Consider the following 144,179-nt stretch of genomic DNA (forward strand, 5'->3'; position numbering starts at 1 on the left):
AACAAGATGTGTGGAGAGTAAGAAACCTAAGTCCTATATGATAAACTTATATTCCACAATATAGTAATAACATATTCTACAATATATTCTAACATATATATATATATATATAAACAATAACTCAGTATTCATCCAATTAATAAGAACATTGAACAGACCAAGTATAAAATAATATTTGCAATTTGTATACACTGACCCATTGAGTACTTGAACTCTCTCACGCTTGCATTTCATTTGAACCCTAATTTTGACATTTTCAATTATGCATTATGACTAATCTTGCTTCACTTTATAGCATTTCAATTATATTATAAGACTTATACTAGTAGAACAATAGTGTTATCCATCTTAAATTTTTACTTAGCTCATATGTATAACCTCTTATTAATTCAATGGCATTCCTCCATCTTTAGCGGAGATCTCTTCTTTTTAGAATTCTGAAAAGGGTAAGAGACATTCCGCTCTGAATCCATCCCTGACTCTAGGATAATTACGTAGAGTTGCAAACCAACCATAGAAGTAGAATTAACATTACGCTTTAGTTTGGTGTATATTCTCTATTTTTGTGAGAGTTTAAATTCTCATAAATTGTGTGAATTTATTCCTAACATTAAAAAATTAAAAAGAAGAAGAAGAAGAAGAAGAAGATAAGATCACAAGTGAAATCAAGTTAAAATTTTAAAAATACAATGGCTCTTTTTAAACTAAATACAAAAGGAGTTTGGTGTTGGTTTAATTTTCTAAAGTGGTCACTTCACTTGTGTTTATTATTATTCAAAAATTAACTAATTAATTACCCACCAAAACAAATCCAAAAAAGGAATACCTAGGAGTGGAAGTAGCAATTATAAATATGAAGCATATGTATATGCATATGTATATCTATCTATCTACCAGACAGACAACACAAATGAACCGACCTGATTTTCCTGTTGGAAAAATGGGTCCCACCACATGGACTGATACACAGACGTATACGGTGAATGTCTCCAAAAACGTAAATAGCCGTTTTCTTGTCTTTAACACCCCACGACCCCGTTGGGTCCCACTCTTGCAGATACACACTGATTCACTGCGACACATCACCTTCACATGCCATGGTCTCTGTACTCTGTACCTCTTCTGCTGTCCCCACTTACGTAATTATACGTATATAAACACATAAATTGCTAGGCATTCATCAACATGGGGTCCACCAATCTAACGGCAATGAAGTGCGTATTGGATAGGTAAAAAGTCAACTTTTTGGAGTGTTGATCCTCTGTGTAGGAATCAGAAGCTGTTGCGTTGATGATCATGAAGTTTGACTTTGGTTGACCTTTGAAGGACAGAGTGGGACAAATGGATGATGATGATGATAATCCCTAGGTTGCTGCTCGTGGAGGGACACACAGTAGAACATCTCTCTATGTGTACTGTGTACAATGAATTTAACCCAAAGCCATAAACAAGTCAAAATTAGTACCTTTTCAATAAAAAATAAAAATAAAAATAAAAATTAGTAATTAATAGATTGACCATACAATGGACCTTTTTTTTTAATTTATTATTATTATTATTTATTTTATGGCACAATGGGGTGAATGAGTAGGAAGGCTCGAAATCGAGTTCTCAAAAATAATGAAGAGTAGCCCACTCTTTGGGCTAAGAAGTACAATGAAATTTGAAATGACATATAAGTATTTTCACATCAATACAAATTAGTTTTCTTTCATTTGCATTATTAAGTTTGTTAATGTTTTGAATTTTATAAGTTTTTTTTTTTTTTTTTTAATTAGATCTTTTTGTTCGGTTCAATAAAAGAGAAGAAAATAAGTTAACAATTTACTATATTCGAGAGAAGAAAAAATATAATTTTAAATTATTTTTATTATTATGTTCAATAATATTTATAATATTTTAATTAATAGAGGATGGTACGGTAATTTAAAACTTGTATAATTTAAGATATTATTTAAATTTAAACTTCTATAATATTCTATTTTTCTTCCCCCTCTCTTCCGCTCATTTTTTGACGCATGAAAATTTGAAAAGAATGAAGGAAGACATATCCCTCCTATTATTATTTCTTTCCTTGTATCATTTATACCGAACAAAAACATTATGTGATTGGAACGAGGCTGTTATTTCAACTTAACCTCATGATACTTTGAATACTTAATAATACAAATTTGGAGGTTAAACAAGTTCCATGTCTCCATGTTATATAATCAAATTGCTACTAAGAAATGTATTTTCTAGAATGCCATGCTCAAAGGTGGCCAAAATTAATGACAGGATTGTGCAAATTTTCAAATAGCACTTACAAAATATTTCTTTCTGGTCACATGACAATATGACATCCTCTTGAATATATTCTGAACAGTGTCAGGATATACACACACACACACACACACATTCTACACAGTGCAGGGGTATAACTAGGAGCCAAGATCTCTCACCTACTGTGCAGATCTTTGTCTCTCTTTACTATCTGTTGTGATTTTGTAGTATTATCTCAGAACTAAACTGAGTTAGGAAAATAGTCCTTGCACACAAGATGTCTTTTAGTTCTGATGGATCTAGATGGCTTGGTTTTAGCATCTTTTGTCACTCTCCAGAGCCAGTGAGGAGTTGATTAATTCAAGTTGAAGTAATTGCAAGGACTAGAAGAAGACCATTAATAACTCCTAAAGAAACAACATACAATGTTCCAATAGTACAGGAATTTGTAATGTGACAGCTATGTTTATGTATACCACTAGTAGTTGATGTCATTTTAAACGTTACTTATGCTATATTTGGGAATACCTTCAAATCCGAAATTTCAATTCAGCTCTCAAACACAATATTAGTGGTGTGTATGTCCTATTTATGCATACAGGTGTAAAATTTAATATTATTTTGCACTAAGTGACTACTCTTAACATTTAAACCATGCATCCTCACACTTGTCAACCCGAACTTCAGCCATTGCTCAAAGACTTACTAGTTATAGTAAAATTTAATTTCATGTAGACCTTACTCTAATCATAAGAATATGTCTACATACATAATAGAATATGTAAATCAGATCTTCAAGTCCTTCGCCTTGGTGGGAGGAGGACTTTTACTTACTCTCTGCTCTCTACCTTACATTGCTAAGTGTAATGGGGAGACTTTATCTAATTAATTATGTGATATTGGGGACTAAATCCATATATATATATATGGGCTATATATTTTGAGCCCGAATTTAATTCGGGCTGGGCTTGGGTTGATATGGATTAAGGCCGAAGTCCAACTCGAACTCAAAAATATTATATATATTTATAATTATACTTAAGTCACAAAAGCGTGGTAGTTAAGTTGGTAGTGAGTTTGAAATTTATGTTTAAGCTTTAAAGTTCAAGTCATAGGTGCAACATTAATTGATTTACTTTTTACATACAAATTCTTCTGAGATGGGCTCGGGCTAGACAAATTATGTATGCACCTATGACTTGAACCTGAAACCTGTCACACTCTTATTTAAAGTAATAATTATAAATATATATAATATTTTCGGGCTTGGGTTGGGCTTCGAGCTTCATCCATATCAACCCAAACTTAGCCTGAATTGAATTTGAGCTCAAAATATATAGCCCAGACCTAAACCGAAATTAAAAAAACATTGCCCAAGCCCACAAAATTTTGGGCTGGGCTCAGGTTATTTCAGGTTGGGCCCGTCTGAGTTGTAGCCCTAGTGCCAAGCCTGCCCAACCCGCTCAATTTGCAACCCTAGTGGGTACTCTCATACATGCCTTTATGGAGGCTCGAATTCATGACTTCCCTTTAGAAAGTAAGAGCCTGGTACCGTTAGGCCGCCGTTAGGCCGTCCTAACCCATAAAGGATTGCTACAAAAATATCTAGGGCTGGGCCTATATAGAAAATTTTCAGCCCAAGCCCGATCCAAGCTGCCCATACATAATTTGTCCAGTCCGAGCCCGTACTAAGCCCACCTCAGAAGAATTTGTGTGTAAAAAATAAATCAATTAATGATTTTTGCACCCATGACTTGAACCTGAGACCTTAAACATAAATTTCAAGCATAATACCAACTTGGCTATCACACTCTTGTGACTTAAATATAATTATAAATATATATAATATTTTCGGGCTCGGGTTGGGCTTTGAACTTCTTCCATATCAACCCAACCTCAGCCCGAATTGAATTCGGGCTCAAAATATATTGCATAGGCTCAAACCGAAATTTGAAAAACACTCCCCAAACCCCAAAATTTTGGGCTGGGCTCGGGTTATTTCGGGCCAGACGGTTCGGACTCAAAATATATAGCCCAAGCCCAAATCGAAATTAGAAAAATATTGTTCAAGCCCACAAAATTTTGAGCTGAGCTCGGGTTATTTCGGATTGGGCCGCTTGAGTTGCAGCCCTAAATCCAACCTAGTAAGGTGTACCAAGCTCAATAGACTTTAGTGATCACAATCCTTAATAATGAGCTTATGCAGTCTACTATCTCTGACTTCACGTATACCAACCAATCCGTTTTTTAGCAAATCAAAATAAAATGACCGTGCAGCCCACATATTTTATTAAAATTCTTACAATATTTTCCCCAATAGATTGCCTTTTAGTCATTACATGGGATGTATGAATCAAGTATGATCAGTAAAGTCCATCACCTTCTTACATTGTGTCATTGCAAACTCAAATCCCCTGTTTAAGCTTGGTCAGCAGCGTAGCAATTAAGTTTATTCTTCAAAGTCCTTTGATGATGGTAGCAATGTATGAAGAATTAGTACAGATTCACAGGGGGCTGCAATCAAACAAATTTCAGAAATTAGAAGTGCATAAAAGTGCATTAAGGCTGCAAGTAGCAAGTGAAGTCAAACACAAGTTACACAAGTGTGTGTGTGTATATATATATATATATATCGAAGACTATGTTAAAACTTACCTCACACACAATTAAGGAGTTGCAGTAGTTGGAATTATTAGTCATTGTGCTGGTGGAATCACATTCACTGTCCTTTATAGACTTCGTTTGTCGATAGAGCTTCATTAACCAGGGGTACTGGTTCTTTTTGGCAGTCGTTTTTGAGTGTGACAATGAGCTATGCATCAATATTTCTTGTGTGACATCCATTTTTTCCGTTGATGCAGTTCTCGTGCTCTTCTGTTTCATCCTCCATTTTGGCCGTTGTTTAGGTTCACTCCGGGACCTTGCTTTCGCCTTTGAAGATTCTGTGTTGGCCATGAAATTTGGTGAGAACTGGTAGTCATGATCATCTGGCACCGGAGTACTAAAAGGAGCTCTTGTTTGGTTGGAGTCGAACATGGTAGAAAAGTATTGAGGACTTCTCTGTGATTTAGTGGAAGAATTATCCTGAAATTGCTTGTTGCAGATTCTTGAGCTCTTGTCTGCAAGTGTTGATGGATTCGGGCTTATCTGAAGTTGATGATCATGTTTTGAGATTGGAAGACGGGTCCTTTCAATTTTTGAGTAATTCATATGCTCACTTTTGCTCTTCAAACTTTGTCGTGTTTCATTGACTTTCGCATCCATTGTTTCCTACATAAACAATAACCAAATTGTTGGTCATTCACAATTCAACTCAAATTCTCATGCTTTCCTAAAACCATTTTTTGTGTTTGAATATATGAGAGAGAGAAAAAAATGCTGCATAGGGAAAAAAAAATGTGCCTTACACTATATGTCCTGCTGAGCTGACTGCCTTGAGCTAATTCTCTGTTAGTTGTTCGCGTTGTTCTCCTATTGCCTTGTGCTTCGTCAGCCATTTGGATCCTCTGAACACGAGCTCGGACTTGAATTGCCATTAATGAGTGCATACATCTCATCATAGCAGTAGTTTGTTTTCTCACCAGGTGACCCCTTGCCAATGCTTGTAGCTTCACCAGTCCTCTCAAGGCACACAACGCTTTCCTCGCCTGAAATGACATTAAACTCTTCTATGTATCATTCATCTTATATATGCTTAAATGATGAAAATATGGCTAACAAATTGCAATACTAAGACACGAATGCCTACCAAATAAGACCGGAACACGGCTTGTATTTTGGTGGCAGCTGCATCTTCAACTGGTCCTGGCTTTTCAGACACTGCGTGTTTTGCTCCCACACCTCTTTCAGTTGCTTCATTGGCTGCCACGGCTATGGCCGTGACACGATTCTGCGCGTTCTGTGTTACAAGCTGACAAGTGACAATTGAATCAAATGATCTAGTACTCTTATAAGGGTTGGTGTCTGTGCTTGAAGATCTTACAAAGCTCCACCTAGGCTTCTCTTTAGGAGTTGCAAAACTTTCTAATGAAAAGCAACTCTCTTTCTTCTTCTCTTTCTCATCTTTTTTTCCTATCAAGAAGTTCCTAATCCATTTGCTTGCTTTCCCCATCTGTGGCACACCATCTAATGCCACAGATGAAAGAAAAGCATATGTAGTTTCTATTATTTGACCTGTGTGTGTGTGTTAGTGTGTGTGTAAGACTTTGGCAATCTTCTTATTAATAGAAAATTTGTACTCTATTTGGCTATTTTATTCACTGAATATTTATATTAATTAGTCTTAGGATGACACTATCTTTCAAGTGGAATTTTGTGGTCTTGTGATATAGTTTATAGGCCAAGGCCTGCAATGACTCCCCCTAATTATGCCAATTGCCTCAACCTGAATATTGGAGGTTTCTCAATTACTTATACTTTGTTCCTTTTCAGTCTCTCACTCTCAGCTCGTCTTAGCCGGATTCTTCAGCCGTTTAGCCTTTGCAATCCCACCTCATCAACGAATAAGAAGCAGTTGCTACATTAAATTTGTACGAGTATTCTCGAGACGACATCTACGTGGAACTGATAATAATCGTGTTACGTTTTCAAACTCGAATCAATTTTTTTGTTTTATTGGAAAGACTAAAGTGTCACCTGGGAGCGGCTTGCATAAGATCAATTGCACAGGACAAACATCACCAAGAAATGTACCTATATAATACACAACAGGCTGTGAATTATCAAGATCACTTGGATATTAAAATTGCAACTAGGTGGTCTATGTCAATGTTTCTGAAACTGACTTTTAAACCCTTTTGGTGCTTATTCCAAAATGTAAAGACCTTCATTTTCTGAATTAGACCTATGAGCTTTGCAATCACTCGCTATAAAATTATTAAATAAAATAATGCTTATGGACTCGATCATATTCACTCAAAAATTATATAGGGACTGCTAATCAAACTATTGGAGTTTTGCCATCTGTCAACTGAATTGTCTGGTGCTTTATTTTGTAAAAATAGTTAAGTATACCCGGTACATTAATTTCAAACTTTATTATCTCAATTGATATTTGTTGATTTTAATATTGAGACAAATATTTCACCAAACTTTTTGAAATATGAGGATACAACGCAAGTAAGTATTTCAATTTTTATCCTATTGACATTCAACAATTATTTTGTAAATAAGAATCTTCCCCGTGAATATAATAAAAATAAAATAGGTAACACTGTATAGAAAATAATGGGCAATCTAGTAATTTGTAATTATGAATTAAAGGTAATATCCATTAGTGGCCATATCGAAAAGTAAAAGAGTTAGGTTGGTGAGTTCATGCCAAGTAAATAAGTTGTCTATCTCTGTTTATAAAGAGACTTGCAATAAACAAACATGTATCATTTATCCAAAATCATTACGAGAATTCTATAACCGGATTCTAAAATGATCTGAAATATTTATACAAGATTATAATTTTACACTATTTCAAACAATGTTTATAACAAACATGAATATCTATACAAAACATTAGTAGAATTCTAGAATTGGATTATAGAATGCTCAAATACCTAAGATTTTTACAAGTCCCTACATCTATAGAGTACTTCAAATCATGTTAACAAGAGAATGCTACAATTTTAGAATATTTCAAATATTTACAAGAGACTATCAACACAAAATAAACGATTGCCAATAATTTATTGGTGTTAATAAGAATAGTAAAATTCATAGCGGACTAGTGATATCAGGTCCTTATTCAAAGAGTTCAAGAGTTCAAACCTAAAGTAAATAGGAAAGAAAAATTAAAAATAAGATAATTAAAATAAATAGATTTTTTTTTGCACAAATATATATATATTAACAATAAGAGAAGATAAGTTGAGGTAACAGTGATTTCAAAAGCTAGCTTTGCTGTTGTTTGTTTATTATTATTATTATTATTATTTTATAATGTTCTATTATTATATATATATATATATATATATATATATATATATATATATATAAACAAAAGAATTAAATATGTGACTTTTGGAAACACTTAAAGTTTTGATGAGTCATGATATTAATCAACAAAAGAATAAAAATAATAAAAATATATATAAAAAAGGTTTTTTAAGTGTATATAAAAACTAAAAATTCTATACACTTTTAATAGTAGCTAGTGTGTGTGTGTATACATATAGGTAGGTAGATGGATTTGGTATAACATATTGATCCTTGTTGCTTGGGTCCCGGACATGTGCATTGAGCAGCGACGAAATTGAAGTATGGGATCCATGGAGTCATTGAGTGCTCATACAGTGTTGCTGCGAAGGGGACACTGGGTAGTACATTTTTAGGCAAAGCATAAGATAAGATGATGAAAGATGGTAATATTGCAGACAACCCAAACTGATGTCAATTATATTATATAATTTCAAACTAGTGTATAATTCTGATTCCTGTGTGGATGTCTTTGATATCATTGAAGATAGATTGTGGTGGCTTTTATTTTTGCCTACATCAACTTGGATTCTTTCGTTTTGTTGCCTAGCCTATTTGAAAATTTGAAACAATAGTAATTACAATATGATGACAAGATGGGAAAGAAAGAACATGCTATATATCATTTTGATTCTCTTCTTTCCTGGAATTTACATACATTTCTAATGTTTCGTTTGTTTCAGAATTTGGGGAAAGAGAAGACGAATCCGAGACTAGTTCAAGCTTTGATTCGAATTCAGCAAAACCACATACAAACAACCTTACCAAAATGACTGCAGCTAAAAATCATTTTCAACCTTAATTCTAAAGTCTAAACCCTGGCCTGTTCACATTGTTCCAAACATTTCCCAGAAACCAAAATGGGTGCACCTGTAAATTCCCCTCCACCCCCCCCCCCCCCCCCCCCCCCCCCCCCCCTTTTTTTTTTACCTGTAAATCACTTGATGATATGCAGTTTCACAAAAACTGAAGTTGGTGCCCAGAAAATATATATACACCAGTCTGTGTTTCTCTAGCAGATAAAAGACTCCCTACCGCTAGTGCATGGGAGGTTCAGCCAGAAAGACAACTATTTTGCTTAAGCCTTACAATGCCAACATAAAACATATGGTAGACAAGATGCATTGCACTTTGCATGACACTCCCAACTAGAAATGAACAACAGTTGCCTTTTCAAATGTGTATCTCCTTTGAGCCTCGTGCAATGGGTTTGTGCCGGAGGTCACAGGTTCAAAACGCGGAAACATCCTCTCTGCAAGAGGAGGTAAGGCTACCTCATAATGGCAAGAGCCTCGTATACTGGGTTTGCCCTTTTTTTCTCCTTTGAACCCTATGACACTAACTTTTTAGAACAAATATTCATTCATGTAACGAGCTGTAGCCCATGGATCCACGTGGTACACCTCCATGGTTCCCGACTTCCCGTCAAGCTCGAGCCCCTCAGCGATGCTCACAGTCCATCTTGACCCCAAGGTCCACATGGCATACCTCACACAGGTCAAGCTCGAGTGCTACCTAATGTCTCGACAACAACGCTCACACGAGGGTGCTCGAGTTTCCTACGAGCATCACAGATTGGCCAAAGGGGAATCACTGCATACGCTCACCTAGCATATAGGCCTAGTCAAAGAGATGATGAAACCACGTGCCTCGATTGAAACACTGATAATCACATTAATTGTTTTCAGCTACCGAAGCTTTCGAAAGGATGTGCATTTAATGCAACAGCGATCACCCTCGAGCTAAAGGACCAAAATGACCCATTTAGACCAAATAGGGTCATGATGGCTACCCTAGCAGTGTGGGCCCAAGCTTTGGGTCTGACCCTCGAGAGCCAAGCCAATGGCTGAGACTATAAATAAAGGCCTTCATGCAGGCGTGAAGAGGAGGAGAAAATAATGGATCAACAGGAGATGTAACCAAGGAAAAGAGAACTCTATTACTAGAACACACAGCTCATGGACTGATCTTCTTGTTCTTCTTTTGATAAGGCACTTGTTCATTTCCATCATATTGTGTATTTAGATATCACCTCCTGTTACTTGTAATACAGGTGCCATCTAACAAATGTCTAAATGCAGACATACTGAGACAAGCCCAAAGTTCTTGACCTTCCATCCCAAATAAGAAGAGTGCCCAGTATATCCTTTGCCTCTCCGGTATCTTATAAATCTGAGTGTTTTACCAAAAAACCATAGCAGAATATTTGTTCATACATGGATCATCAGCCCATCACTATCTCCACAGAATATCATCCACATAAAGTAGATAAACAACTTCATTTAAACTCATCTTAATGCACACTGTGCACACACTCCTTAAACCTAACATTCCCCCCAAAAGTGGGGGGTTGGGTGGGAAAAAAAAAAAAAAAAAAGGATTTTGCCATTGATGAAGTAAATCAGTACACCTCGATTGCATGGTTAATAGACATATGGAAACTGTGATACAATTAAGTCATTCAACTTTAACAAGCATTCCAAGTTAAAGGTGCAGATACATTAGATCCGTGAAAATTCTTTAATCAAAATTTATCAAGCTTATGCAAGTAGTAATATGCCTTGCCATTGAGTCTTCGACTCAAAGAAGTTCAAGGCTTCACTCACGACAGGCTTACATGGATAAAGTTGGGGATCTAATATAACATGTGAGATTTTCAATTTTCACCAGAAAATCAAATTTGAAACTATGGTAGCAGTATGAGCATTTGTTGGTTTCATAAAGATCAATAATTGAAGCAGAGCCATAACCCCACACAATTGGAAAGTTAAATATGTAATGCATGTAGTTGCATTCGGATCAAATGATGATTGACAGACAGAAACTACACTCCGTCAAGCTATTGGCGAATCGTAGGTTTGCAACACATGTTAGATTTAATAGCCAAGTTCAATGAGATTACCTTTCAAAAAAAAAAAAAGTTCAGTGAGATTAGAATAATTACAAATTTTGAGTGTCTAACCGAACAATTAAGCACCTAATATCTTGGTGTAATGGAGCACTGACTGCCCAAGAAAATCCGCCTCCCCTACCCACAAATATACACACCCACACGCACATAAGGAGCTAGGATTAAGAGACACATTCTCGATCATTGCGTGTTTTCTACGACTCACTACAGAGTACCAATAATCTTCCATCAAGTAAACCCTCCACAAAAACTAAATTGCACGCAACTGTTGCAGCATTTTATACCAACAGTTCAAGAAGTGTAATGGGGCACTGACTGCCCAAGAAAATCCCCCTCCCCTACCCACAACTATACAAACCCACACTCACATAAGGAGCTAGGATTAAGAGATGCATTCTCATTGCGTGTTTTCCACGACTCACTACAGAGTACCAACAATCTTCCATCAAGTAAACCGTCCACAAAAACTAAATTGCACGCAACTGTTGCAGCATTTTATACCAACAGTTCAAGCATAAAAAGAAATTTCAAAACTTCATCAATCCCAGTGTCTTCTCGTCTGAAGATTGCATAATCGGCTAGGCAATGATATGCGAGTTGCCTAGGTGATCACCCTATGCACATGTGACATATAGTACAATATAGGTAATACCATATGCATTTATGTGTTGCACTACTGCTGCTAAGTCTGTCAATAGACAAGGTAAATTAGCCATTTTAGCATTCACTTACAAACATTTCAAATCTCGGATCAATCCAATAAGTTGTGTCGATACCAACAATAAATACAAAGACAATTACACCAGAGAATTGAACAGAACTACATTTAGCACGCACACGCACACACACAGAAGAAGGGAAAGAAAAGGAGGGGGGAGAGAGTTGCTGGCTGTAGAAGGAAAACGAAGAAGATAGCAGAAAAGCTTTTGATAGTTCTGCCATATTGGAAAGCTTATCGTTTATATATATATTTTTTCTCATTCTCTGACAGATTTAGTACTCTACATCAAAAATGGAATATCACTTCATTTTTTATTTTTTATTTCTCCTATATTTTCTTCAGTTCATTTTAAGCTTTGAATGGTTACCATTTTTGTGCTGATGTCGAAAGAAATAAACACAGCAGGGAAAAAAGATAGAAGAAGTATAAGAGTTTGTGATGGAAATTGAATGATTTGAAAAGTATTAGAGTTCTCTTTAATTGAAAAGAATGATGGGAATTGAATGATTTGCTTTACCTGATGCAAAGGATGAATTAGTGAAATGTGAGCCTTAGGGGTTATTTAGTTTCACTGCCGTGGGTGTGCAAGGTGAATCCTTTGACTTCAGTTTGGAACTTTATGGTAAAATAGTACCTGAGGTGAGCTTTTCACTACTCTCTACTGGATTTTTTTTTCCCCAAATGTTTTACCCCCATTATCAATTTTTATGTTTATTTTGTTGTAAACTATGATAATTTTTACCTCCGCTTCTTATATTTTTAGACTATATGATTTGATCACTAATTTTTTAAATAACTCTTGTCTTCAGAGGAACCCCAAATCAGAATATCTATCACCTAGTGATTTACCAGAGATGCCTCAAAAATTAGTTTCAAGTTTATGTAGGAGAAAATTTCAAATTTGTTTGTTCCAACCCTCAACCCTTTTTATAGATTCATGAATAATGAATCAATCAAACGCACTTCTAACAATTGTTCCACTCTTGGAAGACCTGCGTTATATCACCGGATCTCAGTTTTTTGTGACTTATTTTTGTGGTATTTTTTATTCAAGTGAGAATCCATCAGTAATTTATCATACATTTTACAACTGGTTGTCTACCTGACACTCACCCAACTCCTTTTCACATCTGATTCAGATGCAACTAAAGTCATTTCAAAATCAGAATCAAATATTAAATATCTGTAACTAAACATTGGGGAAATTTTCAGGATTTTGCCGGAATCAATTTTGGTCTCATTTGGTAAATTATCATATCTCGTTCTCTTTTAAGTTACTTATAAAACAAAGTATTTAGTTCTTTGTTCTGAATGATTGACAACCTGGAGTAATCTAATCTACCTAGTCAGTATAATACTTGCATCACAAACAAGATGCAACAATATGATCAAAGTGAGCCTATCCATGGTCTTAGAACAATGAAAAGGTTCCAGTTATGAAACTATCTAAGAGGAAATTATCCTAGCATTGGCACTATCACAAGCTTAACAACATCAATGCTCCCTATTTCCTATGTACACCTTCAACTCGCAGTCTATCATTAGCAATTCGCATATTTTCAAAGCATATTATCAATCCCCTTGGGCAAAAAATTTGAACTTTCACAAAATTAAACCTTGTTCTACTAGTAATCAAATTCCAGAAGCCTAATAAAATAAAAAATAGTATAAAGCACATGTTTTAATAAATTCCAAAAAATTTCATAAAAAGGTGCTCAGAATAACCAAGTAAAATTAGAAATTATACATTAGAACCAGAAACTAGATAACAAGGGAAAGTATAAGTAGAAGAAATTCTCTACTTAAAAGACCATGTTAAAGGACACAATTAGAGCATAGAAATGTAAATTATTCCTCAATAATACCCATGATACAAAAATTCAGTAAATATCCACATGACCATCTAAGAGTTACAACAAGTGAGCCCAAAATTATCAAGAATAATGAACAACAAGTATACTGCATTTAAAAATTTAACAAGTAACAGAAGAACCATGAGACTCTCACCATCATCCCCACCACTCAGAACCATCATCACTTGGCTTTCACACTCACTCCACTCTTCCCGGCAATGATGACCGCGGTCGCCATATCGAGGAACAACCCATGTTCTACCACCCCTTCCAATGCCGAAATCTCCTTCCCTGCGGCGCCGGAGTCCTTGATCGGAGTCTTGAAATACAAGTCCACTATGTAATTCGAATTGTCAGTCACATAAGGCTTGTCACCATCCATTCTCAACTTGGCCTCACACCCTTCCTCTTTGAACAATTCAGCTAATCTTATCTGATTGTATTTCCAACAGAACTGAACCACTTCTACAGGCATAGCGAGCCCACTTCCACCAAGTCCGGTGACCAATTTCGAGTCATCCACCACCACGACGAACTTATCGGAGGCAGCTTCCACCATTTTCTCGCGGAGGAGAGCTCCGCCACGGCCCTTGACCAAATTGAGATCTGGGTCGACCTCGTCAGCGCCGTCAATGGCGAGATCGAGCTTTGGGTGGTCGTCGAGGACGGAGAGGGGGATACCCAGAGAGGCGGCCTGTTCTTGGGTGCGTTTTGAGGTGGGTACGCCAACAATGTCGGTCAATTGGCCGGAGCTGAGGAGTTGGCCGAGCTTGGCGACGACAAAGGCGGCGGTGGAGCCGGTACCGAGGCCGAGGACCATGCCGCTGCGGACGTACTCGACTGCCTTATCGGCGGCGAGCTTCTTGAGGTCATCTTGGGAGAGGACAGGGGAGGGGGATGGGGAAGAGAGGGATTTGATAGAGAGGGGTCTGCGGTAGGTGGTGGTGCGCAGGTTAAGGGAGGGGGTGCGGAGGATAAGGCGGGTGGCGGCGGCGGCGGCGGCGGTGGTGGTGGGGTGGTGGAGAGAAGGAGGAGAGAGGAGAGATAAGGTGGCCATTGGAGGAGGAGGAAGGAGGAGGGATTGATGATGGGTGGAGAGGGAAGAGAGGAAAATGGGAGGTGGGTTTTCCTTCTCTTTCTCTCCCTTTTTTTTTTTTTAATTTATTCCTTTCTATCTAATCCTCTATTTGGTTGGTTTTTATGGTGGTGGTTTTGGCTTTTTGTTGGTTGGTGTGTGGGTTGTTGGAGTGATGTGTGATGATGAAATTAAGGTTTTGATTTGGGGAAAATAATGGTGGGAAAGGTTCAGCTGTGATTCAAAGTTCTTCTCTCTTTTTGAGTCTTGTGATTGGCTGACTCATTAGGGTGGAATTTAATTTTTTTTAAGTTTTTGAGAAAAATTTATGAATGTTGTTTGAAATTTATAGTTAAAAGAAGAAAAAAATTAAACCTCTAATCGCTTAAATAGAAAAGAGTAAAATATGAATTGACTCGCTATAAAATGGGGAGAAGTTGATAATTACTAATTAGGAGCTCTCTTACCCTTTTTGTCCGAGTAATTCCACTCTCCTTCTTCCTCATTTTGATTTCCTTTCCCTTCTCATGTTTGAACCAAACAGAAGTTAAGTTATGAGTTATCCCTTTATTTTTCTTTCCAACTCCCTCAAATCAAAATGTGTTTGGAAAAATAAGAGAAAAAAAGAAGAAGAAAGGAAATTAAAAGATAGTATAATAATGAAAAAAAAAATAAAGAAAATGAGAGATAATGTAAAATAGAATGAAAATCACAATTCTACCTTCTCGTTCCAAGAGTGGTAACATATTTTCATTATTTTGTCAGCAACAAAAAATCAAAACTCATTACACCCACAATAACATTTTTTAAGCAGACAGAAATTGGTTCTCCATTCATCTCCTTTAGTTTTTATTCTTCCAACTCTTTCAATCTAAACACATCCGAGTAACACCATGCTACTATTAATCTAGTGCTAATGCAAACCACCCAAGGATATACTTTAAGTTCAAAAGCTGACTCTTAGGTAAAATTGAATTAATATATACATATATATTCCATCTAACAACCTGGAATTCGACCATCAACTACCCATGATAAGGTTGTTACTTCTCTGTGTCTCAACAACATTAACTATGAAAGGTCAGTAAAGATACAGAAGAGATCAGCAATATAATAAATAATATTTCAACTTTGATAAATCTACATTGTAATTTCCAATGTCAAAACTCCATTAGACCTGCACAGAAAATTTGAAGTTAAATTGATAGGGCTGTTAGAATATTCTTATTAATTTAGCCAGGTCTTCAAGCTTCCCAAAGAGCTTTCAGATTCAGTTTGCATTGGAGTCTAAGCGACTTCAATGGGCATTCTTTAACTTGGAGCACCTTTTGTGGTTAATTGAACTAAAATACATTTCTTCATGCGGTTTATTGAACTAAACCAGCCTCCTCTGACCATTAACAATCTTTAATCTTAGCTTGATTTTCTAAGAATCTTTCATAATCAACAAGTCACTGCCAAACATTTCATGCCAATACAGCTACAGTTCCATCATTTATACTAACCGGTCAGAAATTACACAATCTTCTTCTTTTTTTACACTAGACTAGATGGTATAAGCTCTCATGGCATAATATATATGTAGTGGATGTGTGTTTTCTTGAACTTCCGAGAAGTAAAAAATTCTTCTTCAAAAACTAAGACCATCATCATTCAAAACTATGATCATCTTCATTCGAAAACTATGATCTAGAGTAACATCAAAATAATATTGTCACTATGCATGACTAAGAAATATTCATCAATGGTGGCATCAGCACAGGCACCACTACCACAGGAACAGAGCTAAGTATTCTACGTTAACTCGAAGTCCAATCTTTTAGTACAGAGCATTGTTTATCACATTGCATAAAAAAAGAAAGTGAAAAGAGAGAAATAATACCGATTGCATAGAATGAGTTCATAGAAAGAACAGCAGCCAGGGCAGCCAAGAGAACCAAAGAAAAAGAGGGTCCTCTTGAGGGGTCCCTTGTGAGTCAATAAAATACTGTAATAGAACGTCTCAAAATCACCAGCGTTAATACATCTGTATAAACAATAACCCCATCCATAAGAACCAACATCCCCAATTCAAATCAAACAACATAGCAAATTATAGACATATGGGCGTTACAAGTGAAAATCAGCAAGAAAATAACATTTACCCAAATTCAAGCTTGAAGGGAAAAGTTCACCTTCAAATCCCGGTAAATACTTGATAATTTGTCCATTGAACACTGGTTGTACTGAAATTCTATGTAGATAGAATAAATGTCTAAAAAGCCATATAATACAACTGCATGACTTTCTTGGAGGCTGCTTCTAATGGCTGTAGCCTATGAGTTTACACTTGGTGTGCTTATGTGTATACATTATATGCATCTATGTATATAATGAACAGTGATGGGATCCTTGAAAAATGCGTGAGAATATAATGAAACCAATTCTTCTTAATTGGATATGCAGGTGCAACAAATTTCAATGTCACAACACCTTTGTTTTTTGAACTCCCAAGTGATTTATGTAAGAACTAAAGACTTTAAGCATACAATAGCTAGTTCTTGGATTGTTGATAATGCTCTATCCAAACAATTTGTTAGATGGAATTTAAACAAATCATCACATAACAACCAATCACCAACCAGAAAAGTTCTAATATTAACAGAATGTGCATATACAACTCTAAACTAGAAATTCAAACAAAACAAGCATGAAGTGCATACAAGTCCAGTTGATTATATCATGAAAGCTGCAATGACCATGCCAAAGTTTTCGCACTCTCCGTAGGTCCAGTAGGAGCTCGAGAGCTGCTTGGTGGCCTTCCATCCCGAGGAAGAGGAGGAGGAGGATGATGAGGAGAGTTGAGTACTGATTTCCAATACCACAATATTGGTCCAGAATTTAAGTGGCACTGGCATGATTTGACCCATAAAACCAGCCACATTCCCTGTCCTAACAACACAGAACTTCTTGTCCCCCATATTAACCAAATAATGCTGCTTGCTGTGACTGAACTCATTGGGGTCAACTACATTAAGCAGTCTTCGCCTCTGCGAAAACCGGAAGCAATCTGTAACCTTGAAACCACACACATCAGTGCTGCCACGAGTTCCACGAACTGTACCATTAAATAAATCAATCCATCCATCACTCGGATTGCGAGGTCCTCGAGTTCTACCAATACATAAACCAATCCATCCATCATTTTCTGCATACAGAGCAGGGCCATGAAATGGCAATTCAACAGATTCATCCACCACAATTTCCCAAACATCCTCATCAATGATATACATAACCACACCCCTGCTAGTCGTATCACTGTGTGAATAACACCGAAACACAGACAAAACAACTTTGTTGCCAACAACAGAATAAGCATCAATAGAAAAATCACACGGGTATTCTTGTAACAGTTCAGTTGAGAAAAAAGGACAAGGACTAAGACCAGACCATGATTCTGAATCAACATTGAAAGCCTCTATGGAAAGCCCAGTGAATTTTTCAAATCCAACAATATAATACTTACCAGCAACAGGTGGAGTTACAACAATTGTGTCGTCGCCCTTCCCGGTTGGCATCGGAGGTCCGATTCGGAGAGAACCGGTTAGGGTATCGTAGATGTGCATGTCTTTAGACCCGCCTTCGATTTGGGTTCTTCCATTGATCTTTTTCTTGTTGAGAAATGAGCCTCCGACCATGTAGATTTTGGGTCCGGAGGAGAAGAAGGCCATGCCATATGGGTATTCTAAAAAGTCCAGCTTGAGTACCGGCGCCGGAAGTTGTTGGTCGGGAGCTTGATTGCCGGTGAGTTCGAAGGCGTAGAGTTCGTAGAGATATGGGGGTTGTCTGTGTTGCAGAACCGTGTAGAGGAGCTTCTTCTCTCCCTCGATTGATGACGATGGGTGTGATTTCGTTGCAGGTTTGGCTGTCGACATTCTTACTCAGATGAGAGAGTAGAGATTTGGGTTTAGGGTTGGGGTCCTTCGACTGCGAGGCAGAGAGTGATGAGGGTTCTAGGGGACTGAGCGGGGAGAGAGAGAGAGGAGGGTTTTACGGGAGAGAGAGAGAGAGAGTACGGTTTTAGGGGACTGCCGCACCCACGAAGCATGGGACATGGGTGTTGTGCCTAGGGGACCAGTAGGGGTAAGTATTATTTAATTATTTTTTTGTAATAAATGTATACGTATATATAGAGTAATATTAAGAGAGATAGATGAGAAAATAAAGGAGCTTTTATTATTATAATTTGCGAACTATCTCTTACATAGCAATAGTTATACTAGTATTTATGGGCATAAATAGAGCTTTTAATGTAAGCTCAAAGTGCAGTCTTTCTTCTCACCCCAAGATATAAAGCTTACTTTGGAAGATCATTAGTGGATCTCACTTCTATAACACTCTTCCTTAGGGTCCATAATATTACACTAAGAATATGCCTCATTAAAACTTTACTAAGGAAAACTCAATATCAACACCCTAATGAAGGAAAAAGAGTACAGTATTTTTGTGTATGATATTACATAAATTAAAACTAACTCATTAAAACCTTGCCAGAAAAATCCAATGGGACAAAATCTGGATGAAAGAAAAAGAGTACAGTATGCCAATACATTTTCGATCACTTGCTCCCCCTCATTAGTTCAACCCTGAAGATCCTTTAGTTGACGCATTCCAATGTTGTCCACTAACTTCTTGAATGTTGTAATTAGAAGCGCTTTAATGAATAAATCTGCTAGATTATCACTCGAGCGTATCTGCTGAACATCAATATCACGGCTCTTCTGGAGCTCGTGTGCGGAAAAGAATTTTGGTGAAATGTGCTTGGTTCTGTCACTTTTTATGTATCCTCCTCTTACCTGTGCAATACATGTTGTATTATCTTCATATAATATTGTTGGACTATCTTTGGTTGAGGAAAGTCCATATGATTCTAGAATATGTTGTATAATAGATCTCAACCAAACACACTCTCTACCTGCTTCATGAATTGCGAGTATCTTAGAGTGATTTGAGGAAGTTGCAGTCATGGTCTGTTTTATAAATCGTCATGATATAGCAGTATCACCACAAGTAAACAAGTACCCTGTTTATGATCGGGTTGTATGTGGGTCAGAAAGATAATCTGCATCTGCATATCCGATCAACTGGAGTTTTGATTTTCTTGAATAAATCAACCTCATATCAGTCGTTCCCCAAAGGTAACGCATAATGTGTTTGACCCCATTCCAGTGTCTTCGAGTTGGTGCAGAACTATACTGTGCTAGTAAGTTGACTGCAAATGCTATATCAGGTCTGGTATAATTCGCAAGGAACATTAGAGTACCGATTGCACTAAGATATGGTATTTCAGAACCATAAACTTCTTCGCCTTCTTCCAGAGGACGAAAATGATCTTTTTGAACATCAAGTGATCAGACAATCATTGGAGAACTCAAGGGGTGAACATTATCTATATAAAAGCGCTTCAGGACTTTTTCAGTGTATGTTGACTGATAGATAAAAATTTCACTTGGTAAATGTTCGATCTGCAGGCCGAGACAAAATTTTGTTCTACCAAAATCTTTTATTTCAAATTCTTTCTTTAAATAATTAGCAGTCGTGGTGAGCTCTTCAGGAGTTCCCACAAAATTTAGATCGTCAACATATACAGCTATAATGGAAAATCCAAATTTTTATTTCTTGATAAAAATGCATGGACAAACTTGATTATTCACATATCCTTCTTTTAGTAAATACTCGCTGAGTCGATTGTACCACATGCGTCCAGATTGTTTCAATCCGTATAAGGATCGTTGTAGTTTGATTGAATACATGGTGCGTGGTTTTAAGCTATTTGCTTCAGGCATTTTAAATCCTTTAGGGATTTTCAAATATATTTCACTATCTAGTGATCCATATAAATACGCTGTAACCACGTCCATCAGACACATCTGAGACTGTCAAACTGATCAAGAAGCGAAATGTGATTGCATCCATCACAGGAAAGTATGTCTCCTCATAATCAATACCAGGTCTCTGCGAGAAACATTGGGCTACAAGTCGGGCTTTGTATCTTATAATTTCATTTTTCTCATTATATTTCCTTACAAATACCCATTTGTACCCTACAGACATGACATCTTCAGGTGTCTGGACTACAGGTCCAAATACTTCATGTTTTGCTAATGAGTTTAGCTCTGCCTGTACTACTTTTTTCCATTTTGGCCAATCATTTCTACATCGACACTCTTCGACGTTTTGAGGTTCAGGATCCTCATTATCACCTGCAATATCAAGAGCAACTGCAAAGGAGAATATATCGCTAATAATAACTGTATTTCTATCCCACAATTCTCTATAGTTTATCCAGATCTCATTATTTTCAGGTACCACTGCCTCTTCAGGGGCTTGTGCCACTTCCGGGGTATGTGCCACTTTTGGGGCATGCATATCTTCTAGGGCTACTTGCTTATAAAATTTAGATTGATCAATTATTTTCGTTGTTCCTTTTGCAAGTGTGACCTCTTCAGGAGCGCCAAGTTCTTTATTTGATTTCTTTTGTGCTTTCCTCTTCCTAAGAACAATGTCTTTTGCACTGACTGGTCTACCACGCTTCTGGCATGTCTTAGATGCATTTGCAATAACACTAACAGACTGTCCTACAGGGACATCAATTCTTGCTGGAATGTTTGCAGCTGGTATATCTGATTTCATCACTTTCTTTGTGTCTGTGAATGCATCGGGCAATTGATTTGCAATACTTTGTAAATAAATGATCCTTTGAACTTCTAATTTACGTTGATTTATGCGAGGATCGAAATGAGATAAAGTCGAGACATTCCAATTAATAATTCGTTGCTCTTTTGGCTTTTTCTTTCCCCCCCCCCCTAATAAAGGGAAAACAGCCTCATCGAACTGACAGTTAGCAAACCGCGCCTTAAAAACATCACTTATCATAGGTTAAATATATCTAATAACAGATGGAGAATCAAAACTTACATAAGCACCAAGTCGTCGTTGAGGACCTATTTTGGTGCGTTGTGGGGGTGTAATGAGAACATATACAGCGCAACTGAAAACTCGTAAGTGAAAGATACTTGGTTGTTGACCAATCACAAGTTGTAGTGGTGAAAAACTATGATATGCAGTTGGTCTAATGTGAACTAGTGATGCTGCATGTAATATCGCATGTCCCCAAGTAAAAATAGGTAGTTTAGTTCTCATGAGTAATGGTCTAGCAATTAACTAAAGACGTTTGATAAAAGATTCTGCAAGACCATTTTGGGTGTGAGTATGTGCAACATGATGTTTAATAAGAATGCCAATTGACATGCAATAGTCATCAAATGATTGAGATGTGAATTCCCCGGCATTATCAAGACGGATAGTCTAGATTGGATAATTCGGAAATTGTACTCGTAATTAGATTATTTGAGTAAGGAATCGAGCAAATGCAACATTACGAGTAGAAAGTAAACTTACGTGTGACCACCGTGTTGATGCATCAATTAAGACCATAAAATACCGAAATGGTCCACACGCTGGATGAATTGGTCCACATATATCCCCTTGAATTCGTTTTAAAAATGGTGGGCATTCAACAACGACCTTAACGGGTGATGGTCTGACTATTAATTTACCTTGTGAACAAGCGGTACATGGATAATCATTTGCTAAAAGAATCTTCTGGTTCTTTAGTGGATGCCCATGTGAATTTTCAATGATTCGGCGCATCATTGTTGACTCAGGATGACCAAGGCGATCATGCCAAAGTATAAAAATATTTGGGTCAGAGCACTTCTGGTGCGTCATTGCATGTGACTCAATTACTCTTATATTTGTATAATATAATCTAAAAGATAAAGTAGGGAGTTTTTCTAATACATGCTTCTGGCATGTAATACAGAGATATTCAACACCTCCGTCACTTATAGTCTCAATATGATAACCGTCGAGACATATATCTTTAAAAGTTAATAAATTTCTTTTGGATTTGGTAGAGTATAGAGCATCATCAATATTCAATTTTGTTCCACGTGGTAACACAATGGTAGCGCTTCCGGAGCCTTTAAGTAGTTCTGTTGAACCTGATATTGTATTGACACGAGCTTTAACTAATGTTATACGCACAAAATATTTTCTATCTCAGAGTATAATGTGCGTTGTTGCACTGTCTGCCAGACATATATCTTCACCATTTATCTTGGATACAGTCAATGCCTTAGTCAGATCCATGCTTCTTCATACACACAAAATATATATTTCATTACTTCAAATTTGAAATACAAACTAGATTTACATACAAGATAGCCAAAATAAAAACATACTGGTACAACCTAGATAGAAACATATTGATACAATGAAAATTTAAACATACTGATACAAATAAGATAAAACACACAAGGGATAACATGCTAGAGAATGACATATTAATTGGTATGGACATTTCCATCACTAATCAAATGATCAATACTACCATTAGGATCAGCAAAGAAGTCAGAAACATCAAGGTGAGTAATATCAACTGGCAAGTCGTCATCCACAAAATTCATTTCAATTTCCTTTCCTTTTTCCTTATCATTCATTGAGGCACGGTAAATATCAACTAGATGTTTGGGCGTACGACAGGTACGCAACCAATAACCTTTCATTCCGCATCTATAGCAAGGCTTGTCATCATATATCTCAGGAGCTTTGTTCTGCAAAGCTTTTCCTTTTGCCTGCTTGGTCACATTTGAATTCCACTTCTGGTGGGACGGGGTGGAGTTCTTTTGGGAACCAATGATGAATGATGACCACCACGATTATGATAATTAGTTCTATTGCGACCATATCCACGACCACCACAACGTCCACGTCCACGTCCACATCCATGGCCGTGAAATGATGACACATTTGCTTCTGGGAATGGTACAAATCCAGTTGGACGGGACTGGTGGTTTTTCATCAAAAGCTCATTATTCTGTTCAGCCACCAACAAACAAGAAATCAGCTCAGAATATTTGGTAAATCTGCGCTCTATATATTGCTGCTGCAGGAGCACATTTGAGGCATACAATGTGGAGTATGTTTTTTATAACATATCATCATCAGTAATTTTTTCTCCACATAATTTTAATTGTGAGCTAATTTTAAACAATGCTGAATTGTACTCACTTACACTTTTAAAATCCTGTAATCGCAGGTGGATCCAGTCATAGCGAGCTTTTGAAAGGATTACAGTTTTCTGATGCTCATATCGTGCTTTCAAATTTTTTTATAGTGTAAGTGGATTCTTAATCGTGAGGTACTCTGTTTTTAATTTCTCATGGAGGTGATGGCGAATAAAGATCATAGTTTTCGCGCGGTTCTGCAGGGACGCATTATTTTCTTTCTTAATTGTCTCTCTGAGATTCATGGCATCCAAGTGGATCTCGGCGTCAAGGATCCATGACAAGTAGTTTTTGCCCGAGATATCAAGTGCCACAAATTCAAGCTTGGTAAGATTTGACATTATGAAGGAACTATAAATGATAAAATAACATAGTTATAATTATTTCACAAAAAGAATAATCGATTATAAAAATACTGCAGTCACTATAATATGATTTGCATGGTGGTGATACCATATAATAGTCAATTTATAATCACAACAGAACAGTGGTTTAGTGGTTTGTTAACTTAACTTGCGCATTAAAGGGTTATGGTTCGAATCTTGTGGTAATTTTTTTTTCGTTTTCCTATTATGTACTCAAATCTGAGCCAAGTTCTATGTATAATAATGTATATGAAGTAACATGTAAAAGATTGTTACAAGATATTTAGCATATATAATACGAATTGTCAGTAAATATATTATACCAAATATTCGTGAAACTTCAGGCTCACAAAGAGTATATTAATATATGCAAAACTTCGAGTTTCCCAATTAAATATAAATAATGTAGTAGTTGCGAGACTTCGGGCTAAGCAATTTACTTTTCTATAAAGAATGGACAAAAATATTCTAATATAAATAAATAAATAAGTATTTGCGAGACTGCAGTCTCAACAATTTTATTTATATGTGAGACTGCAGGTTCAACAATTTTAATTATATGTAAAATTTGAACAATAACAGTTTAATATAAATAATTAATTTTCTTACCCTTTGAAGTGAGAAAGAAAAATAGAATTTTTTTTTCAGTTGACAGAGTCTCGTGCTGATAACGTGTAATAAATGTATATGTATATATAGAGTAATATTTAGAAAGAGATAGATGTGAGAACGAAGGAGCTTTTATTGATATAATTTGTGAAGTATCTCTTACAGAGCAATAGTTACACTAGTATTTATAGGCACAAACAAAAGCTTTCAATGGAAGCTCAAAGTGCAGCTTTTCTCCTCACGCCAAGATATCAAGCTTACTTTGGAAATCATCATTAGTGGATCCCACTTCTATAACATATTTAAATATATAAATTAATGTTTGATAAATTAAAATTTTATTTATTGGGACATGGTTAATTAAAAAGCAATAATATTGGATTATTTGAAAAATTCACAATCTATGAATTCCATCCAATCCCTTGTTTCATGAATCCAATCATATAGTACGTTATTCCGCGTATTGATGGTAGATTTAGATTTTCTCAATTCATTGGGATTGAATCGGATTGAAATTGATGCCTAAACCGATTCAATCCGATATGATCTATGGCCATCCCAGTTGTGGCGGCATGCATAGGAAAGGGCTCAGGGTATACAGTGGATGCCTTTGTAATTATATACTATATGTATTATAGTATAAGAAAATGAAATTTAATACAATTTAAGATATATTATGAAATAATTAAAAATAATATAAAATTTTATAAAATAAACACAATAAATATTGGGTTCTAAGTTACAAATTATATATTTTATTCAATACTATATATGCATAAAAAAATTTATGAGTAAAAATAATTTTATATATAATATATTATATTATTATATTTTAAAATATCTCTATTGTATTTGTGTTCAATTTCAAATTTTTTATCCTTTATAAAATGACACCATAATAGAATATTGATATTGGACTCCAAAGTTTAGTTCATATATCACATTATAATAAGAAGTAGAGAAGTACAGTGACCACCAAGAACTGTAACCTTTTAAAGAAAAAAAATTAAGAATCTAAGTTTTTTATCAATGCAAACTAGGTGTGTAAGTTAAAAAATAAAAAATACCACTTAGAGCAAGTCCGGTGCAGGTTTTAGAGATATTGGGCTCAGTTTAGCTATGAAAGAAGTCCAATGGAGTCTCCAATTGGTGGGCTTAAAAATTTGGGTAGGCCATCGCGGGCCTGCCGTAGTTTTTTATAATTGTTTTAAGCCAAAATCACTGTAGCCCTTAGCCCAGAATTGGGTTAAGGTCATGTTTGGTTGGAAAAATATTTCAGAAACCTGTTTTTTGGGTTTTTTTTGACTGTTTCTATTTTCTTCTTTTATTTATTTATTTTTTTTCCCCTCGACATAATTGAAAAAAAGAGCTGTTAAGACATTGTTTGACTGGCTTTTTTGGGCAAAAATATGTATAAAAAAAAAGTGTTTTTTTAAATAGAAAAAAATTATTGTATATGATTATGCCATGTGATTGTTCTTTAAAAAAAATGGAAAAAGTGTCACATGGTTGTTATTTTTTCCTAGTTGATTTTAATAATGATATTGTATTGTTTATTTATTATTATTTTAAAATTTATATAGTATTATAATGTTTTATTTATAGTCCATAATAAATATTGTATAGTTTAATAGTTTTTGTATGATATAACAGTAATAGCAGTAAAAAAAAAAAAAAATTATTAAAAATATTAAAATATTTCAATTTTTTGAGAGAGAAAACGTTTCATTGGAACACTTGCGATAGCTAAAATTTAGAGAGCACAAAACGCTAATATGACTCTTGAAAATGCTGACAGGACTCTTGAAAATGCTAACGTAACAAATTTGGAGATCCAAAATTTAGAGATGCCGTTAATGAAAACAAATTAAATAATTATTAGCCATTTTACCTATTAAATAATTATTAGCCAAAAGTGGTGAACTAATTTACATATTCACGTGTTTTAAATTTATTTATTTATTTATTTTTTTGCACTTTATTTATTCCCATACTAATCTAAATGTGCAACAAATAGTTGAGATGGTTTTTATTTTTAATTTTTTTTAAAGGAGTTTTCAATAATTAATCGAGGTTGTAAGGCTTTATTCCTTTCCTTATATGATTCGGTTCTAAACGTGCCTCTCTTCCAATTGCGTGTTCTTTCGCGTAATACTCTCTCTCTCTCACACGCACGCACACGAACACGAACACGAACACGAACACGCTTTGCTCATCAGCCATGTCTGCCGAATCAGCCTCGGGAATCCCAAGGAGCCAGGTACGAGTTTCCTGCATCCAATTCGCTCTTTCTGTGTATATATGCGCCTAAGTGTACTAATTGTTCTGTTATTAATGGTGGACTCTGACCAGGTGGATCTACTTAACTTCGTCGACTGGACTGGAGTTGAATGCCTCAATCAGAGCACGAGTCACACCCTTCCCAACGCTCTCAAACAGGTGCATCCTGTCACATAAGTAGGGTTTTTTTTATTGCTTCAATGCTATAACTATTTTAATTGTTCCTATTGAAACTAAAGTTTTTTGTTTGTAAAGCAATTAGGGTTTTACTTAATTATTGAATTAGGGTTTTCATATATAAGCTTGGTTTTGATTCATTTTTTCCCCCTTAAATAATCCACATGGTCATGTTTTCTTTGTAACAAAAGCTTCTCAGAGACCTAGAATGCTTTATTAATTAGTTTGAATGTTCTTATCAATACTTTGGCTGTTATGTATTAAATAATCCACATGATTCATACTTTTGTATAACAAAGCTTCTGAGAAACATATAATTTGACACTAATGGGTATTAATTTGAATGTTTTTATCAAATAAGCCACATATATATGTTTTTTGTGCAACAATAGTTACCTAGAAACAGTTAATTTGCGAATAATAGGGTTTTATTTTATTTTATTAGAATGCTGTAAATAATTTGAACTTTACTAGTGAAAAACCAACATTTTGTCATTGATTTAACCTTTGACTGGTATATTTATCAACCAATGGTTTATACGCGTACGCGTGTCCTCAAAGTAGTGATTGGTGCATTTTCTTTGAGAAAAATATTGCAAATCAATTTCTTTATTTATACTTAAATTGGGATTTGTTGAACCCTAGTTTTTTTAATTAGACAGGGTAGTGAACCTATAAAATACATTAAACTACTATTTTATCATTCGACCACCAAAGTTCACTTTGTAGATCATCAAGAATTGCTTCCGTTGCATAGGCCCTTTTTGACACCTCGTCATCTTTGCAAGCTAGCCCTTAAGAAGGCCTTGCCACAGTTGGGTGCTCCACTTTACTGTGATTGACGAAGGCTAGGCTAGGTTTGGTAGTAGTATCCATTACAAATGAAAGGAGATTGGGGTCAGTGGTTGGTAGTTGGCACCACCACTATGCTCAAGGAATGCAAAATACCACCTGCCATCACTGTGCTTCTAACTAATGCCATAGTACCGCAGAATGTACTCTACTTCTACTATGACTAAACACCATCCCCTCCACCAGCGCTGAACTTGATTCAATTCTCCCCTGGATCACTGCCACCGCCTTCTTTGCCCTTGCATTAGAAACTGAAAAGTACTATTGGAATGTAATTACACATGTTGATGGACGAAAGACAAATAGTTGTTGAGATGCAAAGCCGTTGTTGTTTGTATTATAAGCTCGTTATTTTTTGCCTCATTACTGGTGCCAATAATGGTAACCAAGTTCATTTGTTCAAGAATTTATCTTGTAGTAGTCACATATCCACATGTTTATTTATACATAATTTTAAAGGTACGTGAAATACTGGAGCTTGTAACAACTACCTGTTTTTCTTGAGTGTCTTTCCTAAGCAAGTGGATTCGTTACTCTTTTCTAAAACTTAAGTTCCAGGTGAGCAAAACGAAACAGTCTGGTCCCTGTGTAAGAACATCACATGAAGCAGAGGGAGGAAGGGAGGGGAATTAGAAAAAAAAAATATACCAGCACTCCCTGACTTCAATTATAATATATTTCATGTTTTTGGAATAGAAAAAAGATTTTATGCCATGAGATTGGTGAGAATTTACCCAATTTATTTCGACAGTAATCTTAATAGCAAAGCTTGTTCTACCAGCGTGCGTTACTGGTGTCAGATGCCAGCACTTCTCAGAAACATTTGGATATGTGGTTCAATGGGTCTTAGACACTTCTATTGTTTAAGAATTGATTATTTAATTATGGATTTTTGGTCAACACTTCTTGGACGATTTTGGATACATGTTAAACACACCTCATGCTAGGTTACAAGTTTTTTCAAGTTCTTGGAAGACGAAAGTCATTACCCTAACATTTTTTTGAGTTCTAAGTGAGGTGCAGCTGAGGTTTGGCTTCTCTGTCTGGATGTTTGCTTTGTCTTTGAGATCCATTATGTTTTCTATATCTAGGGTCTGCTTTCCCCTTTTTGTCGACGACTTTGTCTTTTGTATTGTCTTATGTTGTTGGATGGTTTGTAATCTTGGCCTAGTTGAGTCTTAGAAGGCACTTCCCCCCTCCCCCCCAACAGGAAAAAGGAAATAAAAAATCAAATTAAAATTAAGAAGCCTTAGAAAGCTTATGATCCTCCCTGTATTTTTTTCTGTTTATCCTGCGGGTAATGCGGCAGCTTATATTCCCTTGGTCTTTTAATTGTTCTCTTTTATATTCTTTATTTACCAAAAAAATGCCTTCAAGGAAAGGGGAACATCAAAATTTGTCTCTCTTTTATTCTATATCTTCTTTGAAGGTTCATTTACCTCCTTTTCATTTGTAATAGAATTTTATATTCTTCCATCTGAAAATAATAATTGTCCTTGTATAAGATTCACCCCCACGCTACCATTTTTCTTTGTTTCTCATTTTGGGGGTTGTTTTATAAGAGCTTATTTGATTTTTTTGCTATGAACCAGGGTTACAGAGAAGATGAGGGTTTGAATCTGGAGAGTGATGCGGATGAGCAGCTTTTGATTTATATTCCTTTTCAACAAGTTATTAAGCTGCATTCTATTATTATCAAAGGACCTGAAGAGGAAGGTAACTATTGGACCTCTGAAATCTGAATATCTTCTGTGCGAAGCTTGTCAATGTATTGCCGTTTACAGTTGAACTGCTTCAATATCAGCACTGAAGCAACTAATGATAAACTATATCATTTATGATTTATATGGTTATTCCCTACTTTTCCTGTGATTTTTCTTTTCCTTCTGTTCTTTGGCTCATTTATGTTTAAATGGAAGCATTTTCTAACAGAAAACCCATGATTTAACGCTCAACGGATTAGTTTGTTAATCGATCGAGAGGAAGGCAGCCATTTTGGTTCTATCACTATTTTGTTGTGTTAAGAGCAGAATGTGTTCTTTAGTCGACTACCTAATGTAGTTGGGATTTAGACTATGTTGAGTTCCTTTGAAATTTATGCTTGGGAGGGTGGAGCCACATAGGATCTGGTGGATTCAGTTGATCTTACAAAAATTAAATCTATAGGGGTCAATTCAACAATTTGATGAAGTTGTAGGAATTGTCCGTATCAAGTTTCCTAACTGTATATAAACCCATTTTAACCATTTTTCAATGTCACTTAGGATATTTCTAGACCAACTTAATTATTAATTAATCACTCCATTTCCTATCATTTTAGGTCACTTACATTCTCTAAATTGTGTGATTGATGGAGCCTAAAGCAAGATGTTGATGTGATATTTTGACATACAGCTTCAACGTTATGAACCTTCCGATGAATTGTGATAACACTATAAACAAAGATACAACCTTTGTTTCACAGAATATGCCAAAAAATGACACTTTCCTCGGTCATGGTCTCTTTTTCCTGTTCATTACGAATTCCCACTTACTAGGAGGCTCTATGTTGTGTTTGATTGGAGGGAAGGAAAGAGGAGGGACGGAGTAAGCTTCCCTTGTTTGGTAGAGGGGAGAGGAAGAGGGGAAGGATGTGAGAAGGGATGAAGCATACCTTCAGGTCCACCATTTTGCTTCCATCCAAAAATGGGAGGAAGAGGAGAAAAAATAAATATTTTTTGGATAAAATAAAAGGGCCGGATCCCCCTCATTTAAGTGTATTGATTAAAATAATTAGGGGTACAATGGTAAAATAATTAGGGGTACAGTGGTAAAATATTAAGTGTGGGATTCTTTTTCTTTCTTTTTGGAGTTCAGTGGGTGATGTCTGGAGGCCATTCTTGTGGCCCCACTATGCTTATGGTGGAGTATTTGTGGAGGAGAGGAATAGGTGACCGTTTGACAAGTGGATTTGCCTATTTCAAAGCACAGGAAATGTGCTGACATTCTGATTTTGTGAACAGTTGTAGGCAGTGGTGGTTGTTATGTAACAATAGTGATCTGTAACTGGCAAACTATGCAATAACATGTTCCCACCACTTTTGCTACTCACAGTATTATTGGGACCCTCCATTATTGTTATGTAATGTTAATTAAATGTCACGGATGATTTATAATACTATGCACTTAATACTAGATTGGTTGAACATATTGGTGACGTGGCATTTGTGTAAAATTGTATAAGGACCATATCTCAGGTTGGGATAATTAACTAAAGGAGCAACTTAGAATCAAGCTTATACATGGTAGTTCTTAATATCTAAACCTGAGACTGGCACAAATTAGTTAACACCTAACCAAAATGAACTATGGCTTGGCGGCTCAAATTGGTTCAGTTTTTGGGTTTCACCAGACCAAGTTGCAGCCTTACTGTCCTGGGGTCCTGCTTAATTTCCTGAGTACTATTCTTATGAGTAATATAAGAGTGCCATATTCCTAACTGATCAGTTCTGGAATTTTCATAATTATATTAGCTACATTTCTCCTTAAATAGAGTGGAATGGAAACTGTATTGTTAATTGGTAATTTGAGGTAGAGGGAAAATTGTATTGCTAATTGGTGTTGCCTATGCAAGCAAGATGGGGAATCTGTTGATCATCTCCTAATGCATTGCCTTGTGGCGCACGATTGTTGGAATCTTATTCTTGGATTGTATGGCATGTGCTGGGTAATGCCTTCTACTAAGGATTTGATTCATGCTTGGAGAGGATATTGCGTGAGCAGGGGTGTGCGCGATTATTGGAGAACTGTCCCACATTGCGTTTGGTGGTGTATTTGGAAGGAGAGAAATAGTAGAATGTTTGAAGGGAAGGAGTCGTCTACGGCGACACTGAAACTTGTTATTATTCGCTCTCTCTTTAGTTATGTGAAGAGGAGTTCTTGCTCCTCTTATGATGATTTAATTACTTTTCTGGATTCTTTGGGGCCTTAGACCCCGGTTCCTCTAATGTTTAAGGGACGCGTTCCCCTTTTGAACGCCTTTTTAATTTATTATTACTTATCAAAAAAAAAAAAAAATAGAGTGAAATGGAAACATAGGATTCATGTAGCCAACCCCAAGTAGTTGGGAAAAAGGCTTGGCAGTGGTGGTTGTTGATTAGCTACATTCCTTGGGTTATATTTTCTCTATCCAACTTTTACATGATATTCTGGTTTTCTTTTCTTATTTTATTCTAATTTTGATTTAATTTTTGTATATCTATGAAAACTTAGTTGATGATATTGATTGTATTTGTAAATCTAAAGCAAAAGCCATATTCCAGGTCCTAAAACTGTGAAACTTTTTGCAAACAAGGAGCATATGGGGTTTAGGTAATGTTTGAAATATGATTACTTTCACAGGATTTCTGCCACATTATATTTATCTGCAGTACTATTCAGATGTCCTAATTGTATTTAAAATGTCTACAGCAATGTCAATGACTACCCTCCAAGTGACACTGTTGTTTTATCCGTTGATAATCTTAAGGTAGAGTTACAGTACTTGCACTTGTTTCCACTGCAAGGCTGTTTCTTGTTTATGAAAAAAGTATTTGTCAGGATGTAATAGTTTCTATTGCCGAAAATATCATGTTAAATATTATGTTGCATTTGTGTTTTTGTAGGGAACACCGGTAGTCTTAAAATATGTCAAGTTTCAAAATGTTCGCAGGTACATGGAATATCTTTCTGCTTCTATACTCCTTTCACCTTTATTGTTAGCTTTGTTAAAGAATGGACATCTTACCAATGAATTTGGATCAGCTTGACAATTTTTATTGAGGACAATCAATCTGATTCTGAAGTTACCAAAGTTCAAAAGATTGTTCTATGCGGAACAACGTAAGTTTGTCATCCAACCTGTTCCATTTTATTATTTATTTTGATTTTGTTACATTTATATTTCAGCCATACTCAATCTTTTCTTGGAATTATAGTGCTTTTCTGAAGCAAAAAAAAAAAAAAAATTTTCTTACAACTATAAGGGAAACTAGGAATACTCCAATCCCCGTTGGAGCCTAGATTTCTAAAGGGAAATCTGGGAAAGGCCTGAAGAATTGTCTATAACTGATAATAACTCAAAATATATTGATAAAAACTTGATTACAACAGATAAAGAGGCCATCCCTTTTATAATACTACTATTAGTGACACTTGACATCTCCTAGAAATACTCTTAGAATTCCCACACAGCTTAAAATGCACTTTACCACTTTCCTAAGTGAACACTTGGTAATTCCAAAGCTTAATTAATTACTACGCAAAAACTAGAATGACTCTTTGACTTTTTCTTCAAAGCACCATTAATGATTTGCATCATTTTCTCTTTGATCTCTTTCCAATTTGATGTTGGATTGTTTGATCCCATTTTACAATACTAATTTACAAGGCAGGTCAGATGTAGTTCGATCACATTACCTTGTGATTGAGTCCTCTTGATTTGAATGAATGTTAAGTTGCAGCCCTCATATATTGCTAAACTAAATGAATTGGGAGACAATCCCTTTTTTCCCTCCCTTTTTATTTCCCTTTTTTCTAAGACACCAGTATATTGGATGAAAAATGACAATCTTTTGATGGGTGATAGTTATTCAACATTGCCTATCATGAAGTTGCTATCGTGTTATTCTCGTTTTATTAAGGAATTATTCATATTGCCAAGAAGATCTTTTGATTGGACAAAAGGATGAGCTTTTTAGAAGGCTTTATAAGTGAATATAGCAGATTGGATAGTCCATAAATGTGATGCAACTTATTTTCTCAGATTGAAGTGGTTAGTAGAAATTGGAAACATATGAAACTATGAGTATTTACACCCATTGAGATTTTAGCTAAGGTCAGGTGTCCAAATCTTGTAATATAGTAAAGTTTTAGTGTCAGATTATTCTCATTTAATATCATTTGTCAGCTTCTGGCAGATTTTTACTTCAAATTTAGATAGGTCTACTGCTAGATTGAGCATAATGAAGTGATAACTTTGATTCAGGTACAAAGTGTTGGACGTGATTTAATTTATATAGTTCCAAACTGTAATATCTTTCACCAATTTTGGTTTACCTTTTCCGTATCTTTTTGACTTTTAAGCACGGCTTAAGGTCTTTGTATCAAAGTATATTTAACAGGTGATTATTGATTGTGATGTATCGTAATATCACCAGATATAAAATAGGTGTGAGAGGATCAATATTGGTCAATAACCATTTGAATTATCTCGGTACTGCCCAGAAGATTCAGACAAGTTAAAAAAAAAAAAAAGGAAAAATCCAAAATACTGATTTTACTGATTTCAGTTTAGGACCCTGGGGACCAGATTCTTTCAGATGCAAACATGAACTTATTAACAATAACGATTGACTGGACTAATACCACTGGCTTTGGAAGCACAAAAAGAAGTCTGGGCACCATGATAATTAAGTAGCGCTTTTTTTTTTATTTGAGAGAAGTGCATGTTGTAGGCTTTGGTTGAGAGTTTATTTTTGATTTGGGTCAAATTTTTGGGCTTTATATTTTAATAGATTGGTATTCAAGAGTAGGGAAGTTGATTTGGTGACGTTATAGCAAATTATTGTAAACGGTAATGTTCTCTTCATTGTAGTGGGTTATCCTTCACACTACTGGAATGATGAACAAGTTTGATTACTTTTTATTTTTAGGCTTCTTTTATTAAGATTTTTATTAAGGATTGAAATTAGTTTGAATTAAGGGTAGTTTATAATTATAGGATTTTAAAGTTTGTAGAGAGGGCTTGTAATAATTCTTTTTAAGTTATGCATATTGAATCGAGAATTACTGCCATAATGCTTTGTTTGAGAGAGAGTAATTGTTTTGTCTTTCTTTTTCTTCTCCTCCCCTTTTCTCTTCTCTCTTCCATTTATTCGTTCTTATATATCTTTTTATCTCTATTCTTGCATTTCTGTACAATAGCATAGCTTTCTATATTTAAGCTGAACTTTAAACCATTAAAATAGTTCCTGTAAGCATAGTTTGATCCCTGAAACCCTCTTACCCAAATATCAACAATCCTAGTTTAATTGTCATGTGTCAACAAAACCTAACCATAATTCTTGGTAGAAGTGATGGAATTTCACAGTGCGCCAATCTGGTGTTAGAGCTAAAGGATCCTAATTTCTGTTACCAATGATTGTTTAATGAAATCATTCTTCTTTCGAACTGGTGACAGATGGTGAATAAAATTCTAAATTTGAAGCTTTAATAATAGAATACTTTGATAAAAAAAACCATTTAGTGGGAACACATCTTGGTGATGGCAAAAAGTCCTGATATTAGCTGGCATGGATTAGAGGCTGGTTCCTTTCAGCCAACATGAAATGGAATCCATACGTGTAGTGTTGAGAAAAGGTTTTGTTTAATTCTTCATTGTTGGTAAACAACATGCTTGTGGACATAATTGTATGTGCAACTTTATTATCACAGAATACACAAAACTTGTGAAATTGTAAATCATTTCTTTTTGCTTGGTGAAATAGCAAGCTCGTCTCTGCATTTTGCAGCATGTTGGACTTGGGAATGGATTGAGCATTTTTATTTTTATATATTTATTTATTTATTATTATTATATTATTTATTTCTGGGACAGGATTAAGTACGGTTTATTGATATTGTGATATAACCCTTTTCTTAAATGTCATTTTGTCTGTGTTCTTGTATTGGTATGCTATAATATTTTCTCTCTGTACATCAAATATCAATGACATATTTGTTGCCTATAACTATGTTGTGTGTGATTACACTGATGGTATCTTTCCACTGCAGTGTTGAAACGACGGATATGAAAGGTTTGAAGAAGGTTGAGGATCACTGACCCTGAAATGAGCAAGAAAGAGAGAAGGATGGATGTGCTAATTCAAAATTAATTTGGAAGCGTTTTTCAAATCATTTGTTATTAAACAACTGAAATGAAATTTACAGTTTACATTCACCATATGCATTCTTAGAAATGACTTTTGTCCTAGACTCCTATGGCGCCTTTGTCTACATGTCACTGTACTTGAGATTGTCTACAAGTATCTTGGTGTATTTGGAAATGCAGTTGTGGTGTATACCTCACATAACTGGAAGAATCTTTTGTATTTGGGTTTAAAAAAGGCATGAAATTCACACCAGTTGAGAGTTGCTGATGAGGATAATTATTAAAGTAGTTCGAGTGTTTATTAGTCAAATGAGTGTCTTTGGGCTTGGCATTGTTTGTCGAAAAGTTCCAATTTTTTAATCTTTCCAGTGATGGCAGTTGCAGGCTTTGTTCCTATTACCAAGGGCTTGAACCAGGGAAAGCCAACTTATTTTGCAGGTAGATGTCTCTATGCGCATTTACAATTAGGTTTATGTTGGTTTGTTAGTTGTCTTCGGTTTGTTAGCAAACCAAATTTGTCTGTCTTCTCCCAGCAATAGTTTTGGGTTTGTTTTGGGTTGATGTCTGGGGCATACTTGAGATAGTTTTGGGTTTGTTTCATGTTTGATATCTGGGGCATATGACACGAAGAGTGGTATATTCCGAGCTGAAACTAAAATCATCAATAGAAAGAACAAGATGGCATATGACGACGAAGAGTGGTATACTCCGAGCTGAAACTAAAATCATCAATAGAAAGAACAAGATGTACACCGAGTTACACAATCATCTGTTTGGATGGAATCACTTTCTTTGGGAAATGTATTTCCCCTAATTTCATGGTATTGTGAGCAAACCAAATTTGTCCGTCTTCTCCCAGCAATAGACTTGAGATAGTTTTTGGTTTGTTTCTTGTTGATATCTGGGGGCTCCAAGTTTGAAACTAAAATCATCAATAGGAAGAACAAGATGTACACCGAGTTACACCATCATCTGTTTGGATGGAATTTCTGGCCCAGTGGTTTTGCTTTGTATGGAAAATGTACATCCCCTAATTTCATGATATTGTACTCCAAAAGATTTAATAGATGTTCCTATTCCTCGATTTCAATCATACTAGATCCCCACTTGAAAGTCCAAATCTGTGTGAATATCAACACTTGAATTGGCCCAGCAGCATCACCCCTTCCTTTCCAAAGGAGAGGTCGGGGAGTTCAAACCTCAGTGAAGGTATGGTGTGTGTGTATTTGCTTTAATAACACTTGAAATAACTACAATATTTTGTCTTGGCTCAGAACTTCGTATGCATCTTCCCTCACATGCTAAAATCGGAGACATTTATGTTCAATATCAGCATCTTCCCTAAACCCTAAATGTTAAGTCTGATTACCTGTAATGCACTTTCTTTCATTCCCTTCCCTTTGCATTGCACGGAAGCTTTCATCCAACATTCCCGTACCCTTCTGAAAACTTTGGCAGCTGCATTCTCTACGCTGCTAAGATGGGTGCTGAGGCTTTGAGAAAGAAGCATTTTCTTCCGAAATGAGCTTCTGCTAACCATGGTATGCTGATCATGTTTAATGGTTTCCTCACTTTTGCACCCAATAATATTGTTCCAACCAGAAAACAGAATATTCTAATAAAGGACCCAGAATTCACCAAAGCCATACACAAGGCTTTGCTAGCAAATGTCAATTTTATACAATATGAAATCAATGTGCATTTGTTGGTACTTAAATTTTTGTACCTCAACACCACACAGGTTACAAACTACGAACATTTTGAACACTCACTGTAACATCACCCTCCATGAATGAAACATCACAGCAGATTATACAAACATTGAAGTGAGTTTACAGAGAGAATATTTAGGTTCTTTTGGACACAGTTGATTTAGACACTGAAATATCATTATAGTGTTACAAATAACACATGGCCTTTCCAATGACCTTGCAGACACTATGGTGAGTTCAGAACCAATTCAATCAACAGTAGAGGAACAACGCAGATTTCAGATTTGTTTAAATTCTTATAACTGGGTTTCCAATCGGAATAGGATGGACAAATGCTCTAGCATCAGAAACAGTTTAGAAATCACCGAATTTGCCAGATGATTTTCACTCTATGACCACTATCTGCAGTTTTGCATAGAGGTCAATGCTACCTATTTGAAACCGTGAAGTTGCTTGAACATCTCGAACCGCTAGACACTTAAATCTGCCATTCATATCATTGATTAAATTCCACAAAAAATTATATTAAAAACACATTTGTGCCGATTCTGAGTAAAGACTTGCCTGAATGCATTGGACCGGAAACCCTGGGAACTGATCTTAAATGTTTTTCGCTGGAAACGGTTGTCGAACATCTGAGAAGTTTGTTTGTCTAAAACACGCCAGCTGGAACCCCCATTATCACTCCCTTCCAGAATCCTGATAGCACAACATTAATCAATCACTTGAACAGCAGGGGAAAAAAATATCTCACTCAGAAAGACTATTGGCAAGGAAAATTACAAGCATGTAGACAATGAATCATAAAGGTCCAGTTCACAATGTATGCTAAAAGAACGCCTTTTATTTTCATTTGTAAAAATAAAGCTCTTTTTCTCAATGATTTTTCTTTTATAAGCAGAGAGTACTCAATTAAAATATAAATTGAACAGAATAACAACCAACTGAACACTTGCAATTACTTAACGAAAAAAAAAACCTGCACTCGTATAGAAACTGAAAGCTCTACAAGACATAGGGTTTGTAGTTTCAAGGCCTAAACCAAATAATCTGATCTGGTTGACATTGTGAAATCCATTGAATTGCTGCTGAGTATGTTGTAATTAACAACTGAAAAATTAACAACCCATTTAAATTTGTAATTAAGAAAGGGTGTTTAAAACCACTCAATACATCCTTAGAAAGTTAGAAGCATCTTCAGCTTTTTAATAGCCGACATCATTCATATATGATTGTGTGCATGTATTGAATTCTTTTCAATCAGCTCTAGAATCATATCTATTAAAAACTGGAATAATCCTAAAATAATACAATTTTTCAGATACTGGAAGGTACCAAGTTGGGTTAATTTTGCTAGCCAACCATCTCCTCTAGGATACATTGATAAAAAAAATCAAATGCATCCTGATGCTACGGCAGACTTGAGAGGAGTTTCCTGACTTTAATGAGCAATTGCTGAGTGTCACTATGCTAATCTCTTTTCAATTTATTTTTCCAAGTTCCCACAGTATAACAAGCAGGAGAATTTTATTTTATTATTATTATTTTTTTTGTGGGTGGGTGGGGTGTGTTGAGTACTTAAAACTAAACTGGGGCATAGCTTTGTTAACAAATTCAAATCTTAATTTTATGCCCATCTTTTACTTGAAACACTGCCAACTCAATCTTTATACCATAAATTATTTTATTTTATTTATTTTTTATCATTAGAGTTTAAAATGTTTACCATAACTTCATCTTCCATTTTATAAACCCTGGCAACCTAGGAAGCACGGACACACCAAAATGGGCGAAGAATCTGTGTCCGACACGCCCCGACACGTGTCGGACACGTCAAAAAACGTGTCTGGAAATTTTTTTTTTTTTTTTTAATTTTCGGACACGGCTTAGACAGCTCGGACACACTTTTCTGGAATTTTTTTTTTTTTTTTTAATTTTTAATGCTGATATGTTAATTTTATTTTTTTATTTTTTTTATTTTTAATGCTGATATGTTCTGTTTTTTGTTTTGTACTACCCTAAAGATGCTGATATATATACATACTAACCTAAAGATGCTGATATATATACATACTAACCTAAAGATGCCACAATTTGCCGTGTCCGTGTCCTAAAGATGCTGATATATATATATACTAACATATCAGTGATATATATATATATTCCAACCTAAACATATCAGTGTTTTTTTTTTTAAATTATTAATGCTGATATATATATATATATATATATATATATATACTATTCGCCGTGTCCGTGTCCTAATTTTTTTGGATTTGCCGTGTCGCCGTGTCCGTGTCGTGTCGTATCCGTGTCCCGTATCCGTGTCCGTGCTTCTTAGTTGGCAACCAAAGCTATGCCCCAGTTTCAATAGACTGCAGAAAGTGTCTCTCTCTTTACATCAACCCATTTGGTTTTTGCATCTCCTCACCATAGATGCAAGTCAACTGGTTTGTTATACTGATATTCACTAAACACAAATCACTTTTGGGGGCTTCAGCAAGGTGAAGTGAGCTGTAGCGACTTTTTTTGGGGCTTCAGTTTGATGCTTGTTTTTGGGCTTCCATTTCTAAAGAGTCAAAAGATGTGCCTTTGGCTATTTTTCTTTTGAGTGACTAGGTGATGTAGAACGGACAGTTTGATTGCAATTGAAGTCTAGAAAAGTTTAGGAAGAGAACTAAATAACAGAATTAGAGGTGAGAGAGATGAACAGAAACAGAGGTGAGATAGAGATAAAGAGAAAAAAGAAGAGAGAAAAGACGAGAAGGAGAGAGGACGAGAGAAGAGAGGAATAATTTAGGGAAGGAAAACTGACCTCAGTTCTATATTCAATTTGAAAACAACTGACTATATGAGTTACATATATGCCTGTCATATAGGCACCAAAAGCTTTCCTAAAAAGTTTCCTCAATAATTAAGGAAACACAAAATATCTAGGACAACTTAATTGCTAAGAAAGTACAAAATATCACTGCTGCAGCTATTGCAGCCTTTAGGTTAGCCGCCTAGTCTAGTGTATGTCCATGGGGGAGTCTCGTTCATGGGGCAGTCTATGCTCCGCATCACTAGGTAATTGCAATTTCTCCTGAAGTGTAGTCCAGCAATGTTTCATTCACATACAAGCCTCCTTCAAGAGGGAGAGTGAAACGAAACTTTAATGGATGCTCTCTCTTTGTAAAGAGGACCATCTTGGTAGTGCAAGTAACTTTTTCGGTGCTGCTAGGAACACAGTCACTACTTTTTCTAGACTAACGGGTGTCAATTTTGCAACTGACGCTGAGATTTGAGCCCTGCTGGAAAGTCTCATGGTACAGTGCTTGAGTCATGGCATTAAAGTAGTCTTATGAGAGATCCTATTCTTGTCTAATTCTTTAGTCTGGCTCCTAGATCAACCAACAAGTGGGTCGATTTGTTGGCAAAGAAATAAGCATCTCAGAAGTTCCTGAAAACAGTTACTTTCATCATTCCCTGAATGTTCTACATGTGTGAGGAGGATAGAGTCAGACGGGCCATTTTGTAACAATTTTTAGTTGTATTTCCCTCGGGAAGATTTTTCCAACCTTATTGCTGTACGTTTTTCTTTGCTGTTAATATAATTCTATTATTTCTTCAAAAACAAACAAAAAAATTAAATTTAATTAAACAAATAAAAACAAGATAAACCTTAGAATATTTCCAACGCCTTCTAGGAATCTCACCTTCTCAGCATTGAAATTTGAAACAGTGCAATAAGTTATGAGAACCCACAATTAATAGTTTTGTCAATTTCTTTCTAAAGGATTAGCTTACACGACAGCATAGACACTAAGGCCTTGTTTGGTTCAATTCTCTGAAAACAGTTTTTAAGAATTCTGAAACCTAGACATACAAAAGACTAAACTTTGGCCTTTTTTTGTTAACTCAATTTTCAGAAAACTAACAACGAAACAGATTTTGAACTATTTTCTGTTTTTCAGTTCTCCGAGAACAGAAACTGTTCACAGAAAACAAAAACAAGCGGACCCTAAATATCTGCAACAACTCAAATAGAACTTTCAAAGCACCTGCCAAACAATGACTTTCTAAAAACTAAACAAGATGAACTAATCATAAAATAAGAAAAAACTGAGAAAATCCACAACCAAATACCAATTAGCACGGATACCAAAATTAAAAAACTTAATAAAATCAAAACAAAAGAGAACAAAGTTAATAAAATTACTCCAAATTACTAAAAACATCACTGATTACACAAAATAAAAGAAAATACGATCAATCCAAGTTGAAAGGGGTTAACCTTGTTGGCTCAACTAAGCCCACTAAACTTGGCTCTTTATTTTGTGGCATCCATGATAGGATCAATTAGTCAATTGCTGAGGATTACAAGGATTGTTCTCTGCTTTGCATGTTCTGAGCACTATTTAAAGGTTGATCACAGTTGAGCAGTAAATACATAAATGATCATCATACATTGACCCTAAATAAATGAAAGAGGGACTGAGGAACTTGGCTTAGACAATGTTAAAGTAAACACAAAAGGCAGGTTTCTCCAAAGAGTTGGCAAAATATAAAATTCATCAGTTCCCTTAAAATTGACACACTTGCAAGCTATGTTATGGACAGATAAGAAAATTCAGGGTCATGCTCTAAAATGTCATACCAATCCATTGGATCTCTCTCTGGAGCATCGTTGGCCGACATTAACTCATACGCAACAAGCTCATGCTTTCGATTGTCCCATGACTTGTATATGAGCCAACAATCTACACAACCAAATCCGATTATCAACTAACATGCAAAATTGTTGGAGCCAAAATATTTACAAGAAAGATGACGATCTAAATATATACTACTTGTTTAGTTATGTAGGTCAAAGGCATTTTATTCTTGTTTTATTTTTTATTTTTGTTGTTAGGAATATGAGTCAGGTGTTGGTAATTTCCTATTTAAAACTTGGGTTGTAATGTGTGTCAATGTGCCATGAGTAATTCGGATACAACCACAGAAGATGCTAGAGATGGAGTTTAGTGAAGAACACGGCTGTATCTCTCAAGACTCAATCAGATATATGGGGGAAAGGAAAATAAGAGCAAAAAGAATTTAGTTCACTGAGATTGATGTTAAATTACTCAAAATTATGTTTTAGTTTTGTTTTTCACAATTAGGATTTTGAATTTAAGTTTTCTCAAAGATTTTGAAATTGAGATTTTTCATAAAAAAGAATAGCTTGATTGATTGATGATCAATCGAAGGGATTTCAGAAGGCCCCGATCAATAGTTTTCCAGAGTAGTGTTTTCAAAAACCAGATTGCCTCGATCGATGTGTCGTTCACCATAGAACAATAAAAAGAAAGAAGTCGCGCTTCGCTTTAAAGGAATTCGGTTGGGGGGTGGGGGATATAACCTATCTTTAGTGGTATGTAGGTGCCTTATTTGATCTAGTAAGGGGAACTAGAGCTAGAATAGTATTCCCAAACACTAACCCTCAGTTGCAGCCCCAGGCCATCAGGTCCTTATAAAGCAGTCGATCTACTACAACAGAACATGTCCACCTGTTCATCTACTACCATAAGTGGAAGCAGTTGCAAGTACTGAGTGTTGTGAAGGCTTTAATTTGCGTGTTAAGGGCAGCTTTTTTTTATAGCACTAGGAACCGGTGCCGTTAGTCTAAGCCAAAGCACAGGGACTTTGGGAAGAGCAAATCACCCAATCAGAATTTGAGCAGAAGGATTGAACAAACCACGGACAAGCAAATTGAGTGAGGAGCAGAGCTGTTGGCAGTAGACATGTCAATGGATTGGATTTGGACCGGATCAGACTTGATTAATCCGAATCCGATAATTAATATATTCGATCCAATTTGATGACCCAACGAATTACTTGTTTTAATCCATATCCGATTTTGTAATTTATCAGATATCCGATCCGATAACCCAATCTGTTAAGAGGTCTGTTTTTTTGGTTAAAATTTTCAAAATAAATTACAAAAAGTGAGAAATAGAGACATTGGCCAAAAGATATGAACAAAATTAGAAAAGCAATTAGGTATTTGATTCTTAGTTAAAGGGAAAAAAAAGAGAGTTAAAAAAATCTATAGGAGGAAGGAAAAAAAGAATTAAAAACTGATATAATTAAGAGTTCCAATACTCTACACAAAAAAACTATGTAAACAACATTTTTGATTAATTTTTTCATCAACTGCATTCCAATTGAATGATAGATAATATATGTATAGCATATTGTATAATTATATTTGGTTTGATCGGATTGACCATAATCCATATCCAATTTGTTAATTAACGGATTATTGGATTCGGATTGTTAACGGATTTGTTGAATATGTGGCTTAAATTGAGGTCATCCATTCCATCAGCATCTTGCATTAGCAACTTGGGCTTCAAGTTTGAGTGCCCAGCAAGCCTAATTCGTGATCATCAAGTCTTTTTTGTGGTCGCCAAGCAGCATTGTTTTGGTGACCCATTATTGGTTATAAATAGCCATGCTCTCATGCTTGATCATCATTCGAAAATCATCTAATCAATTAAGTGAGAAAGCTTGTGGGTGTAATGGGGTTTTGGGTGTGAGCCACTTTGTCTTGTATATCTTTATTTCCATAGTGAAATATTGTTTTGTCTTCTCCCCGTGGACGTAGGCATAGCCGAACCATGTAAATCCTTGTCTCGTTTGTGTGTGTGCCATTTTATTTTCTTGTCATTTATTTTTCTGTTTGTTCTCATAAACTCCTATTCGATCCTTATTTCGTAACAAATTGGTATCAGAGCTCTGTTCGTGTATTGTGTACAGATACTGACTCAGCAAGGTCTAAAGAAGGTGTTGTTCGGGAAGGACAAGTTGCCAACAACTATGTCCAATGAAGACAAGGATGAGGTCAATGAAAAGGTGCGCAGTGCGATTATTTTGAATCTAGCTGATGAGATACTGCGTGAAGTTATTGATGAAGACACGGCGGCAAAGTTGTGGTTGACATTGGAAAGTTTGTACATGCCAAAGTCTCTCACCAACAGATTTTACCTGAAACAGAGACTCTACACCTTTCGTATGAAGGAAGGCATGCCTCTTAAGGAGCATATTGATAATTTCAATTCTGTTATTATGGATTTGAAAAATACTTATATTAAAATTTTTTTTTGATAAGTAAAGATATATTAGAAAAACGTTCAAAAGGGGAACGTGTCCCTAATACAAGAAAAAAGGTCTAAGGACCGATGGAATCCAAGAAATCAAAGAAATCATCAATCGAGGAGCATGCACTTCCTTTTACATAAGAGAACAAAGAACGAAGAATATGAATTTTTAAATTGGCTAAAGAAGATTCTTTTCTTTCAAAGGATCTATTATTCCTCTCACGCCACAGACACCACCAGACACAATGTGGAACAATCCTCCAAAAATCCCGAGCTTGTTCTTTGACAGGACACCTTTTCCAAGCGTTAATCAATTGAAAGGAGTGCTTAGGCATTACCCAAAGAACGCCAAACATGCTAAAAATAAAACTCCAACAATCAAATGCCACATGACAATGCAAAAGAATGTGATCCACGGATTCACTAGTAGCTTTACATAAACAACACCAATTAACAATGATGTTGCCTCTTTTTCTCAAATTGTCCAATGTCAAAATCTTCCCCAATGTGGCAGTCCAAATGAAGAATGCGATTCGAAGAGGAGCTTTAGAGCGCCAAACAGACTTCCAAGGGAACACAGGACCAACAAAATTGGACAAACAGATGAACATAGAGCGGACACCGTACCGACCATGAGCCAAAGCAACCCACAAAATATCATCATACCCACTGCCAATATCCTTCTGTCTATATAACGTATCCCAAAAAACGCAAGCTTCCTCCATTTCCCAATCCTGAAAGGGTCGCCTAAACCGCACATCCCACGTAACTCCATTGTTATCATGTTGATAACAATCAATCACATAAACATGCTTATTGGCTGCAATACTGTAGAGCCTAGGAAAAGAAAGAGACAACAACTGATCGCCGCACCAAAGGTCCTCCCAAAAATGAACATGTTTGCCATCCTGAACTTTGAATCTAATATGAGTGGAAAAATCATCCCAACCCTTCCGAATGAATTTCCACACACCAACGCCTCCCGAAATAGTGACAGGAAGAGATGACCAGCTCCCACTCTCCTCACCAAAACGACACGAGACAACTTTTCTCCACTGTCGATGGCGTTTCCTTCCAAATCTCCATAACCACTTACCCAAGAGAGCACGATTAAAAGGAACGATTTTTCGAATGCCTAACCCGCCTAAAATTGATGACGAGGATCAAGCCCTTATTTTGTTGTGTTCTTTGCCTCCTTCCTATGAGCATTTTGTTACCACATTGTTCTATAGAAAAGACACTATTAGTATGGAGGATATTAAATCCTCATTGAACTCTCAGGAGTTGAGGAAAAAGGTGTCTGGGAATATTGGAGATGAACAGGCCGAGGGTCTATTTGTAAAAGGCAAAAGTGAGACAGAGTTCTGCTAGTAGGGGCAAATCTAGATCTCATAAAAATGTGGAATGTTACTACTATCATGAGATAGGGCACGTAATCAAGCACTGTCCCAAACTAAAGGCAAAGAATGGGAATGGCAAAGAGAAGGTTCAAGAAGCAGCTTCTGTCCTGGGTAAGATTGTAACCCAAGATAATCTGAGGAGGAGGAATCAGGTGGTGGTCAATCATTGTTACATGTGTTTGTGTAATGAGGAGTCAGTTAATCACCTCCTTTTACATTGCAGCATGGCCAGAGATTGTTGGGATTTGATGCTTCGATTATTTGGGGTCCATTGGGCCATGCCTTATTCCTCTAGAGGGTTGATTGAGGCTTGGAGAGGCGTCTCTGTTGGGGCTGGCATTAAGGACGCTTGGAGGGCTATGCTGCTTTGTATCTGGTGGTGTATTTGGCTTGAGAGAAATATGAGATATTTTGACAGAAAAAAGAAGCCTGTTTCTATGGTTAAGTTCTCTGTTATTTCTACTATTTTTTGTTGGGTTTCAGGGAGAGATTATAGATCTATGGAGGAAATTATTGTTTTCTTGGCCTCTTTGAAGGTCTAAGGCGCCTTTTGGCCCTTTTGTTTCTTTGGGCTTCGCTCCCCTTTTGAGCGTTTTTAATAAATTCTTACTTATCAAAAAAAAAAAAAAGAAGCAGCTTCTGTGGCAACTGCTACAACAAGTGATTCGGAAAGTGACGAATATGTTCTCATGATAACCTCGTGTTCAGGTATGTCATTTAATGACAGTTGGATTCTTGATTCTGGTTGTTTCGTTCATATGTGTCCCAGTAGGGATTCTTTCTCTTCCTATAAAGAGGTGAAAGGTGGTTCGATTTTGACGGCGGACAGGAAAGCTTTCAAAATTTTGGGAATTGGAATAGTCAAGATCAAGACGTACAATGGGTTGGTGAGAACATTGTCAGATGGGCAACATGTACTGGATTTGAAGATGAAACTTATTTCAGTAGGTGTGCTAGACTCCAAAGGTTACAAGGTTGTAACAGAAGGTGGAGCAATGATGGTCGTGATGGATTCTCTTGTGGTGCTACAGGGCACCAAGGTGAAAATTTTGTATCTTCTCCAAGGGAATACAGTAATAGGTGGAGCTTCTACAGAGTCTTCTACAGTTAGCAGAAATCTGCGTTCGAGTATTGGCAAAAGAAGAGTTAAAAAGAGGAGTGACGATCCTAGTTCTCAAAAAGGTTGTGAGGGGACTACACAATGTGATGGGAGAATGAAATCCGTTTTCAGATGGCAACCGAAATTGCAACAGTCCTTACAGGGAGGCAGACCCATGAGGACAGGTGTGATATTGACTTGCAATAATCTTGGTGGCAATGAGAGAGTCCATTCGAGTGCCATAAAGATGCGTGGGAGGCAAGTAGTTGGTCACAATAGAGATGCGAGGAAAAGTCAAGGACGTCCTATTCTCCATAAGGGTGAGAAGACGACTTTTCATTACCAGCCGGTGGTTTGTGGGCGGTTAGAGAAGGTTGCTGAAGGAGATGTCAAACTTAGAGTTTCTGAGGATGTTTTTGGTAAGCATTTAGAGTTTGACAAAAATACTGGAGGTATACTTATGGCTGCGCAAGACATGCATGAATTGAAGAATGAGAGCCCGAGAGTTAAGTTTGAGGATGACTCAAACTTAACTAAAATTCTTATTTAATTTGTTTTGTGGAGAAGACAGTTTTGTTTAACAGAGATACAGTGGCTCATTTGAATTTTCGCCAAGGTGGAGATTTGTTGAATATGTGGCTCAAACTGAGGTCATCCACTCCATCAGCATCTTGCATCAGCAACTTGGGCTTCAGGTTTGAGTGCCTAGCAAGCCTAATTCGTGATCATCAAGTCTTTTTTGTGGTCTCCAAGCAGCATTGTTTTGGTGACCCATTATTGGCTATAAATAGCCATGTCTCTCATGCTTGATCATCATCCGAAAATCATCTCATCAATTGAGTGAGAGAGCTTGTGGGTGTAATGGGGTGTTGGGTGTGAGCCATTTTGTCTTGAATATCTTTATTTCCATAGTGAAATATTGTTCTGTCTTCTCCCCGTGGATGTAGGCATAGCCGAACCACGTAAATCCTTGTCTCGTTTGTGTGTGTGCCATTTTATTTTCTTGTCATTTATTTTTCTCTTTGTTCTTATAAACTCCTATTCGATCCTTATTTCGTAACAAACGGATTATCAAATTGAATATTCAATCCATCGATTGGATTCATATCGAAATCCGATCCATTGACAAGTCTAGTTGGCGGAGCGAACAACTTGGATAATCAAGCAAAAAGTTTGGTGTGTCTGTCCAGAGGTAACCATGGGATTCTAGGGTGGGAATCTGGTAAATTACATTAAACATTGTGCCCTTGAATGACTGGTCAGTTTTTGTGATAGGATCTTTGTGCATGTATTACAAGGTTCTTTTGAGTCTTGAAATATTCAGATGTTAATGGATTATTGGATTCAATATTCAATCCATATCTGAGTTATCGCATCAGATTATTGGATTAAATATTTTTATACCATAATCCATATCCGAATTGTTAATTTAACAGATTGTTCTCGTTCTTATGACATTACTTTATTTGCCAATAGAATAGGTGTACAAAGACAAAATCGCATTATTATTGATACGAGGTGACTGAAATTTTAATAAATATTATCATATAAAACAAAATTATATTCTAGACTTCATTTTCCTTCTGATTTTTACTAGGCATAACTATGGTGGAGTAGAGAACATCTTAAAGGTTCAAAATACCTCTTGCACCATTTGGTTCTTCCCACTTTGACATGCGAGTTCCATCAAAGGCAGATGTTGCCTAAAAAATGTTACCAAGAATTGAATTAAAAAGAGACGCATTATGAAAAAGGGAATCGTACAGGAACTTTTAAGGAACATGCCACAAATAACTCTTGCAAAATAAGCTGATTGAATGTACCGGCCAATGCTACTTACAATTCCAAAAGGAAGTTCTTCACCACTAGCAAGGACTAAACCAGAACATATTCTGTTTGACTTCAAAAGTGGCCAAGCTAGGGAATCTTTGCTGAAGTTGTCGCATTTGTTGACATTATGAATCACGTCATCCAAGGCATGGAACACAACAGGCAATGCTATGGAAGTTTTTACAGGATCGGCGGCCAAACAAATGTCAACACTCCCATTTACCAATTCACTCTTCAGGGAAAGAGCATCAAGGAGCTGATTAAAAGAGGGCAACAGCTGATTGACAAAATATTGAGCATCTTTTGAAACAGAGTTTATAGATGTTCTCCTCATTCTAAAAGGGCAATTCTTGAGATTGATCAAAATTCCTCTGAAAAATTTAAGGACTTCAACAGCTCTAGATTTAGAAAATGATTTCTCCACGAAATGGGAAATGATAGGACAAAATCCATTGTAGATCTTTGTCACATGCTCATCTATGCATTTACGGACTGGACAGGAAGAAGAACTTAAATATTCATTCTCATCAGAACCAAATTCTGACCTTGATATACGCCATTCCTTGTCTCCACTTAGTCTACCAGGTAATGAGATCGAAGCATCATCTTTAGAATGTAAATCTCTCTCAAGTGATTCTGCTTCATTCCTGTCACGTTGTTCAAGTGCTGAAAGCACTTGAGATGTAAAATTCTTTCGACACTCTCTTGTTATATTAGAGAGAAGAGTAGATAGAACAGGCTCCGTAGTAATATTTCGTCGAGTCAGAACCTTCAACATGAAAATATTCCTGCGAAGTCAAACCTTGCAGTATATACATGTATGCATATGAAGGGGGAAAAAGGAAAAGAAGTTCACTTCTAATATTCATATGATTACCTCATGCCACTTCCTTGTGTAACGTTTAGTGACATCACACACTCCATCTTTTGCAATAGCAATTACATAGTTCAATTTCTTTTGCCAGCTTCAAGGAAAAAGTTAAAAAATCATTTAAAAATAGAGTAGGAGGCAGACAAAATATTAGTTCATCTTGATAAAGTATATGGATGAAGAGATAATTTAGGATACTATTGTTAACAATTTGACAGAGAAAGTACCCCTTCTCATATAATAGTGGATTGTCATATATTCCTTCACAAGGATCAAGATGCATCCATCTGTAAAGTTCAGTTACATTATTAGAATGCTCGTAGAGAACAAAATAATTGCAGCAATATTGTGAATAAAGTTTTACCTTCCAAGGAAAGGTGAGAAGCATTCAGTCCAAATATGATCTGTTAAATCCATGATCTGGAATGAAAACAAGTGAGTCAACAAAGACATTCGTCTTCTCTCAACCATCAGATTCTCACATCATGGCAAATAAATATATGTTCCATTAAGCCTCCCCTTCCCATTGGTTGACATAAGTCACATAATGCAAAGAATTTTAGTTAACTGGTGAGATAGTTTTACAAAAGGCTAGAGCTTTCTCTTTAATTTTGACATCCCTTTTGGCAGATTTTGTTTCAGTAATGACAGTTAATACCAAAATTATTTACCAAAAAAAGATTTTGTTTCGGTAACATGTTAACAAAGGTTCTTCGTGAAAGTCACTAGATAACAATAATGGCTATGAAATGATAGAAGGTAATTTCTATGTATGACAAATGCAAATTTTGCACCACAAGAGCTACAATTACTGAGAAAGCACACCTCCACTTGTCAAAGTGATTACCAATTATGGTGCCAAAATTATATATTTTCTTGAACATCAATAGTTCTGATAGAAAAACAAAAATTAATAATAACAGGACATTGTATGGTAAGATTTCATAATCACTGCAAACATGCAACTATATTTGGCCTTGTTTTATAATACAGTTTGATCAAGAACAGGGTCGCAACTCCTCAACTTAATCTATCATTCAACTTGGTGTTCGTTTCTTTAATTTAAAGACCAATTCATTCTTCGCAGTAAGCTATAACACATGAACTATTCAAACATAGTAAGTACTCATGGCAGACACTTATGGTACGAGTTTGGGCATGAGACACGAGTCTGGCATGTCTAGTCAAATATGCATCCAGTAAGAATATCAGGTAATTCAAAATTACTATAGTTATATTATGGTTGTCTCAAAATGACTACAGGGTAAAAACTTTGTGCTATATAGAAACACATTTTTACCATAGGAAACAAAAGAAGAACATCAAATAAATTAGTTGTGTCCCCGTGCCCTTGAATGCGGGAATTAAAACAATTTGATACTTAGACACATAACACAACCGATGCACCCAAACCTGAATTCATGTAATATAGGTTGCAAGTATTATAGTTGTAATTTTACTAATATCCTAGCATAAAAAATAAGACGCCCACCCTTCCTTTAAGAAATACCAGCAATGAGAATCCTGAAGAGTGAGTTCTAATTTTTGCCCTCAACTACCTCAGCCAATTACAGTATACTCAGTATTCTACTTATTCAAGTAGACCTATATTACTTCACACAGTATGACTACTTTCCCAAAAATAACAGCAAATAATCTTTTATGATGAACTACATTTTAACAAGTTCATATTTTAGTATGGAATCATTAATAGCAGCAGAAATACCTTTAACAGTGAAAACTGAAATATGATTTCTAGAAAAGTGACTTACAAGACGAGATTCATAGCCAAAAGCTCGACAATAGAGTGTGAAGCAATTGGCCCACTCCCCACAGCGCCCCCTTCTTGTTTCCAGAAGCTGTATAAAAAAGATTATGGAGGAATTCATGAAATGAAGACTTCTCAACCGAACAAAAATTTCAATACCTTTACTGGATCATTGTACCGTGGGAAACGAGTGATTCTTGAGCAAGTATTGCAGCTGGGGTAGTTAAAAGAAAAATAAAAGATAAAGTTAACTGAGAGAAACAAAGGAAAAAGAAGCATATTATTGGCACAAAAAAAAAAAAAAAAAAAAAAAAAAGGAATTTCCAACAACAAAAAATGCTCTGCATATGCCCGCGGGGGACCCGGGGGGGTGGGGGTGGGATAGGAAGAGAGAGAGATTAATTAAAACTATCAGCTTATCCACCAATCTTCATAAAATTTCATATGAGATAGTTAGGAAATATATTATATATAGCATGTGGTTTAACTAAGGTTACAGCTTTAAATAGAGCAGATGAAAAAAAAAGATTCATGTAGCTGACCCCAAATAGTTGGTTTTTTTTTGTTGAGTTGTATCCCTTAGAGCCCGTTTGGTATTGCTTTTCAACTACCTAAAAGCGCTTTTACTTTAAAAATTTGCGTTCAGATGTATTTGGTAATCATTAAAAGCACTTTTAATAGCTACCAATTTTAGTTGAGTAGAGCTTATAAAAGAAGCTAGAATTTGGAGCTTTTAAAACCGAGATCTAAGTAAAGGTTGAATATTTTAGGTAACTCTTTTTCCTTACACAATTTAGTCCTTCATTATTTTTTATGAAGATAATTACACTCCAACCTTTATAAAGTTGCTTTTATCAAATATGGTAACATCCTATTAAAGGATATTATTGCAAAATTAGCAATAGAAGTGTTCTAAAAAAACAGAAACTCCAAACGGGCTCTTATTTAAAAACAGGTTATTTAGCTGGATGAAAGAATCAAATATTAAGAAAAGACATAATACTATTGATAATTATGGTAAGCAATTCTTAAGCAGATCATAGTTGCAGATGGATTTCGTGAAGCAAGATCCACTCTAAAATGTCAATCATAAAAAGTAATTGTTGTAAAGCATAAAACGGAAGCAAATAGAAATTAAACAAGTAGAACACACAGATATTACGTGGTTCAACCACTAGGGCCTACATCCATGGCAAAAAGAGCCCAAAGGGCTACATCACTTTTATAATACTCTCTCAATTCATACACAATACAATGGTGGAGGCTCCTTTATATAGGAGAAGAAATTATGAGAATGGAAACACTTAGAAAATAGGAAATAAGGATGATTTTTCTCCACTGATTCCTTTAGTAGCACCAAATCTTCAATAATAGGAAACAACATGAAAGATTTTCCTCCACTGATTCCTTTAGTAGCACCAAATCTTCAATAATAGGAAACAACATGAAAGATTTTCCTCCACTGATTCCTCCATTAAATCTTCAATTCTTCCCCTCAAGTTGGAGCATGAATGCCCAACTTGCCATTGAGATGACGAGTAACAACAAGTGTGAATGATGAAGAGAGAATATTACGAACAATGCTACCGGAGACATGGCAAAGGCGAGGACAATGCTACCTAACACACCGATAGCCCAAACAAGTCAACAAAAAACTGCCGGAGACATGGCAAAGGCGAGGACAATGCTACCGAACACACCGGCAGCCCATACAAGTTGATAAAAACTGCTGGAGACACTGCAAAGACGAAGACAATGCTACCGAACACACTAGCAACCCAAACAAGTCAATAAAAACTGTCGGAGACACAGCAAAGGCAAAGAACATTACTACCAAACAAACTAGCAGCCCAAACAAGTCACAAATAGCACTAAGAAACCCTTAGCAACATTTCAGATGCTAAGGGAATACCCCAAAATAGGTGTCCAATCCTAGGAAGAGAAATTAGGCTCTGAGACCATGTTGTAAAGCATGAAACAAAAGCAAAGAGATAAATATTATGTGGTTCAGCCATTAGGGCCTACATCCACGACACAGAGCCCAAAGGGCTACATCACTTTTATAATGCTCTTTCAATTCATATACAATACAATGGTGGAGGCTCCTTTATATAGAGGATAAGAAATTATGAGAATGAAAAGACCTAGAAAATAGGAAATAAGGAGGATTTTTCTCAACTGATTCATCTAGTAACACCAAATCTCAATAATAGGAAACAACATCAATTACTGAAATATTTTCCTCCACTGATTCTTCCATTAAATCTTCAATTGTAATAATAAAAACTCCAGATGCAAAAATTTCATTTGGAGATTGTTCAATGTGTAACTGGAAACCAAGGCTGTGAGTTATTTTATTACCGTTGAAAGATATAAAATTTGAAGAGAGAAATTAAACATTAAGAACACAAGGTTATAATGTGGTTTGACCACTACAGCCTATGTCCACGACACGCAAAGCCCAAAGGTCTATAACACTTTTATTATATTCTCTCTTAATTTTTGTATATAAGGATCACCTCTATTTATAAGTGAAGGAATACAAACATGTGATAAATATGATATAGGAAAGATTCATAAAATCCCTCCCATGATTCACTCGTGTCAATATTCTATCAAGGAGTGATTTAAGGGTTTAAATCACTCCCATAATGATATTCTTCAACACCCTCCCTCATGTTGGTACACACAGATTTTAGCTCAAGTGTCCAACTTAAAACTAAATATGAAGTTGTCGAGAGTCCGAAACGAGTAGATCTGAGATGAGTCGATCCGAAGATTCGAGAAGAGTTGATCCGAAGATCCGAGACGAATTGATCTGAACATCCGAGACGAGTAGAGCACAGAGTAGGGTATTTTAAACCTGCTTTTATACCATGTTGAAAGATATAAAAATTGAACACATAAATTAAAATTGTGTCAATATTCTATCAAGGAGTGATTTAAGGGTTTAAATCACTCCCATAATGATATTCTTCAATACCCTCCCTCATGTTGGTACACACAGATTTTAGCTCAAGTGTCCAACTTAAAACTAAATCTGAAGTTGTCGAGAGTCCGAAACGAGTAGATCTGAGATGAGTCGATCCGAAGATTCGAGAAGAGTTGATCCGAAGATCCGAGACGAATTGATCTGAACATCCGAGACGAGTAGAGCATAGAGTAGGGTATTTTAAACCTGCTTTTATACCATGTTGAAAGATATAAAAATTGAACACATAAATTAAACATGAAGAACACAAGGTTATAATGTGGTTCAGCCACTACGACCTACGTCCACCACACACAAAGCCCCTCTTAATTTGTATATACAATGATCACCTCTATTTATAGGTGAAAGAATACAAACATGTCATAAATATGAGATTGGAAAGATTCTTAAAATCATTCCCGTGATTCACCCATATCAATATTCTATCAAGGAGTGATTTATGAGCTTTAATCACTCCTATAATGCTATTCTCCAACAATTACTCCGAAAACATCTACTCATTGAGAAAAGTGTTCTGACTCCAGTTTGTCACAATTTTTTTCAAATAGTTTCCCCCCAATTTATGAAACCTCAAATCATGTTTCGCAATTTGGACTTTAAAACTGTTTTGAATCAAAAAAGAAATTAACTATTATGAACATTTCAATTACAATTACAACTAGAAGCGCAAACTATTTGATATTTATTACTTGCCATTTAGTATTCTATAAATATATAGTAAATTTATTTAATAGTAAAAATACATTATTAAATGTTCAGTAATCCAATATATATATATATATATTTAATAAATTAGTATTTAGTATTAATTACAAAATTGTAGGTACTTGAATCATTGCTTGGCACATTAATAAAAGTTTAGGCAACCAAGTTGAGAAGGCATGTTTGATTACAAGAGCAACCATTTTGTGCAAATTACAGGAAAGGCTAGCTATACCAATCCGCCCCTCCCACCACCCTCAGTTAATAAGGACCAAAGCTATGTAATTATCTAATGGCCTTTTCTTCTAGTAAATAATCAATCTTAGTATATAGTCAGAAAACGTTATTTAATAATTTAATTAGCATAAAAAATATATTGGTAATTAACAATATCCAATAGTTTTTCCTACTTAATTTTTTTTTTTGGGGGGCAAGTAGAACAAACATGTAGCCAACCAGTCATAACTTGTAGATGATAAAATCATAATACTTACAACATAGCCAATAATCAATGCCCATTATCTAGTTCAGTTAGTTGTTTTTCACTCTCTACCCTCTGGTCTTTTCAATTCATACAAGGAAATCAAGAATCAACTAATAAATAAATAAAAATTAATGGAACAGGTTTTTTTTTTTATAATATCAATGTCAACAATACCTTGAGTCTTTAATTTTTCCATTTTGAAAAAAAAAAAAAAAAAAAATTGAAAAGAAAATAACAAAACAAGAAAAGTACTATTTAATAACAAAAAAGATGTTTACTCCCCTACACAAAAGCCATAAGATTCCAGATTTCCCAAGAAAGCCCTAAAGCTCATATTTGAGAGTGATTTACACAAGATTCAAGCAAATATGGGGAAAAACAACCAAATCCCTAGAAAATTGCCACAAGCACCCCATATCTGAGTCTCGATTGATCTTATTTCTTTTTCCCCCCCCCCACCAAAAAAAACCACACACGCACCCACCCACCCCACCACCACCCCACCCACACATGCACACTATGGGCCTTGAACCCCTCAGCTCCCCTTCGAGGGAAGGGAGGTTATACCAACTGGACTAATGGCCCAGTGGTTCATACTATTTTCTGTCCATTGATTAAATACTTCTTCTCTTTTTCAGAATTCTTGAAATAAAAAAATAAGAAATGAACCATTAAAAAAATGAAAATGTGAATAGAAATGATTAGAGGACCTCAGGGACTCTTCAATCTCTTGTCCAGCCCTCTCATTTAGGATATGGTTGGTTCAATTTTCTGAAAACGGTTTTCTACTTCTAGAGAAATCATAAAAAGAGCAAAAACGTATTTGGTTGACAATTTTATGAAAACTCAATTAAGAAAATGCTTGTTTGCAGATAAATGTTTTTTATAGTTCTCGGATCCCTCTCCCACCCCTCCCTCTCACAAAAACAGGCCCTTAATGACCACAAATGTCCAGAATGGACTGTTATGGTTCCATAAGGACCATAACAGCCACTACAGCAATGATTTCTATTATACGGATGATGCAGTTTATATGGTACCCAAGAATCTGTTAATTAACGCCCAACATGTCATGTAGTGGGTGGGAAACAACTAAATAGAAGACCACAAATTTGGAATAAAAAGATCTTCAAAGTAGAAACCCAAAAAATGAAAATTACAAATGAGTACATCCTAAGGCCATTACCGATAAAGTTCAACTCGAGAAGCTCCATACTGTGTTTCTGAAGGAATTGAAACACCCATGCCCTGATTTATGGTTTCATTGCCACAACTATCACAAGGAGGTGCATGTACCCACCTACAGTTTAAGAACATTAATGACTACCGACATATAGGATTCAACTTATAAGCAATTAAGGAAAAGGAGGGCATAATTATGCTCGAAGGAAAATTCATTACAAAATCTGCACAACTACAGATGAAACTATTCCAACAAAAGTCAAAAGCAATGTGAGGTTGAATACATTTCATTAACACATTTTAATACTAAGCCCAATATGCTGTCACTACTGATTACAGTACTAAGTATGTGTCAAATGGAAATTGGAGACCACATTTTCTTTTTTTAGATTGAGGAGAAGGGAATTTTTTTATCTCAAATTTATTTTTTTTCCAATCTGGAAGTAACCCATCAAAATCTAACAAAATAACATTTTGCCAAGTAAAAGTTTTAAAACAGTCTGCATCCCGAGCTTACACTGCTGTGGATTAATTCGTATTATTGTTCCAAAAATTTACATATTAAAAAGAAATATCAAATCTTAAAAATAAAAAAGTATCATTAAACAATTATATACTAAATCTTTTTCAAATATTAAACTAAAGAAAAGGTGAGGTAAAATAACATTACCTGAATGATTGTTTGAACCAGAAAAGCAGTTGCAGCAGGAAAGCATCATCTTGTTCACTTTTTGATGGTTTAAAGTTTCCCTCCTAACACATATATGGGTAGGATATAAGAAATGCAGTTACCAAGAACATTTACAGGAATCTAATCTACTTCAGGTTCCATAACACAAACTATGAGAGTTCTTGTTTTGTCCTACAAAATATACACTCACCACTAGTCAAGACCTCATTTAATAAAATATACCTTGAAAATGTAAGTTCCTTTTGAAATATTAACCATTTACAAAAATGGCGAAACTAATACATAAATTAATGTCACGTGCACTGGACTAGCCCCTCTATTTTATATGTAGATACATATACAAATTGATCTGTCCACAACGTATCCATATGCTTTTTTTTTTCCCAGAAATTTCCCATATCATTAAGTCCGTATATTGTCATGTCCATATCTTGTATCATTGTCATTTTGTCAATGCTTCATAGAATGAATAATCATGGTTTGATGTGTCTTCTTTTTTTTTTTTTTTTTTTTTTTTTTTTTGATAAATATTATCACTCAATACAACTGATTTTTCAAGACAATCTATTATGTACAATGGTTCCAACTTACACCGGTATGCATGAGAAAGCAGGTTTGAGTACAAGAACAACAATTTGGTCTAAAATAAGCCACGTATTAGGTTTTTTCCAGTCTTAACACTTCTAACTTCCCACATAGACATGACCAGAGCAGGGTAATATTTTCTATTAGGCAGGACATATCGAATGGCAGACTGCAGACCACACTTCTTATCACATGTATAACATATACAAAATTATAAAAATTCAAACTTGGTTCTCAGCAGTCAGTTGATACTTAATAAACTCTCTTAAATGTGTTAAATCATGCCACCGAGATACTGGTAGAATGTCTAAATTGGAAAACCGAAGTTTAAAAGTAGCATTCATATTTATTAGAAAAGAAAAAGAAGAAAAACTACATATATATATATATATATATATATATATATATATATATATATATCGTAGAGGTGCATAAAAACCGGCTGAACCAGTAAACCAGACCGGACCAGACGGTTTGGTCCGGTTCTTTAATGATTCAGTCCGGTCCCGGTTCCTTTCGATTCCCAATTTTGGGTCCTATAGGACCAAACCGGTAATTAAATAAATAAATGTTTTATATCTAATATATCTTAATAACAGGCCTATTAGTTATAAAGACAGTATTTTGAATCTTCACAGCTGTAAAGGCAGATTTTTTGTGCAATGAGAATAACTAAACCTATGTGATATAGTCATGAGGGACCTGGGAAAACTTTAAAGCTTAGGAGTGGTTAAATTCCAGCTTGGTGGAGGAGTTGAAAGGGATCCATATTGCAGTGGTAGCAGATCCAGGTCGAGGGTGATGTGATCCTCAGACAATTCAATCTTTGCAACAAAAGAAAAAGAAACGGAAAAAAAAAAAAGAAAAAAAAAGGCTACACAAAAGCATGGAAATAGAATTCAAAGACTGGATATGGCACATGCTTTTCTTTCTTTTACTTATGGAAAAAAAAAAAAAAAAAAAAACATGCTTTTCTTTTAATTAGATAATGCTTAGTAGTCTTTTCAATTTAATTCTGCATGATTTTTGTTTGGGTTCATTGGGCTGAATTATTGGGCCTGCCTAGAACCAAACCGCTCAGCTCATTTACGGTTTGGTTTGGTTTGCTTCCAGTGGTTACCATGGTCAGGTCTGGAGGGACTGGTTTGGTCTTGATTCATGCCAGAATCAGACCAAAGTGAACCGTGTCCACCCCTAATATATATATATATAGAGAGAGAGAGAGAGAGAGAGTGAAAAACCCACAAAATGAGACAACTTGAAGAGTAGATTTTATTTCTCAATTTATGTATAATACAATCAAAGCAAGGTGGGTAAGATGAAAGAGAATAAATTTTCAATCAATTTGATGATGGAAATTTTACTAACATAAAAAGAATTCAGGCTTCTGCCCACATTTTCTACTCTTGCAAAACAAATTTAACAAATCGGCAACACATATAATTTCACATGCATCATTGAGGCTATCAAAAGTGTGGAAGTAGGAAAAACTTATATTATTACAAGCTTATAACAATTTTGTGATACAAAATATGATCATATCAAAATTTTGACTCCATGTTAACAGAACAACTCAGTTAACAAAATCTTCCTCAAAATCATGCATAAGAATATAACTCAACATGCAGAAATCCTTTTTGAGTAAATTACTCCTTTTTTAATAACCAAAAATACAAATAGGTCATGCATAAAAAAAGGAATCAGAGGACCAACCTTGGCCAGTGCAACTAATGCTTTCTCCTCTAACCTCTCTACGGGTACCGTCTTCCGAGCTTCCTCCTGGCGATTCATATCTTCATACTACATCAACAGCATGTCATATTAACATAGATAAAATTTACCCAAAAGAAGATAAAGTACACTCCACTTGGTTGCCACTAAACTGCATCAAAAGAAGTGACATTGATCTCCTGGTACTAAATTTTATACTCCCTCCGTCCCATAAAAAGTGTCACTTTTAGAGAACAGTGACTCTCACAAATTGAACTGACACACGATTTTCCATTGAGGACACTTTTTTTTGGGACGGAGGTAGTATTACTTGACACCAAGAAAGTGAAATCACCACTCCACTATACTTGTACAATTAATTGGCTTAGTGAGTTAAGTTTTTCCACATTTTCCAAATGATAAAGAACAAAAAGATTCAATGTTTTCCTCCCCTTTTCTTCAAATTTTATTTTTATTTTTTTGGTCTGCATTCTCAACAAGAAGAAAAGTTTGAAAAAAATAAAATAAAATAAACAAACAAAAGTAACATATATATAAGAATTAGCAATTTTACACTTACCATTAGAACCTGGTTAATATAAGGCCGTACAATTTGTTCGATTTGTCCCTTACCCTTATCTTCAACGACGGCATACTGCTGAAACATAAGGGCTTCTTCTTCTGCCTAAAATCAATGAATTCATAGTTTGACAAAAACAGAAAATTCAAACAACACATTATCAAATCAAATCCAAAAAAACAAAAAAAAATCAAAATTCAATGTAATTTTTCCAAGAACCTGCAACATCCGAGCCAATTCCTCATCGGATTTCACCAATTCGGCATCAGCAGCCGGTTTTTTTTCTTCGTTGATCGATACCAACCGAAGTTTATCGGTAACTGAGGCGAGATCAGATTCATCTGATACAAGCCGATCATCGTCGCCTCCGAATATCTAATCAGATAATTGGGTATCAGTTTACACATAAACATATTATCAAAATTCCAAATGAACAATAGTTAAATACATAGATATAGAGAGAGTAACCTTTTGCTCATCGGGAGGAATTGAAGTGAGAGAAAAGAGCTGGAATTTGAAAACCTGGAAATGGAGAGCAAAATTGATGATTTTAACAGTTGAAAAAAGAAAAAGAGAGGGAGTGAGAGAGTTTTAGATAGAGAGAGACTTCAAAGCCGTCGTCGGTGTCGTACTCGACATCGAAGTTGGAATCGTTGTGATGGAGAAGGAACTTCCGAGCTACCATTTTCTCTCTCCAGAAACAATTGAACTTTTTTAGAGAGAGAATTAAGGAACTGATGTTCTTGGTCGAAGTAAACGTGTAGCAAATATCTTAATAATGTTTATAAAATTTAAATAGTGTAGCAAATATCTTAATAATGTTTATAAAATTTAAATAGATTCTATATATATATATATATATATATTCTAAAGTCTGTATAAAAATAAGTCTAAATTATACTTTTATTAAAATACGTCTCTCCCAACCTCGGTTTTAATGTGTTAAAAAAAAAAAAAAAAAAAAAACCTCGGTTTTAACGTCATCCAAGAAGACTTCGAATTAGAAGTCCACGAGTAGTCAATATGTTTTTTGAAAAAAATAAAAATAAAAAATTCCTGACATTTTTTTTCTCTGACTTCACATCTAGACAATAATTGTTTAATATTTTTGTTTGGTAGTTAAATATATATATTCTTTAATTTTGTCAAGGGTTAATTACACGAAATTTCTTTATAATTTGTCATAATTAAATGAATTTTTTTATAATTTTAAAAATTATAATGACCTTCCTCAAAAATAAAATTAACCCACACAAATTTTCCTTCAATAACGGTCAACGACGCTAGTTCATGACAAATTTTACTAATGTCATGCACTGAATAAATTTAAATACCCATATAACCTTGAAAAGCAAAAGAATCAGGAAAATGTCCCATTCTCTCCAAAAAATAATGCAGATGTATAGTTGTATAAGTCAAAGCTAAATGGGTATTTTAGTAATTTGTCATAGTAATGTGAGGGCATTTTAGTAAATTAGTAATTTGTGCATGTAAGTTAGTATCATTTTTTAAAAATGTCTAGTAATTTATAAAATTATAGAGAAATTTCTTATAATTATGATAAACCATAAGAAAGGTTTATGTAATTAATCATAAATCTAATGAAAAGATAAGGGAATGACAAATACTTACCTTACAGCTTGAATAATAATAATAATAATAAATTCAGTAAAAAAATGTACAAAAATGAAGTAACTTTTACTGTATATAATATCCACAACATTTCATAACTAATCATATTATCTCTGTTATTTTTCTTTTTCCTTTTTTTATTTTTTATTTTATTTTTATTTCTATTCGGGATGATCTTCAAAATATGATATGCTTAAAATTAGTAGAGTAAAAATTTATCTTCAACTTAACAAAATAGATAATTAAAGGTTCGAACAAAACAAAGGTGTGAATTATTTGTAAAAACGCACGTGCACACATAATAATAATAATAATAATAATAATAATTACAAAAAATTGCTCCATCTTCTAGAGTGAGTCAAGGGCTCAAGGCCAACAAGATGAATTATCCCCCAACTACAAGCTTTTGAGTCACACATTTATTTATGCCAAAAGTTGTTATACCCCAACTTCTAAAGACAAGATGTCCTAATAAATTTCATTATTTTATTTACTATCTTTTCCCTTTTTGTTGGGTGAAACATCTCATCCCACGTGTATTAGATAATTACTAAATTTATTTCCAAAGTGACCCCTCTCTAGTTTTCAAGTGTTCCGGTGAAAGACTTTGCTATTAGGTTATAATATATATATATATATATATATATATATATATATAATTTAAAGGGCAAAGTATAATAAATCTCCCTTAACTATGGACTTTTTGCGATAACCACCTTGGTCTAATCTTTTACCAAAGAACCCTTTTCAACTATCTGAGAGGGTAAAAGAATGGATGTTTAAACCAAAATGCCCTTATTGTTTTTTTATTTGAATCATAATTCATCCGAATTTCAAAAATTCATATCTCACCAACTGTACATCGAAAAATTGCAAATAATATATGTATAGAAAGCTTATGAAATAAGGATTCCAGGATTATAATATTTGTGTAACATGTCACCATAATCAGAGAGAAATATGTAATATAAGAATCTACTGCAGCAATTTTATGTTATTTTTAGAAAATAAAATATTTGGGATATTTGAAATAAAATACTCGAGATATTTACAAAAATTTTCCAAAATTATTAATTTACATATGGAGCATAACATTTAAAAAAATTAGTCCTACTATAGACTGATTATTCATTTAATTTTTAATTTTTATTATTATTTTTTTTTAATGGTGAGTCTATAAGAAAATAAAAATACATTGACGCACAATATGATATCTCATGAAATCAGCCTCGGGCTAAATTTTTTATATGTTATGGTCCATATACAAATAAATAATTCTGAAAATTTTCTTTGCAAATATTCCGAGTAAAAATAAAATAAGATTACTGGAGCAAATTCTTAGATTGCCTATTTCTCTTTGGTTATGGCGGATTGTTACACAAATCTTATATTTATGAAATCCTTGTCTCATAAGTTTTCTGTGTATATATTATTTACAATTTTTGGATGTACAGTTATTGAAATATGAATTTTTGAAGTTAAAATGAATTAGGATTTAAATAAAATAGCAATAGGGGCATTTTGCTCCAAGCATCCACTCTTTTATCTCCTTGGATAGTTGGAAGGATTCTTTGGTAAATAATTAGACAAGAGGGTTTTACTGTAAAATGCCTATAATCTATGGGGGGTTTATTGTACTTTGCCCTAATTTAAATTTTTAAGTTTCTTTATTTCACCCTTGTTCACCAAATAGCCTCCATTTACTGCAGAACTATACATCTTATAATTTTTCTTCTAATAGAAAGAGGCAATATTTTGGGAAAACCTTGGTTAACCCAACAAAAAATGCATGAAATGTGGCTAAATTAAATCTGCATTCTTCATGAAATGACAGTTCATGGGATCAAAGAGCCCCCATGGCAACTTAGCATGCAACAAAGCAGCTACTAGTAAGTTAAAGGTTTGCAGCATGCAGTAGTTCATCGAAAAATTAACAAATGCCCAAACATCAAGGAGACTCAACCTATTTGTTTTTCTTTCCAAAGGCTAAATTTTGGAAATGAACTTGATCTTCATATCTCTTATTCACATCACATTTATGCAATACTTTGTTGACATAAAAATACATATATCACTATAACACAATGCAAGATTTATCTGCATATTTGCATGGAGAGATACATTAGGTCGATAGCTTGCTATCTTTTGGTGGCGGTGTATTAGCAAATCTCCACGAGAATCTCTCAGAAACTTCAGGAGCAGCAGGCCCGGCCACCTCATTGATAGGCACCGCATCAGAGATATCTTTTACATCATCTTTGGTGAGATTCACTCTCACGGAACCAATATTATCATCAAGATTTTTAATCTTCGTTGTTCCTACAAAAATACAATATAAAAACTGATTTAGCCATTGAATTCAAAGGTGGAATTACAAGTATAGTTCAGAGCATCTCTGTTAAGTTACTATATGTAATTGAAATTTTTTCATATGTGAAGAAAATAATGGATGTCTTCATGCAGGTAACGATGCATTAGTGAAAATTTAAAAATATATTCACATACAAGCGCACATATCGTTTTTTTCTTACCGGTCGGTTTGTTTAATTTACATAGTTTTTGATTTATTAGTATACCTTTTGCATGATCTTATCTTTCAGTTTCATCTATGATAATTATGCTTGCTATGTGCAAACACTCTTCCACAATGAAGAGAGATTCTTTTGTGTGGTTGGCATCAAAAGCCCAATCGAAAACTATGAGACAGTAGCACAAACTTCAAACGGCAATAACTTCCACCCCGGGCCATTTTATTCGTTTTTTTGGCAATTTTCTAATTTCACGTAAAATTTGTTTGGGTTGAGTACTCGAGTTATGTTTTATTGGCAATGAATCAAATTCAAGATCAAATTTATCAACAATGAAGCAAAATTTGACAAGTCACTTACCGGGAATGGGTACTATATCATCCCCTTGATGAAGAACCCAAGCCAGCGCGAGCTGAGAAGGGGTGCATCCATGCTTTTTAGCCAATGCTTCTATTCGAGTATAAAAGATCTTGTTCTTCTCAAAGTTTTCTCCTATAAACCTAGGATGTCTTTCCTGTTAAAAAGAAAGATTTGTCATTTGACTCATGTATTCACCAAGCTTGTCCAAATATGCAAAAAAGAGGAAATTTCAATCCCAATTTAGATTATAAAGGTTCTCAATGTCACAAAACAATGAAACAAAGGAGATGGTCCAGTTTGTACCAAGAAACTATTTGAAGGCACACTTTCCACAACTCCCTTGCCACCGAAAAATCCACGACCAATAGGGCTGTATGGAACTATCCCAATTCCAAGTTCCCTAATTATCAAAATTCAAAACATAGTTTAGAAACATATGAGATGAAAGGAAAGAGCAAATAAAACAAATTGGAAGTATTTTAAAGGAAAGAAGATGATGGAGGACTGAAAAACAAAACCAGTAGACGAGGCTCCCGCCATACCTGTATTATATCCAAATCAAATACATTCACTACTTCTTAACTGTATTGATTATTTTAAAATAACGTTTTGCATCCCAAACATGCATATGATACTTTCAAGTTACTCTCGAGTAGATGTACGATACTCAACATTAGATATACAATATTTCTAGTATAATATCACAATTATATTGTTCGGAAAAGAGTAACAAGGATTTCAAATACTTGGACTTCTTAGAGAATAAGCTAGAATTAAGATATAATGAAAATAAACTAAACTCAACAAAGCCTTTTCCCAACTATGTAGGGTTGGTTGCATGAGTCCGGCTTTGCCATTCCACTCTATCTAGGGCTACATGCTCAGTTAAACTAAGATATAATGAAATATATCATGTCTAAATTACTCCAAAAGCCATGTCCATTAAATACACCATTGATATGATTTTTAATATTATATATTAAAAATATATAATTCTCAGCTTTTTGATAGATTATAAAAAATACTTGTTTTCTCATAATTTGTCACAAGGAAATGTTAGTCATGATATATGTATGTAACATTACAAACAATTGTTATGTAAATCTATACATAGGTACATATATATTTTAAAATTTTATTTAAATGTGCATATATAACATATATATACACATGCATATATATATGACTTGTGTTCTCGTCAAATATGTAACCTTCGTTTTAAGAATTTGTCATATCATAGTATTTGTGTCATGCCATATTACTTCCTATCCTTGTCCATTCTCTAAAAGCAAACTCTCATATTCGATCTCAGGAAGTTGAAGTTAATACAGACTCCTGGAGTAATTTTAGATGGAACATGAAGAACCTGCAAAGTGGGATTATTTCTTCCTCAATGTCACGAGACCAAAGGGAATAATCCATTTGTACAGCAGAGACGGGATGAACTGCATGTGCCCTCCTTATTGTGCCTGGGCTCGCTTCCGATAGCCCAATGTACTTTATTTTACCCTCTTCCACTAATTTCTTAAGTTCCTCCATCTACACTTGAATTAAAAGAGGAAAAAAAAAATCAAATTATTTAGAATTTGGCAGCAGCAATTATGATACCGTTTTTCAAAGAAAAATAAAGAAAAAGAAATCAAGACCTTAGGCATATTGATGAATATGGAAAAAAAGAACTACAACACTCACAGTTTCCTCAATAGGTACTGATGTGTCAATTCGGTGTATATAGTAGAGATCAATGTATTCCACACCAAGTCGCCTCAAGCTATCCTCACAGCAGGAGCGAACATATTCAGGTTTGCCTTTCACTGTAAAACGATTATGTTCAGTTTTGGCAACACCAAATTTTGTGGCCAATTGGACCTTTTCGCGAGGCAAATGCTTTAGTGCCTACAAGATTAGGGCTCGACTAGATGAAAGATCACTCCAAGCAGCAAAAAAAAGATCTGAAAATTTTTCAGCAACTATAAAAAAGAAAAATGACCATCTAGAAACGTAAATGAAATAAGATGTGCCCAAATTTGTACTGTGTTGAAACTATGAAGCAGAAATTAAAGCTGTCAATTAATAATATATGCAATTAACAAATGTTGAGTCTTTCTTAAATGCCAAGTTCTCTATGTGTTACTTCTAAATTTGAAATTTAATTGTTTGGATCACAGATTCACAGTTCTTCTTTCTGCTCCAAAAAGGCATGCTAAACAGCCAAAAGTTGTGATCGTTCTCAAGTTTCATTGTCATTGTCAGATACTCATGAATTATAATTTGTGCTACTCCAACCCTCTCCCGACTTAACAATGTTGATATCAAGGGAGATTGTCAGGCTGTTATGTCTCTCAGGTTGTGGAGGATATAAAGCTTACCATGGCAAGCAATTTTGATTTCTTGTTGAAGGGGGCTCACAGGAGTTCCAATCATATCACTCATCTCTTAAGTAAATGGGCTTTCTCCCAAAAATCCACTAATCTGGATTGCAATGTGTGGCCTATGTGGTTACTTCAAGCTTTTTCTTCTTGTTTTCTGTTGTTTGTTAGCTTTTCTCTGTTTTTGACAAGAAAAATAAAAAATAAAAAATTCCCCCGAATGTAATCGCTTCTAGTTCTATCTTTTGTCGTCTTATGGCACATGAATCTCAACACTTTATGCAAATGTTGTTTCCTAGCTGCCCAAAATTTGGTACCATAAAGTATGGTTGGTCATAGTTCCTTATGCAATATAAACCATAAAAGCGATGATATAAACATTTAAAAATAAAAAATATATAGGTACTGCTTGAATGAAACAATTAATGCTCGCATACAATTACCTTTCCCACCAATATTTCATTAGCATGGTTGGAACCGTAAATATCTGATGTATCAAAAAATGTGATTCCTTTATCAAACACATCCTTCATTATTGAAATGCCTTCCTCTTCGGGGAGAGGATCACTGTAGACTCCAGAAAGCCCCATACACCCATACCCCAATTTGGAGACCTGTGACAGCAAAGGACTCCACAATTTAGGATTGAATGAGAAACAACAAGAAACACTATTCACAATTCTATCAAATAGCAAAGTTAGAAGCTCGAAAAACTAATCGGCACCACAACTCTAGCAAGCATTTACTTGGCATCGATAACACACGTCGGGAACAGTTAGCCGTTAATAGCAAAAAAATAGTTAGAAATGAAGGCCAAGAACCCTGTTTTAGAGAAGAAGAAGGTACTGGCAAAGTGTAACTTGGCAGGCATCAATACTTTTTGATACAAAATCGTTCCTCTGTAGATAATGCATGGTTCGTAACATTATGATTTCTCAAGAATATACACAAAAATGCAATGGTATTTCCACAGATCACTGTATACATATGTAACATATCACTATTTTCCTTGGTGAGTTTTTATACCACAATTACTATTTCCATAGCTTACACCAATTTGTAATGGATAGCAAGCTTAAACAACATTTCTTGCAACAGCATTAAGAATAAAAGCAGTCATTTTCTTCTAAAAGTATGTTAATTTCTAAGGAGTCAAAATTTTCAGCATCAACGGTGAAAATCTAATGCAATAAACACAACAAATAGAATTTTATTTTTTTATTTTTTTATTTACGCTAATGAGATTGAAATTGAAAATATTGAATTGGGTTTCACGTTATATCCTTTAATGTTCATTCTTAAATTTAAAAACGATAAAATTATTAAAAAAAAAATTGGAATTTAAATAAAATGTATATCAACATTTTCTTTGATGGGAATGAAAAAGAAAGGGTTATACCTCAAGTCCCTGGTTTCCCAGTTTCAGTCTTGGTATCTCAATTTTCTGCCCCTCAGCCATTTTGAACGCTCTTTCTTCTCCTTTGGAAGTCCAAATTACTCTTGAATTAGGGTTAGCGAGGCATTTATCTACATGACCAAATATGTGTGTGTGTAAAAAGCTATAAATCAGAACAATAAAATTTCGTATCAAAGTTGATTTAGAATATGTGTGTGTAAAGAAAAACTATAAAATAGAACAATAAAATTTCTTATGAAAGTTCATTTAATGTATAGCCATATTCTTTGGTCTCATTTTTGATCAAATTAATGCCTCTATATTTGACCAATTCTAAAATTTTTATTTTAATGTATTTTTAACATAATTTCTTAGACAATTTTTATACACAACTTAATCCACAATACTAATTACAGAAAAAAAAAATTACAACTGACAAAATCATTTGCTATAACAAATTCATACTTATAACATGTCTGTAACACATTTGTTTTAAATTTTAACACTTAAAACAAATGAATGTTAATTATGTTATACTGTGAATTTAAGTGGTGTTTCAACACATAAATTCTATGGGTTAAAATTAACCAAATTGCCACACACTAGTACACATGCGTAACGTTCAAAAATTAGTGTGATAAAAAAAAAAAAAAAAAAAAAAAAAAAAAAAAAAAAAAAAAAAAAAAAAAAAACTACAGGTGACAGGTGGTCTATTTTCTTTGTTATAATGTAAGACCAACAGATTTCTGAAACAGGCTTTGATACCAAAACAAAACTGTGTTCATTCATTAACAATTCCACTTGGATGTTTCCATCTGCCATCACCAACCTCTTCCCCCAATTGCTGCAAGCCAACAACAGTCCCTTACCATACCCTCAGAACTGTGACAAAGTGAAATGGATACCATCTGCAACTGGAGGCTTTTCTATTGCTCACACTCTGAAACATTTCACCAACCATCTGCCAAGTCTACCATGGACTCATCTTGTTTGGTCTAAGAGATCAATTCCAAAGCACTCACTTACCCTTTGGGTGGCTATCCAGCAGAAATTGCCTACTATGAAGAGGATGGTGTACATCTCATATCAATGCCACTTTATGCACTTTGTGTAATTCTCATCCAGAGTCTCATGATCACTTGTTCTTCAAATGTGACTTCACAAAGCCTTTCTGGTCATTCCTTCAAGCAAAATGTGGGTACTACATTCAACCATCATCATGGCAGAATCTATTTTCATGGGTGGCTCAACACTGGAAATGCAGCAATGGTGTTCACAACTGCTCAATTGCAAAATTAGCACTAGCTTCCCTTGTGTACAATATATAGATGGAACTCAACAGAAGGGTTTTTAAAAGGAAATTTCTAACCCAAAATGCTCTGCTACATCAAACAGTGGATACAATTAGGCTGAAACTCATGTCCTCTACATTCAGAGATTCACCAATCTCCAGGCATATCATTGAACAGTGGGACCTCTCTGCTTCTGTAATCCGGATCATCCCTAATTTGGGGAGAAGACATCTCCTCCTGTACACTTTAGTGTTGAATCCTGCATTAGATAACTGTCATTTTGTTTGCTCCCTTGGAGCTTAAGCTGGGCTGGGGTTCTTTAGTTAGCCCGGCTAACTATCAATTATATGTAAATGGATCCTTCTTTATATAATAAAACTTTAACTTTACCTTTCAAAAAAAAAAAAAAAAAAAAGACCAAGTTTGATGTTATAAATTAATGGCCAAATTATACTAAATTACCCTGTGGCATGTGTTAAATTTTTTTTTAATAATATATATATATATATATATTTTTTTTTTTTTATGTCAACAAACACCCTTAATTTATCAAAAGTTGCAAATTACGTATATGAAAATTGAAGTTTTTTGTGTTAAAGTGGTTGGATGCAATGCACCTGATATATGGGTAGTTTGTTTTGACGAAAATACCCTTATGCACATCCATTTTATCCTTCATAATTGATTTTACTCATAAATAAGAAGTTTCATGTTTGGTACATGCGTAAGAGTATTTTCGTCAAAAACAATCTTTTTATGTATCATGCGCATTGTACACTTGTACCCGACAACTTTAACACTAAAACTTCAATTTTTGAATGCCAGAGGGTAATTTACAATTTTTTTGTGAGTTGCCACAAAAAAAAAAAAAACAATAAGGTTGTATTTTATAATTTTTTGATAGCACATTGGGGTTTAGTATAATTTAGTCAAAAAATAATTTAAATTATACTTTGTTCATCTAAAATTAAAGTTACGTCCAAAAATTACAGGAATTTCAGTATGATAATAAAAGAGTAACAAGCGTGAAAATAATCAAATACTCTTCAAAAATACTATGCAAATATGAATTTACTGTTTTCAGATTTGATTTTCGAAATATGAATTTACTGGATTGACCTCACTTTCAAAATTTGCCTTCTCAAATAAGTTATTAGGCGATGTTTGATAATTCAATTTGAATATCACTAAAAATGCTAAATACCACTTAAAATGGAGTAAAATTTTAAGTGATAGATTTTAGAACATCACATATCATTAAATGTTGAACATTGAAAATTTAAAAAAATATCAAAAAATAATTATTTTTTAATTACCACTTAAAAACTTTAATATTTAAAATTCACCTCTAAAAATTTTCATTACCTAATTTTCATTTTTATCAAACAATACATAAGACTTTCTAAAATAAAACTTAGACTAAAACTAGGAGAGAGAAACTTCTTTTACATGCAATAGATGCCATAAAAGACTACAACTAACTGCACCAAGAAGCTACAACGAAACCTCTCTTTTCAATATTTTTTTATTAAAAATAATTGTGGATATTAACATTCTTACGTGATTAATTATTTTGGATCCCACTACATTGCACTTACCTGGAAATTACAATACCTAGTATCCATGATCTTTTTGCCGAATTGGAAATCTTAACAGAGTAGGAGACTTATATATGTGCCTAACACGTGAGAAGGAAGTACATTTGGTGGCTATATATAGAGGCTCGAGAATGAGCTTCAAGCGTAAGCCAAATAAAGAAAACTTGTTCACCAGCACTCAAATGGGTTGTTATTAATGATGTAAGCAAACTCATGTGGATCCCACATCGATAACAAGTGCATTAAAGAATTGTTCAAGTACTTTTCATAGGACGTATTCAATGGGCAAAAGACAGCAGAGAAAAGCTTGGTGGAATTTCCATAATGGGCGTAGCAACAACTTAGCCAGTTGCAAAAGTGAAAATATAGATATAATTAATATATATTTTTTATTTTTATAAGATATTAAAATTTTATTTTATAAGATAATATTACCTTCTTTTATTTATTAACCATTATTCTCTCTTATTCTTCTATCATGTGTCTATATATATATAACATATGTATATAACTAATATTATTATTTTCTTTTCTTTTTTTTTTTTCCTTTGAATTGTCAATTGATTCTATATATATATATATTTTTAAAATTTTTTAATATCAAAATCAATCATTTTTCTACTGTTATCATCTATAATTATCTATCATTCATCAAACCATCTTATTTCTAAAGTGTGATTATCCCATCACCATTATACTTCTCTCTTTCTCTTCACTAATTCATTCACTTCTATAATTTACAAATAACAAAAACTTAATTATACAATTTTACTTTAACTAAAATTCAATAATTGTGATTTTTCCATCACTACTATACTTCTCTCTCACTCTTTCTTTACTAAACTGTTCAATTCTATATTTTACAAATAAACTAAAACTCGATTATACAATTTTATATCAAAGAAACTTTAATTCTATAATTTGCTTCAATTAAAATTTACAATTATCAAAATCCACATCTAAAGTATAAATATATAATATTTAATATATGCTGAATCTATCATCAATAAAAAGACTACTTAAAAAAAAAAAAAAGAAAGAAAGAATAATTATACGTTTTATATATATATTATTTGCATCTCTCTCTTAAGTTCAGAAGGTTCAATGCAACTTCAGGCTGTGTATCAGAATATATATACACACACACACACATTCCTTGCCACAGTCCACCAAGAAACTACAGTGAAATTTCTTAGAAACGCGTTTTAAAACTCTACAACGTACAATAACTCTGGCAAAAAAACAGAACAACAACAATAACTCAAGACTCTCTCTCTAGTCATTTGCTCCACATCTTGCTCTCACGTTCTTCTTCGCCTTTCATGCCTTATTGCCTCATAACTCTTCTAAACACTTTAATACATGCAGTCATGTTGAAGGACAAAGATTGCTCCATTGTCAGACCCCACAAACGATTGCAACTGTCTTTCAGAGCCATATACTTCATAGTTTATTTGTCCAAGAAGGTTTTCCAGAACACCCTAATTCTCACCGGTGTCATTCATAGCCCACCTGACGTTGTAATTGATATTCAACCCATCAATGATCGGGTACCATTTATTGCCATCGACAAGCAGGCACTCATCCGGCTGGTTAAAGAGAGAGACTTTGATGGTCTCCATCAATATGGAGGAGTGAAGGAATTAAGTTGCAGCCGTTCTTGGAACGGATGAGAAGTTTGGTATCAGTGGCGCCAGCAATGATGATACCAAGCACATAATTGATGTGTTCGGTTCCAACACATACAAGAAGCCTCCAGCTGCTAAAAGCTTCATCAGTTTTGTGCTAGAAGCATTCAAAGACCCAACAATTATCATACTCCTGGTATGTGCAGTTCTCTCTCTTGGCTTTGGGATTAAGCAGCATGGCCTCCAGGAATGTGGTATGATGGAGGCAGCATCATTGTTGCTGTTGTGTTAGGTGTTGTATGCACTGCTATCAGTAACTTCAAGCTGAGCATAAAGGTTGAGAAGCTTTCGGAGGAGAACGACAGCATAGAAGTGTAACAGATTCGAACGAATATCGGTGCGAACTAATCGAACCGGCCGGTTCATGGAGGTATGTAACAGTATCAAAACTTTGAAAAATAATTACGTACGTACTGGACGATACGTTATGTATCGATCAGTCGATACAGCAAACCATGCTTAGTCCAAAAATGAGTACGCTAATCAACCATTTTCATTTTTCACTTTGCATTGTGCTTTCAGAAAATGCATACATGTATTCTCCCTTTGTACGTGCGCGCGCACATATATGTATGGACGTAATGTATCACGTTTGCTTTGTAAATTTATGGAATTGAATGTTATCACAATCAAAGTGTAACATAAGGATTTCATTTTATTGGTCCCCATTAATTAGGGTACAACTCGAGCTGGTTGAGCGGGTTTGAGGTATAACTTGAGGCCAACACACCATATAAAATCCTAAATCCAAATCCAATTCTAATCCTATTATCGACCTTAACTTTTTAACCCGAGCCCAACCTATCATTCTACCTTTAAATCCGGGCTAGTAACTCGGATTCTAATTAAAATTTCGGGTTACACATATGGCTGATCTTTATATCGAAAATTTAATATGATCTTGAATTAGTTTAAGATTAAATTACTCTTAAATAAGAAGAAATTTAAAGACTTTTTATAGATATTTAATAAATTATAAACAAATTTTTAGAAAATTAATTCTCCTAAATGTTAACATGTAATAAGTTAAGAATTAACAAAAGAATTGAAAAGAGAAAAAGTAATCATAGTTTAAATATTATATATAATATATTTAAAAGTAAAAATATATATGAAAATAATATTAGACTTCGGGTTCGGATTGGTTCGGGTTGTTAGCACTTCTACCCAAGCCTAATCCAAATTAAATTTGGGTTGAGATTTTTTAACCAAAAACTAACCATAATTGTAAAAATAATTGTCCAAACTTGTGAAAAATCAGGTTGGACTCGGGTTAGTTCGGTCACCCAACCTAAGTTGCACCGGTACCCCTACCATTAATGACTAAAAATGGTCAAAATAATTGACGAAAAAAAATTTATAGTGGTGTTTACGTGTTAATATGATTTTTATAGATTTGATCAAACATTAAAAAGACCATATGAAGTCTAAAAACGTAGACTATAAGTCGCATTCTCCAAATGGAATACTAGTATTACACTTCACAACTAATCCCTAAGATCACAAGGTCAATTATTATTATTATTATTATTATATTCTTTTGGGTACGTAAGTATAAGTTTTATTACGACAAAGTAAATAGTACAATGATGCGTAATTCAAGAAATTTAAAATTTGAATTTGAACTAAGAAGATTATTAACCGAGTTGAATCAATGATGGAAAAATTGGGAATTTTAGGGACATTTATAGAATTTTATTTCAATCAGGGTGTTCAAATTTTCTACCCTTCCAAACAAGTTATTTCGACCATGTCAGTTGTCTACTAAAACGTAAAATCAGAGAGAGAATTCTTTTGCATGCAATAGGTGCATGACTCACCAAATCCATGAAGGACTGTAATTAACCCTCTTAGTTTGTTTGCCAAATATATATTTATATATATTGTTAGAATATTGTGACTCAAATTTTGCCAACTCAACATTGTATTGCATCATTGATTCCATCAGCATCTTGCATCAGCACCTTGGGCTTCAAGTTTGAGTGCCCAACAAGCCTAATTCGTGGTCACCAAGTAGCCTCATCAACAATGTGTGATCAAGAAGCCTTTTCTAATGCCAGCTATATACATGTATTACATCAGCCACTGTATCATTAGCTTGTCCTCCAAGGAGCGTGGCCAGCAACCTGTTCTAGTGCCAGTAATATCCATGCGAGATTAGCAAGAACATTTTGGCTATAAATAGCCTTATGCATCATGGAGTAATGCATCCAAATCATCAGTTGGGTGTTTCAAATATCAGTTGAAGAGTGAGAGATTTTGGGTGTAATTGGATTTTGGGTGTGAGCCACTTTGCCTTATATCTCTTTTATTTCTATAGTAAAATATTATTCTATTTTCTCCTCGTGAACGTAGGCATAGCCGAACCACATATATCCTTGTCTCATTTATGTGTGTGCCATTTTAATTTTTTGTCATTAATTTTCTCTTTTCTTCTCATAAACTCTTATTCGATCCTTTTTTTTTTTTTTTTTTCAAAACAAACTAGTATTAGAGCTCGGTTCATGTATTGTGTACAAAAATTGTTATCACATACGGTACTGTTCACACATACTATTCGAGTACATTCACAAATACGGTATTATTTACCGAGAAATTTTTTGGGGAGTTTTTTAAGATGTCAACCATATACGAGACTGAGAAATTTGATGGCAAAATTAGCTTCAGTCTTTGGCGCATCAAGATGCAGGCCCTGCTGACTCAGCAAGGTCTAAAGAAGGTGTTGTTCGGGAAGGACAAGTTACCAACAATTATGTCCAATGAAGACAAGGATGAGGTCGATGAAAAGGCGCACAGTGCGATTATTTTGAATCTAGCTAATGAAGTGTTGCGTGAAGTTATTAATGAAGACATGGCGGCAAAGTTGTGGCTGAAATTGGGGAGTTTGTATATGACAAAATCTCTCACCAACAAACTTTACCTGAAACATAGACTCTACACTCTTTGTATGAAGGAAGGTATGCCTTTTAAGGAGCATATTGATAATTTCAATCTATTATTATGGTTTGAAAAATACTGATATTAAAATTAATGACGAGGATCAAGCCCTTATTTTGTTGTGTTTTTTGCCTTCTTCCTATGAGCATTTTGTTACCATATTGCTCTATGGAAAAGACACTATTAGTATGAAGGATATGAAATCCTCATTGAACTCTAAGGAGTTGAGGAAAAAGGTGTTTCGAAATATTAGGGATGAACAGGCCGAGGGTCGATTTGTAAATCTAAATCTCATAAAAATGTGGAATGTTACTACTGTTATGAGATAGGGCACATCATCAAGCACTATCCCAAACTAAAGGCAAAGAATGGGAATGACAAAGAGAAGGTTCAAGAAGCAGCTTCTGTGGCAACTGCTACAACGAGTGATTCGGAAAGTGACGAATATGTTCTCATGACAACCTTATGTTCAGGTGTGTCATTTAATGACAGTTGGATTCTGGATTCTGGTTGTTCCGCTTATATGTGTCCCAATAGGAATTCTTTCTCTTCCTATAAATAGGTGAAATGTGGTTCGATTTTGACGGCGAATAGGAAAACTTCAAAATTTTGGGAATTGGAACAATCAAGATCAAGACGCACAATGGGCTGGTAAGAACATTGCCATATGTGCGACATGTATCGGATCTGAAGATGAATCTTATTTCAGTAGGTGTGCTAGACTCCAAAGGTTACAAGGTTGTAACAGAGGGTGGAACAATGATTGTCGTGATGGACTCTCTTGTGAAGCTACAAGGCATCAAGGTGAAAAATTTGTATTTTCTCCAAGGGAATACAGTAACAGTTGGAGCTTCTACAGGGTCTTCTACAGTTAGTAAAAATTTGTGTTCGGGTCTTGGCAAAAGAAGAGTTCGAAAGAGGAGTTACGATCCTAATTCTCAAAAGGGTTGTGAGGGGACTACACAACGTGGTGGGAGAATGAAATCCGTTTTCAGATGGCAACCGAAATTGCAGCAGTCCTTACAGGGAGGTAGACCCATGACGACAGGTGTGATATTGACTTGCAATAATCTTGGTGGCAATAAGATAGTCCATTCGAGTGCCATTAAGATGCGTGGGAGGTGTAATACCCCCTAATTTCGGAACACGGGTTGATCAAGTCCGCGCACAAAATCAGGGAATATCAAACCAATTAAAGTATTTAAACAAGCACGGATTACAAAATGAAATAAAGAATAAAATAAAAAGCTGAAGAAATCCAATTAATAGTAAATCCATTAATAACTTCCAAATGGTTACAACTCGGGAATCCCGTAACTCAAGGACCCCTTAACCAAAAGTTACTATTTAGAATTTCAACCAATTAAGTACTAATATCAACTGAAACAAAACTAATATCCTACTTTTAAGTAAATAGAAGGAATGGATAGGTCCTCCAGCTGCGGATCCTCAACCTTGAGACTTGACCTTCTACAACCTGAAAAATAAATCGCGGGTTAAACCCTACGAGCAAGTTCTCTCTACCAAGCCTCTGAAAACCAATAAACAGATCATCTTTACCAAAACCATCCCTAATTAAGCTTTAACTTTAATATACGATGCTACAAATATATATAAATACTTATATATATAGTGCAAGAATCCTACCAGTTAATAGGGCATTAAATTGTCAAAACCACTCACCAATAATTAATTATTAGTCATACCTAGACCAAGGCCCCCCCTTTTATAATTTTCTCATAAAGTAAACCACACTCACCTTAACTTCATCCTAAACAGTAATTTAGTCATCTACACATATAGCAATTTAAATATGCACCGGCAAATCAACCATACCATTTATAAATATATTTATTTATATACTAGCAATTCAACCATGCTTCTTTCAATATATTTACTTTTACAATTAATTAGCAATTCAACCATGCTTCCCATATATGAAATTTATTCATAACCAATAAGGCAGTATATCAAAGCCTTTGGCAACTCATCCATGCCTACAATTCAACCATGTATTAATTTTAAACTTAACTCTAGGTATAATTATACATAGACTTCACATGCATATAATAAGCATGTCCTTAATTTAATAACCGTGTATCTATTACGATTTTAAATCAACCATACCATACACGAATCAAGTCATACCAAACAAGATTTATAATATTTAATAATCTTAAATAATATATATATACACATATATTTTGTAATATATATATATATGTGTGTATCATACATTCCATACCAATCGTTGACTATTTACAATCATATCTACATATATATACACATATATACACCTCCTTTCATTGCAAAAATATTTAATTAATTATATTTATACCACTAAATGCTACTAGGTATCTTAGTAACACTCTGAGGCTCTCAAAATATCAAGAACACACCCTCTAATGATTAATTTTAACCCTAACAAGCTTAAGATAAATACTGGAACTTCACCGGAGTCTCAAGCAACTTTCCAGGACCTCACACGCATCCCCACGCGCCTTCACGCGCCGCCACATAGCCCTAGACTACTCCCACGCGCCTCCACGCGCTTCCCCTTACCGGCAGGCGCGTCTACGCGCCTGCACGCGCCCTCACGCGCCTGAGCCACTCTCGGCGCGTGTTGGCAGCTCCTAATTGGTTGTTGTTTGGTGCTCTTGGTAAGCCGCGATGCACTGGATCCTCTCCCTTAATCAACTACATCTAACCATTGATGCCGCATGTGTATCAACTTACAATGGACCGCATCACACCAGATCAATCCAACTAAATAAAATTAATCCTATGGCCTAGATCAACGAGTGCACCCTTTTCCTACGCACGCGACCACACTGGATAAAAATCCTATTGATGCGCAAATACTAGCCGCCTCCAGTGGGTTTGTTAAACAATTTAACATATATATATATATATATATATATATATATATATATATATATATATAACAATTTCTAAATTAACATTAAAAATATAAATTAATTTCAGAAATTGTTCAGAAAATCTCAGAAAAATCCCAAAAGCTCTATTTATTATTTTGGGCATAAATGAACATATACAATTAAATTAAAATCCATTTAATTTAATTAATCGTGCTACACAAGGTTAACGCAAAATATAAAAATTTTAGAAAAATAAAATTTAATTAACCTAACCTCACCTACAAGATCTAAATTATCAGAACAATGCATACATATATTCACATGTTTAATTCTATAATTTTGTAAAGAATAAATATGCTCCTCCAATCTGAATAATAATTTAATTTAATAAAATAAAATTATAATTTCGATAATCAAGGTGATAAGTTTATGAGTTCTAAGAGGAGAAGTAGAGAGGAACTCGCCTTTTCTTTTCCAAATCCGGTCTCCTCTTACGTTCTTTGATCCGGCCTCCTCTTCGTTAGCCCTTCTTCTTCTCTCTCTAATTCTCTTATTTTTCTAACGTGGAAAAACTCCTAACCCTAGAGTCTTATGTGTCTATTTATATACATACAAAAACTAAATCATTTTCCCATTAGGATTATCATATAAAATAAATAATATTTATCTTTTAAATAATATATATACATACATATATTTTACTATAAACATATATATATTACCTTCCATATATAACCCTTAGTTAAATAAATTATATATACCTATATATATCAATAGATAATTATATTGACATATATACCCCTCCACATGATTTAATAATGAATTAATATACACATGTAATTATATAGGTATAATTATGCAAAGATAATTATTAAATATCCTCACAACCACGGGCCTTTACCAATTAACCCAACAAGGCTTCCTTCAAGCCCAATACCACATCCGTTGGTCTAACTTCCTTTAATCCCAATACAAATAACTTAAATACCTAAAATAATGAAATTAAATTTAATAGCTACCAATAATTAACAATAAAGGTACACCAACACAAAATCACGCAAATCAAATAAACACTTCACTAACTAGCATTCCACAAATCAAACACCGTATAAATTTAACAAATAAAATTACAAAATATATAATTTAATTAAAACAATACAATTTACCTACGCACTTAATTAAATAAAACAAATCACAACTATCAAGCACCCAATTAAATAAAACAAATCACTTAAAAATAATAATAATAATATAATATAAATTAATTTAATTAAGAAATCTTTTTTACAATGTCGGGGTATTACATTCTTCCCCCCTAATAAAAGGAATTTCGTCCTCGGAATTCACGAATCCATGAAATGAAATTTTGATTATTTGTCCCAAACTTTCATTTTCCCTTATTCCACTGTTTGCCATGTAAGATATTTAATATGTAAATATCTATAATAAAATGCTCACAATTGTGTAAATTACTTAAACACTTAGTGGTGTAATATACTAACAGTCAATGATTTGTATATATATGTATAGATATATATCACCATCATAAGCCAAAACCATCCAGATACTAATGAACATGATGCACTTATATCTACTAAGTCATTTCTACATCTACCTTGAAATAATAATAATAAAAAAACATACCTCAATTCTTCTGAGGTACCCATGCATTACAAGGTGTGGCATTGTACACCATACCCTGATGCAACTGCTGTATAGGCTGTCCCTGTGGTGGCGGTGGTGCTGGTAAGGCCGAAAATGTCTGAGCCTGCACACGTGGAATCTGTGGAGTAGGTAATGGTTGCCACTGTCCCTGTTGCCCATGCTGTTTCTGAGCCAACCCAGGACACCGTTTGGCTGAATGCCCATAATCTCCACACTTATAGCAATGACCCCTAAATATACTTGACTGCCCCTCCTGGTGATTACCCTGTAGCTGTCCCAGTCCAGTCTGAGGTGCTCCAGTCTGCTGAGTGGAAACTCCCTCTCTCTGAACTTCTGAATTACCCTTGTGCTTCTTCCAAGGCTGCTGGCCCTGGAATCTGCCCTTGTCATTCTGTCGGTTCCCATTATCATTCACTTTCGCAGCTGGCTGATTAGCAAAATCTTTGCCACCCCGCTTCTCAGCCCTAATCTGTCTGAAATCCTCATTCAGTTGATAAAGCTGCAAAGCTGCGTTCACCACTTGAGCATAAGTAGTGTAGGCTGGACTACCAGTAATAGCTCTCTTGATAGACCACATCAGTCCCTTGACAAAACTGTTGCGCTTCTTCTCCTCTGTATCCACCTCCTCCGGTGCAAAGAGAGATAAGCGTGTGAACTGCTGTTCATACTCCGCCACTGTCATGTTCCCTTGCTGTAGATTAAGAAATTCAGTCTTCATGGCTGCCCTAACTGCATAAGGGAAATACTTTTCTTCAAAACGTGCACTGAACTCATCATAAGTCAATGCCATCCTCTCCTCTATGGTGGTAACTGACTCCCACCACTGCAGTGCATCCCCAACTAGCTTGAAGGTAGCAAGCATCTGCTTCTGAACCTCCGTGCACTGAACCAAGCGAAGATGTCGCTCAATGTCCTGTTTCCACTGGTGAGCTGCTCTCGCATCCGTGGAGCCCGTGAACTCAGGTGGACTCCCTTTTGTGAAGGAACTCCTGGCCTTCTCCCAAGTATCAGTCTGAACAACCGGTGTTGGTACGGTGCCGGCTGTACCTGAGGCTGATTCCGAAGTACAGCTGCTACCCCAGCTTCTATAGCCCGAGCAATGAGGTCATTGATGTGAGGAGGATACTCTGGATCCCTGCCCTGAGCCGGAGCCTGAACTTCCTCTTGCTCCTCCTGAAGCTGACCCTCACCCTGAAACTCAAGTCGTTGCTGCTCTTTCTCCATTTGCTGACGTTGCAGGTGTTCTTGCTGCCTACGTGCAGCTCTCCTCTGTCGACGGTTCAGATTCTGTCCTCTTCCAGTGTTAACCATGCTGTTAACATAGAACGCCAGACATCAGTACGATTTTAACGGACCGTAAAGGAATACAATGTATCCTAAACTTAAGCTCTAAAGAAACGAGTACACAAAGCGGAATTCACATAACGAAAGACACCCTAGGGACACTTGAACCTGGAGTGCTCTGATACCAACTGTAATACCCCATAATTTCGGAACACGGGTTGATCAAGTCCGCGCACAAAATCAGGGAATATCAAACCAATTAAAGTATTTAAACAAGCACAGATTACAAAATGAAATAAAGAATAAAATAAAACGCTGAAGAAATCCAATTAATAGTAAATCCATTAATAACTTCCAAATGGTTACAACTCGGGAATCCCGTAACTCAAGGACCCCTTAACCAAAAGTTACTATTTAGAATTTCAACCAATTAAGTACTAATATCAACTGAAACAAAACTAATATCCTACTTTTAAGTAAATAGAAGGAATGGATAAGTCCTCCAGCTGCGGATCCTCAACCTTGAGACTTGACCTTCTACAACCTGAAAAATAAATCGCGGGTTAAACCCTACGAGCAAGTTCTCTCTACCAAGCCTCTGAAAACCAATAAACAGATCATCTTTACCAAAACCATCCCTAATTAAGCTTTAACTTTAATATACGATGCTACAAATATATATAAATACTTATATATATAGTGCAAGAATCCTACCAGTTAATAGGGCATTAAATTGTCAAAACCACTCACCAATAATTAATTATTAGTCATACCTAGACCAAGCCCCCCCCTTTTATAATTTTCTCATAAAGTAAACCCCACTCACCTTAACTCCATCCTAAACAGTAATTTAGTCATCTACACATATAGCAATTTAAATATGCACCGGCAAATCAACCATACCATTTATAAATATATTTATTTATATACTAGCAATTCAACCATGCTTCTTTCAATATATTTACTTTTACAATTAATTAGCAATTCAACCATGCTTCCCATATATGAAATTTATTCATAACCAATAAGGCAGTATATCAAAGCCTTTGGCAACTCATCCATGCTTACAATTCAACCATGTATTAATTTTAAACTTAACTCTAGGTATAATTATACATAGACTTCACATGCATATAATAAGCATGTCCTTAATTTAATAACCGTGTATCTATTACGATTTTAAATCAACCATACCATACACGAATCAAGTCATACCAAACAAGATTTATAATATTTAATAATCTTAAATAATATATATATACACATATATTTTGTAATATATATATATGTGTGTATCATACATTCCATACCAATCGTTGACTATTTACAATCATATCTACATATATATACACATATATACACCTCCTTTCATTGCAAAAATATTTAATTAATTATATTTATACCACTAAATGCTACTAGGTATCTTAGTAACATTTTGAGGCTCTCAAAATATCAAGAACACACCCTCTAATGATTAATTTTAACCCTAACAAGCTTAAGATAAATACTGGAACTTCACCGGAGTCTCAAGCAACTTTCCAGGACCTCACACGCATCCCCACGCGCCTTCACGCGCCGCCACATAGCCCTAGACTACTCCCACGCGCCTCCACGCGCTTCCCCTTACCGGCAGGCGCGTCCACGCGCCTGCACGCGCCCTCACGCGCCTGAGCCACTCTCGGCGCGTGTTGGTAGCTCCTAATTGGTTGTTGTTTGGTGCTCTTGGTAAGCCGCGATGCACTGGATCCTCTCCCTTAATCAACTACATCTAACCATTGATGCCGCATGTGTATCAACTTACAATGGACCGCATCACACCAGATCAATCCAACTAAATAAAATTAATCCTATGGCCTAGATCAACGAGTGCACCCTTTTCCTACGCACGCGACCACACTGGATAAAAATCCTATTGATGCGCAAATACTAGCCGCCTCCAGTGGGTTTGTTAAACAATTTAACATATATATATATATATATATATATATATATATATATAACAATTTCTAAATTAACATTAAAAATATAAATTAATTTCAGAAATTATTCAGAAAATCTCAGAAAAATCCCAAAAGCTCTATTTATTATTTTGGGCATAAATGAACATATACAATTAAATTAAAATCCATTTAATTTAATTAATCGTGCTACACAAGGTTAACGCAAAATATAAAAATTTTAGAAAAATAAAATTTAATTAACCTAACCTCACCTACAAGATCTAAATTATCAGAACAATGCATACATATATTCACATGTTTAATTCTATAATTTTGTAAAGAATAAATATGCTCCTCCAATCTGAATAATAATTTAATTTAATAAAATAAAATTATAATTTCGATAATCAAGGTGATAAGTTTATGAGTTCTAAGAGGAGAAGTAGAGAGGAACTCGCCTTTTCTTTTCCAAATCCGGTCTCCTCTTACGTTCTTTGATCCGGCCTCCTCTTCGTTAGCCCTTCTTCTTCTCTCTCTAATTCTCTTATTTTTCTAACGTGGAAAAACTCCTAACCCTAGAGTCTTATGTGTCTATTTATATACATACAAAAACTAAATCCTTTTCCCATTAGGATTATCATATAAAATAAATAATATTTATCTTTTAAATAATATATATACATACATATATTTTACTATAAACATATATATATTACCTTCCATATATAACCCTTAGTTAAATAAATTATATATACCTATATATATCAATAGATAATTATATTGACATATATACCCCTCCACATGATTTAATAATGAATTAATATACACATGTAATTATATAGGTATAATTATGTAAAGATAATTATTAAATATCCTCACAACCACGGGCCTTTACCAATTAACCCAACAAGGCTTCTTTCAAGCCCAATACCACATCCGTTGGTCCAACTTCCTTTAATCCCAATACAAATAACTTAAATACCTAAAATAATGAAATTAAATTTAATAGCTACCAATAATTAACAATAAAGGTACACCAACACAAAATCACGCAAATCAAATAAACACTTCACTAACTAGCATTCCACAAATCAAACACCGTATAAATTTAACAAATAAAATTACAAAATATATAATTTAATTAAAACAATACAATTTACCTACGCAATTAATTAAATAAAACAAATCACAACTATCAAGCACCCAATTAAATAAAACAAATCACTTAAAAATAATAATAATAATATAATATAAATTAATTTAATTAAGAAATCCTTTTTACAATGTCGGGGTATTACAGGAGGCAAGTAGTACGTTGGTCACAAAAAAGATGCGAGGAAAAGTTAAGGACGTCATATTCTCTACAAGAGTGAGAAGATGACTCTTCATTACCAGCCGGTAGTCTGTGGGCGGTTGGAGAAGGTTGCTGAAGGAGATGTCAAACTTGGAATTTCTGAGGTTGCTTTTGGTAAGCATTTAGAGTTTGACACAAATATTGGAGGTATGCTTGTGGCTGCACAAGGCATGCATGGGTTGAAGAATGAGAGCCCGAGGGTTAAGTTTGAGGATGACTCAAACTTAACTAAAATTCTTAATTAATTTGTTTTGTGGAGAAGACAGATTGGTTGGCAGAGATACACTGGCTCATACGAAATTTTTGCCAATGTGGAGATTTGTTAGAATATTGTGGCTCAAATTTTGCCAACTCAGCATTGTATTGCATCATTGATTCCATCAGCATCTTGCATTAGCACCTTGGGCTTCAAGTTTGAGTGCCCAACAAGCCTAATTCGTGGTCACCAAGTATCCTCATCAACAATGTGTGATCAAGAACCCTTTTCTAATGCCAGCTATATACATGTATTACATCAGCCATTGTATCATCAGCTTGTCCTCCAAGGAGCGTGGTCAGCAAGCTGTTCTAGTGCCAGTGATATCCATATGTCATTAGCAAAAACATTTTGGCTATAAATAGCCTTGTGCGTCATGGTGTAATGCATCCAAATCATCAATTGGGTGTTTCAAATATTAGTTGGAGAGAGAGATTTTGGGTGTAATTAGGTTTTGGGTGTGAGCCACTTTGCCTTTATCTCTTTTATTTCTATAGTAAAATATTATTCTGTCTTCTCTCCATAGACATAGGTATAACCAAATCACGTAAATCCTTATCTCATTTGTGTGTATGCCATTTTAATTTTTTGTTATTAATTTTCTCTTTTGTTCTCAAAAACTCCTATTCGATCATTTTTTTTCATAACATATATATATATGGATATTTTTGTGTGCTTAATATGGATTCCACTCCATTGCACTTGCCTAGAAATTACATTGCCCATGATCCTTTAGCCAAACTAGAAATTGGGTAAGCATAAGGAGAAAGTGATGGCATTTTCGCGGTCGCAGTGTAAATAACGAATTTGGACAAATATCGGTGTGAACCGATCGAACTGACCGGTTCTTGGATGTATGTAACGATATCAAAACCTTGAAAATGAATTGCTTACCGAACAATACGTCGCGTATCAACCGATACGATGAACCATGCTTGATCCAAAAATTGAATATGATAACCAACCATTTTCATTTTTCACTTTTCACTTTGCTTTGCGCTCTGAGAAAATGCATACATGTATTCTCGCTTTGTGTGTGTGTGTACACACATATAGTACCTATTGCATCACTTTTGCTTTGTAAATTTATGGAATTGAATGTATGGCAATCAAGTGTAACATAAGGACTTCATTTTCTTGGTCCCGTTAATGGTTAAATGGTCAAAATAATTGCGGAAAAAAATTTGTAGTGTTACTTTACATGTCGATATGATGTTTATACTATATGTGATCAAACATTGAAAAGACCATATGAAGTCTAAAAATTAGACTATAAGTCACTTTCTCCACGTGGAATACTAGTATCAATTATTATTATTATTATTATATTTTGTCTACGTAAGTATAAGTTTTAATACGACAAAATAAATAGTACAATGATGCGTAATTCAAGAAATTTAAATTTTTTAAAGTTATACTTAGATTTGCAAATAGGTTAAAAGTCTATTGAACTAAGAAGATAATTAACCCAACTGAATCAATGGTGGAAAAATTGGGAATTTTAGGGACATTTCCAGAATTTTATTTCAATTAGGGTGTTCAAATTTTCTGCCCTTCCAAACAAGTTATTTTGACAATGTCAGTTATCTAATAAAACGTAAAATCAGAGAGACAATTCTTTTGCATGCAATAGGTGCATGACTCACCAAATCCATGGACTGTAACTAACTCCACCAGGAAGATACAGAGAAATCTCTCTTAGTTTGTTTGGCTAGTTTGGCTAAAGGATCGTGGGCAGTGTAATTGCTAGGTAAGTGCAATGGAGTGGAATCCATATTAAGCACGCAAGAATATCCACTCCATTGCACTTACCTAGCAATTACACTGCCCACGATCCTTTAGCCAAACTAGAAATTGGTAAGCATAAGGAGAAAGTGATGAATACTTTTCCAAAGAATAATTTTGTTTTTCCATTCAGCTTTCGCGAAATGTTTACTTGATTTCATTATAAGAAAGAATAGAATCTGAGCAATTAAAAAAGATTAAGTCCACTATAAAATTATTTTAATTATTAAGTTGTTGAGGAATACTCTTGATCAGGATGTTAAAGCAAGTTGGTTTTGGTTCCAAAAAAAAAAAAATGTGGGGGGTTTGGTGCAATTGAAAGATAGAGAGAGAAAGAGCAACAAATTTTTTTTTTTTTTTCTTTTCTTTCTTAAACTAAGTATATCGGCTCCACAACACATGTATCATTCAAGTCAAAGTGCGATTTAAAAACGAAACCTCAAAAGCTTATCTCCCGGACCTTACCTACACCGCTATGCCCTAAGGCATATATATATTTTTTATTTGTTAGGAAAAAAAAACAAGAATATTAAATAATGAGCTAAACCACAACCCTATATATTATTTCATTTGTTGCTAGTAGTGTGGCACATGTTAACACACCAAATTAGTATTTCAGCTTTTGGTCACTATTCTTTTAAGTGTTTGAACCCTGTGCAAAATAAGACTTTTTTATCAAACACTTTTTCTATTACGGCACAGTTGGTACCCAATTAAAAACGCAAACACCCAAAACAAAATATAAACCGGACAAGCCCTAAAAGTTCACACTTCAAATTGTATATATATATATATATATATATTTTATTATCTATTTACGGTTATTAAAGGTGATTTGAATGAACCCATTTATGATTATTAACGGTTGTTTGAATAAACCTTTTTAGATTAACTTTTAAAAATTATTTAATAATAATAATAATTATTATAATCCTTGCTAGTCTCTATTCATATATACATAAAGTCAAAAAAATTCAATTTATTGAAATTTTTTAATTTGTTGTTAAGTTTTTTAATCGATTATTAAAAAAATCTCATAATAGAGAAAATGTTGCGAATCAATTATTAAAAAAATTCAAAACAGAGAAATTTTTTTTAAAAAATTCATAACAGATAAAAGGAAACATACTTTTTATTTTTTTATTTTTATTTTTTATTTTTATAGCAGAATCCTAATTAAAAATTCTAACTTAGCACTTACAATTTTTTATTCTTCTCTCTCATGATTATTCATTCTCTTGATTCTTCTTCAGCTGCAAATCCTAGAAGCAAACTAATTGCAATTCTAAAAAAATAAAAATAAATAACAATGCAAACTAAATTTACGGAGTCGCCAACCAAATATTAAACACGTAAACTTCATAAAGGTGAATATTGTTTTAAAAATATTGGTGGATTTTCCAATAATGGACTTCAAGACAAGTTTGGAGAATTCATTTCATATTCCATTTTTGTAAATGAACGACCTCACTTCAAACTTCAAAGACTACTACATCATAGCTTGGGGAGGCATGTTTCCCGGTAATCTCCACGAACCTACAGAGAAATTTCTCATACGCGTTTTCGAATTCCTATATAAGCAAGAGTAACTCAGTTACATCATAAGAAAAAAAAACACACACACACACACTGTTACATCACATCTCACATATTCAGCCTTTTGTTCCCCATCTCTCTTGTTCGTCTACATATAATCATGTTCAGGGACAAAGATAGCTCCATTCTCAGACCTCCCAAACGATTAAAATTGGCTTTCACAGCCATATATTTCATAGTTTCTTTGTCCAAGAAGGTTTTCAAGAAAACCCGATCTCTCACAGGTGTCATTCATAGCCCACCATACATTGCAATCGACATTCAACCCGTGAATGATGATGACAATGACAATGACAACGATCACGATCACGTACCCTTTCTTGCCGACCTGGTTAAAGAGAGAGACTTTGATCGTCTCCATCAATATGGAGGAGTGAAGGAAGTTGCAGCCGTTCTTGGAACGGATGCGGAGTCTGGCATCAGTGGCAGCCATGATGATACCAAGCACATAATTGATGTGTTCGGTTCCAACACATACAAGAAGCCTCCTGCTAAAAGCTTTATCAGTTTCGTGCTAGAAGCATTCAAAGACCCAACAATTATCATACTCCTGGTATGTGCAGTTCTCTCTCTTGGCTTTGGGATTAAGCAGCATGGCCTCAAGGAAGGGTGGTATGATGGAGGCAGCATCATTGTTGCTGTTGTGTTAGTTGTTGCAGTCTCTGCTATCAGTAACTTCAAGCAGAGCAGACAGTTCGAGAAGCTGTCGGAGGAGAGCAGCGACATAAAAGTGGAAGTGGTGAGAGATGGGCGGCGACAACCCATATCAATCTTTGAGGTTGTAGTGGGTGACATTGTGTGCTTGAATATTGGTGATCAGATTCCTGCAGACGGATTGTTCTTGGATGGTCATTCGTTGAAGGTGGACGAATCTAACATGACTGGTGAAAGCGACCATGTTGAAGTCAATGAGGCCACGAATCCATTTCTGCTTTCTGGTACGAAGGTGACAGATGGCTACGGTCACATGCTTGTCACTGCAGTAGGCATGAACACAGAATGGGGCCAGAAGATGAGCTCCATAAGCTGTGAATTGGACAAGCAGACATGGTTGGAAGCCGGCGTCAACAAGCTGAATTCTTATATGGAGAAATCAGCTTTGTTGATCGCTTTTCTCCTCCTCGTGGTTTTGTTGATTCACTGTTTGACAGGACACACTAACGACCAAAGCGAGCAACCGGATTTGAATGACAGCATCAAGACCAAACCGGTGATGAGATTCCTGAAAACTGTTATTGATTTTTATAGCATTGTTGCAGCAATGACAGTAGTTGTGTTGGCAGTCCCAGAGGGTTTGCCTTTGGCTCTTTCTCTGACTCTGGCTTATTCGACGAAGAAAATGATGGATGGCATTGCCACGATCAGGAAACTCTCTGCCGGTGAAACAATGGGTTCAGCTACAACAATCTGCACAGACAAAACAGGCACGCTTACATTAAATCAGATGATGGTGACTGAGTTTTGGCTGGGAAAAGAGGAACTGAAGGGGACAATTACATCATCAGAATTAGACCCTAATTTTGTTGAATTGCTACAAGAAGGTATTGGTTTAAATACAACAGGAGAAGATTATCCATCATCAGTACTATCTACTTCAACTCCTGAAATTTCTGCTAGTCCAACTGAGTCGGCCATTCTCTCTTGGGCCGTGTTCAATTTGGATATGGATCTCGATCAGCTAAAGAAAGTTAATGATATTCTCCACGTAGAAGCTTTCAATTCAGAGAAGAAACGGAGTGGGGTTCTGGTGAGGAGAAATGGTGGAAAGAAAGTTCATACACATTGGAAAGGGGCAGCAGAGATGATTCTGGCAATGTGCTCAAATTATTACGTGAGAAGCGGGAGGATCATTGCAATGGATGATTCAGAGAGAGTGCAGTTTGATATAATTATTAAAGATATGGCGGCAAAAGGCCTGCGATGCATTGCGTTTGCATGCAACAAAGCCCAAGGAGATAGTTTGCAGGCCAATGAAAAGGTTGAAGAAACGGGAATGACATTATTAGGGCTGGTGGGTTTGAAGGACCCATGCAGGCCAGGTGTTGGAGCAGCAGTACAGTCATGCAGGGATGCTGGAGTGAAAATCAAAATGATCACTGGTGACAATATGTCCACTGCAAAAACTATAGCTATTGAATGCGGAATTCTCAAACCGAATGAAGATTCAGATGATGCAATAGTAGAAGGTGTAACATTCAGAAATTACTCACAAGAAGCGAGAATGTTAAAGGTCGAGTCTATCCGTGTAATGGCCAGATCATCCCCGTTTGACAAGCTTCTGATGGTGCAATGTTTGAAGCAGAAAGGCCACGTGGTAGCAGTCACAGGCGATGGAAACAACGATGCACCCGCACTGAAAGAAGCAGATATTGGGCTCTCCATGGGGATCCAAGGCACAGAAGTGGCAAAAGAGTGCTCAGATATCGTCATCTTGGACAATAACTTTACTTCAATACTGACTGTATTGAAGTGGGGGAGATGTGTGTATAATAATATCCAAAAGTTCATTCAATTCCAACTCACTGTCAATGTCGCTGCCCTAGTCATCAACTTTGTCGCTGCACTATCATCTGGTGAAGTCCGACTTGCAGCAGTCCAGCTGTTGTGGGTGAATCTCATAATTGATATTTTGGGGGCTTTAGCCTTCGCCGCTGAGCAATCCACTAATGATGTCATGAAAAAGCCACCTGTGGGACGAAATGAACGGCTTATAACAAGAGTGATGTGGAGGAATTTAATTTCTCAGGCCTTGTATCAGGTCACCGTTTTACTAACCTTGGAGTTCAAGGGAAACTCTATCTTTCGCGTGAACAAGAGGGTTAAGGACACACTCATTTTCAATAGTTTTGTTCTCTGCCAAGTTTTCAATGAGTTTAATGCGAGGAAGCTGGAGGAGAAGAACATATTTAGGGGAATACTGAAGAACAAACTGTTTCTAGGGATCGTTGGGATGACAGTAGTTCTTCAAGTGGTTGTGGTGGAGCTTCTTAAAAGGATTGCTAATACTGAAAGGCTGAATTGGGGGCAGTGGGGTGCATGCATTGGGATTGGTGCATTGTCATGGCCGATTGGTTGGCTTGTCAAGTACATTCCAGTCTCCAGCAAGTATGGAGCTTCTAATCCTGAGGAGGATTAAACAGATATAGTGTGCTTGGTTTTTATTTTTTATTTTTGGAAAGGTGTGTGCTTGGTATATATGTTGAGGTGGATATGACAGGAACGCAGTACTTAGAGCATCTCTAATGCTCTTAAGTACATTCCAGTCTCCAGCAAGTATAGAGCTTCTAATCCTGAGGAGGATTAAACAGATATAGTGTGCTTGGGTTTTTTTTTTTTTTTTTGAAAGGTGTGTGCTTGGTATATATGTTGAGGTGGATATGACAGGAACGCAGTACTTAGAGCATCTTTAATGCTTTTTCATTTTAAGTGTTGGGATTTATATGCCCTGGCATAGCAAATTCCTATCTGGATTAAAGTGACATATGTTCCTGACATATCTGAAATATTTATGATTTATATAATTGGTGAATTCAATGTATTATATTTCGATTCACTATGAAATTGATAGTGTCCCTGTGATTACAAGAAATATTTATATATATGTATGTGATGGCAATCAATGCATAATATATACATAGTAATTATAAATTGTTCATAGTCGGTAATTATGGATGGACTCATAATTAATTAAGACTTGAACTGGATCCGCGTTAGGTTGAGATATATTGCGAGAGCCGTCGTATGCAATTGCTCTCTAGCACCGTCATAGCATTTGACCTTAAGCATGAGAAAATTATAGACTCTTTTATTAATTAATAATTACTTTGATTTGTTCGGCGGATTCTTTGGAATCCTTAGACCGACACTTTGGGTAGTTATGTAATTAATAGTTAGAGGGTTATATTTTCAATATTTGCATCATTGCTACTTGTATTTATTTTGTATTGATTATGGTTGATTACAAAGTAAATTCGAAGGCTTTCGTATGTTTTTAGACAAAATGATTTATTATATATTTATTTATTAAATTATTTTTTTTTTTTTTCAAACAAATGTTTTATTGTGATCAAGCCAGAAATAATCAAAGGTACCAAAATAAATATATTAATTAAGTAGTCGGACTGATGGCATTATTTATCCGATAACTAATTATGCATAGAGGGGTCAAAGTGCAATATTGACTTAGTGGTTATTTATTATTTAATTGGAGTTCAATTAATTTCTTTTAGTGGAGTAGAAATTAATTTATGAATTAATTGAATTGGGTCCATGGACCGGGCCAATTATTAATTCATTGTAGCCAATAAAATAATAGGCCCAATGGATTCTCACTCATAGCCCAACTTGATATTGGAATCATATTAGATTTGAGACATGTGAATTAGAGATTGAGAAGGATTAGTTGTTTCCTTTTCTTTACCTTTATGTTGCCTATAAATATACATGGTCTATGTATATTTTAGGGGTGATTTTTAGTAGAAGGAAAAAAGAATAAATATTTTCGCTCTCTAGAAAATTAGGGTTTATGTTCTCATCTAATGGAGGCTCCCACAAGCCTAGTTTTCCAAGGTCATTCATGGAGGCTTATGAGTGATTCCTAAAGGCAAGACCACTACCAAGAAGATGGAGATGGAGATCTATGGAAAAGGTGTCTAGCAAAAAGGATCTACAATAAGTGAGAACATTCACTTTAGAGGAGAGATCTAAGGTTTACTCAAACCTTGATGTAAATATTCAATCTTTTAATTGAATGATACATGATGTTTTATTTTTGCATAAAACTTGTCTCTATGTAATGAATCAAGATCTATTAATTAAAATCCCTCGAAAAGTTTTTAAAACTAGCACGTTTCCCAACAGTGGTATCAGAGCATGGTTTGATTCATTACTAGAGATCATGATTTTATGAAAATTCATCATTCATGGATCCAATTTTGATATGCATATATTTATTTATTGATGTATGTTGATGTATGAATTAATATATTGATATATATTGATACATGATGATGTATGTATAATTGTGAATGGATGATGATATGTGTTTTGGGCCATGGATGAAGCTTATAGGAATATTGAATGTAATTTTATCTTTGGATGAATGTAATTAAGGTTTTGATTTAGCCGTTTGAAAGTTCAATAATGTAATTTAATTTTTTTCATTGTATTTCAAATTGTAAATATTTTTAAAGCCATGTAATCTTCATCAAAGGGTGCTATGAAGCTTCAAGAAGGTCCAAGAGGGTTAAATTAGGTTTCAGGAATTTTCTGGGATTTTTTAGAAATTTTTCGGAATTTTTCTGGAATTTTTTAAGGCCTAATTTAATTTCTGGAAATTTTTATTAATTTTTCTGGATTTTTCGGCGATTTTCCGGCGACCGGAGTATGGCCGGCGACAAGGGACAGCTCTGGAAGGTGGACGGATGATCTGGTGTGGTGCGGTATACATGAGCGCGCATCAGCAACCGTCGGATCAAAGTTCAGCGGGGCAAAGATCCAGTGGAACACAGCTGGAAGTTGCCCCATGCACCAGCAGTAGCAAGGCGCGTGCATGACACGCGCCGGAACCACATCAGCGCGCATGGCGCGTGCCAGCGCGTGGAACGCGCTGGCTATTCGCACACGCGCGTGGGAGCGCGTGGCACGTGCTTCAGCATTCTCCCAGCGCGTGCAGGCGCGTGGGAGCGCGTGGCACGTGCTGGAGACCTCTAGAGACGCGTCCAGGCGCGTGAAGAGGTTGGAAGGCGCGTGGTAAGTGCGTGTTGGTGCGTGTAAGACCATTCAAGCGCATTCGGACCGCCGTTTCGCTTCTCCCGGTGCGTACCAGCCTTATGTGGGTGTTTGCAAGCCGATGGATGATCTTCCTGTAATACTTAGAGTAGTTAAATGTTAAAAGCTGATTCCATTGGCCATTTTATTTGCTTTATCTGTCATTTATTTATTTATGCGATGTATGAAATGCATGGAATATATAATTGTTAATTAATTATTATTCATGCATTGGATCCATGATATTTATTTAAATGGCTTAATTTATATTAATTAAGTTATGAAAATCAATTGGATTTGATTACTAATTAATTTGAGGGCACTTATTGGGAAACGCAAAATTATTTTTGTAAATTATTTTTAAAGTGTGCTTCAAATTAAATATTAGTGAATCGTTTAAAGTCCAAATATTTTCTAAATTTAATTGAATTAAAATCAAGATGTTTTGCATGCATTATATCATGTAAATAAATAAATTCAAAACCCTAATTATGAATGATTAAAAATTGAGTGGGAGCGGAAATTTTTATACATTACCCCATGGCCTTCATTATTAAAACCATTGTAATTAGATCTTCAAAAATAAGGCCCCACGCATGATTTGAAGAGTCTTAATATTACAAGAATGGTTGTCTCATAAAAATAAATATATTAAATTTTTATTGTAATTAGATCTTTAAAAATAAGGCCCTACGCATGATTTAAAGAGTCTAAATTATAATGACAAGATCTTTAATGTTTTATTTTTCATTAGAGTATTAATAATGTTATACACTCAACCTAAAATCAATAGTGTTAGCTCCCCAATGGAGTGGTCTACATTAGGTGATTTTAGAAAGGCTAAACATAATCGGGAATCATTTCATATAGATAGACAAGGCATTGTCTTAAGAGATATGGAGATGATGGGATTTGCCCGCCAATAGCAATAATGAACTTCGCCAACCGAATAAGTTATTGGTGTATTGGTTATCCGATTTTTCATGCAGTGGTTAAGGGACCCACATACTATTTTAATGGAAGTGCTCACCTAATAGTAGATGAATCTTAACAATAGTAATAATGAACTCCTCCAACAGGATAAGTTATTGACATATTGATTGGTTGATTTATTATGCTACAGAGTTGAGGGACCCGCATTAATTAAAAGGGATTGTTCACCAATAATGATAATGATCTCTTGTTCAATTGAGATTTATTATATTATGTGGTTAACAAACTCATTTTAATTTTAAATATGCATGACAGTATTAATAATTCACCTTGTATATTGTATGAATGTATTTATATTCAAATTAATTATGTCTAATCCAATTTATCTGCTTGCTTACATATTCAATGTAACTGGACCTCATTAATATTGACTGAGAAATGAATTTAGATATTTTATTCACAACGTAAGGGTACAAATGTATTTACTACTCCTAAACCTAATCCTTTTACTTTAAGATACCCAAGAGAACATTAATGCTTTGAATAAGTGAAATAAGGCAAATGAGATGACTTGGTGCAATATTCTAGAGTTTACCTCGAATACGCTCCAAAGCTAACATTTACATTATTTTATTTTCTTCAAGCATCATGTTAAATGTCAATAAGATGTTTTGGTGAGATTAGATAGAGAGTATGCCAAAGTACTATGTCAGACTTAAATAGCATCAAGATAGCCTAAGGAACTTCAGTATGAAATTGTATTTTGAAAATGATTGTTTATTATTTAAAAATTAACTGGAGATCAATAGGGCTGACTTGGGTGGTAAGTTTCAAGTTGACATGATTATTGCCTTATTACCAAACTCGTTCAACTCTTTTAAAATGAACTAAATAAGGAATCAGTTTGAGTTCATACTCGCTAATATTCTTATAGAATTGGTAACAAATGAAAGGATAATCAAATAGTATAAGTATTCCTATCAATCTAACCTAGTCTATACCATCTTCTTCTAGGCCCAAGTGGAAGGGCAAAATAAAGAAGAAGGATGATAATAGGACTAGGCTAGCACAAAACATGGGTATCCAAAAGGTTAAAGGGAATAAGGCAGTGTATGTTGAGGACAAAGAAAACTGTTTCTTTTGTCGCTAACGAAGACACTAAAGGACAAACTGTCTAAGCAATGACGTGGCATAGGAAAATATATATTTAATCATTGAGCCATGTTATGTGGTTGTATCTATTAATTCCTGATGAATAGATTCTGGAGCCACTAAACATGTTTACAATTCATTGCAAGGATTTCAAGAATCCAGAAGCCTCGATGATATGGAATATATTTGTACTTGACCTGATGTCAAGGTTGTAGCTAAGTCAGTGGGAGTATTACATCTGAAATTAGAGAGTATGAGGATATTAGTATTAGAGAATTATCTTTATGCACAGAGGTTAGACGCTATCTAATTTTTGTTTCACTTGTGATTTATAAAAACTGGATTGTTATTTTGTAAAACTGGTTTTATAAAATTGAATAGATATGCGATTGCTTCTGGTGCATTGAAAGATGGTTAATTTACTATAATCACAAACTCTTAAGATTACAGGATGTAGAAATTAATGTTGCATCTCTAGATTGAATGTTAAGAGAAAATTTGTTATTCCTGACTCATTGTATTTTTTGGTGTCTATTTTTGGGTTGTAATCAATCAAAATGAGATTCAAAGATTGGTCAAATAAGGTTTATTACCTAGTGAGGCAGAGGAGCCTAAACCAAACTTGTGAACCCTGTTTTGAAGGATAGATAACTCTTAGGGCTTAATCAACCAGATGAAATAGACATAAAGGACAATTGGAGTCGGTACAGACTGACACGTGTGGTCTTATGAACATCCAAACAAGATTACTCACGTTTTGGATAAATTTACCTGTTGCGACACAGGTCTTATACTTTTGGTATATTCCGAGAGGATCAAGACTGATGTGGAGCACAGATTAGGTAAACTTATTAAGACACTTCGATCTGATCGAGGATATGAGTATTTCTTGGGATAGTGCAAAGACTATATGGTTAATGAGGGTGTTGTGTACCAGTTTTCCGCAATTGACACTAAATTAATTTAGGTGTCAAATAGGAATAACATAATTCCACTTAACATGGTTAGATCTATGATCAGTTATGCCACATTATCTCTTTCATTTAAGAGTTTAGCGTTAATGACATCGATGCGCATTATGAACTGCATTCCATCTTAGTCTGTCTCAAGGATACCGTTGAGCTGTGTTTTTGACTAAATCTTAGTTTGAATCACATGCACATATGGGGTAGTCTTGCACATGTACGCTTGATATGGACAAGTAAGTTGGAAACAGATCATATGCATGATAGATTTGATAGCTACTCTAAAATGTCACTAGGACGGATTATTTTATGATCTCAATGATAAAAGTTGATTGTTTACACTCACTGTTTATCTATAGGAGAATCATATTATGAATCACATACCTAGTAGCATAGTGTTAGAGAATATGGTAAGAGTACCAGATGTACCACATATAAACACACTTATTATAGAGATTGAGAATAATATATGAATTCCATATTGATGCGTCAGCATCATCTAGTACACAGATTCCTGCATCGGTACATTGAGGTAGTGGGAGGATTATCATCCAATCCGACATAATCATGTTTTTAGGTGAGACCATTATGGACATCCCTGTTAAACATGAGTTGGACCCAGTAAGCTACACGGAAGCGTGAACCGATATGGATACAGATCGTTTTGGCGAGTTACTATGAAATCAGAGTTGGAATCTATGTATACTAATTAAATCTGGGATCTTGTAGAACTTTCTAGTAGGGTGATACCTATGGAAGGCAAGTTAATCTACAAAAGGATATCAGAAGATTTCTTAGTGAATAAATCATAAGTGTACAAGGGAATGTCATTATTTTTCTAATTCTATATATATTGTTGACATCCTACTCATTTAAAATGATGTGGAAGTTTTGTCATCAATAAAGAGGTAGTTGTTCAATTACTTTTAAATGAAGGATTTTCAAGATGTAAGCTATATTCCTAGGATCAAGCTTTTGCAAGATCAAGTTAAAAGGAAATTAGGCTTATCTTAATAAACCTACATTGATAAAGTTTTGACCAGGTTTGGTATGCATAACTCAAAGAATGAGTTCTTGCTTTATTTATATGGATGGCTCTCTCTAGTAAGTAGTTTTTCAAGACTATTAAAGGAGATTGAGCAAATGAGACTGGAACAATATGCTTCAGCATATGAGAGTCTCATATATGCCATGGTCTATATCAAACAGGACATCCGCTACATAGTAGGGATAGTCAGTAAAGATCAGTCCAATACTGGACTTGATAACTGGTCTGTTGTGAAAAATATCATTAAGTACCTAAGAAGGACCAAGGATATCATACTCATTTATGGATGTGATGATATGACCCTAGTCAGGTATGCTAGTTCTGATTTTTAATCAAAAGTAGATACTATGAGATTCATGACTTAGTGTATGTTCACTTAATGGAATGGAAATCAGTTGGTAGATTGTTAAGCAAATTTCAACTGCTGACTCAAACCTACAGGTGGAATGCATTGCAGCCTTAAAGGCGGCAAAATAAGCCTATTGGTTTGATCTCACTGATTTAGAGGTTGTGGAGCATACTAGCCTGCCTATCGAGCTATATTGCGACAATAGTGCAGAAGTAGTCCAAACCAATGACCCAAGGTTCCATAAATGAACAAAATACACTGATAGGAAGTATCATGTTCTACATGATATTGTCCGGCAGGAAAATGTACTTGTGGCTAGAACATTGCATTGGAACACAACTTTGTTGATCCATTAACAAAGGTGTCATCGATCAATAGTTTTGATCAACACCTGGATAACATTGGAGTTAGATGCAATTTGAATTGGCTATGAGGGCAAGTGGGAGCTGTTGGGATTTATATGCCCTGGCATAGCAAATTCCTATCTGGATTAAAGTGACATATGTTCCTGACATATCTGAAATATTTATGATTTATATAATTGGTGAATTCAATGTATTATGTTTCGATTCACTATGAAATTGATAGTGTCCCTGTGATTACAAGAAATATTTATATATATGTATGTGATGGCAATCAATGCATGATATATACATAGTAATTATAAATTGTTCATAGTCGGTAATTATGGATGGACTCATAATTAATTAAGACTTGAACTGGATCCGCGTTAGGTTGAGATATATTGCGAGAGCCGTCGTATGCAATTGTTCCCTAGCACCGTCATAGCATTTGACCTTAAGCATGAGAAAATTATAGACTCTTTTATTAATTAATAATTACTTTGATTTGTTCGGCGGATTCTTCGGAATCCTTAGACCGACACTTTGGGTAGTTATGTAATTAATAGTTAGAGGGTTATATTTTCAATATTTGCATCATTGCTACTTGTATTTATTTTGTATTGATTATGGTTGATCACAAAGTAAATTCGAAGGCCTTCGTATGTTTTTAGACAAAATGATTTATTATATATTTATTTATTAAATTATTATTTTTTTTGTCAAACGAATGTTTTATTGTGATCAAGGCAGAAATAATCAAAGGTACCAAAATAAATATATTAATTAAGTAGTCGGATTGATGGCATTATTTATCCGATAACTAATTATGCATAGAGGGGTCAAAGTGCAATATTAACTTAGTGGTTATTTATTATTTAATTGGAGTTCAATTAATTTCTTTTAGTGGAGTAGAAATTAATTTATGAATTAATTGAATTGGGTCCATGGACCGGGCCAATTATTAATTCATTGTAGCCAATAAAATAATAGGCCTAATGGATTCTCACTCATAGCCCAACTTGATATTGGAATCATATTAGATTTGAGACATATGAATTAGAGATTGAGAATGATTAGTTGTTTCCTTTTCTTTACTTTTATGTTGCCTATAAATATACATGGTCTATGTATATTTTTGGGGTGATTTTTAATAGAAGGAAAAAGGAATAAATATTTTCTCTCTCTAGAAAATTAGGGTTTATGTTCTCATCTAATGGAGGCTCCCACAAGCCTAATTTTCCAAGGTCATTCATGGAGGCTTATGAGTGATTCCTAAAGGCAAGACCATTACCAAGAAGATGGAGATGGAGATTTATGGAAAAGGTGTCTAGCAAAAGAGATCTACAATAAGTGAGAACATTCACTTTAGAGGAGAGATCTAAGGTTTACTCAAACCTTGATTTAAGTATTCAATCTTTTAATTGAATGATACATCATGTTTTATTTTTGCATAAAACTTGTCTCTATGTAATGAATCAAGATCTATAAATTAAAATCCCTCGAAAAGTTTTTAAAACTAGCACGTTTCCCAACATTAAGCTCTCAAACTTATAATTTGAGAGATGGGTAAAAAAAGCACTCTAAAGATCTTTCATTTAGCCTCACAAAATTTCTCTCAAATGAAAGAGCTGCCAAATTTTTTTGGCAGCTCTCTAACACTCCCCCCCCCCCCCCACACACACAATTTCAACCCAAATTCGTCTATATATATGTGTGTGCGTGTGTGTATATTTAAAAAAGATCATAAAAAATTTCACCAAATAGGATTTAGTTTGCAAAACAAGAATTACAGACCTTGATTAGATATTAAAAAATTTCACCAAATAGGATTTAGTTTGCAAAACAAGAATTACAGACCTTGATTAGTTGATTTAGAAAAAAAATTAAAACAAAACCCATACATACAATTTAGCAGTTGCAGAGAGAGAAAGGCCAAGCTTGAGAGTTGAGAGAGCAGCTGAAGCTTGCGAACGGCGAACCCAAACTGGAACAACAGGTGATGTAAACTGAAAGATATGGGTTTTTGAACAATCTGAAATGATATGCTGATATGGGTTTTGATCTTTTGATTCTTGCAGACAGGTAGATAAATTGAAATATATGGGTTTTCAACCTTCTGATTCTCGGGGGGGGGGGGGGGGGGGGGGGGGGGGAGGGCTAAAATGATTTGCCCTAAATATATATATATATATATATATATATTTATATAATAATATACTCAAATATATATAATATACATATATATATATATATAATATATGAATTTTCGAAAAAGAAAAAGAAAATATATATATATATATAAAATTATATAATAATATAATCAAATATATAAATGTATACACACACACACACACACACACACACACACACATATATATATATTGGTCCTTTTTTAATTAGATATTTTAGATTTTTGTTTCTTTTTAATTATGTTTAATTTTAGTTTTCTTCTAATATCTACAACTTGATTTGGAATGTGCTTAATATTAATGTTACTGATGCAAATATAAATAGTGGGAATGGTAATTGAAAAAGAATGGTAGTTGTGTCAAGAAATAACATTTTGTATGAAATACACCATTAAAGCAGAATTATTAAAATATAATATTTTGACACTGTAACACTTGTCAAAATATAGATTTGATAACTAAAAATAATCTTTAGCATTAAAGATGCTCTTAGGGCGCCCTTTCATCAGCCGCAACAATAGGAAAAGGGATTCCCACTCTTGTCCGACACACCTTCACAATCCACATGTATGTGTTAGACAAATGAGCAATACTTATAACACAAGTAAATGACAGAGTCAATGTTCAAGTACGTGTGTGGAGAGACCCACATGTATGTGTATGTGTATGTGTATGTGTATGTGTATGGTCGCTGTGGGGCTGAGGATTATACACCATTACACTGCTATACAAAAATCGATACGTATACATCACCATGGATGATGGCACGTGCTTGACCCCAAGACACTATCTCTCACAGACACGTCCGTAAGTGGAGACCAAAGTTGTGTAGGTATTTACTTTGTCTTTCATCTTAACCATTAATTTGAATTCTGAAAAAAATGATCGTGTGGGTGTTACTTTTTGTTTTTCTTTTAATGGTCATGGTTGTTACTTGAACGATGGATAGAGCTTGTGTTTTATTATTATTATTATTATTATTATTACTACTACTTGTGTGGTAGTAAAAAAAGTGGTATAAATGGATATTATTTCATTTCTTATTCTCATTTTTCCAAACAAATTGCTATGGGTTGTTCGTTTATTTATTTATTATTATTCTTGTTTCCCACAAATGTTGCTTAAATTGCTCTCGCTCAAGTCTCAACTACACCAAAACCAACTTCTGTGTTTGGTAATTAATTTGCACTAAAACCAATTTGTTCAAAGTTGTTGCCCTTTTTTTTTTTTTTTTTTCGGTAAATAAAGTTAATAGTTGTCGCATTTTGTATCTCGTGGAGTAACATATTTAATTTCAACTACCACCATAAATATATGGTAACCGTGAGGAGAAACAGAGAGAGTGTACATGCAGTGACGGATCCAAAAAATTTGGTGAGGGGGGGCGAATTTTTAATTTGTGGGTACAAAATTATATGATGGGTTCATTTTTGTAATTTTAATAGGTTTTTTTCATAAATTTTTAAAAAAATTTAAGTATAAAATGAAAAAAAAAAAAAAATCAGTGGGACAAATTATAATTATAGTGGGGGCATCTTCATAAATTATCAAAATTTGAAGTATAAAATGCTAAAAAAAAAGAGAATCCAGTGGGGATGAATTGTAATTTTAGGGGGGGCATTTTCATAAATTTTAAAAACATTAAGGTATAAAATAAAAATATTGTCCCATGCTGGGTCCGTCCCTGTGTACATGCATGCAATTTCTTCCTAATAAAACAATATGACATTACATCTGTAATATAATATATATATATATATATATATATAGCAATGGTCTAATAGACTTATAGTGTTGTTGGGAAATTATTAACGAGTATAATAATGGTCTAGCGATTTTGTTATTATAAAAAACGAGAATTATTTTACAAATACCTTAGGTTAAGAAGTTAGAATTGGTGTAGCCTTAATATTTATATCCTCCTAACATTTTATTTTATGTTTATGGCATATATTTATCACTATCTATATTATTCCAAAAAAAAGTTACGAAGCATAAATTTATATCTATTTCATAATTTGACTTCGGAAATAAATTTAATAAAAATGTCACTATTCTGAACAATCAATTTTAAAAAGGACCAAATATAATACCCCCAAAAAAATATGAATGCCAATCTACCACCCAAAAAGGTCATATATCTATAGTAACTTATCAACTTTCTTTCTATTGGAGGTTTTTTTTTTTTTTTTTTGAAAAGTGAAATTAAATTTTATATAAAATAAAGGCGAAGGGTTACAACAATAGGCAATATAAAGCAGTTAGCCCAGCTAACTCCTAGTATAAGGCCCAAAGCCCAACCCAACAATTGATTTGCCTAGCCCAATATAGGCCCAAGGTTCCGATTGGAGGTTGAGAGCAATGAGATGGTTCAAAACATTTAGAACAAAGTTAGTGTGTAATTAATGTTTGAAAAATAATAAATAAAAATAAAAATAAAAACTGTGAGTGACTACGTGGTTTAACGTGACTTCCTTTAGTGAACCATTAATTCAATAAGGTGATGATAAAAATGTCGCATCTTTTTCAAAACAAAACTTTACACCAGACTCATATAAATTAAATTTAATAATTACTGAAAGCGGTCTTTAAAATATTATTTATTTTTAAATTTTAAAATTAAATAGATTCTTAAAAATGCTTTCGTGGCCTACTTAATAGTAATCTAACATTCTTGCCTTGAAATATATATTAGGAAGGTTCTTTGCAAAAGCTGTATATCATAATAATAAGAGGAGAGAGAGAGAGAGACAAAACTAGGGCAACATTCTTATGTTTTGTTTGGGCAACTGGGCCTGCTGGTCTTTTGGGCCTTGGTTTCCTTGGTCCTTTTAGCTTTGGGCTAACTTTCTTTGGGCCAGTGTACCTTTCCTCTTCTTAATACAATATTTAATTCTAACTTCACAAAAAAAAAAAAAAAAAAAAAAAAGAAAAAAAAAAAAAGAAGTAGGGCAAGATAACTTTGGAGTACCCGAAGTTACAATGAAATGTCATAAAAAAAGGCGTTTTAAAACCTCTATTTAAACAAGAAAAAACTCAGTTGCATTTCATACAAACCTCTTCCCTAAACAAAAATTCTGTTGTAACTCAAGACTCTCTCTTCCTCTCTATTCAGCCTCGTGCTCCTCTTCTTACTCACCTTTCATGCCTCATAACTTTTCTCAACACCTAGCTAGATACAACTATGTTCAAGGACAAAGATTGCTTCATTGTCAGACCCCAAAAACGATTAAAGTTGGCTTTTAGAGAAATATACTTCATAGTTTCTTTGTCCAAGAAGGCTTTCAAGAACACTCCAATTAATGCTCACCAAAGTTATTCATAGTCCCACAGTCCACAGTTTAGTAATCGCGCTCGATTTTCAAGCTCGTTTATTAAACGACCTAGAATAAAGTGAACAAGCCCATTAACTTATCAAGTTCATATAAATATAACTTTGATCCAACTCATGTCATTTTACTATAAAGGCCTGTTGTAATTCTTTAGCCCATCATCCAAATAAAATTTTATCTCAGCCGTTAGATCCTAATAATTCATGTTGGCCATTGGTTTGCTTTTAACTCGAGATAAGATCATAAAAATGAACACTATGTCTAAGTCGTCTCATCACCAGTGTGATAAGTCCTCTTCAGCTCCACCGCATAATCCGTCGGCAGCGGCAGCGCTCTACATGCTACACATCTCTCTATCTCTCTTAAACCGATCTGAAGGTGGAGCAATGGACCATATATATGTGGATCGAATTGCTAAAAACTGGTAAGGTTTGATTTCATCTTGAAAACTTGTTATGTATTTCGTTTTTTCTCTTTCTGGTCGGAGATGGTGATCGGATTTCATGAAAGTAACACTGTGATTTCTTTTATTTAGCTAAGAATGAAATGGAGCTGAGACGAGTCCGGTCCAAGCTCGGCTAAGCCAAGCTCTTATAGAGTTTGTGGTTGAAGAATTCAAAGATGCAAGAATTATCATACTTCTGGTATGTGCAGCATGGCCTTAAAGAAAAGAAGGATGGTATGATGGAGGAAGTGTCATTCATAGTATTTGAGAATACCACATTCAATAGCTAGCTATGGCTTTTGTGTAATTTCTGATATTGTAACATTCAGAAATTACTTACAAGAAGAGAGAAGCTATTGAGTGTGGTATTATCAAACCCTATGAAGATTCAAATGATGCAGTAGTAGCATGTTGAAGGTCTAATCCATCCGTATAATTTTTCCTCTTTGATGACAGTTCTGCGTTGGGCAGGTACTAACCCTCGTGTACTCTTCTCACTACCCTATAGGGTCAAGAGTTGCAAATTTTTTACTTCTACTATCTATATCTATATCTATATATGTGTGTGTGTGTTTAACAAACCCTCCTCAATTTATCTAAAATTGTAAATTACCTCATATTTGCAGCTAAAGTTGGAATTTTGGCTACAGAGCTAATTTACACCTTTTGATTAATTGAGGCATGTTTGTTGTCAAAATAGTTTAAGTACGTGGACATTTTGTAACTTTTTGATAATACAGAAGCGTTTACTGCAATTTGGCCAAAAGTTAAACACAATTTCAAAATTCATTTTTTTGTTATACGGGTTTAAAACAAAACTTTAATCTAATTTATGCCATCTAATCCAAATCAAATGCAAACATAAATGTTTCTCACCAAAAAGTTTGAAAAAGCTCTAAACTTGACTCTTCCATTTCTTAGATCCAAAGGAAAATTTTAATTTGAAATTGTGAAATGAATATCATCTATAAAAGTTGGCCTAAAAGAACATGGTATTCTTTTTCTGTCGTATTAGGGAAAGTGAAGTATAAAAATGTATTAAGGTAGATGAAATTACCAACAGCATCTGCAGGAGGAAAATGCAAGAATGCCCACTAAGTAGATGCATTTCAGGAGATACATCATACTGATGGAAAATGATAAAAACATAATGTGGCATTTGTTGAACTAAACACTTAAAAAGGAAATAGGCTCTATCTTATGATTACTGTGTAAAAGTATTGGAGTCGTCGAAAAATCGATTTGGGCATCGTTGCATTTACTCTTAGACTGACAACTTGCTCTCTTTCAGTGGTGGTGTGTTAGAGCCCGCTTGGCATGCGCTTTGTTTTAGGCGTTTTGTTTTGGCAAGCGATGAAACTCATGCACAGACCACCAATAAATTCTTGATTGCTGACCATGGTTATCACATTGAATGGCTTAAAAGTAGATCGGCTTGATATTAAGACAAATACTGATAAGTGAAGTTTTTGAAGTATACACTATTTATTATCAGTTTGTATCATTTTGACATAGTTTTTGAATGTTTTCATTACCAATGAAGCAAAATTTGATGATAGTCACTCACCGGGAATAGGTGCAATATCATCCCCTGATGAAGAACCCATGCAAGTGCGAGCTTTGCAGGGGTGCATCCGTGCTTAATTTTTAGCCAACGCTTCGATTCGAATATAAACAATCTTGTTCTTCTCAAAGTTTTCCCCTGTAAACCTAGGATTTATTTGCTGATAGAAAGAAAGATTTGTCATTCATACACCAATTTTTGTTCTAATAAGGGAAAAGAGGAAATGCCATAGGATAAGTTTAGATCATAAAGAAGCTCCAGTTTGTACCAACAAACTCTTTGAAGACGCACTTTCCACAACTCCCTTGCGACCCGAAAAATCCACGAACAACAGGGCTGTACGAAACTATCTCGATTCCAAGTTCCCTGATGATCAATACATATTAAACAACCTATAAAGATAAAAGGGAAAACAAAGAAATTTGGAAGAATATTCAGTGCGTAAAAAAATATTTTTTGTATTTTCTAGTGTTTAGCAGTTGTAAATTATTTAGGAAGAAAAAAAAAATTAAAATCTAACAAAAAATAACTTTTTGATCAACTTTTCACAAACTCCACTTAAACCTTAGCCAAACAACAAAAATCAAAAATAAAAAAATAAAAAAAAATGTATTTTAACTGAAAAAAAGAAAATATTTACCAAAAAAATATTTTAGGTTTGAAACTCTAAAAAAACAGAACTGCTAAAAGATTAGATTCTAACTACGAAGGAAAAATCCTATATTCAGTCAAAGGAGATTGAAGTACTTTAAATGCCAAATAAGGTACCTTCTCCAGGTATACTTTTCTTTTTAAGACAATTAATTTGGAAAATAAAGAGTCACATGTTATCCGGCATTTCAAATTGACAAATTGTTAAGAAGGAAAAGAAAAATAAAGAGTAATATGTTATTGGACATTACAGCTCGACAAATTGTTAAGCAAGAAAAGTAACTAGCCGGGCCTAAACTCGAAATTTCTCCTATGTCACAGGATGTTCTATGCCAATACAATAATTTTATATATGTTGAGGGTGAAATCTACGCGGTCCAATACGACGCCGTTTTCCTACAAAGAAGAGAATAAAAGATCGATGAATTTGCACCAGTGTGGTGTCTGCCAAGAGCTCTCCGATGATCAAGTCAGTTGCCAGAGGTCTAAAAGAAATGCAGGATTTAATAATAGTTTTTTTGTCGTATCATTATTGACTAGTAGGATCTCATTCTTATAGTCGCTCTCCTTCTGTTCATTTGCGAGATCAGAGGAGATCTGCTTGTGCGAGATCAGAGGAGATCCGCTTATATGAGATCAGAGGAAATCTGTTTGTTGCTAGATTTGTTGGTGATATGATTTAACCCTTTTGACTTCCTCCAATTGTGTCAGGGTTATCCTTACCCTATTGAACCACGTCTTGATAATGAAATCTAATCATTCTTATTCAATGGAAATATGAGGTCTGGCGGCTGGTCCACCACTTAGTTGCATCTATCGTTAAGTCAAGGTAGGTTAGGTTTATTTTTCTCTATCAATTGCCCCCTATTCCCAAGCTTACTTGTCTAGCTTTGGGAGTATAAATATATATATTTTTTTACCCTTAACATTGTTCCCTTGGGAATAGTGTCGCGGGTACTGTTCCCTCGGGAATAGAATATATATATTTTTTTTTGCTTGCCCTTGGCACTGTTCCCTCGGGAAGAGTGCCGCGGGCACTGTTCCCATGGGAATAGTATGTTTTTTTTTTTTTTTTTTTTTTTTACCCTTGGATAATGTTTTCGTAGGTACTCTTTCCTTGGATAATCTTCCCTTGGGTATGCTTCCCTAAGATAATGTTACCGTGAGTAATCTTCCCTTGGGTACTCTTCCTTTGGGTAATGTTACCGTGGGTAGTCTTCCTTTGGGTAACGTTCCCGTGGGTATTCTTCTCTTGGGTACTCTTCCTTTGGGTTTGTTACCGTGGGTAATCTTCCCTTGGGTAATCGTCCCTTTAGTACAGGATATTTATTTACTATCCCTTATAGTATGAAGATATTGATTACTAACCCGGGTCCTTTTAGTGTAGGACATTTATTTACTATCCCTTATAGTACGGGGATATCGATTACGGAATTCATTCAACCCGGGTCTTTTTAGTACATGACATTTATTTACTATCCCTTATATTATAAGGATATTGATTACGGGATTCATTCAGCCCGGATCCTTTTAGGACATTTATTTATTATCCCTTATAGTACGGGGATATTGATTACGGGATTCATTCAACCCGAGTCCTTTTAATATATGACATTTATTTACTATCCTTTATATTACGAAGATATTGACTACATGATTCATTCAGCCCGGATCCTTTTAGGAAATTTATTTACTATCCCTTATATATAGTATGGGGATATTGATTACAGAATTCATTCAGTCCGGATCATTTTAGTACATGACATTTATTTACTATCCCTTATAGTACGGGGATATTGATTACGGAATTCATTTAGCCTGGGTCCGTTTAGTATATGACATTTATTTACATCCCTTGTAATACGGAGATATTGCAAGTATACAGATAACTGACCAAGAGTTAATGCAACTGAAATGAATTTTATTAAAGACCATCATTGCCTCAAGGCTTAGTGAAAATAAGGTAACACGTGAATGAGCTACCCTCCGTTTAAAATAATTAACTGAGATGCCCCCAGTCTTTATTTAAATGACTTGATAAGACTAATTCCAGCTGTGAGACAATTGTTAGTCGGTATACTTATCTGAATCCTTCTTACAATATATCCTATCGCTTTTGCTGAAGAATGATCTCTTATAGCCGGTATCCTTTTCATCCCTGGTGAGAGGGCCTGACCTCTTTTTGTCCTCTCCTTCCTTTCCCTTCTGTGCATCCATGGCGTCTTTAGCGTTAATGTGCTTCTGCTCCCTAACCAACAACTCCGCTATGCTGGTGGGAGGTTCTTTAGATAAGGCAAACAAGAATCTGGAGGTTTGGAGTCCTCCTATGAAAGCGGTCAAAGCTACCTTGTCGTCCACCTCTTTTACCTATTTTTATATATTTTCTTGTCTAAGAGAGATTAAATTATTTATTTTCTTTATATATTTCCTTATCTAATTAGATTTTATTTTATTAAAAAAATTCATAATAAATAGATAATTTGAGTTTTATAGAAATTTTTCTAAACACCTTATATTAATTGAAAAAATAAAAACAAATACTAAATAGGTCATTTTAAAAATTATTTTGAAATTAATTAATAAATATTTTTTAAAGTTGTAAATAATTACTGAAATACCAAACTCTTTACATTTCAATAATATAATATAGACGTAGAGGTGGATCTAAGAGTTATAAATTATGTGTGTGTATATATATATCAATTAAATCATGCTGATTTCTTTCAAATGAATAGCATATATTTTATACGGAAAATAAAATACTGCTTACCATATAGACCAATAATCTCAGATGTTCAACAAGTTTGGCACCAATTTGACCCTCGAATTGTTTAGGATAAACATTGTCTTTGGTGACGTCCAATAAGTACTCAACCATTTTCCTTTCACCGTATATAGCAGCTGTTGGGAAACCTGCAAGTTTTAAAAACTTTTCGAGGGATTTAAATTCATAGATCTTGATTCATCACATGGAGTCAAGTTTTATGTAAAAATAAAATATGATGTATCATTCAATTAAAAGATTGAATACTTACATCAAGGTTTGAGTAAACCTTAGATCTCTCCTCTAAAGTGAATGTTCTTACTTATTGTAGATCCCTTAGCAAGATGCATTCTCCTTGGATCTCCATCTTCTTGGTAATTGTTTTGCCTTTAGGAATCACTCATATGCCTCTATGAATGACCTTGGAAAACTAGGCTTGTGGGAGCCTCCATTAGATGAGAACACTAACCCTAATTTTCTAGAGAGAGAAAATTTATTCATTTTTCCTTCACATAAAAATCACCCCTAAAATATACATAGACCATGTATATTTATAGGCAACATAAAGGTAAAGAAAAGGAAACAACTAATCCTTCTCAATCTCTAATTCACATGTCTCAAATCTAATATGATTCCAATATCAAGTTGGGCTACGAGTGAGAATCCATTGGGCCTATTATTTTATTGGCTACAATGAATTAATAATTGGCCCGGTCCATGGACCCAATTCAATTAATTCATAAATTAATTTCTACTCCACTAAAAGAAATTAATTGAACTCCAATTAAATAATAAATAACCTCTAAATCAATATTGCACTTTGACCCCTCTATGCATAATTAGTTATCGAATAAATAAAGCCATCAATCCGACTACTTAATTAATATATTTATTTTGGTACTTTTGATTATTTCTGGCTCGATCACAATAAAACATTTGTTTAACAAAAATAATAATTTAAATAAATAAATATATAATAAATTATTTTGTCTAAAAACACACGAAGGCCTTCGAATTACTTTGTGATCAACCATAATCAATACAAAATAAATACAAGTAGCAATGATACAAATATTGAAAATATAACCCTCTAATTATTAATTACATAACTACCCAAAGTGTCGGTCTAAGGATCCCGAAGAATCCGCCGAACAAATCAAAGTAATTATTAATTAATAAAAGAGTCTATAATTTTCTCATGCTTAAGAGTCAAATGTCATGACAGTGATAGGGAGCAATTGCATACGACGGCTCTCGCAATATATCTCAACCTAACGCGGATTCAGTTCAAATCTTAATTAATTATGAGTCCATCCATAATTACCGACTATGAACCATTTATGATTACTATTTATATATCATGCATTGATTGCCATTACATACATATATATAAATATCTCTTGTAATCAAATGGACACTATCAATTCTATAATGAATCGAAATATAATACATTGAATTCACCAATTGTATAAAACATAAATATTTCAGAAACGTCAGGAACATATGTCACTTTAATCCAAACAGGAATTTGTTATGCCAGGGCATATAAATTCCAACAGCTCCCACTTGCCCTCATAACCAATTCAAATTACACCTAACTCCAATGTTATCCAGATGATGATCAAAATTATTGATCAATGACACCTTTGATAATGGATCAACAAAGTTGTGTTCCAATGCAATGTTCTAGCTACAAGTACATTTTCTTGCCGGACAATATCATGTAGAACATGATACTTCCTTTCAGTGTATCTTGTTCCTCTATAGAACCTTGGGTCATTGGTATGGACTACTTTTGCACTATTGTCACAACATAGCTCAATAGGCAGGCTAGTATACTCCACAACCTCCAAATCAGTGAGATCAAACCAATAGGCTTCCTTTGCCGCCTTTAAGGCTGCAATATATTCCATTTGCAGGTTTGAGTCAGCAGTTGAAATCTGCTTAACAATCTACCAACTGATTTCCCTTCCATTAAGTGAACATACACTAAGTCATGAACCTCATAGTATCTACTTCTGATTGAAAATCAGAACTAGCATACCTGACTAGGACTATATCATCACATCCATAAATGAGTATGATATCATTGGTCCTCCTTAGATACTTAATGATATTTTTCACTACAGACCAGTTATCAAGTTCAGGATTGAATTGATATCTTTTGACTATCCCTACTATGTAGCGGATGTCCTATTTGGTATAGACCATTACATATATGAGACTTCCATATGCCAAAGCATATAGTTCCAGTCTCATTTACTCAATCTCCTCTGCTAATCTTGGAAAACTACTTACTAGAGAGAGCAATCCATATCAATAAAGCAAGAACTCATTCTTTGAGTTATGCATACCAAACCTGGTCAAAACTTTATTAATGTAGGATTATTAAGATAAGCCTATTTTCCTTTTAACCTAATCTTGCAAAAGCTTGATCTTAGGAATATAGTTTACATCTTGAAAATCCTTCATTTAAAAGTAATTGAACAACTACCTCTTTATTGATGACAAAACTTCCACATCATTCTATATGAGTAGGATGTCATTAATATATATAGAATCAGAAAAATAATGACATTTCCTTGTACACTTATGATTTATTCACTAAGAAATCTTCTGGTATCTTTTTGTAGATTAACTTGCCTTCCATAGGAATCACCCTACTAAAAAGTTCTACAAGATCCCAGAATTTATTAGAATACATAGATTCCAACTCTGACTTCATAGTAACTCGCCAAAACGATTTGTATCCATATCGGTTCACGCTTCCGTGTAGCTTACTGGGTCCAACTCATGTTTAACAGGGATATCCATAATGGTCTCACCTAAAAACATGATTCTGTCGGATTGGATAATTATCCTCCCACTACATCAATGTACCGATGAAGGAATCTGTGTACTAGACGATGCTGATGTATCAATAAGGAATTCATCTATAATTCTAAGTCTCTATACTAAGTGTGTTCATATGTGGTACATCTGGTACTCATACCATATTCTCTAACACTATGTTACTAGGTATATGATTCATAATATGATTCTCCTATAGAAAAACAGTGAGTGTAAACAATCAACTTTTATCATTGAGATCATAAAATAATCCGTCCTAGTGACTTTTAGAGTAGCTATCAAATCTATCATGCGTATGATCTATTTCCAACTTACTTGTCCATATCAAGCGCACCTGTGCAAGACTACCCCATATGCGCATGTGATTCAAACTAAGATTTAGTAAAAAACACAGCTCAACGGTATCCTTGAGACAGACTAAGATGGAATGCAGTTCATAATGCGCATCGATGTAATTAACGCTAAACTCTTAAATGAAAGAGATAATGTGGCATAACTGATCATAGATCTAACCATGTTAAGTGAAATTCTGTTATTCCTATTTAACACCTAAATGCATTTAGCGTCAATTGCAGAAAACTGGTACACAACACCCTCATTGACCATATAATCTTTGCACTATCCCAAGAAATACTCATTTTCTTGATCAGATCGAAGTATCTTGATAAGTTTACCTAATCTGTGCTCCACATCAGTCTTGACCTTCTCAGAATATACCAAGAGTTTAAGACTTGTGTTGCATCAGATAAACTTATCCAAAACGTGAGTAATCTTGCTTTGATGTTCATAAGACCACACGTGTAAGTGTGTACCGACTCCAATTGTCCTTTATGTCTATTTCATCTGGCTGATTAAGCCCTTAGAGTTATCTATCCTTCAAAACAGGGTTCACAAGTTTGGATTAGGCTCCTCTGCCTCACTAGGTAATTAACCTTCTTTGACCAATCTTTGAATCTTATTTTGACTGATTATAACCAAAAAATAGACACTAAAAATATAATGAGTCAGGAATAACAATTTTTCTCTTAACATTCAATCTAGAATATGCAACATTAGTTTCTACATCTTGCAAATCTTAAGAGTTTGTGATTATAGTATATTAACCATCTTTCAATGCACCAGAAGCAATCGCATATCTATTCAATTTTATAAAACCAGTTTTACAAAATAACAACACAGTTTTTATAAACCCAAAGTGAAATAAGAATGAGATTGCGTCTCACTTTTGTGCATAAAGATAGTTCTCTAATACTAATATCCTCATACTCTTTAATTTCAGATGTAATACTCCCACTGACTTAACTACAACCTTGGCATCAGGTCAAAAGATAAATATATATCCATATCATCAAGGCTTCTGGATTCCTGAAATCCTTACAATGAATTGCAAACATGTTTAGTGGCTCCATAATCTATCCATCAGGAATTAATAGACGCAACCACATAACATGGCTCAATGATTAAATATATATTTTCCTATGCCACGTCATTGCTTAAACAGTTCGTCCTTTAGTGTTTTAGTTAGCGATAAAAGAAATAATTTTCTTCGCCCTCAACATACACTGCCTTATTCCCTTTAACCTTTTTGAATACCCATGTTTTGTGCTAGCCTAGTCCTATTATCATCATTCTTCTTTGCTTTGCCCGTCCACTTGGGCCTAGAAGAAGATGGTATAGACTAGGTTAGATTGATAGGAACGCCCATACTCTTGATTATCCCTTCATCTGTTACCAATTCTATAAGAATATCAGCGAGTGTGAACTCAAACTGATTCCTTATTTAGTTCACTCTAACAGAGTCGAACGAGTTTGGTAGCAAAGCAATAATCATGTCAACTTGAAACTTACCACCCAAGTCAGCCTTATTGATCTCCAGCTAATTTTTAAATAATAAACAATCATTTTCCAAAATTCGATTTCATACTGGAGTTCCTTAGGCTATCTTGATGCTATTCAAGTCTGACATAGTACTTTGGCAAACTCTCTATCTAATCTCACCAAAACATCTTATTGAAATTTAACATGGTGCTTGAAGAAAATAAAATAATGTAAATGTTAACTTTGGAGCGTATTCGAGGTAAACTCTAGAATATTGCACCAAGTCATCTCATTTGCCTTATTTCACTTATTCAAAGCATTAATGTTCTCTTGGGTATCTTAAAGTAAAAGGATTAGGTTTAGGAGTAGTAAATACGTTTGTACCCTTACGTTGTGAATAAAATATCTAAGTTCCTTTCCCAGTCAATATTAATGAGGTCCAGTTACATTGAATATGTAAGCAAGCAGATAAACTGGATTAGACATAATTAAACTGAATATAAATGCATTTATACAATATGCAAGGTGAATTATTAATACTGTCATGCATATTTAAAATTAAAATGAGTTTGTTAACCACATAATATAATAAATCTTAATCGAACAAGAGATCATTATCATTATTGGTGAACAATCCCTTTTAATTAATGTGGGTCCCTCAACTCTGTAGCATAATAAATCAACTAATCAATATGTCAATAACTTATCCTGTTGGAGGAGTTCATTATTACTATTATTGAGATTCATTTGCTATTAGGCGAGCACTTCCATTAAAATAATAATATGTCGGTCCCTTAACCACTGCATGAAAAATCGGATAACCAATACACCAATAACTTATTCGGTTGGCGAAGTTCATTATTACTATTGGCGGACAAATCCCATCATCCCCATATCTCTTAAGACAATGCCTTGTCTATCTATATGAAATGATTCCCGATTATGTTTAGCCTTTCTAAAATCACCTAGTATAGACCACTCCGTTGGGGAGCTAACACTATTGATTTTAGATTGAGTGTATAACGTTATTAAAGCTCTAATGAAAAATAAAACATTAAATATCTTGTCATTATAATCTAAACTCTTTAAATCATGAGTAGGGCCTTATTTTTAAAGATCTAATTACAATGAACATTTAATATTTTTATTTTCATGAGACAACCATTCTTGTAATATTAAGACTCTTCAAATCATGTGTGGGGCCTTATTTTTGAAGATCTAATTACAATGGTGTTAATAACGAAGGCCATGGGGCAATGTACAAAAATCCCCGCTCCCACTCAATTTTTTAATCATTCATAATTAGGGTTTCATTTTATTCAAATACATGATATGATGCATGCTAAACGTCTTGATTTTAATCCAATTAAATTTAGAAAATATTTGGACTTTAAATGATTCACTAATATTTAATTTGAAGCACACTTTAAAAATAATTTACAAAAATAATTTTTCGTTTCCCAATAAGTGCCCTCAAATTAATTAGTAATCAGATCCACTTAATTTTCATAATTTAATTAATATAAATCAAGTCATTTAATTAAATATCATGGATCCAATGCATGAATAATAATAAATCAACAATTATCTATTACATGCATCACATACATTAATAAATGACAAATAAAACAAATAATAACAGTCAATGAAATTAGCTTTTAACATTTAATTACTCTAAGTATTGTACAGGCGTCCTCCAACAGCTTGTAAACACCTGTAGGGAGCTGGTACGCACTTACGGAGGCAAAACAGCACTTGGAACAAACCCGAAGGACCCCATACGCGCTCCCACGCGCCTAGGGAAGGTTGCAGGTCAAGGCACGCGCTTCCACGCGCCCCCACGCGCTGGCACGCGCCTGGGGCACGTTGTGGCGCGTGGCACACCAATGGAAGTACCTCCACGCGCCTTCACGCACGTGGAGAACATATGTTAGTGCTGGCGCGTGCATCTCACGCGCCAGCATCTCCTCAAGGCCTCTATCTCCTGGCACGTGCTCCTCACGCGCCAGGCTCACCCTTGGTGAGATACACTTGATCCCAGCCTCTTCTGATACCTCTTTTCGCCGTCGGCGAGACTCCGGTCGCCGGAAAATCGCCGATTTTTCCAGAAAATCAATAAAAATTTCCAGAAATTAAATTAGGCCTTAAAAAATTCTAGAAAAATTTTGAAAAATTTCTAAAAAATCTCAGAAAATTCTTGAAGCCTAATTTAACCCTCTTGGACCTTCTTGAAGCTTCATAGCATTCTTTGATGAATATTACATGGCTTTAAATAAATTTACAATTTGAAATACAATGAGAGCAATTAAATTACAACATTGAACTTTCAAACGGCTAAATTAAAGCCTTAATTACATTCATTCAAAGATAAAATTACATTTAATTATCTTATAAGTTTCATCCATGGCCCAAACACACATCATCATCCATTCACAATTATACATACATCATTATATATAAATAAATATCAATATTTTAATTCATACATCAACATACATTAATAAATAAATATATATGCATATCAAAATTGGATCCATGAATGATGAATTTTGATAAAAACATGATCTCTAGTAATGAATCAAACCATGCTCTGATACCACTGTTGGGAAACGTGCAAGTTTTAAAAACTTTTCGAGGGATTTAAATTCATAGATCTTGATTCATCACATGGAGTCAAGTTTTATGCAAAAATAAAACATGATGTATCATTCAATTAAAAGATTGAGTACTTACATCAAGGTTTGAATAAACCTTAGATCTCTCCTCTAAAGTGAATGTTCTCACTTATTGTAGATCCCTTAACGAGATGCATTCTCCTTAGATCTCCATCTTCTTGGTAATTGTTTTGCCTTTAGGAATCACTCATATGCCTCCATGAATGACCTTGGAAAACTAGACTTGTGGGAGCCTCCATTAGATGAGAACACTAACCCTAATTTTCTAGAGAGAGAAAATTTATTCCTTTTTCCTTCACATAAAAATCACCCCTAAAATATACATAGACCATGTATATTTATAGGCAACATAAAGGTAAAGAAAAGGAAACAACTAATCCTTCTCAATCTCTAATTCACATGTCTCAAATGTAATATGATTCCAATGTCAAGTTGGGCTACGAGTGAGAATCCATTGGGCCTATTATTTTATTGGCTACAATGAATTAATAATTGGCCCGGTCCATGGACCCAATTCAATTAATTTATAAATTAATTTCTACTCCACTAAAAGAAATTAATTGAACTCCAATTAAATAATAAATAACCTCTAAATCAATATTGCACTTTGACCCCTCTATGCATAATTAGTTATCGAATAAATAAAGCCATCAATCCGACTACTTAATTAATATATTTATTTTGGTACTTTTGATTATTTCTGGCTCGATCACAATAAAACATTTGTTTGACAAAAATAATAATTTAAATAAATAAATATATAATAAATCATTTTGTCTAAAAACACACGAAGGCCTTCGAATTACTTTATGATCAACCATAATCAATACAAAATAAATACAAGTAGCAATGATGCAAATATTGAAAATATAACCCTCTAATTATTAATTACATAACTACCCAAAGTGTCGGTCTAAGGATCCCGAAGAATCCGCCGAACAAATCAAAGTAATTATTAATTAATAAAAGAGTCTATAATTTTCTCATGCTTAAGAGTCAAATGCCATGACGGTGATAGAGAGCAATTGCATACGACGGCTCTCGCAATATATCTCAACCTAACGCGAATTCAGTTCAAATCTTAATTAATTATGAGTCCATCCATAATTACCGACTATGAACCATTTATGATTACTATTTATATATCATGCATTGATTGCCATCACATACATATATATAAATATCTCTTGTAATCAAATGGACACTATCAATTCTATAATGAATCAAAATATAATATATTGAATTCACCAATTGTATAAAACATAAATATTTCAGAAACGTCAGGAACATATGTCACTTTAATCCAAACAGGAATTTGCTATGCCAGGGCATATAAATCCCAACAGCAGCAACAAGGAGAGGTGACTGATTATTGTTGGAACAAATATTGGGCAAGCGTGGGTTCTTTTCCACAAAGAACTTGGCTGCCTCTGTGTTGCTAGCCATTGCTGCATGATGTAGAGCTGTCCGACCATCCTTATTACATAGAGCCACATCCTCCGATGACATAAACTCCTCCAAGTGCTTCTTCACAAAATGATTTCCCGGCGCAGACCTAACTGCTTTCATCAGTGCTGTTTCTTTTTCTCTCGTGTTAATGGCTCTCTCTGCACCTGGTTTTTTTGTAATAAATTCTTTGGCTGCCTTCCAATCACATGTCAGTGCAGCTTTGTGGGGCGCCAAATATTGACTCGGGTCTTCTTCTCCTTCTGTTTCTTCATCTCTATATGTCTTGAAAAATAATGATCAGAACCACACTTTAATTAATTATTTCTTTCATGCTTTTGAAATCTAAGGATTTCATGAAAAGCTACAAGTACAAAATATCTAATTCGCGAGTATGCCTATCAGTGTGTGAGAAGATATATTAATTATGTGTATGGGGTATGCATGTATATTCAATTATCAAACTTTTGTATAAAATAATGCAAAATAATATTTCATTTGTGGTGAATTCCCATGATGATTGAATGAACAATAAGTACGTTACACTTGTGGTAATTGACTTAATGAATATTTTTTTTTTCCCGAAAGGGCATGATGTATATTATTTGGGATGCATTGTACACTTTTTTTTGTTAACCAAATAATACTCATATCTATCAATTTTTTTTTAAAAAAATAATAATAATGGATAAAATCATAAAACCTCTCTCTATAACACTTATTAAGTTACCACATTACTATATTCATCGGCTGGAAATGATACTATAACAGTACTTATTACTAAATAATACTTTTCGGGCACACTGATTTTGATTCAATGCATTTAGTCATTTACAATACTCCAAGTAGTTATATATATGGTTCAAGAGAGAGTCACCTTGTGGCGACCTTGTGGGCGGGTGTGTGTGAGCGTGTGCAGGGGGCACCAGTAGGCTACCACACTGGGCGAGCTGCAGGTGCACAATCCCACATTGTCTGGGTGTGGATGGGGTAAGTGCTATATGTAGATTCAACACCCTTCTATGACACAACGCGTTTTAAAGCCGTGATGGCCGTGAACCCATCAGAAATCTGTAGTTAAGCGTGCTTAACTTGGAGTAGTACCAGGATGGGTGACCCCCTGGGAAGTCTCTGGTCTGGGTGAGCCAAAAGCGGACAATATTGTGTTTGGCCAGGGTGAGGGTCGTTACAAATGGTATCAGAGCCTGACCCAGCCGGAAGTGTGGCCAACGAGGACGTTGGGCCCCAAAGGGGGGGTGATTGTGGCGACCTTGTGGGCGGGTGTGTGTGAGCGTGTGCAGGGGGCACCAATAGGCTACCACACTCTGCGAGCTGCAGGTGCATAATCCCATATCGTCTGGGTGTGGATGTGGTAAGTGCTATATGTAGATTCAACACCCTTCTATGACACAACGCGTTTTAAAGCCGTGATGGCCATGAACCCATCAGAACTCTGTAGTTAAGCGTGTTTAACTTGGAGTAGTACTAGGATGGGTGACCCCCTGGGAAGTCTCTGGTCTGGGTGAGCCAAAAGTGGACAATATTGTGTTTGGCCAGGGTGAGGGTCGTTACACACCTTACCTTTTTTTCCTATAATAAGAGATATGAAAGAGTTTAGCTAACATTGTCCATATCTCTTGGGTAGTTTCCAAGTGCTCCAGACATGCAAGAACATCTTTGTCGTCGATCAACCCTGTAATCCAGCTCTGTAAGAGCTCGTCTGTTCTTTTCCATGACTTGTAATCCGGGTTCTCAACCAAGGTAGAGCTTATTATGGTCCATTTTGGTGGTGCCGAAACATTGCAATTGATGAAATCATTCAAGCCTTGTCTCTTTAATAAGATGACGCATCATTTTTCACCATGGGTAAGAGTTTTCTCTAGACAACTTGATGGGAACGAAGTTTCCCACATTAACCTCTACTGGATATGGGAACTCTACAAAAGATTAATTGGAGCATATCAGTTTAATTTGCAATACTGTAACGTTATCAAAATGGATTAGACTATATATATACATAGTATACTCTATATTAGAATCCCTTTTTCGATTAGGGGATGCATCAAATTACTTTTCCCATTTCAAAATTTGTTATCTTTTCACAATTACCTCTTAATTTTTCAAAAATTTTAAAGCTTAGTAATAATATACATATTTAAAACAACTTAGTAATTTTAAAAAGGGACCATGCATTAATGATCTGTCACCTTAAAACAAATTACTAATAACAGAAGTGCACAACTAAAAGGGAAGGTGGCTAGTATTATTAAAAAAAAGTGCAAAACTAGCTAATATGAGAGAGAGGAAATGTGTGTGTGTGTGTGTGTGTGTGTGTGAGTAAAATACATATATAAAATATAGCCAGTTAAACTAAAGGGAAAAAAAAAAAAATCTGTATGCCACATGTGGTTAACATTAAACTTTTTGTAGAGAATGTTATTCTTCAAATCCTTCAGCACTGAAGAGTTGTTGCCCCATAAGTACTTAGGTCTGCCCCTATGTCCTAATGGACTTAAAAGAGCAAATTACATTGGCCTTGCTGATAACGTAACTAAGAAAATTTTCAGTTGGACCAACAATTTTCTCTCTGTGGCTGGGAAGGTGGAACTTTTGAAAACATTGATAACATATGTGATTTTGTATTGGTGCAGTATTTTTAGCTTACATATTTCAGTTATCAACAATTTTTAGCTTACATGTTTTAGTTATCAAACATGTCCAGAAATTATGTAGAGACTTTTTGAGATGCCCCTCGGATCCGAGACACGGGTTGATCAGGCTCAGACCCAAACCCGAGGGAACATCTGACAATTAATATTTTATAATGAACACGGAATACAAAATAAATTAAGAAATGAAATTAAAGCTGCAAGGAACTAAAAATAGAATCCACAAAATAATATAATTATTGAAATCCATCAAACCCAAACTCCAAACCTCCATCAGTTTACAACTCGGGAATCCATCTCTAGTGGACCCCTATTAAACATCCAGACCGAAATAAAACAACTGTAATAAACATTCAGAAATAAACTATGGAAAGAATCCGACATCGTCGGAAGAGTGAATAGAGACCTCTACTCAGCACGAACACGTCTAAGTCTGGAACTGTCGTGTACCTGAAAACTAGAAGTGGGTTAGGCCCACGCGCAAGTTCTACACTACTACAATCCAAACAGAGGCCCGATACGCATGTACATCCTAAACAATTCAACAATAACTAATAGTCCGTAAATATATATAGTCACACTAAAGGACTCTCACTGGACTACAGGCCGGTCTCAACCTGAATAGAGGCAACATGCTAAAACGCACACGAAGTGGGCATATGTACCTAAACCTAAACAGGGTACACCTCTAACCATCATATCCAGCTATGCATCCCAATACATATACGCTCCCTAACCATCGATCCTGAGACTCAAGCTCATATCGAGGTACCATAACAATATATTTAAAGTCCATCCTGCATCCTAGTAGTGCCGCTCAACTAGTCGTTGCCATGACACTACAATTAATAGGACTTAACTTTTAGTTAATCCAATTCATAATCCAGAGTGGGTAGGTTTTGGTATTTTGAAACCAAACTGTCCCTAGCATACCACCGTTCCATACCGGTGTATACTATCCAATCATCCAGCAGTTGATAATATCAACAATTAAAGTAAACATCAGCTAAATCCATATTTCCATTACTGATACTAACAGTTGTAAGCATTAAAAAACAGAATCAGCTATATACATAAACAGATTCAGTTTTATATCCAACACTGATACTAATAGACATAATGTAAGCATCAAGAATCACAGTCACTGCATATACACAAACTTATTCAGTTTAGGTTGTTTCATTCAATCAGATATAATGATAAGATTATTTTAAATTATCATTCAATACTCAGTAGTTGATATTACAGACATTTAAGATAACCATCAACAAAGTCCATTCCTCCAATAGTTGATACTAATAGTATTAATGCAAGCATCAAGACAGAACCACAGTATGTACATATACCTACTTAGTTTAGGTTGTTTTACAAAATCCCATTAGTGTTAATTTAAGAATTATTATTCTTCAACAGTACCATATTCTAAACAAGTGTAATTCAGATACATACTCATGATATAGAATTATACATGTTCCAATTTTATCATTCGTCTCAAAAGATTTCAGAATTAAACACAGTGTACTCACAGAATTTAACACCATGGAACTACCTGTTTAAATCCCTACTGTCCAAGCTTTTCCAAGCAAGTAGACTTAGATTAACACCATATCTGAAGCTTTAATTTATCTCTATACTTTACTTAGACCTTCCATATTCAATTCTGCACTCAATTGGAAACTCCAAAATCAACCATTGCATGCAAAACTGATTGGAAAGGAAGAAAATCACAAAAAATTGAGCAAGGAGACGTCTCCAAAAATTGGAGCCGCCTCCTTTAAACCTTGGAGCCAGCTCCTTCACTTGGGAGCCGCCCCCAATTCCAAGGGAGCCGGCTCCCTCCAAGGGAGAGCCGGCTCTCTCCCTCTCTGTCGCGTCTCTTTGTTTTCCCTCTTCCTTAGACACCTTTTGCAACTTCTCTGTCCTACTGCGATGGTTCCCAACTCCCTATAATCTAGTCCCAGAGTATTCCAGTCCATGTTTAAGTCTTAACTACATTACATACATGGGTTTTAAACAGAGAACTATGCAAGCAGACAACACCTTTTAGCAGTTTAAGCAAGCATGCAACCATATAGTTTTAATTCAAGTTCTAGCATAAACAGATAACGTTTTATTGATTCAATCAACCCTAAAATTATTCAGGGATGCAAAGAACACGAAACCTAAGGGAGAGAGTAAGGATAGAACTTGCCTTACACCAACGTTCGTCTCATATTGCCGTCGAATCCTCCGTTTGCTCTCTGTTTCCTGCCGTCTCTAAAACTGCTCTCAGACTTACTATGTCGTAATCTTCTTCTAAAACCCTAGGCAGACATCCTAGGTGAGTATTTATAGGCCACACTAATCCTACGTTCTTTCAACCCTAATTGGATTTACTCGACCCATAAAGAAAATTAGGTTATAAACTATGTCGGCTATAAACTGTGTACTATATGTATGCAACTAACCCTACAGTCACGTTAAGGCAGAACAAATAATGAGATTGAATAAAAATAAAACAATTTAATAAGTAACAATTAACTTAAACAATTAATTCAAATAAAACAAATAATCAATTAATTTCAAACAAATAGTCAAATAATGAAATTAAAACAATTTATGCAAATAAGTCAAATTTCAAGCAAACAATCTATTAAATAAATCAAATAATCAAATAATAAATTAAAAAAAATGTAATTTAAATAATAAATTAAATACCAGGACTATCCTTTTGAAATTAGGGGTATTACACTTTTTGTGGGGCAGTAAGGGTAATACTAAGATGATGCATTTACTTAGCTGGGACCTCATTACCAGAACCAAAGTTGAGGGTGGTTTGGGGGTGAGAAGGATTGTTGATGTTCAAACTGCAGCTACTTATTCCTTGGTTTGGGATTTTCTTCAAAGTAAAGATAGGTTGTGGACAGCCTGGTTCAGAGACAAGTATATATAGCCTCAACAACCTATTGGTTTGCCATTTCTTCAGTTTCTAGCTCTGTTATATGGAAATCTATGATGAGTGCTAGGGAATGTGTATAACAAAATATCAAATTTCATATAGGTAATGGGCAACAAATCAACTTATTTCTTGATCCCTGGTGTAATGGCCAGACCATAGCCCAGAAGTTTGGCTATAGGGTAGCTCGGAAGTTGTATCTACCTAAAGATGCAAAGTTGCAGAGCATCTTGAGAGAGGGTTCACGGAACCTAGACCTGCTACATGATGATACACTTGCCTCGTTTAGGAATTTTGTGCTTAGTATCCCTATCCAAGCACGTAATGACAGATTACTGTGGGATGGTGGTAGTTTTTCTTTCAAGAAAGCTTGGAAATCATGTAGAACTACCTTTGAAAAGGTGGATTGGCATGACATGTGCTGGGGTAAGAGTCGGCCAAGGTGGTCTGTAAATGCTACTTTTGTGATGTTAGATAGGCTCCTAATCATAGTTAATTTGCAAAAAAGAAAAATCACCTTTGCAGCCAGGTGTTCTCTCTGCCTGTAAGATAGGGATACTAGAGATCACATTTTCTTCTCATGTTCTTTTGCTCAAGAGGTGTGGAGATGGGTTGTTACTCTGTTGAACTGGGGATTTGTCTACTTTAGGTGGTGAAACTCAGTTAGGGGACTAGTACTCCTGGTTTTGGTAGCAACATCATAACTCCAAGATCATTAAAAGCTACTATGTGGCTCTATTATGGCGTATATGGCAAGAGAGGAATGCACGGCTTCATGGGACTGCTGCTACATCTCCAGAAGTGGTAGCTAGGAACATGTTATTTAAAGTATTAGATGTCCATCATGTATCAATATCTGATTTCCTGGTGTTGGCATCATGTTTTTGCCTATTTGGTGTATTGGAAGTGGGCTTTCTCAATATGAGATGTCCACTTTAGTCTCTTAGATTGATATTTCTTGACTGCTGGATGCCCTTTGTGCACCTGTAATGTGCATATACCTCTTGTTTTTTTTTTTTTTAACCTAATACACCACCAATTATGAAAAAAATAAAAAATAAAAAATAAAAAACAAGAGGTATATGCACATTACAATTACCTTAAGAGCAAGAAAATATTTTCTGTTATTGAATGATTGAATAACCAAATTTTGAATCAGGAAGAAAGAAATTTGAAGCCAAATAATAGTAATAATGGTTTTTTCAGGGAAAAATGCAAAGTAGAAAGGAATAGTTGTGAAAAAGCTTTCAAGATTCCCTAGACAAGGGTTGGAGGAGTTTATAAATGAGGTTTTGGTGATTTGTTAACTCCAGCACACCACCGTAATCTTGTTAGACTTATTGGATGTTGTGTGGAAGGTAAAGAAAAAATGTAGTATATCTATGAATGCATGCCAAATAAAAGCTTGGATACATTTCTTTTTGGTCAGTTCATGCCAAATATTGTGCTCTTTATGTCATCTGTATTGTTATCAATTCATTGCTTCTGTATGTGAGATATAAATTTGTAATTGGCATATTTCGTTGTTAAAACGAGTCTGATTGAGTTGTAAATTTTTAGTTCGATTTGTCAAGAATCAAGATCGGATGCGAAATTGAAGAATTGATCATGTTCATACTTCGGTACACTCTGGGATGATGAGAATAACACTTTAGGAAGGTAAGAGAGTGTGTGAGTGTGACGACCTTGGATTTTACAAACCCAGTGTGTCCTTTGATGACCCGAAGCGGATCTAAAATGCGGAAGCTAAACATAAACAAGTCTATAGAGATGTACATCATCCCTAAGACACGAGAGTGACCCTCCGAGAAGCCCCGTGACTCAACGGAGGTAAAACCGGAGTTAGGGTTTCCAAACCCTCCAAGGAATGGACCAAGGACAAAATAGTCATTCCAAACTGAAATGGGTGCCACCGTACACACCATTTGAAAGACAACAAAAAATTAACAAATATGGACTCAAGAATTAGTTGATTCGGAGTCCGGACAGCAAAGATATCAAGTATTGAAGTTAAAGGAAAAGAAACCATAACCCGGTTCGAACCTACCTTACTAAAACTAGAATATCTTGAGCTAAAAATGGAAACTAAAATTGTAAATGGTACCATTGGAAAGCTTATTTCGACGTGATCAATTTAGACTCAAGAACAGACGAGGTGCAGTGTTGGACCAAGTCACACACACACACACACACACACGGATGAATGCTCGTCCAAGGGTGACCAGCGCTCGTGAATGGACACGCCCAGGGCAGCACCCACTGTCCTAATTACGAACGCTCATCCCCCATGGACGAGCGCTCGTCCAGCAGACAAGCATAACAGATTTTTGGAATTTAAACGCAATTTTGAGGACTTTCTGGGCCTTTTTTTGGAAAAAGGTTGTGAAGTGACCGACCTAAAATCATGTTTTTTGGTCAACCATGTCAAGAACGGAATTTACTTTTCATAGGAAATACCTAAAACGCCCTTATGCATAGTTTTTTGGGCATGAATAGTACAAAATGAGCACATTGGAGGCTCAAATCACCAAGGAAAGGGTTTTTCCAGGAAACGATCATGCACGCAGATCTAACTTACCTATTAGGACGTGCTATAATGATCTACGGCTTAAAAATACCACCGATGCAAAATTTGACCAATCTAAACCCCAATGCAGAAAAATTGCCCTTTAAAGGCAAACAATGCAATAACCGTACTTAAATGCAATCAAAAGACTGTTTGGCCCTTAGCCACACTTCATGCATAAAAAATGAGTGCTAGTGAATGTGCTGGAACACACCATACGCTACCCAATTTGAAAATGAATCCTTAAATGCTCGGATTTTCATATTTTAGCCAAAAAATGCAATATATGAGAATAAAATGCAAAACCTAAAACGAAATGGTGTTTGACCCTTGGCCACACTTCATACATGGTAAATGAATGCCAAAGGATGAATTTCATACACAATGTACACTCTGGTGCAAAAATGACACATTAAACCCTAGTTTTTCATATTTTTGTCATTAAAGGCAAAATTCAACATTTTTGGATATAAAAGGATTTCAAATGAAGTTTGGCCCTTGGCCACATATCATATACGTAAAATGAATGTCAAAAAGTGTGCTTAGGCACACATTACAAGTCCAAGGCAAAAATGACATTTTGACCTAACTATGCATTATAACTTTAAAGGTAAAAATCAAACATGCTAACACTTGCATGTGAACAAGAATACACTTAAAAGAACTTCAATCAATTAAAACAACCTAGGGATATTGTGCATCCCAAACCAAGGCATCTGTACCTAAAAACAATCCCATAACTTTGGGATGAGTAAACAAGTTACTCGTAGGGAATTAGCATGCATAGACCAACTTTTTACTAAGTTTTCATATTAACATGAAACAATTCAAACGGATCTTGCTACCTAACGTCTATGTCATAAGTGAGACTCAGGAATCATCCTAAGCTAATTTAAAGCATTTTTAGCATAAACTACAATATTTATGCAATTAAACAATATAGAAGCATACTATACAACGCAACAAGATATAGATTATCGAAGTTATAAACTTGAAATCTGAAATGCAAAATCAACTAAAATGGTTCATGCCACTTAACGTCTATGTTCCAAATGAGTCTAAGGAATCATCCTAGGCTACATTAGAACAATAAAATACAAATCACAATATCGATGCAATTTAACTAACATTGGAAATTCCAATAGAATGCATAAAACATGATTTCTCAAAGTTAACATCTTTAACCTTAAGATGGGAAATCAAATAAGGAACAAGAAGTTACAACATCATCTAGTTATCAACTTGAAATAAAATGCGAAATCAAACAAGGTGGATACTCGGACATTACGCCGGATCAGATCGACAACGTGGTTACTTTTGGGTTATTAACCCACGGGTAACCTCCCTATGTGCGCACTAGACTATAAGGGGACAATCCCCCGTAGTAGAACCATGCCTTAGCTGTAGTCATACAACGACGTCCCAAGTTTCAAAAATCAACAAATTGTGCTACAACATATATATCAACATGTATATACAAGACATCAACTATCTACCATGCACAACCGAATATGGAAATACATACAATACATACTCCAAGTCCACAACTACTATGGCATGACAAATGTCGAATCTTCAGTGTGCGATTCGTTACACGCTATAATAATATCACTCATCATTGAAAACATAAACTCTTGAATCTGATATAAGTCCAAAATCATGATTTAAACATACAACTAACATCAAATACATGATTAAATCATTAATGCAATAGAAACCGAAATTAATTAAATAAAATAATTAAGTTTTCTAGGTTTCAAATCTCAACCAAATAATCCCTAATTAATATGTGTTAAATAACATATCATGGTCATTACATATATCAAATCAAAAGTGCAAAATGAGCAAGATATCATCATGTAGAATTTAATTAATTTAAATTAATTAAATCTCTAAATTTTCAAAAGTTATTCAAATGATCCCAAATTAATATATAACAAGGATAAAGTCATGGCCATGCCATATATCAAGTCTAAAATGGAATACAAGTAAGGTACAATTAAGTATAATTTAAATCAAATTAAATTAATTAATTCTCTAGATTTGAAAACTCATTTAAATCATCCCAAATTAATATATAACAAAGATCAAGTCATGGCCATGCCATATACTAAGTCTAAAGTGAGTTATATGCAAGTTACAATTAATTATTAATTTTTCAAATTAATATAAGACATGAATACAACTTATATTTCACTATGAAAATAAGTAAATCCCTTAGATAATAAACTTAGAACACTCCCTACCTCACTAGAGAAGTGTCTCTCTAGAATCCAAGGCAAGTAAGTTCAAAATGGTAAACCCTTCTAGGATTATGTAGAGGAGGTTGAGGGGAACTAAAAGTGTTCCCAAGGTTAAGGTTGAATGTGAGTGGAAGGGATCAAAAATCAATTTCAAAGACTAAGCATCAAGCTTCTCTAATGGTGGCTAGACCTTTTTCGAGAGAGGGATAAGATAAAAAAAGTGAAGATGAAATGTGAGTGAAGGATATAGAGATCCTCCACTCACTATGTGAACTAACACCATGGTTAACACACACTACTTTGGTCAATTACACAAAAACCCATCTTTAAAACCATAATCCCAAAATAACCCAAAAATATTTGCAAAGGGATCCCTCCTCTAAATATCTTGCAAACTTAATTGCAAAGTGATCCTCAAGAAAAAAATAATAATTACTTATAGTAATTACACAAATACCCTTAAAAGAAAGAAAAATTGCAAAGAAGTACGCATCTATACCCCTAAGGAAGAAAATATACTAATAACATGCATTTCTCAGAAAGTAAAAATACACATTTCTAAGAAATCATATACCATGAGTGCACGCAAAAGTGGACACAAATCCGAACACGAAAAGTGAGGTTATGCCAATAAAGTGACAAACGGGAAAACGACGAAATGTGAATACTGTCCAAAAGTGAAAATGTAGAAATGACTCGGTCTTTAAAGAACATTGTCAATCCAAAGGAAAGAGTCTCGGAAACCATTTCCGAGCACTCAAGATGACATCAAGAGATGAAAAACCAAACTCAAAAAGGAAAAAATCAACGGAAAAAAATTATCCGTAAAATTTGAGGAAAAATGAAAGGAAGGAAAATAACCGAGTCACTACAACCTTCCCACCTTAAAGGGATTTCGTTCCCGAAATCTAGCCTCGACAAAACAAAAGGTGAAACCAGGGTAACTACAGAGTACCTCTCCGAGTATCCCACACAACATGCTATAGAGGCAATCCCAAAATTGAAGGAGAACCTACAAACCAATGTCATTTGTGCCACGTGCTCATGACGACCACTCTCAAATGAATGATGACCACACGGCCACAGGACAAGTCGAATCTCATGCACAAAACCCAAGGTCAGACAAAGAAACAAAAGACCACAACCGTAAGTATCCCTTTTGACGAACCATCATACGGATCCAAAAACAACTACCAAAAGAACTCCAAGATAATCACATATCAAATCAAGGTAGTGAACAAAGACGGCGTGGCAGTACGAATAGCGACCAGATGCCGCCCACGACGTACTCAAATGTGTAGTAGCAATGACAGTGCCTAGTGCCTGCCCACACTTACTCGTCAGTAAGGTAGCATCGACGGTAACTAACACCCGCCTATAACACACAACTTGTACGATAGCATTACAGTATAAGGCACTAGTTCATAACTTGCCCCCTCTAAGTCTACCCATGAAATATCTCGAAACAAATGACATCAATGTCGTGAATCATCATTACTAAAAATAATCTGGTAACCCGACATTCCGCAAAAGTTGAGACATGGTCCAAAGACGTCGACGTCCCAGCTATTCTCAAAATCCTGATGACAATATTACAGGTACCCTCCAGCTTAAGGTCTCAATCCTTAATATAACAAAACCAACAGCTCCAACGTCTTAAAATACTCCTATTAACAACATCAATCAAGAATCCAAAGCCTGACAAGCAAATCAAAACCTCCAGAAATCAAAACTAACCTCACTGCAAGACATTTCATCGAAAGTCCTACATATCTCCCTGAAATAGATCAATTACAAGACTATACCGTAATCAAACATCGGATCCACATCCCTATCGTGGATAACTAATTCCTCAAAAAACAAGTCCACCACATGGCACACACATCAAAATCCGACTATCAAGGTCACAAAACGAGTCTCTCAAAACCGTGTTTGGCAACACCAAGCTAAATCAAAATTCCTCAATTTTAATCTATAAATATTCATTGGAACTACGATCCCTCAAAACTACGCGTAGCCGTAACTAAGGAGAGAAAACTCCACAAACAAGCCATATCCAACAACGATCCCCCAAAACCTCTCCTAAGAGTCAACCACATCTAGGTCTCCAAAACTAAAGCAAGTCTCCTAAGGACATCCTTAAACAGCGTCAAACTCACACAACGAATCAACCAAATCCTCAATGATATGGACACAAGGCCCCGTAAAATGATCTCACACCAATCAACTCACTCTGAGCACCACAACTTCGTCAATAACCACGGCAAAAACTCCTCAATGGAAGATACGAAGGAAAGGAACCACTAGCCCTAAGAAGGACAACACCACGACTCCATCTCTGAAATGAAAGGTAACAAAGTCAAAGATTTTGCCCCCTACATGGGAGTAAGTTGACCAAAATCCATCAAATCCTCACTAAGGACTCAAGACAACAATGGTGATCCTCACAGACCGACTTACCCCAAAACCGTGCACAAGGCGACGAAGAAAATAGACTCACTCCTTGTGAAGTCCCTAACACAAACTAAGAAAAAGAGGAGAAACCCTATTCTCCCACAGGTGTTAATACGACAAATACGAAAACGGAGCATTCTTCCCACCTTAAGGAAGTGGACACCTCAAGATAAAACAAATATGACAACTCCTCTACAAGGAATTTCACAACGAAACCATTCAGGAAACCGGCATACAAACTACGTGCGACCGAGGGAAACAAAAGGGAAAACCAAATATGGAAGTTATGCATATGATAAGGAATGCAACTACCAAATAAGTAAATCTACTCACATAGATAAAATCAAGAGTACATGCGGCACGTCTCCACGTAAACACAAAATCATGTCATTAAAACACAATAACAACATGGCATCTCTAAGCACATAAGTAAGCCATGCTAATGTCACACAACAAGAAGACCAATGTGGATACACTTCCACCTACTCATGCATCACAATATCATAAGTCATGCCACCAACATGGTAGTAAACGAAACTGTAAAAAATAAAATGATACAACAATGAACCCTATGGACATTGTGTCCTAGAGTGTCTAGGTAAAAGGAATGACCAGTCCTAGCCTAATCTAACTCTAAAAACCAATGCAACCACCACCTGTCTCAAAATAAATGTGAGCCCTCACCACAATGGTAAGACTCCAACAATCCATCTCCGAATCTAAAGGTGACACTACGAGTGATACTAACAATGTAATGCTTTCATAAACCAGAAACATCTATTAATCAACTCGATCACAAAAGCGTCATCATGCAAGGAGAACTCAAACGAAATGGCTACTCAAGCCATACAACCAGATAACCGAATCAATCTCAAGAATCGTTTCCAAAGTGGCCATCAATCACCGACCAAAAGGACAACACCTATCGGAATAAAAGCCTACACTGACCCTATTTGAGCTGCACAATAGCAGACCCAGCACGGTAGTATGACAGTGCCAAACACCCACTCACAACATATCCGCCTACAAAATTACAATCTCAGAACAATCGGTCCTAACCAACAAAGGAGCCTAAGAGGTCCATAACCTTATCATGGCTCGAAACCAACAAATTCAGCATTACGGCTGTGCCTAATGGCTTACCTCACGAGAGCCTAAACAAAAAATGACCCTTCACCTATTTAAAGCCAACGCTAGGTCAACAACGACCTAAACTACCATGAAACCAAACTGAGAAATGCCAACAACATCTAAAAAAGGTGCCTAAACATAACCAGACACACCAACCATTGCACTAAGTGCAAACTCACCAAGTAACTCAACCTCAACTCAAACATCCATGACTAATCCCAAGTCTTGTCAAATATGCAAAACAATCATATATATACAAATCTAATCTAGCATACATCATAAGTCATGCTCTTTACATTAGAATACAATCATGCTAATCAAACGGCATACCACATATAGCACGTAAGCACCTAAACAAGTTAGCATACCAAATCATGTCATCGTGAAGCATACAAACACATAGATCATGGCAACACAAACATGATATGCACCCAAAACCCGTCGTGCATAGGTTTTCGAACCTAGGAGCTCTGATACCACCTATGACGACCCTAGATTTTATAAACCCAGTGTGTCATGTGATGACCAGAAGCTGATCCAAAATGTGAAAGCTAAACATAACCAAGTCTATAGAGATGTACATCATCCCTAAGATATGAGAGTGACCCTCCGAAAAGTCCCGTGACTCAACGGAGGTAAGACCAGAGTTAAGGTTTTAAAACCCTCCAAAGAATTGACCAAGGTCAAAATGGTCATTCTAAATTGAAATGGGTGCCACCGTACACACCATTGAAAAGATAACAAAAAATTAACAAAGATGGACTCAAGAATCACTTGATTCGGAGTCCGGACGGCAAAGATATCAAGTATTGAAGTTAAAGGAAGAGAAACCCCATCCCGGTTCGAACCAAATCCTGATACTACCTTCTTAAAACCTGAATATCTTGAGCTAATAATAGAATCTAAAACTATAATTGGTACCATTGGAAAGCTTATTTCGATGCGATCAATTTAGACTCAAGAACGGACCAATTCGGAGTTAAAACAAAGAAGATACAACGACCTGAAGTCGGAGGTACAGTGCTGAACCAAGTCACACATACACACATACACACACGGACGAGTGCTAGTCTAAGGGCGACGAGCGCTCGTCCAGCAGACAAGCATAGCAGATTTTTAGACTTTAAAAGCAATTTTGAGGACTTTCTGGGCCTTTTTTGGAAAAGGTTGCGAAGTGACTTCCCCTAAAATCATGTTTTCTTGTCAACCATGTCAAGAACGTAATTTATTTTTCAAGAGAAATACCCAAAATGCGCTTATGCATAGTTTTTTGGCCTAAATAGTACAAAATAAGCCCATAGGAGGCTCAAATCACCAAGGAAAGGGTTTTGCTCGGAACCGATTATGCACGCAGATGTAACTTACATATTAGGATATGCTATAACGATCCACGGCTTAAAAATACCGCCGATGCAAAATTTGACCTATCCAAATCCCAATACGGAAAAATTGCCTTCAAAGGCAAATAATGCAATAACCTTACCTAAATGCAATCAAAAGACTGTTTGGCTCTTAGCCACACTTCATGCATAAAAAATGAGTGCTAGTGAATGTGTCGGAACACACTATACGCCACCCGATTTGAAAATGAACCCTTAAAGGGTCGGATTTTTCTCTTTTAACCCAAAAATGCAATATATGAAACTAAAATGCAAAACCTAAAACGAAATGATGTTTGGCTCTTGGCTACACCTCATACATAGTAAATGAAAGCCAAATGATGAATTTCATACACAATGCACACTCCGATGCAAAAATGACACGTTAAACCCTAGTTTTTCATATTTTTCTCATTAAAGGCAAAATTCAACATTTTTAGATATATAAGGATTTCAAATGAAATTTGGCCCTTGGTCACATATCATGTACATAAAATGAATGTCAAAAAGTGTGCTTAGGCACACATTACAAGTCCAAGGCAAAAATGACATTTTGACCTAACTATGCATTATAACTTTAAAAGTAAAAATCAAACATGCAAACACTTGCATGTGAACAAGAATACACTTAAAAGAACTTCAATCCATCGAAACAACCTGGGGATATTGTGTATCCCAAACCAAGGCATTCGTACCTGAAAACAACCAGATAACTTTTTACTAGGCTTTCACATTAACATGAAGCAATTCAAAAGGATTATGCTACCTAATATCTATGTCATAAATGAGACTCAGGAATCATCCTACGCTACTTTAAAGCATTTTTAGCATAAACTATAATATTTATGCAATTAAATAATATAGAAGCATACTATACAACGCAACAAGATATAGATTATCGAAGTTATCAACTTGAAATCTAAAATGCGAAATCAACTAAAATGGTTCATGCCACCAAACTTCTATGTTCCAAATGAGTCTAAGGAATCATCCTAGGCTACATTAGAACAATAAAACACAAATCACAATATCAATGCAATTTAACCAACATTGGAACTTCCAATACAACGCATAAAGCATGATTTCTCAAAGTTAACATCTTGAACATTAAAATGGGAAATCAAATAAGGAACAACAAGTTATAACATCATCTAATTATCAACTTGAAATAAAATGCGAAATCAAACAAAGTGGATACTCGGACATCACACCAGATCAGACCGACAACGTGGTTACTTTAGGGTTACTAGCCCATGGGTAATCTCCCTATGTGTGCACTAGACTATAGAGAGACAATCCCTCGTACTAGAACCATGCCCTAGCCGTAGTCATACAACGACGTCCCAAGTTTCCAAAATCAACAAATTGTGCAACAACGTATGTATCAACTTCTATATACAAGATATCAACTATCTATCATGCACAACTGAATCTGGAAACACATACAATACATGCTCTAAGTCCACAACTACTATGACATGACAAATGTCGAATCTTCAGTGTGCGATTCGTTACACGCTATAACAATATCACTCAATATTGAAAACATCAACTTATGAATCTAATACAAGTCTAAAATCATGATTTAAACATACATCGAACGTCAAATACATGATTAAATCATTAATGCAATAGAAACGAAAATTAATTAAATAAACTAATTAATTTCTCTAGGTTTCAAATCTCAACCAAATAATCCTTAATTAATATATGTTAAACGACATAGTATGGTCATTACATATATCAAATCAAAAGTGCAAAATGAACAAAATATTATCATGAAGAATTTATTAATTTAAATTAATTAAATCTCTAGATTTCCAAAAGTTATTCAAATGATCCCAAATTAATATATTACAAGGATTAAGTCATGGCCATGTCATATATCAAGTCTAAAATGAAATACAAGCAAGGTACAATTAAGTATAATTTAAATCAAATTTAATTAATTAAATCTCTAAATTTGAAAACTCATTTAAATCATCCTAAATTAATATATAACAAAGATCAAGTCATGGCCATGCCATATGCTATGTCTAAAGTAAGTTATATGCAAGCTACAATTAATTATTAATTTATCAAATTAATATAATACATGCATAAAACTTACATTTCACTATAAAAATAAGTAAATTCCTTAGATAATAAACTTTGAACACCCCTTATCTCACTAGAGAAGTGTTTCTCTAGAATCCAAGGCAAGCAAGCTCAAAATGGTAAACCCTTCTAGGGTTATGTGGAAGAGGTTGAGGGGAACTAAAAGTGTTCCCAAGGTTAAGGTTGAATGTGAGTGGAAGGGCCTCAAAAATCAATTTCAAAGCCTAAGCATCAAGCTTCTCTAATGGTAGCTAGACCCTTTTCAAGAGAGGGATTAGATAAAATGGTGAAGCTGAAATGGTGAGTGGAGGATATAGAGATCCTCACTCACTATGTAACTAGCACCATGGTCAACACACACTATTTTGGTCAATTACAGAAAAATCCCTCTTTAAAACCATAATCTCAAAATAACCCAAAAATATTTGCAAAGGGGTCCCTCCTCTAAATATCTTGCAAACTTAATTGCAAAGTGGTCCTCAAGAAAAAAATAATTACTTATAGTAATTACACAAATACCCTTAAAAGAAAGAAAAATTGCAAAAAAATATACATCCATACCCCTAAGGAAGAAAGTATACTAATAACATGCATTTCTAAGAAAGTAAAAATACACATTTCTAAGAAATCATATACCATGAGTGCATGCAAAAGTGGACACGAATCAGGACATGAAAAGTGAGGTTGTGCCAACAAAGTGACAAACGGGAAAAAGACGAAATGTGAATAGTGTCCAAAAGTGAAAATGTGGAAATGACTTGGTCCTTAAAGAAAGTTGTCAATCCAAAGGAAAAAGTCTTGGAAACCATTTCCGAGCACCCAAGACAACACCAAGAAATGAAAAATGAAACTCAGAAAGGAAAAGATCAACGAGAAAAAATTATCTGTAAAATTTGAGGAAAAATGAAAGGAAGGAAAATAACCGGGTCATTACAGTGAGGGCACTTTGGAGTTTCAAATTTGTTATTATTCAAGTCTGGCCAACTTGAACCTGTTCAACCACCCTGAACCAGTTCACATGTCAACGTTGTTTTCTTCAAAAACTCTCTCGCCAACTTGAACCGGTTCAAGCGTCCAAAATTATTTTCTTCGAAAATTCACTGGCTAACTTGAATAGGTTCAACCACCTTGAACCGGTTCAAAGTCTTCAGAAAATTTTGGTAACTTAGTTTCTTAATCTGTTTTAGCTTCCTATTATGCATAGACTTTTACCATATTAATTATGCACCAAATTGACTTGTTTTCTAAGTACAATTAGGTTTTCGAAAGTTTATAAAAACATGTTTTCTCAGTTAGGATTTTATAGCTTTTTGCATAATAATGCTGATTTAATTGAGAGCCATCACGAGGTTATAGGAGATGTGTTTTAGCCACATTTTACTTGGCACGTGTTGCTCACCCCTTCCTTAACATTTTCAGAAATGGAAAGAATGCAGAGGAGCTTGTGTTGCGGATCTATTTTGCCTATTTGAAGAGTTACTTTGGACATTTATTTTTAGTGTTGATTTATGTATACTGAGGATGTTTAATGTAATTGTTATGGTCCTGGGAGATTTTTGATGTAAGTGATATTATTAATATAATTGTTAGGTGATGAATGGTGGTTTGTCGCCACACCAACGTTTGGAAAGTGTATTTGCACTAAGATGAGTGTGGCCAAGTCTTAAATTTATAAATGCCACTACTACCTTTAACTAAAAATATAACTAGGGTGAGTAGGGATCGTCCCAAGGGATTGGTGTCGCATTGAAGTGTAGAAACAATATTAAGGTTAGTAGGTCGAGTGATCAAAAGATAGTCGGTTTGGTCGATTAAGCTAGAAATTAAACTAATCAAGCTCAATGTAAAACAAGTAGTTAAAGGATAGAGAAAACAAGAGAGAGAGATCTTGGGATTTAGAGATCACCACTAAGCATAACCTTTCTACACACTTAATGAACAATTAATGAGGAGAAAACATGTGTTGCAATATTGGTGAGTGTATGTGGTTGTTTCAAGAAGTATGGATGATCAATTAAGCATATATTGTCTAAGCAACATAGTGAAAAACACAATATATCAAACTAAGACATTAATCCCTCCTTTAAGCTCACAATCCAAACACATCACAAGGTTAGAGACATATGCTACTTGCATTCAAAAGTGTGGAACATCAAATAACAAGCATGGATTGTCCTCTCATCTAACAACTAAGGCAACTACACTACAACTAAGCTAATGACATGAAATTAAACTAATTAAACTAAGGGAGAGGCACAATCCATCAAAAAATGAGTATGAACCATCAAATAAACCACAAGAGCATTTTGTTAAGCACTATGTCTTGACAATCTCTAGATCTATAGTATTAGCACACATAGACATGCATCAATAATACAAAAGTTAGAGATAAACACATGAACATCTATTCTAATACATAGACATATAAATAGAATAAAATGATCAATTGGAAGAATTAAACCACACAAACCATTGAATAAACAAGATCCATGTATAAATAAGTGTCAAAACATGTATTACAACATAAATCCCCTTAAAAAATACATAAATCAAGATGTAGAAGGCATACTTAGGGCTAATTCTAGCCCCAAGAGGATGTCTAGCCACTCATGGATGTGCTCCTCCAACCTTCAAGGGCTATCTTCATGGTAGAAATGCTCTTTTTCTAGATGTGGATGGAAGAACTCTTAAGAATGAGTCTCTAGCCTCCTCTCCTCCTTTCTTCCTCTCTAAGAATGATAGAATATATGATATGTGTAAAAACTAGCTCAAATCCTTATATAGGTAGCTCAAATGTTACACCAAATGGTCTAGGCTCATACACCAAGGCTCCTCAAATGATTGGACTATGAGAAAACTTTTGATGAGCTGGAAATCACTTTAATTCGCACTTGAAAGGGTTTGATCGATCGAACTGTGGTGAGATCGATCGAACTTGGCTGAGATCCATCGAACTTTGGCTGGATCGATCCTCCCATGGCGGTGCCTTTTTGGATAAAGACAAATCTGAGATATTTTAAAGATATTTTGGGAAAGAGACAAAAGTGGTAGGTGGAGTGGTGCAATAGGATAAGATGAAATCTTTTCAATCGATCTGAAGAATTTTGGATCGATCGAACTTTGTGGAATATTTGGATAAGGACAAAAGAGCTTAGATCCATCTTGAGGTGCTGAGATCGATCACATTTCGATCGATCGAAGAATGGTTGAGATCGATCGAACTTGCTGAACTTCCACCACTTTGCTCCACTTTGATTCATCTCAAGATTGCTTCAATTATGCTCTTATTTGGCTGATTTAACTTATTTTGGGGATAAGTGCCTGAAAATGAAAATAACATGAAATTAGTCTAAGGCGGGAAAATAAGATAGATAAAAGTTCTAGAATGCTTAAGCTTAAGGGGTTTAAATGCGCACTTTTCAGCGCTCATCACACCCCCAAACTTAAATGTTGCTAGTCCCTAGCAATGAACTAAAAAGTAAAGGAATGAAAAGAACAACTATACAACTATGAACTAGAAAGCAATAAATGTGATACCCCTGAATTCCCGAATGCGGGTTGGCCAGGCCTACACCCGAATACCCGGGGATATCAAAAACAAATCGGCAATAAACGAACACAGAGTACAAAAGAATAAAGAAGAATAAATAAAATGCTGACAAGAAACTAAAATAATAATCTAATAATAAACCTTAGAATATATTTCCATTAATTAATAAACTCTTTTGATACAACTGATCCTCCAAAATACAACTTGGGAATCCATATTGTGTGGACCCCTAGAAAATCCAAACTAACAAATTACAGCAATAACTGTCTAAATCAGGAAACTGAATCATAAAGGAACTCCTATGTAGCATCTGAAGAATGAAGTAGACTGATCCCCGCTCAGCACGAACAACCTCTACTCCTGACGAACACCTGAAAAATAATGGTGGGTCAGGCCCACAAACAAGTTCTACTTTACTATAGTCCAAGCAGAGATCTGATACACGTATACATCCTAGTCAATCTAACAGTAATTAGTAGTCCGTATATATATATATACACACTAAAGGAACCTCACTAAACTATAGGGTTGTCTCAACCTGAATAGTAGGCAACATGCAAAACACACATATAGTGGGCATGAGTACCTAGATCTACTAGGGCACACAACTACACTATACCTAGCTACACATCCCTAGCGATATACGCGCCCTAACCACTGATCCTGAGACTAAAACTCATATCATGGCACGATAATCTAGTAACCATCATATCTAGTAGAAATTAATCCTCCATAAGTCATTTAATTTGTTCAGATGACCTGACTTAAATATAAGTAGGACTTAACATTTTAGTTAATCCATTCCCTTATATAATAAATTAATCCTTCGTAAGTCATTCAACTTGTTCAGCTGACCTGACTTGAATATAAGTAGGACTTAACATTTTAATTAATCCATTCCTTTATATAAAATAGGTAGGACTTAAATGAAAAGTTAATCCGTCCCTAGAATGCCACCATCTTATACCGGTGCATCAAATCACACAATCCAATAATTGATGTAACGATTAAGGAAACACATCAAACAATCCAGAAATAACTATGATAATATGATATCAAGTTATCACAAAATAGAAATAACCTATTGTTTATTTAAACTTCCTATATCATATGTCCTACACAAACTGAATCTTATACATGATGATATTTTATTATACCGTCAAATAAGCATTCTCCGTATCCAATTCATCCTACACATTTAATCTCAATTGCTAAAACATTTAAAAAGATTAAATCCATTCGTTTGTTTAAAACATTCAAATAGCAAACGTCATTATGATTGAGTCTATTTAAATTTATTTAAACCCAAACCTAGTTCCTATTTAATGTTAAGGAATCCTAGGCATGTTTCTACGTTCTATCATTCCACAGATATGAAAAATACATAATTTAAACATATAAAAATTCATACCGAAAATCAAATCAAAATCATGCATTTATCAATTCATAATATAAGAACAGATATGAACCAATTTCATAAAACTTATGTTCTTATCCAATTAAACATGCATAATTATTTAATTTTATGTGTTTAATAAATCCTGAAATTTCCTAGGCATGTATAGAAACACGAATCAAAGGGAAAGAGATAGAAGAAGAACTTGCCTTAAACTTTCGGATCGAAAGTTAAACTTCTTCTTTCTTGATCTTCTCTCTACAGGGTTTTTTTTTTCCTCATTCCCTCTCTAACTCTCTCTCTTTCTAGAATATATCACGTGAATATTTCTAGCCCCCTTTTACAACCAATAGCTATATATTTATAGGCTAAATAAAATAACCTTAACCATTTTCCCAATCCAAGTCAACTTAAAAAAAAGAAATATTAAAATATTAAAAAGGTAAATAAAATATGTTACGTATATAATTTATGTATATGTTTATTAAATAAATAAATTATACACATCCCATTATTAATGAATTATCCAATAATACTTAAGTTACCATAATATTATAAAGTAACTTAAAACATAACACATATTAAATCTACGTATATTTTTATTATTTAAATATAAAACATATACATCAGATTAAATATTACTACCCAAGTTACCATAAAAGTAATTAATAAATTACTTTCCCTTTTATATATATATTAAAAAGTTAAGTAAAATATGTTACGTATATAATTTATATATATGTTTATTAAATAAATAAATTATATACATTCCATTATTTATTAATGGATTATCCAATAATACTTAAGTCATTATAATATTATAAAGTAACTTAAAGCATAGCACGTATCAAATCTACGTATATTTTTATTATTTAAATATAAAAATATACATCAGATTAAATATTATTACCCAAGTTACCATAAAAGTAATTAATAAATTACTTTCCTTTTTATATATGTATATAATATATATCTACATATATACATACGCAATTATCCATGGGTAATAATCCATACACATCCAACCTCCTATCCAAGTAGTCCATGGGACCCAATTGGTTGGCCCATTACTACTAACCATAACCATAAAAGAAAAATAAAATAAAATAATAAAAGAAAAGAAAACATTTAATTTACGATTAATCAAAACACCATTTTAGCACATAATCTAATTAAACAATTAACACATAAATAAATACAAATAATACATAGACACATAATTAACTAATCAAGTAATACCTAATTCAATTAAACACATGAGCAATTAGTCAAATAATCAATTAAATAATTAAAAATACAATTAAAATAAATAAATAAATACCGAGACTATCCTTTTAAAATTAGGGGTATTACAATAAATGGATAACTGTAATACGCCTAATTTTAAAAGGATAGTCCTGGTATTTTGGTTAATTATTTAATTGCATTTTTAATATTTTAAATTGCTTGTTTATGTGAATATTTGAGTTTGTTGTTTATTTGCCTGATAGTTGACTTAATTGCGTATTACTTGATTAAAATTTATTTAATTGTTTATTTGTCTATTTAATTATTTTGTATAATTAAATTGTGTGATTGTATGTTTTTACATGGTTTATGATAATAATTGTTTAATTAGGTAGTTAAGTTTAATAAGTTTTAAAAGTTTTAAAGTATGTTCATTACTTAGGGTTGGTTTTGAAGTTACGTATTGGTAGTCGACGGAAAGTATAGCTTCGATTTTCTATGGGCCGATTAGGATTCATTGTAGGGTTTGGATTGAATTTAGGTTTTGTATAAACCTATAAAATACGTAATAAGGTTCTACTTAGGGTTTTTAGAACCTAAACACGTCTGTGGAGGCAGAGAGAGAGAGAGAACAGAAGAAGGTTTCTAGTAGTCGGAGTTTGCCAGAGAATTTAGGAAGCGACGGTGCAAGGTTTCAAACTGAGACCTAAAGGCAAGTTCTAATCCTAACTCCTTCCCTTTGCCTCATGTTCTTTGCATGTCTAACACAACTCCAGGGAACCATTATAGATTAAAATTAAACTGGATTTTTTGTACCTCTATTGTTTTAAAACTGATTGTAGTTGTAACGTTATATACTGCTTGTTTTAATGTTTCCTT

The 144,179-nt window shown here is 34.8% G+C and overlaps 6 protein-coding genes and 2 long non-coding RNA genes across 9 annotated transcripts; 3 read left to right on the forward strand and 5 right to left on the reverse strand.

Moving 5' to 3' along the window:
- Positions 1–4,755: 4,755 nt before the first annotated feature.
- LOC132301243 (protein IQ-DOMAIN 19-like) lies at positions 4,756–6,373 on the reverse strand. Its single transcript, XM_059798515.1, has 4 exons — positions 6,011–6,373; positions 5,670–5,909; positions 4,918–5,532; positions 4,756–4,776 (listed from the first exon to the last, which is right to left on the reverse strand). The coding sequence occupies exons 1-4, from the start codon at positions 6,371–6,373 to the stop codon at positions 4,756–4,758; spliced, it is 1,239 nt and encodes a 412-aa protein (XP_059654498.1).
- Positions 6,374–13,689: 7,316 nt separating this feature from the next.
- On the reverse strand, positions 13,690–14,899 carry LOC132299868 (probable ribose-5-phosphate isomerase 3, chloroplastic). The gene has a single exon (XM_059796741.1). The coding sequence runs from the start codon at positions 14,769–14,771 to the stop codon at positions 13,896–13,898; it is 876 nt and encodes a 291-aa protein (XP_059652724.1). The 5' UTR covers positions 14,772–14,899; the 3' UTR covers positions 13,690–13,895.
- Positions 14,900–26,981: 12,082 nt separating this feature from the next.
- Positions 26,982–36,323, forward strand: LOC132299870 (PITH domain-containing protein At3g04780). Its single transcript, XM_059796743.1, has 8 exons — positions 26,982–27,133; positions 27,226–27,312; positions 29,775–29,898; positions 32,484–32,532; positions 32,632–32,689; positions 32,826–32,872; positions 32,965–33,042; positions 35,974–36,323. Exons 1-8 carry the CDS (start codon positions 27,095–27,097, stop codon positions 36,020–36,022), a joined length of 531 nt encoding a protein of 176 aa, XP_059652726.1. The 5' UTR covers positions 26,982–27,094; the 3' UTR covers positions 36,023–36,323.
- A 1,380-nt stretch (positions 36,324–37,703) lies between these two features.
- Positions 37,704–61,576, reverse strand: LOC132299869 (peptide-N(4)-(N-acetyl-beta-glucosaminyl)asparagine amidase). Of its 2 annotated transcripts, XM_059796742.1 has the most exons (17): positions 61,408–61,573; positions 61,269–61,322; positions 61,020–61,175; positions 60,801–60,905; positions 60,224–60,310; positions 57,905–57,987; positions 57,239–57,352; positions 52,034–52,088; positions 51,879–51,965; positions 50,471–50,526; positions 50,334–50,393; positions 50,113–50,200; positions 49,246–50,004; positions 49,048–49,108; positions 42,422–42,524; positions 38,347–38,481; positions 37,704–38,266 (listed from the first exon to the last, which is right to left on the reverse strand). In XM_059796742.1, the coding sequence occupies exons 1-17, from the start codon at positions 61,483–61,485 to the stop codon at positions 38,167–38,169; spliced, it is 2,181 nt and encodes a 726-aa protein (XP_059652725.1). In that variant the 5' UTR covers positions 61,486–61,573; the 3' UTR covers positions 37,704–38,166. The 2 variants fall into 2 exon arrangements, 1 of the variants encoding a protein (XP_059652725.1); XR_009480213.1 differs by lacking the exon at positions 42,422–42,524 and having other exon boundaries at positions 61,408–61,576.
- On the reverse strand, positions 39,696–42,415 carry LOC132299871 (uncharacterized). Its single transcript, XR_009480214.1, has 2 exons — positions 39,831–42,415; positions 39,696–39,800 (listed from the first exon to the last, which is right to left on the reverse strand). It is a non-coding gene; the product is annotated as an uncharacterized LOC132299871 (long non-coding RNA).
- A 2,978-nt stretch (positions 61,577–64,554) lies between the features above and the next one.
- On the reverse strand, positions 64,555–69,148 carry LOC132298689 (perakine reductase-like). The gene is made up of 7 exons (XM_059795077.1): positions 69,089–69,148; positions 68,133–68,303; positions 67,007–67,216; positions 66,687–66,853; positions 65,624–65,720; positions 65,321–65,474; positions 64,555–64,751 (listed from the first exon to the last, which is right to left on the reverse strand). The coding sequence occupies exons 1-7, from the start codon at positions 69,146–69,148 to the stop codon at positions 64,555–64,557; spliced, it is 1,056 nt and encodes a 351-aa protein (XP_059651060.1).
- A 13,550-nt stretch (positions 69,149–82,698) lies between these two features.
- Positions 82,699–92,787, forward strand: LOC132301244 (calcium-transporting ATPase 12, plasma membrane-type-like). Its single transcript, XM_059798517.1, has 3 exons — positions 82,699–83,386; positions 85,764–85,869; positions 89,341–92,787. The coding sequence occupies exons 1-3, from the start codon at positions 83,309–83,311 to the stop codon at positions 92,493–92,495; spliced, it is 3,339 nt and encodes a 1,112-aa protein (XP_059654500.1). The 5' UTR covers positions 82,699–83,308; the 3' UTR covers positions 92,496–92,787.
- Positions 92,788–105,683: 12,896 nt separating this feature from the next.
- LOC132299872 (uncharacterized) lies at positions 105,684–106,425 on the forward strand. Its single transcript, XR_009480215.1, has 2 exons — positions 105,684–105,864; positions 105,976–106,425. It is a non-coding gene; the product is annotated as an uncharacterized LOC132299872 (long non-coding RNA).
- The last annotated feature ends 37,754 nt before the right edge of the window (positions 106,426–144,179 follow it).

Source organism: Cornus florida, unplaced genomic scaffold (assembly GCF_030987335.1).
Source record: "Cornus florida cultivar Cherokee Brave unplaced genomic scaffold, ASM3098733v1 CherokeeBrave_3.0.0_Hap2_Chr03, whole genome shotgun sequence".
NCBI classification, from domain to species: Eukaryota; Viridiplantae; Streptophyta; class Magnoliopsida; order Cornales; family Cornaceae; genus Cornus; species Cornus florida.

Bases quoted from the DNA above. Each gene is read 5' to 3' on its own strand.
- LOC132299869 (XM_059796742.1), bottom strand. From the start codon at position 61,485: ATGGTAGCTCGGAAGTTCCTTCTCCATCACAACGATTCCAACTTCGAT. The intron at 57,988-60,223 runs GTTGGTCCTCTG...TATATGTGTTAG, and splicing joins CATTAGTTGCACTGGCCAAG to GAGGGAAACTTTAAACCATC. The intron at 50,394-50,470 runs GTAAAACTTTAT...TGAACTTTACAG, and splicing joins TTCTCACCTTTCCTTGGAAG to ATGGATGCATCTTGATCCTT.
- LOC132301243 (XM_059798515.1), bottom strand. From the start codon at position 6,373: ATGGGGAAAGCAAGCAAATGGATTAGGAACTTCTTGATAGGAAAAAAA. The intron at 5,910-6,010 runs GTAGGCATTCGT...ATGTCATTTCAG, and splicing joins CCGTGTTCCGGTCTTATTTG to GCGAGGAAAGCGTTGTGTGC. The intron at 5,533-5,669 runs GTAAGGCACATT...TTGTTTATGTAG, and splicing joins AGCTCAGCAGGACATATAGT to GAAACAATGGATGCGAAAGT.
- LOC132298689 (XM_059795077.1), bottom strand. From the start codon at position 69,148: ATGGCTGAGGGGCAGAAAATTGAGATACCAAGACTGAAACTGGGAAAC. The intron at 67,217-68,132 runs GTAATTGTATGC...CTAATCTTGTAG, and splicing joins ATGAAATATTGGTGGGAAAG to GCACTAAAGCATTTGCCTCG. The intron at 66,854-67,006 runs GTTGTAGTTCTT...GTGTAGATGGAG, and splicing joins CTATTGAGGAAACTGTGAGT to GAACTTAAGAAATTAGTGGA.
- LOC132299868 (XM_059796741.1), bottom strand. From the start codon at position 14,771: ATGGCCACCTTATCTCTCCTCTCTCCTCCTTCTCTCCACCACCCCACC.
- LOC132299870 (XM_059796743.1), top strand. From the start codon at position 27,095: ATGTCTGCCGAATCAGCCTCGGGAATCCCAAGGAGCCAG. The intron at 32,690-32,825 runs GTAGAGTTACAG...GTGTTTTTGTAG, and splicing joins TATCCGTTGATAATCTTAAG to GGAACACCGGTAGTCTTAAA. The intron at 32,873-32,964 runs GTACATGGAATA...AATTTGGATCAG, and splicing joins AAGTTTCAAAATGTTCGCAG to CTTGACAATTTTTATTGAGG.
- LOC132301244 (XM_059798517.1), top strand. From the start codon at position 83,309: ATGCACCGGCAAATCAACCATACCATTTATAAATATATTTATTTATAT. The intron at 83,387-85,763 runs TATTTACTTTTA...CTTCATTACCAG, and splicing joins CAACCATGCTTCTTTCAATA to CCGGTAGTCTGTGGGCGGTT. The intron at 85,870-89,340 runs GTATGCTTGTGG...GAATTCCTATAT, and splicing joins GTTTGACACAAATATTGGAG to AAGCAAGAGTAACTCAGTTA.